General features: G+C 37.0%; 5 protein-coding genes across 7 annotated transcripts; 4 read left to right on the top strand and 1 right to left on the bottom strand.

Moving 5' to 3' along the window:
• Positions 1 to 2,067: 2,067 nt before the first annotated feature.
• On the bottom strand, positions 2,068 to 14,329 carry vim (vimentin). Its single transcript, XM_081352617.1, has 9 exons — positions 13,723 to 14,329; positions 12,451 to 12,511; positions 11,217 to 11,312; positions 7,834 to 7,995; positions 6,849 to 6,974; positions 5,680 to 5,900; positions 4,754 to 4,797; positions 2,944 to 3,026; positions 2,068 to 2,865 (listed from the first exon to the last, which is right to left on the bottom strand). The coding sequence occupies exons 1-9, from the start codon at positions 14,250 to 14,252 to the stop codon at positions 2,827 to 2,829; spliced, it is 1,362 nt and encodes a 453-aa protein (XP_081208743.1). The 5' UTR covers positions 14,253 to 14,329; the 3' UTR covers positions 2,068 to 2,826.
• Positions 14,330 to 15,380: 1,051 nt separating this feature from the next.
• On the top strand, positions 15,381 to 22,536 carry trdmt1 (tRNA aspartic acid methyltransferase 1). The gene is made up of 10 exons (XM_081353287.1): positions 15,381 to 15,541; positions 15,800 to 15,909; positions 16,627 to 16,703; positions 17,982 to 18,053; positions 19,793 to 19,858; positions 20,116 to 20,185; positions 20,281 to 20,364; positions 20,448 to 20,755; positions 21,677 to 21,864; positions 22,344 to 22,536. The coding sequence occupies exons 1-10, from the start codon at positions 15,469 to 15,471 to the stop codon at positions 22,442 to 22,444; spliced, it is 1,149 nt and encodes a 382-aa protein (XP_081209413.1). The 5' UTR covers positions 15,381 to 15,468; the 3' UTR covers positions 22,445 to 22,536.
• A 403-nt stretch (positions 22,537 to 22,939) lies between these two features.
• On the top strand, positions 22,940 to 61,048 carry cubn (cubilin (intrinsic factor-cobalamin receptor); the record flags this gene model as incomplete). Its single annotated transcript, XM_081352533.1, is given in 66 exon segments — positions 22,940 to 23,058; positions 23,223 to 23,352; positions 25,029 to 25,157; positions 25,270 to 25,371; positions 25,453 to 25,556; positions 25,646 to 25,772; positions 26,832 to 27,000; positions 27,199 to 27,330; positions 28,415 to 28,510; positions 29,585 to 29,709; positions 29,791 to 29,977; positions 30,061 to 30,179; positions 30,264 to 30,498; positions 31,891 to 32,072; positions 32,171 to 32,333; positions 33,094 to 33,284; positions 33,372 to 33,528; positions 34,893 to 35,071; positions 35,162 to 35,327; positions 36,302 to 36,527; positions 36,618 to 36,748; positions 37,349 to 37,535; positions 37,613 to 37,773; positions 38,488 to 38,669; positions 38,767 to 38,923; positions 39,780 to 39,967; positions 41,515 to 41,674; positions 43,437 to 43,618; positions 44,755 to 44,929; positions 45,043 to 45,224; positions 45,334 to 45,490; positions 45,581 to 45,697; positions 45,791 to 45,904; positions 46,124 to 46,252; positions 46,344 to 46,476; positions 46,559 to 46,764; positions 47,006 to 47,187; positions 47,304 to 47,496; positions 47,605 to 47,802; positions 47,895 to 48,041; positions 48,139 to 48,329; positions 48,654 to 48,822; positions 48,930 to 49,104; positions 49,190 to 49,368; positions 49,457 to 49,666; positions 49,759 to 49,904; positions 50,187 to 50,366; positions 50,537 to 50,708; positions 50,785 to 50,982; positions 51,121 to 51,270; positions 51,357 to 51,478; positions 51,584 to 51,809; positions 51,893 to 52,080; positions 52,190 to 52,346; positions 52,441 to 52,590; positions 52,712 to 52,900; positions 53,547 to 53,676; positions 54,421 to 54,638; positions 56,571 to 56,776; positions 56,858 to 57,020; positions 57,112 to 57,320; positions 57,638 to 57,782; positions 57,870 to 58,051; positions 59,382 to 59,547; positions 59,650 to 59,885; positions 60,752 to 61,048. Coding segments are annotated over 66 exon segments (10,884 nt in total). The 3' UTR covers positions 60,860 to 61,048.
• A 1,799-nt stretch (positions 61,049 to 62,847) lies between these two features.
• Positions 62,848 to 93,265, top strand: rsu1 (Ras suppressor protein 1). 3 transcript variants are annotated; one of them, XM_081353183.1, is made up of 10 exons: positions 62,867 to 63,083; positions 63,934 to 64,163; positions 64,290 to 64,401; positions 64,630 to 64,680; positions 68,778 to 68,898; positions 71,697 to 71,815; positions 73,377 to 73,459; positions 74,042 to 74,156; positions 76,554 to 76,686; positions 92,171 to 93,265. In XM_081353183.1, exons 3-10 carry the CDS (start codon positions 64,293 to 64,295, stop codon positions 92,271 to 92,273), a joined length of 834 nt encoding a protein of 277 aa, XP_081209309.1. In that variant the 5' UTR covers positions 62,867 to 63,083; positions 63,934 to 64,163; positions 64,290 to 64,292; the 3' UTR covers positions 92,274 to 93,265. The 3 variants fall into 3 exon arrangements, with proteins under 3 accessions (XP_081209308.1, XP_081209309.1, XP_081209310.1); XM_081353184.1 differs by having other exon boundaries at positions 62,868 to 63,083; positions 63,934 to 64,174; XM_081353182.1 differs by lacking the exon at positions 63,934 to 64,163 and having other exon boundaries at positions 62,848 to 63,083.
• Positions 93,266 to 98,529: 5,264 nt separating this feature from the next.
• Positions 98,530 to 102,100, top strand: c1ql3a (complement component 1, q subcomponent-like 3a). Its single transcript, XM_081352577.1, has 2 exons — positions 98,530 to 99,213; positions 100,771 to 102,100. The coding sequence occupies exons 1-2, from the start codon at positions 98,620 to 98,622 to the stop codon at positions 100,948 to 100,950; spliced, it is 774 nt and encodes a 257-aa protein (XP_081208703.1). The 5' UTR covers positions 98,530 to 98,619; the 3' UTR covers positions 100,951 to 102,100.
• The last annotated feature ends 19,796 nt before the right edge of the window (positions 102,101 to 121,896 follow it).

The raw sequence follows: 121,896 nt of genomic DNA, 5'->3' as shown, positions 1-121,896 counted from the left end.
TTTCTTCTTTCACTGCTTCTTGTGGCCTTTCTGTCTCTGTCAATCATCACTTTTTCAATTATACTATTATAGACGCAGCAATTTCTTCTCATCAGACCCAGTGTCTTCATGATTGTAATCAAGCCCAGATCAATCCTTCCTGTCTTTCACTTAATAAAACAGTGTAAAAAGGGAGAAACAGTACAGTTTCATTAATCAAGATGTCATACATTAATCTTCATATCAGATCTTTGAGATAGAAGAGCTAAGAAGAACTACAAATGTATGTACAGTAGGTCCAAAAAGTATTCTGATGCCTAAACCACTCATACATGAATGTCGTTGTATTGCAAACAACATATCAACATTTGTTTTCACGTTTTGAATAACGTGCTTGTCCTCAATCAGTTTTTATTCCAAGTGGTGCACAATGGGAAGTGAGCTTCTGCCATTTTTCTGAAAAGAAATAATAAAAAATGTATTTGCGTTATTTATCACACAATTCGGACTTTATTTCTCACAATTTCTAGTATATTTCTTCCAATTTTGAGTTAACACCTCGCAAATTCTGACATACAAACTCGCAATTTGAGTCAAAAACTCAAAATGTAAAAAAAAAAAAAAAAAAAAAAAAATTCTAAATTAATTCAATTTTTTTTAATATTTTTTTTATTCCAAGGGTTCTGACTTTATTTCTCGCAGTTTGACTTTTTTTCCTTGCAATTCTGAGTTTACATCACACAATTTTAACTTCTTTTCTTGAAATTGTTAATTTACAATTCAGACTTTTTTCTTTTTTTTTTTAAATTGCGTGTTTTTTCCCCTCAGTTCTGAGATTACATATCACAATTCTGATTTCTTGAAATTGCGAGTTTATACAATATCTCGAAAATATTTTCTTCTGAATTCTCAGCCCATTATGAAAGTATGGTGCTCTGGGATTGATTCTGACAAAAAAAGGATTTTCAAATTTAAAAATTTAATTTGGATTATTAACCTAAAAAATATTCAAAGAATAGGCCTACTGCAAGTTGTTATTTCATTCATGAACGCAGCTGTCATGGTCATGTTCTGTTTCTTAGTCTTGTTTAGTTTAGTCATAGTTTTTCTTGTCACTGTTTTGCCTGAGTTCTTCATTAGTTGTCATGGTTTCTTAGTTACACCTGTTCCCTGTTCCGTTGATTATCATGCTCAGTGTATTTAAGCCCTTCCTCGTCTTGTGTTAAAGTAACGTTTCTGTGTGTAGTGCTTTCTGGATCCTCTTTATTGAAAGGTGTTATAATTGTTCATTCTGCCATGCATCATTCTTGGTTTTCACCATACATGCACCACCAGACAGCTAAGTTTCCCCCGGTATCACATGCAGACACTGCTTAAGCCATAGTCCCAGACTAAAATGCATGTCTGAGCTGTCTTAACTGAAAGTAACTTGCAAATGACATATCTTAAAATATGTTAGTGCCATTGTTTTGTCTCAAGATGCACACCATTAATGTTTTTCTTTTCTTTTCTATGGCATGCTATGCTATATGTCCTTAATTGAACTAAGGCCTAATCCTGACTTAATCTAAACCCTGTCTGTGAAACCCGGCCTTTTATTATAGTATATACGTTCTCCACCCACGTGCGATTGAAACCAATGTCCACTAGAGGGCAGACGAGTAAAAGACTTGGACTGTAGAAATGGAACAGGATATGGAACGGTTCCATTTACATACTAATGACTTTATTAGGCGATGTAAACAGCATCTTTTAATTACCTTAACCATGTAAAGCTTTTATAGGAATAAGCATAATTGAATTAAAACATGAAGTATTCCAATTTTTGATTTGATTATTCCATGCAGGATGTCCACCTGACAGAATGTCTGTATTTCCTCAGTCTAAAATTCAAATATAATTTTATTTAGGTGAAGAAAAAAAAAAGATATTGGTTTAATTTCAACAGAGTTGTTTTAATCCTTATCTTAATCCTGCATAGAATCAATGCCAATATGCAAAATCCTTCTTCAGATTGGCATCATTTGCCTGGTCTTTGCCCTTTCCGTTCACCCTCAAGAAGAAATATATTCGGGTTCTCAAGGTCTTAGTTATGAAGGTAAATCATTTAATGAAATTTATATGATAACATGGTGACATTTTTTTTTAAATCCACTCTAAAAAAGAATGTGGATGTCTTGCAACTGGGTATTGATATGCAGAGAACTCATTAGGTCTCATTATAATGATTGTGTCCAACAAACTACCTTTAATTAAATCATAGACATGTTGTGTTGCTCATTTCCCGGATAGATCCTGCTAATCTGTTTATTTTTATGACGGGGAAGGTTTTTACTGCGCAACAGAGAAGCATTTGAAAAATCCCCTCAAAGTTCAGTTCATTTTGCACATTGAAAATGGAAGACAAATACTGTTTATAAAAAAAGGAATCTGATTGTACCTTAAAGGTTTATTGAATTTGTGTGAATTTGTTGAAAGTTTGGTTTTATGGTGAAAGAGACACAAGTTCATCAAGTTTTTGGTCATTTGCAATAATTATACACAACAGAAAAAATTGAAGCAGTGTATAGCTGTGGTCTTCAACAGTGTAAACTACAGACTTTGTGGTAAACATAAACCTGGTTAAAGCTGGTTTACTCAGTGACCTATGTTGTCTTTTCAGCTCTAATACAGCTCTATTAACAGACCACTCTAATCTGGCAATGCAAAAAAAAAGGCACTTTAAAGCTGCTTTTCTTTTTTACTCTTAACAGAAACAATAAAAGAAACTTCATTCTCTTCCTCTTCTACTCCAGCGTGGATCTTCATCTCTCTAGTGCCCCTACTGGTCACAGGTACACATGCGGTTCATTCATCATCCTCGTTTTGGGTGGACTCGTTAATTATCTGTGATGATCGAAAGGTCAAATCATTTTCATATAAAAACTTAATATCTTTTATAAAAACTCTTTTCATGCAACTCACATGTCCATCTCTTGTCTCGATGGTCTTTATCACCACTTTCTTTGACTGGTGGTCTATCTTAGGTCTGATTTCACTCATGGACTCTGCAGGCAGAATATCAATCCAAATATAGTCATTTCATCATAAAAGTGTGATTGTGCTTCAAAGGGTTCACACAGATGGAAGCCTCCAATTATAATTCATTTTTTCAGGCCAGTGGTCCTCAGCTGGTTTAAAGGAGACATATCATGCTTTTAAATTGTTCCTTTTTACATATAAATCATACATTTGTAGTCTATATAAAGCGGAACTGCAATGCTTGGGTCTGAATTCCTCATTATTATAGCTCCACAGGCCCCTTTTCTACCCCTTTTCTGACGTGCGTCTGAGATCAACTCGTTTTGGTGCGGTCTCTTTAAATACAATTGAGACACTTCATACCCCGCCCCCTCTCCAGGATGCAGAGGTTCAACTCCACACGGTTCGGCCATTTTTGTAGTTTAATAGCAGAGATACGATTATCTAGAGGCAAAGAAACTTTTTATTCACACGTTATTAACAAAATGTCAACAACGGAAGACTTGTCCAGCCAGCCTTACATGTTCGGCCAGAGTCGGAGCCGGAGCGAGGTGAAAATGAAGACGACGAACCTGCAGAACAACGTCTTCATATGGATGTATCGCAATGGTGTGTACTGTATTTACACATGAAACTTTGGTCTACCTACCTTTTACCACCGTGTCGATTTATTTTGATTAATATATGCGAGGGAGAGAGAGCAAGACAGCGTCTAGTTTGGAGACGGTGATGTCTTGTTTACACGTTCGTCTGGCTCTGAAGAGAGAGAGAGAGTGAGCGCGCGACCGAGTCTCTCTCTCTCTGCTCGTTCTTTCAGTTAAACATGCTCCTGTCACAAGCGCGGCAGTTCATCTACATTAGACGGTGTAATGAAGCGTGTGGCTTACTACATCCAACAACCGAACATTTTAACTTACCCTCTCGTAACTTCTGCATCCTTGCTTGGACTACAAAATTGCTGCGAGAAACAGAAATGGCGGATTGCTCTTCTTCTTCTTCTTCTTTGTAACGTTTAATGGCGGGTGGCAACCAGCATTATGGTGCATTACCGCCACCTACTATGTTGGAGTGTGGGCCAGAGATTTCCTTCCCTTGATGAAAAATAAATAAATAAAAATAATAATAGTAATAATACTAATAAAGGCGGATTGCTCGAAGTGTTGGGCCGGAAGTCAATGTCCTTATTTGGCAGTTCCGCTGCAAATACTTTGACGTAATAGTTCACAAAACGTCATAGATAACAGAAAAATCGGAACAGGTTGAAAAATATGACCAAAACAGAATATAAAGATATCAACGAAGCACCTGAAGAGAATAATTTCAGATTTTCTGTACTTCTAAACACTCCAAATATACAACAAAATGCATTTAAGGGCTAAAAAAGTGCATTTGGCATGATATGTCCCCTTTAATGTTAATGTTACTGAACTTCATAAGCCCAAAAATATGCAAAGCTATTCACTTGGGCTGAATAGGAAAATTTACCATTTTGATTTCTAAATTAATGTTGAATTTCAATGGTTTTATTCTCAAACCATGTTTATTCCGACTGCATGTAAACATGTATTTGATTTTATATGATTGGATGCAATCATCTTCTTGGTTGTTTTAAAGGTTGATAAGCCTATTTATTTTACTATAATATAATAATTATGCAGGTTTTTTTAGTTAGTTGTCATACATTATTTACATTCAGCATTGTTTTTCGCTAACGTTCACAACATTCATAAGGATGATCTGAAGCATACTGTACCTCGAAGGGTTAATGATGTGATGTTGGGAAATGGTGTGGTGATCCTTGAGAGAAATAAAGAGAGAAATGATGTGTAAAAACCAATGTCAAGTCAAAAACATATTCTGATAGTCAAGTCTTACATTTCCACTCAGTATTTTTTCCCCATTAAAAAGTTTTAGCCCTAAAGAACTAAATAGTACTTTTGAAAGATATATTTATATATTTATTTACATTATAGGCCACTTTAAGGGGCTGACATGTTGAGATCAAGTGACCAGCTGAATATTATTCACTTTATCTTTTGCTCACAGAATATTCATTTTAATTATAATAAAATTGTCTAGTTAACAGGGTTAAAAATGCTTTCATTAGTTCTAGTTTTAGTTAATGATAATGTCAACTGAAACTAAAACTGATAAAAACCTTTTTTGTCAATTGAAATAAAACTGAAATAAAAAAATATATAAGTATTAATGAAAAACGTAAACTAAAGGACAATTAGAAATGTTTAGAAACTAAAACTGAACTGAAATTATAACTGGAAAAAATTAAACCTAAATAATAATATTTTAAAAACTAATAAAAATGTCAAAAACATTTATCAAAATTACTAATAATTTAATTAAAATTAAAAAGAAAACTGAAAATATAAAAATAAAGCTCATTCACAATATTAATAAAATGTATATAAATAGTAAATGTTAATTGCTGCAGTCTATTAAAATTTTTTTTTATTAATTTGAATGAATTATTTCAAAAACAATGGTTTGAATGAATGATTCAATGACTCACTGATAAAGACTACTGGATGAATCAGAGTTTTTGAATCAGCTATTGTTTTCATGATGCTGCATTTATTCCACTAAGTGTCATTATACTGTAAGTCCATGTTAAGTGCACCTTTAAAGAAAACATACTATAAACATGCACAAGCAAGAACTCACCTGCTTTCTTCCCCTTCCAGCAGCTTCCTGTAGGTGGCGATCTCAATATCCAGGGCCATTTTAACATTCAGCAGATCCTGGTATTCACGTAGATGACGCGCCATCTCATCCTTCATGTTACGGATATCCTCCTCTAGATGGCCGATGGTGTCCTGGTAACCGGATGCCTCCATGGAAAAGTTATCTTCCATCTCTCTCATCTGACGCTCCATGGACTCATTCTGAAATTATGGATCCGATAATTTGACATTAAAGCAGCCATAATATAAAGCACTTTAATAAATGCTAATCAGGGTTATTATAGTTAACTAAAACCATAAAAAAAATTGTCATTTAATAATAAATAAATTAGTGCTGTCAAATCGATTAATCGTGATTAATCGCATCTAACATAAAGGTTTGTGCTTATATAATATATGTGTACACACACACAGACATATATATATATATAAATATATACACAGACACACAAATATATATAATATATAAGTATAATAATATATATACACAAACCTTTATGTTAGATGTGATTAATCGCGATTAATCAATTTGACAGCAAATTTATTTTATTTTAGCTAGTTGCCATTGCAGCATTTCTCATTTTCATTTAGTTTAACTTGATGTATTTTATATATATATATAAAAAAAACTAAAACTGAAATAAAATAAATAATAACTATACACATGAAACAAAACTAAAACTTTAAATACGATTAAAATGAAAACAGAAAATGTAAAATCGAAATGTATAATCCCAGCTTACAAAGATATGTTCTAAGATCATTTTGCTAATATTCTCATATAATATTATAAAAAAAATTCTTGGTTATGCGACCGTTAAAGGAACATTCCGTTTGATCTTTCTTCAAACATTATGGAAGTGTTACTTTTGAATGTTCGCTGAACATTCCGAAACAAGTAGTCACATGTAAAAAAATGTTAGACAAATGTCTAACTAAAATATTTCAGTACAAAACGCTCCATGAACTATTTATAAATAACGTTTTAGTGACGTTTTGAGAACATTATTAAAGACCAGATAACTTTTAACTAACATTCTATTAATGCTACTGAAACGTTACTATGGTGTTCTGAGAACGTTCCCTGTTAGCTTGTATGTTATCTCAATGATCAACACTGATGTTAATATAATCTTCTCCAGTACTCACAGTTCCCTTAAGAGCTTCTAAGTCACAGGTGAGAGACTGAAGCTGGCGACGGTAGTCATTGGCCTCCTGCTTGGCCAGACGCATCGCGTCGTTGTTGCGGGCAGCAGCTTCTGACAGGTCAGCAAACTACAGTACAAAGAAAGAGAAAGTCCGAGATTAGGATAAAGATAAAGCTCCATCTGCCTCTCGCTTTTGTTTTCTGTTTACCACTGAATGACACTGATTGTGCTAGTTTCAAGTTTGAAGATCTAGGCTAATAGATCAATAGGTCCATTAGGAAAATCAATACTGTGACACAAGAGCAGATGGTCTCGAAATCCTCTACGTCGACCATCTGCCACGTCTGAGATGATACTTACTCATTCTTGAAACATCTCACACTGTCTTGCCAGATCAGCAGCACTTCCACTCACAATAATGCTAAATGACCCTTTGTTTTATTGTTTCATTGTTTATTTGTTGTTCTTTATTATCTCAGGAGATTGAATAGATGTTCATCAACTTTTAATTTGGAGAAATATAAATGCACATTTATTGCATAGCAGCTCAGACTCTTAAAATCTAAATGTTTTGTAAGGCCGGGTTTCACAGACAGGGCTTAGATTAAACCAGGATTAGGCCTTAGTTCAATTAAAGTAGCTTTAATAAACATGTCTAAGAAAAAAACATTACTGGCATGCATCTTGAGACTTGAAATATTTTAAGATGTGACAGGGCAAGTTGCTTTTACAGTAGTTAAACACCTCAATCATGCATTTAAGCCTTGTCTGTGAAATGTATGGTAAATGTAGTAATGTTACTGAAATACACAGGCCTAACAACATGTAGTTGGCACAAACCATATTTATTCTTGCTGATCTGATTTGAAATTGGTTGCACAACTTTAGATATAGAGAAAGATATGGAATATGGGAAAGTGTTTTCCTTATTATAAAAAATAATTTTATATTGTTATGGTGGAAAAACGATTAGCTGAGATACTGACCTTGGATTTGTACCATTCCTCAGATTCCTGGATGTTCCTGGAAGCCAGAGTCTCGTACTGCTGCCGAACGTCTTTCAGGGCAGCGGTGAGGTCAGGTTTGGACACTTCCATATCAATCTGCACATGCTGCTCCTGCATCTGGATCTGGAGTTCGGCAAGTTCCTGAGGAGATGTCGGACAAAATCACTTGAACAATCCAAATACACAGTTTGTACTGTTCAAAAGATTAGGGTCTGAAAAGAAGTCCCTTTACGCTCACCAAGGCTGCATTTGGTTGATCAAAAATACAGTAAAAACAATAATATTGTGAAATATTTTTCATATTTAATGTTTTAATGTAATTTATTGCTGTAATGGCAAAGCTGAATTTTCAGCATAATTACTCCAGTCTTCAGTGTCACATGATCCTTCAGAAATCATTCTAATATGCTGATTCGATGCTCAAGAATGATTTCTTATTGAAAACACTTTATGTGGAAACTGCGATACATTTTTTTCAGGATTCTTTGATGAATAGAAGAGTTCAAAAGAACCGCAGATAACATTAAAAATGTCTTTACTGTCACTTTTTTATCAATTTAATGCATCATTGCAGAATTAAGTATTCAAAAAATACCTTACTGACCCCAAACTTTTTAGTGTAGATGTCATCTTTAGTTTTTGATTTGAATGCAAACAGAACAAATATGACTGAAATAAAGTAGCGATAGTTTATTAGCCCTGAACTAATGTACGTCCTGATCCTGAAACAATGTCTCAGCTTTATTCTCTTGGAATTACTCCCGTTTCCACAACCCATTTAATCACTATGGCAGCCGGTCACACATGCCTGACAATCCCCTTATATTAACAAGCCCAACAAAAGAGTCAGTCGGCCAGAAAACCAGGACTGTGAGCAGAAGAGTTGAATTCCCAGAGGAAATTCAATTCATTTTATCTTTTAATAGCTCAGGGGATTCTGAGTTGTTTCTTTTAAGTGTCAGCTTTGTCTCAGATGCTTCTCCTTCTAGATCTATAAACATAATGTGGATAGTATTACTCAGATAATTTGGTCCCGAAAGAATCGGAAGATAAATGTTTGAATTCATCTCTCATTTTTGATTGCATGTCTTGGCAAATCTGAGACATGACTGATATCTATTCTGAGACGCATGGGGTCTTTTTCTCAGGAGCAAAATCTGTGAAAATTGTCATTTTCATTTAATGTTATTGTCATCAATGAGAAACAAGTGAGATATTAAAGGGGTGGTTGATCATGATTTCACTTTTCTAACTTTAGTTAGTGTGTAATGTTGCTGTTTGAGCATTAACAACATCTGCAAAGTTACAATGCTCAAAGTTCAAAGCAAAGGGAGATATTTGCTTTTAAAGAAATCATTTTTTAAGGACTACAACAAATGGCTGGTAGGGACTACATGACATTCCTCACTGGTTAGTGACATCACCAACCCTAGAATTTACATAAACCCCGCCCCCTGAACACGATTTATAGATTATCAAGACAGAATATGCTAATCAATGACTAGAAGCAGTGGTGGACGAAGTACACATACCATGTACTTGAGTAAAAGTAAAGATACTCAAGGTAAAATATTACTCAAGTAAAAGTAGAAGTGCTGCCTTTAAACATTCACTTGAGTAAAAGTACAAAAGTATTTGCCTTCAAATGTACTTAAGTATCCAAGTACTATGATTTTTTTATGGCTATAATGTCCTATTATAATTTTTGTCACAAGACTCTTGCTTAACTCAGTCTATACGTGAAGACTCCAATGTCACTCTTGGCACATCAATCTATTAATAAAATGACATTAATTAGTCTCTATATAAATTTATATTATATATATTTTTTAATTGAATACATTTTTTGTGTGTTTAATTTTGGACGGAAGGGGACTGTTCCCATAAGGTATAATACATTTACAGTATTCACTGTACATATTTTTCACGAGCATCTATGGTTATAATAGGCCTATTATAAACATCCTAATGTTATGATACATTCACATAAACCTGCACAATGCCATTAAATACACACACACACACACACACACACACACACACACACACACACACACACACACACACACATTCATACATATATATATATATATATATAATTTATTTATTTATTTTATTTTTTTCTACGTTATGTGAGCAGCCTATTTCCTTCCAAAATTAAACACCAAAACGTATTAATGCAGTGTTTCTGCTACTCCCCAGAAAAAAAATGCTATTATATGCAAGTAATTTTAGTGTCAACGTAATAAGCAATGCTCATTATGCGTCAATATTTACCGATAATTGCTGCAATAATAGTAATTATAATAAAATAATTAAAATAATTGCTCTCCCCCGCTTAAAATCATTGGCAACGCGATTTGTTTGGAACTATAGAAAGCTACACGAATCACGTGACCGCGCGGCGGCGAGATCACAGCGGCTGCACACTGCACAGGCCATTCGAATGATATTAAAATACTGCGAGATCGATTAGAGTGTACTAGTGTAGACGGCTCTGTATGCTTTTCAATCACTCTCGCGATGTCAAACTGATCGGTCTGTGCAGCTCCGGTTCAAGTCGAACAAGCCTAGTGTGTCGCAACCTTATACGGTCTATGGTCACAACTCTCATATTTAACAGCTCTGGTTCACGCAGATAGCGCCAAGGCAAGTTCAAAACAAAGCACGCACGTTGTAGGCTAGTGATTGGTGGCTCGTTTGACCAGTTAAGTTTTTATCCACTCATAAATAAAAAGGAACGACTGATTTTGAAAATGTAGTAGAGTAAAAAGTAAGATATTTGACTTTGAAATGTAGTGGAGTTAAAGTAAAAGTCTTCCAAAATTGAAATACTCAAGTAAAGTACAGATTCGCAAAAAAACTACTTAAGTACAGTAACGAATTACATTTACTTCGTTACTGTCCACCACTGACTAGAAGATAACTACACATAAGCTTCATAAATTCATCAACTAACCATTCAGAAATGTCCTGTTGCATTCTACATGTTGTCACTTCTTCTTGAGTCTCTCCATCATTGTCTTGACTCCGGTTTGAACATAAAAGGCTAAAAGTGTTTTAAATTTTCAGTGCATGTCTGTGTGAGTGCAAGCTGTTGTAGCTCCGCCCTCTGTGCAGGGAGCAGCAGCTCATTTGCATTTAAAGGGACACACACTAAAACGGTGCGTTTTTGCTCACCCTCAAAAAGCGACAATTTTAACATGCTATATAAAAATATCTGCGGGGTATTTTGAGCTAAAACTTCACATACACACTCTGGGGACATCAAAGACTTATTTTACATCTTGTGAAAAGGGCGTTATACCACCCCTTTAAAGAGATCTCATTTTTGATGTTTCTGTCTCCAGGTGGTTCAGTACCTCATCGTGAAGCTTCCTCAAGAAAGAGATCTCTTCTATCAAGGACTCCACCTTTCTCTCCAGGTCCAGTCGGGCCAGGGAGGCGTTATCAACATCCTGTGGGCGTAACACATGTAAAATATATCAATTATGTGGCAACCTAGGAGACATCTCTCCTAAAAATATTGGGTTACACTTTGTTTTAAGGTGTCCGTGCTATAGTGTAATTATACACTTAATTACTGAGTAATACTATAGGGTTAGGGTTTAAGAATAGGGTTAGTTGCATGTAATTGTGCATAATTTATAGTTATTACTACAGTAACTACATGTAACAAGGACACTGTAAATCAAATGTTGTTTTGAACTTGTGCTTCCTTGACATCATCTGAATTCCACACAGTTCCTTTTTTCATTCTTCTTTCTCTGCACTAAAAGAATCACATTATATACTATCGGTCAAAAGATTGTTTTTTTTGTTATTTGTTTTTTAAAGGTCTCACAATGTATGGCAGCCACTACTCTGGTCTTCAGTGTCACATGATCCTTCAGAAATCATTCAAATATGCTGATTTGCTGCTCAAGAAACATTTCTTACTTTTATCAATGCTGAAAACAGTTGTGCTGCTTAATATTTTCGAGGAAACCATGATACATTTTTTTTCAGGATTCTTTGATGAATAGAAGGTTCAAAAGAAAAACATTTATTTGAAATAGATACAATTTGTAATACTATAAATGTCTGTCACTTTTGATCAATTTAATGCATCCTTTCAGAATAAAGGTATTTAATTTCTTTCAAAATGAAAAATCTCACTGACCCGAAACTTCTAAACCATTCCTGAATAAATTAAATAACAATAGCTCGCCTGCTGCTAATTGTTTGTAGAGCTGCAGCTGGTGGTGGCAGACACCCTTTAAAGCGCACACACACACACACACACACACACATCCTCTTCTCTGGGACCATAAGTCACCAATGTCCCCTGGTAAATACTGGCTCCTCCCACTCGTACAACAGTTTGCATTGTCATGAACACCCAGCCTGCTCTCAGACAAAGCTCTCTTTTCAATTGTGTGTCTGAATCTGATGCCGGACAGGAGGGCAGCTTGGCCAGGCCTGCACTGACCCTTTTATTGTGAGGAGGCTGGCAAACACTGACTGGAACACTAACTGATCACATGTAACTGGTGCTGGCACTCAATTAAACATCAGGCCCAATAATATGTCTAAAAAGTGGTTGTTAGTGGATACCTGTCTGAAGCTCCGAAGGCTGTTCTCAGCATCCTCTTTCAGAACCATCTCTTCTTGAAGTCTGAAAATGATATGAATATTTGAGCAGAGCCACACCCTCATAACACAACCAAACCCACTCAAGCACCTCATGCACTGGAGCATCTCACAAACGAAATATGTTCACCAGATAAAGCCTTTGATATCAAACTTAAATCAATTTCTTTTCATTTGCTGTATCAAAAAATTAAACCGATGATGGGTAGTTCTTAATAAAGGAAAAAACATGTAAAGTATCGAAGAGCTTTGTTCTTATGCAGAATCACCTTGCACTGTAAAAATGTTGTAACATGCTTTTATTGAGGTCATAAATATGATTTAATTTGACTGAATTAAGTTTTAGTCATTTAAAAGTCAGGTCAGAGAGAAATAGATCCTCAGCAAATCATATTTTAAAAGAAATATTTCATAGGATTATAAGATCTTTCTATATTTTCTTACTAAGGCATGGTTTATACAGTTTTTTTTAATCACATTTCATATTCTGGTGATATGAAATATGAAACTTTAGACAACATTTTGGTTTTATTTGACCTGGTAAAGAAAAAAAAACACTACCTATAAGGAAGAGCTTCATCCTGAGTGAATTAAACATCATTTTACACTTCCAAAAAAAAAAAGGGGAACATATATTTATGTAGGTGGAAATATGTTATTAAACATGACTGAATCAACCTGACTGTCTTATGCACAAATCATTTTAAAGAAAACTCCGCCTATAAGGAAGAGCTGTCCTGAGCGAAATAAACAGCATAATACACTGACAATAAAAATAAATGGGGTAACATAATTCTGTTGTTAAAAAAATATGTTATTAAACATGAATGAATCAATCTGACTATCTTATGTTACACAGCAATAAATAAATAAATAATAATTTTAAGGATCACCAGGTAGAAATAGCTCCTTAAAATGTACAGCTATTTTCACTTTTTACAGTGACTCTTTTTACTACTCCAAAATGCAAAGCCTTCCATGTTTTGTTGTATAAATGCAACATTTTAAAAATGATATAGCTTAAAGCCTATATATTTTATGAATGCATTTTTGTTAGCCTATTTATTATTAATTTATGTTAAATGCGAAATGACAATAATCTGATTTAGACTAAACCCAAAAACTAGTTTGCAAAAACTGCCCGTATAAAAATATGAACATGCACCTGCCACATGCATTTTTTATTATTATTAACTTTTTTCTTTTACTTTGATCAGTTTTGTCAGTTGGACATACTTCTCTTTGAGGCGCTGGATGTCCTCTCCCATATTGTCCCGGTCCACCTCCACTCTGGCCTTGTCGTTGGTGAGCTGATCCACTTGTCTCCGCAGTTCCCTCATCTCTTCCTCGTACAGATCCCCGATCCGGGTCGCGCCTTTGCCCCTCATCTGCTCCAGCTCCGCCGTCAAGATCTTATTCTGCTGCTCCAGAAACCTCACTTTCTCTATGTAACTGGCAAACCTGTCGTTGAGATGTTGCATCTGCGCTTTCTCATTGGTTCGGTTGGCTTTGAACTCGATGTTGATGGCGTCGGCGAGCCCGAAATCCAGTTTATCGGTGGCGAGCCTGGGCAGGGGCGCGCTGGAGCGCGTCCTCACTCCCCTGCTCATGTGGATGGACGAGGAGGACGCGCCGCCGTAGGACACGCGTGGGGGTGTGCGCCCCGGGCTGCTGTACTGCCGACTCGAAAAATTGGACCGGGACATCACTTCTCGCTCCCCACCGAACATCCTTTTATAAGAAGAGGTGCTTGTTCGGTTGGCCATTGTAATCCTTTAGTTCTGGGTTGTTGTTGTTGTTGAAGTCAGCGTCTACTTTCACCCTGTCCGGACCAACCGAGACCACTGCAGAGGTTCGGCTTGCATTTATAGTCCACTCCCTATGCTAATGACATAACGGCGCAGGGAGGTTTGGTGACGCAGAGGTGTCGGGGCGGAGGAGCAGATGTGCCCCTTTATAATGAAAGAGCTTGACCATGGCAAATACTACAGGGATAGCTGTAAAAAGAGATATAGGCATAGATATAGCCTGTTTACTGTATAATACAGTTTATGTGTGTAACAAATGCAGGTTACCACGTTTTATATTGTATATATTAATATTTAAAAAGAATGTAAACAAAAATAAATATAATGTTAGTTCAAATTTTACTACGAAAATAAATACATAAATACAAACTATTTATATATTCAAATTATATCCTATATTATTAATTTATTTGGCAATAGGCTATAATATGTTATTATTAAAACATTACTGTATTATATATATATATATATATGTTAATGTATTTAGTAGAATATATTAGCCTATACACTATTGTATTTAGTAGAAAATGATATTAATATTAAATGTAAACATAAATAAAAAATTATATAATTTCAAATAATTACTACGAAAACAAATAGGCTACATCAATACAACATATTTATATATTCAAATTAAATAGACCTACTTATTATTAATCTATTATATCATATAATATATTATTATTAAAACACAATTACTATTATATATATATATATCAGTAAATTATCTTAATATTAAAAAGGAATGTAAACATAAAAACAATATTATTTTAAATAATTACTGCTACGAAAATAAGTAGGCTACATAAATGCACCATATTTATATATTCAAATTATATAGTTTATTATTTATTTATTATATCATGTATTATTATCAAAAAAGTTTATAATTTTTGAAGATAACGTAATCTACTTGTACTGTAACAGTTTAAAACGCAAATGACATTTTAATGTAAAATTATTATTATTATTATCATTATCATTATTTTTTATTAATAATAATATTAAAAAGAAGAAGAAAAATAGAAGAGGAAGAAATCATAGGAAGAAATTAAAAAAAAAGCGGAACGAGTCGCGTATGGATTTGTTTCTAGACGGTCATGTATTCGGGATTGCACATGTGGCATGTCTGAGACGCTGTCAAAATATTATTAACATCATCCAGCAGTGAAGAATGGACAACATGGACCGACTCCGTGTTTTGGAATTATACAGCGGAATAGGCGGGATGCATTATGCTTTACATGGTACGTGATTTTGTTTAAATCCGGAGCGATTATTGAAACACATGACTGACACAGGATCAGTTGCAAAGGCTCTGTCTCTGTCAAGTTATTGGTACGCTGGTTTGAGTCTCTGTTGTCTGATCCCCACAGGTGTCACTGTTCCCTTACTGTACTGTACATTGTTCTTTATAAACAAAAAATAAAACAGATTCACTGGAGTTGTGTAGACTAGCTAAAACTCTTAGTAACTTTAGTTGAATTCATTTGCGTTTCTTTCAGAGAGCTCAGTTCCAGCTGAAGTTGTGGCAGCTGTGGATGTCAACACAACAGCCAATGAAATCTACAAACACAACTTCCCCAGTACCCCACTCTTGCCCAAAACTATCGAGGTCAGTCCTGCCCACTTGATTCTTATTTGAGTATGTAAATATTAGCCACATTTTGTTTGGACGCATACACATTCATGAAGTTTTGTATGAATCAGTCTCTTCTTTATGCCAATGAATACAGGCAAACAATATACATCATTAGTACTTGATAACAAGTAAGATTATTACCACTGACTTGCATTTCTTGCATTGTTTATGTCACTGTAATCACTGTATTATGTCTGCTTGTGCAATCAAAATCTTATTTAACTGATTTATTGCACTCATAACTACACATCTCTTTTGTAACATCCTTAAAATTACGTTTTTGTACGTCCTACCAGCACATAGTCCCATGACTGGGCTTTTAAAAGCAATAGGAGGTAAAAGTGTAACTGAGTGGTTTTTGTGGTGGTTAAAGGTTCTGTGCTTTGTCAGCATGTAATAATGTACCTGCCACTGGCCTCAGTTCAGAATAATATACAACAATGGATGGAGATTTTAAAAAGTGATAAAGAATATGGATTAGCTATTTAAATGGTAGTATTTTGGAGTAAATTATTATGTTTATGTTCAGGACTTAGTAATTTAACTTAATAATCATAAATCTTTTTTTCTTTTATCATCATGTATATCTTTATATGTGGATTGTTATAGGATAAGCTTGTGTTTTTGTCATTTTATTATTTTTTTCTTAAAAAGTTGTTTAATGCTATCTCTTTTGGTTTTGTGTATAAGGGAATGACGTTACAGGATTTTGACAAGCTGAACTTTGACATGATTTTGATGAGTCCACCATGTCAACCATTTACCAGGTGATCTGCATTTTTCTCTTGTTCATTGAAGAAATAATTCACACAGAATTAAAATTCTGATTTTATTTTCTCGTGCGCATGTTGTGTCAAATTATATGCCTTTCTTTCTTTTGTGGAACACAACAGGAGAAATCTTGAGTATACAGTGATGGTCGTTTTGTTCCGTGCAATGCAGTAAATGGAGACTGGAGCTTTCAATCTTGGATAGGGAGCATAAAAGCATCATAGATGTGTCTCATACAGTTTTCTGAAGCAAAATCATAGCTTTTTGTGAGAAACAGACTGAAGTTTAAGCCTCATATGATCCTTTATAGTGCTTTTGCATGTTTTTTAAAGATCGTTTGCCTCAGTTCCCATATATAGTGATTGCATGGAAAAGAGTGACTGATACAAATCTTTAAAATTGTTCCAGTTGTGTTCCACAATAGAAAGAAAGCCATACAGGTTTGGAACAACATGAGGGTGAGTAAATAAAATTATTTAATTTCTGGCTGAACTATTCTTTCATCATGTTAACATCTCCACCTTTTTCCTAACAAGCCAACTGTGTTTTAGATTATGGGAGGCACTTCCGGTTTGTTTGGAGAAGTTCCACTCAAAAAGACCGAAACAATCATTTAGAATCATAAGGTTTCGCTACAAATAATCCTCATCTGTCGTTTTGACTGAATGAGCTGTAAAATGTCCTTCATATTATATTTTCAGACGTCATGAGAATAACGTAACGCTTGGTATTTTAATGTGACAAGAATGTATGTCAATGACGAGCTCTTTTCAGTCGCTGCATTCTTTACCTCCTGATCATTTTGTTGTTTTCCCTTTGTATTCCAGTATGAAAAAAGACAACATATATAACATGTTTTAGTAATTTAACGGAAGTCACTCCCATGATTTGTGCAAAGCGTCATTGCGTGTAGGAAAAAGGTGGATACTGTTCAAAAGTTTAGGGTCAGTAAGGCTATTTATTGTTTGTTTTTGTTTTTTGAAAGAAAGAAATTAATACTTTATTCAGTGACACTGAAGACTGGAGTAATGATGCTGAAAATTCAGCTTTGCATCACACAGAATTGGTTATTTTAAATTACAATAATATTTCACAATATTACTGTTTTTACTGCATTTTTGATCAAACAAATGCAGCCTTGGTGACTTTTACAGACAGATTTTACCAATCCTAAACTTTTGAACGGTTGTGTATTACTGCTCTATACTGTATGTCTGTAATGTGAAAAAGGCTGCTAAATTGGTTGACTAAAGCTAACGTGTGTTTCTCAATAGGATTGGTTTGCAGGGAGATGTTGCTGACCCCAGAACAAAGAGCTTCCTTTATATCCTGGACCTTCTGCCAAGGTCAGACTGATCAATCTGAGCTCTTATGAACGCCTGCTACAGACATTTCAGCAATCCTATAAGATCATTACAAATCACACTGTCCGACATGGATCTTGTAAACTTGGGGACGACACGTATGTAGGCTGTACGATGATGACGCCTATTGAATCATAGGCTACGACCCAAGCTAGTATAGAAGAATAAAAACGTTATCAGCATGTGCTAGTGGTAATTGTGCACTTAGACAATTGTGTTTTTTATGTGCGTTAAACAAAAGAGGAGGAAGCGAAAGATGAGAATATGAACGCGGTCAGTGCTAGGGAAAAGAGGTCAACTTGGCATGACGTTCGCACCAAGTACGATAACTATAAAGATAACGATAAAGATAACTATATATGCGTCCACACCAACAACCGATAACGGTCTTTTTATTCTAAGCACGCGCGCGCCCGCGCTGCGGTTTCAAAGTAGCGAAAATGGATGACCTGCTGCTGCTTTACGTTACAAAAAAATATCAAAAGAAAAACAGGCGCTTTTGGGTACACGATATCCTTAATGTATACAACGCCTTTTTCACTGCAACTTCAGCAATATTGTCAAAACTAGCGCTGGATAGCCTCACTGAGGTAATTTTGTTACACTATGCTAAACTGATCTCATCGTTAATACTTCTCACCATTTATTCCCAGGATACGACCGATTGCTTTCCATATATCCATCTTTTTTAACGTATCCTTGAAAAGGGGTTTGACTTGTCAAACAGTGGAGGATTTTTTTGTACCTCGACGATTAATTCTCTGCAATGTCATTTGCCATTTTAATGCGCGAGACCTTTAAATTAGAATGGATTCTGATTGGCTGTCAGTGTTTTATCGTTGGACAGCTGGAAAAAAATCGTTCTGAAAGTGATCCCAACGATATCGTTCCTCATATCTTTATCGTTATAGTTGTGGTGTGAACTCTGTTATTCTTTAATATGGAGAACGATTTTTAGAATTATATCTTTATCGTTATCTTTATAGTTATCGTGCTTGGTGTGAACGGGCCAAGTTTAAGTTTTAGTGCCATGTCGCATTGATCAATACGCCATTTCATGTTGCATTTTTATTGGCTAGTCAGCAGGCGTATTTCGTAGTAGGAAACACACTGTGAGATGATCATGCTAAATTTCAGTAAATTATCACATGCTATCTTTGTTCACAAGACCAAAGTCTTTGAACATTTCTCACTGTATGACGTAGGACCATAGTTAGTCGCAACAACCACAGAAACTGGCACAATTGGTCATCTTTCGTATGGGACAGCCCACAATCGCACAATGGGTACCGGGCGTAAGTCACTGAAGCGGTTCTCTGATATTGATTTCCAAATTTGAGTTAGAAATTCTCTCTCTCTCTCTCTCTCTCTCTCTCTCTCTCTCTCTCTCTCTCTCTCTCTCTCTCTCTCTCTCTCTCTCTCTCTCTCTCTCTCTCTCTCTCTCTCTCTCTCTCTCTCTCTCTATCTCTCTCTCTCTCTCTCTCTCACTCACTCACTCTCTACTTCTCTAAAGCCAAATTTCCTGGCAATGTTCTTTCTACAGTATTTTTGCACATCTCACATTATTAATTCATGCATTATAAAGGAATAAAGAATAGCTTCCTCTCTCTCCCTCTCCATTTGCCCTTTCTCAAGTCTATTGTGTTATTCCCGAACTCAGCCAAGGTGTTTTTTTCCCAGAGTGTGTTTGTGAAAGAATGTTCCTCTCTTTGTCCCTGCAGGCTCAGCGAGCGGCCGCGATTCATTCTGCTGGAGAATGTGAAGGGCTTTGAGACTTCTGCTGCAAGGTAACCAGGGCGGCACAGTGGCTTTGAGATCACCATGGTGATGTGGCTATGAGCCAATGGGGTCATGGGTTTCCCCTCTGTGTTACTGTCATGTATTGTGTTAATAAGAATCTTATACAGTAGTTGTCTGCGCATTAAACTGAGATGGATGAAAGTATTTTAATATTGAAAAAGTTCACACTTTGCCTTAAAGTGTTCTTATCAATGTTGTATAGTGTCTAAATATATATTAGATGTTCTGTTTTTTTAATTGACAGGGATGCTTTGCTTAAGACACTGAGAGAGTGTGACTACATCTTTCAGGAGTTTCTGATCTCACCAACATCTGTGAGTATGTCTCCTCCTTTGACATCCTTGAAAAAGAGCTGTTAATGTCTCTTAAAAACCTCAGAAAGTTAATGCCAGTTTTGTTGTGGTCACAGCTTGGGATACCAAACTCTAGGCTCAGATACTTCCTCATTGCAAAGAGACCACCAGGATCCTTCTCATTCCCAAGATCAGCAGAGGTACTTTTCTGGTTAGACCTATTCTAACCGAGATACCACAATACAGTGACTATTGAATACTAAAGCTTTTAATCTACTGGCAGATTATAGAGGGTTTCCGCATGTCTGAATCCCCAGACAGTCTCGCTGTTCCACACGATCATCCTACACCTTCTGAATCTGAGAGAGAAAAGACTGGGACGATTATTTTTAAGATGGAGACTGAACGAGAGTTAGAAAAGAAGAGGAATCAGGACAAACAGGAGAGTGTCCAGAGGCTGCAGGACTTTCTGCAGAAGGAGGAGGAGGACATGGACCGGTATCTGCTGCCTCCCAAAACCCTGCTCAGATACGCTCTACTGATGGATATAGTTCAGCCCAGTAGCAGGAGATCAGTTTGCTTTACTAAAGGGTGTGTGTATTTTTAATATTATTATATTTTATTATAATTAAATTATAAGTATTTTAAATATAAAATTTATAATGAATGATAAACTAATTAAAATATATATTTATATAAGAAAAAAACACACAAATATATTTTCCTCATAATTGCATTTTTTATAAATTAAAAGTATCATAATAAATTGTAATATATCTGCAAGTGTTGTGTATATATATATATATACACTGTACATAATATATACATAAATTGTGTGTGTGTGTGTGTATGTATATATATATATATATATATATATATATATATACATATATATATATATATATATATATATATATATATATATATATATATATATATATATATATATATATATATATATATGTATATATATATATATATACACATAGTTAACATGATATTTAATTATTTCTCATTAATATTTTTATATTTTAATTATATTTACATATTATATATATATATATACATACATATACATACATATATACATACACATAGTTAACATGATATTTAATTATTTCTCATTAATATTATATATTAATTACATATATTATATTTTAATTATATTTACATATATATATATATATATATATATATATATACATACATACATATACATACATGCATACATATACATACATGCATACATATACATATATACAAACATATATATATATATATACACACATATATACATAGTTAATATGATATTTAATTATTTCTCATTGATATTTTTATATTTTAATTAAATATATATATATGACAAAATATGGCAATTTAATTTGTTTTTCTTCCTCTTAACCTTTTATAATGTAAAAAAATCTTTTGAATATGTTTTCCTCATTATAATTGCATTTTAATATTAAAAGTATCATTATTAATATATATAAACTGTTGATTTTCTCTGTGTAGTTATGGTCACTATGTGGAGGGCACGGGCTCCGTCCTGCAGTCCTGTGTGGATGTGGAGCTAGAGAGTGTGTTTAAGAGCCTGGAGCTGCTTTCTGAAGAGGACAAACTGAAGCAGCTTCTCCAGTTAAAGCTGAGATACTTCACACCCAGAGAGATCGCCAACATCATGGGCTTTCCTGCAGATTTCTGTAAGACGTTCACCAGACACCAAACAGCGGCATCACACACATTCACCAACACAGCACTGAAGAAAAACACACAAGTTAACAGAAATCTTCTTAACTTAATATTATGTGCATAGACATTGTTTTATGGTATTATATTTCAGACCATAAGCTTTAAAGTCCAGTATGTCATTCCACTGGAGTGTGAAAAGGTTAATGAATAGCTTTCCATTATTTACTTTTGGCTTCCATTTAGATAATTAGCTGTTTCAGGATTCATAATTTGTTTTTTTGCAATAATGCTTTACAGACAAAGCAAAGGTGAAGACAGGGAGAAAAAGAAGATTAGAGAGATTTCGGCCCCTCTGTACAATTTTAAAACACTTTCACTCACATTTTCTGAGAACTCAGACCCATTCATACTGTTAATGAATAGTCATAAGAAACAGCATTGTGAAAATATAATAATATTGTCGTTCAATTACATGTATTTTGTGTTTCAGCATTTCCAAAGCAAATTTCCATTAAGCAGCAGTACCGTGTGCTGGGGAACAGCCTGAACGTCCATGTGGTTTCACATCTTATACGTCTCATGAACTCATAATAAAACATTGGGAAATTAGATGTTATATATATCATCATACATTTTTCTGTAAAGTTGTATATTATTGAATAAAATAATTTTTTTTATACTGTACATTTGCTTCGTTATTACTACTTTCTCTCATTTGATCACACAATACAAACCAGTTACACTATATCATTTTAATGGTTATATCAGCTGCCGGTGATTTACTGTGAAGCTATTCACATTCAGAGGGAAAATTAGCAGGTTCACTGCTTTAACTTTGGTTACTGATCTCCAAAACACATGTGACAGCCCCTGACACTCACACAATAAAGTCAAATTACCTGCATGCAGCCGAGTTAAATGCCCTCTAGACACTTATATATTCTTTATAAATGATTTTTGGAAATGCAGCGGTGTTAGGACTTCTCAGGGCCAAAGTGCATCTCTGGCTGGTTGGGCTTTAGGCAGATCTTGGTGTGAAGTTTCAGTACAGTGTCTGATGAGCATCCTGGGACGAGCTCTCTCAGCATGGCATGGACACTGAGCTTCTCCTGGCCCTTCATCTTTCTCATCTTCCTCTCTGGACTGCAGTGTGACAGTGGCGGTCAACCCCACAACAGACAAAAACGGGACATCAGCAGTGAACAGTAAGTTTTTTTTTTTTTTATTAGTTTTTGCTTGAAGATGCTGGAAAAGACTAAAATATTGCCTTTGGTTTGAGACCACCTAAAGTTTGAATTATTAATTTTAATGCGAGTTAGAAATTAAATGAGGACGTGCCTTCCAAAGTTACCTGGTAATTGATTTGCAGGCCTCGTATGATATCAGAGAACGGTCACCTCACATTCTCTGCTGGCTACAACAAAGACATTCGCTTCACAACCTCAGGGACGGGAAGTTTGAAGGTGGGAGCAGAAGACCTCGTCCATCAGATTAATCAGGTGAGTTTGACTGAAACATGAGATATTGTCTGTTAGAGGAAAACTATGGCTAATAATAGAGGAGCTAATAATTACAAGATACAAGTGAATATTTCTGTTGGTCAAGCATGTTGTGATGCTATAGTGATGTCAGTATCACTCACATAATCTGAAATTAGATTTTGATAAAAATAAAAAAACATCCCAAAATGCTTTTGAAAATTAATTGATTTTGGGTAACACAGTGTCCTTGTTACATATGTTACATGTACTTACCATAGTAATAACAGTAAATTCTGCATAATTACATGCAACTAACCCTCAACCAAATTCTAATCCTACCCTAACCCTTTAGTAAGTACATGTAGTTGCTTAATAGTACTCAGTACTTAAATATATAATTGCACTGTAACAACGACACCTTAAAATAAAGTGTCACCTGATTTTGTATTGCTAATTTTGTTTTGTTTCAGTTTTTTTGTTTTTTTTTGTTCGTGTTTAAATGTAATAGTTTTTTTTTTTTTTGCTGCCTTTTTTTTTGTTTCATTTGGTTTTAATGTTTTTTTGTTTTGTTTTTTGTTTTTGTTTTGTTTCATTGTCTTTTTGTGTTTATTTCTGTTTGCTTTGGTTTGGTTGTTTTTATATATGTTTTTTGGGGGGGGATTTTAGTTTGTTTGATTTTGTTTTGTTTTTATTTTTTGTTTATATTTAATTGTGTTTGTTGTCTTGCTTGTTTAATAATAATAATAATAAAAAAAAAATATATATATATATATATATATACAGTGCTATGCATAAGTTTAGACACCCATGCAAAAGTTGACTAAAAAGAGGAATAAAAAATCATCTTTTGGAAATTGAACTTAATGCCTTAATTTAAAAAATGAGGAAAAATCAAACCTTTAAGGACACCAATTTTCTTTGTGAATGAATAATGTATCGTAAATAAATAAATGCTCTTCCTTAAAATACAGGGTGCATAAGTTTGGACACCCCTATGTTAAATTCCCATAGAGGCAGGCAGATTTTTTTTTTTAAAGGCCAGTTACTTCATGGATCCAGGATACTATTCATCCTGATAAAGTTCCCTTGGCCTTTGGAATTAAAATAGCCCCACATCATGCATAGCCTTCACCATACTTAGAGATTTAAATTAAGGCATTAAGTTCAATTTCCAAAAGAAGATTTTTTATTCCTCTTTTTAGTCAACTTTAGCATGGGTGTCTAAACTTATGCATAGCACTGTGTATATATATATATATATATATATATATATATATATTTTTTTTTATTGTTATTATTATTTTTTTACTTGTATTGTTTTGTTTCGTTGTCTTTTTGTGTTTCATTTTTGGTTCATTTTGTTTTAATGTTTTTTGTTTTATTTTTACTAGTGTTTTGTTGTCTTGTGTGCATTTTGTTTTTGTTTGTTTTCGTTTTGTTTAATTTTTTGTTTATATTTAATTGTTTTTGTTATGTTGCTTTGTTCTGTTCCATTTTGTTTTAATGTTTTCTTTTTTTTGACTTGTATTCCTTTTCATTGTTTGTTTTATTCGTTTTGTTTAATTTCGTTTCATTCCATTTACATTCAATTTTCTTCATTCTAGCACAGATCAATCATTTTGTGGATGTTACTGAAGCACTTTGCACCCGGGAAAAGTTGTAATAAAGCTTAATCAAGTGCATCTCTGTTCCAGATCAAAATTAACAAAGATGACATCAATACCATAAAGAACAGCGGCCCGTCTCAGGAAGTGACAAACCAGCTCAATCAGCTGAACACCAGAGTGACTACACTCGAGTCAAAAGTTCAGACAATAGAACAGGTATTGCTGTAATCATCAGATTCACTCGAGGCTTATTGCTTATGTGATTACAGGCCTTCCATTTCAGCCTTTACGATTTCATTTCAGTTTTATGATATTCTGTATTTCATAGACAGTACAGCGGAAGACATGCAGCAGCAATCCATGTCAGAACACAGGAACCTGCTTGAACTTGTTGGACGCCTTTCACTGTCTCTGTCCTGATAACTGGCAGGTCAGTCACTCAGATAGACGTCTGTGCTTCTGTCCTGATCATACGTGATTCTGACTGACACTTGGATCATTGTCTCTTCAGGGTCCCACGTGTGCTGTAGATGTGAATGAGTGTCAGGTGTTAGCAGGAACTCCTCTGGGCTGTCAGAACGGGGCCACATGTGTGAATACACCCGGAACTTACACGTAATCCTCCGTTGTATGTCTTGTTTGCGTTTTTTAGTGTTTTATGAGACTTATATGTTCATATTTTTTTCTTTTCTTTTGTTTATCAGTTGTACCTGTTCTCCAGAATGGTACGGTCCACACTGTACATCTCGCTATGATGACTGTGCAGGCGGAAGTCAGGATCTGTGTGTTCACGGCTTGTGCATTGATTCAGACAGAGTCAATCCCAATGAGGTGATTCGAAATGATGTGTATTTATTCATTCTTAGCACTCTTCAGTTCACTTTTGGACAGAGAAAGATAATGGCTCACCCCAAAATGAAGGAATTCAGTCATCATGTACTCCCTCTCGTACCTATAAGAGTTTATCATAAAAAGGCTGTCATGAGGGTGCCATACCACTTGTGTGCTGTATTCCAAGTCTCCTGAAGTCATACAATAGTTTTGTGTGATGTAAATGCCAAAATTTAAGGCACTGACTGTTTAACAGGATGATCATGTTACCATTTTCCAATTCCAGTCTCCAAAAATGTCAAAGAGCACCATAACATTTGTTTATTTGACTATTATAATAGCTTAAATTGGAGGAATAGACTAAAATTTCTGTCTGGTCTTCACAAAAAAGTTATCATACGAGCTACTATTCAAAAGACAGAATTACATTCAGTATTAACGTTTTTGAAAGAAGTCTGTTATGCTCACCAAGGCTGCATTTATTTGATAAAAAATACAGTAAAAACAGTAATATTGTGAAATACTATTTCAATTTAAAATATCTTTCTTTTTTAATATAGTTTTAAATGGAATTTATTTCTGTGATGGGAAAGCTGAATTTTCATCATCATTACTTACATGATCCTTCAGAAATCATTCTCATTTCTTGATATTATCAATATTATAATATTATTATCAAAAAAAGTTGTCCTGCTTAATGTTTTTGTGGAAACTGATACATTTTTGCAGGATTCTTTGACGAATAGAACGTCTAAAAGAACTACATTTATTGGAAATGGAAATCTTTTAAATAAATGTCTTTACTATTGTGATAATAATAACATTTTACTGACTCCAAACATAGTGTCATATATGTGACTTAGGAATCCTGCACACGAGTCATATATACAGTACACAGAGTTTTGTTGTTGTTTTTGGGTTTTCTTTAGCATTTTGGTCTCCATTCACTTTCATTAGACGTATAAAGAGCAGTGTGAACATCCTGCTTAATATCTCCTTCTACATAACAAAGTCATATGGCTTTGGAACAACGTGCGTCCCTTTTTTGCCTCTTTTCAGCCCAAGTATAAGTGCATCTGTGATGCTGGATGGATGTCTCCACCCGGAGTGTCAGCGTGCACAGCTGATATTGATGAGTGCAGTCTCCAGAACAAGCCCTGCTCCACAAACCCCCCTGTGGAGTGCTTCAACACTCTGGGCTCGTTCTACTGCGGCGCCTGCCCTGCAGGTAAGACCACTCAGCTGAGCCACATCACATATGATTATTACAATAATGTCAATATCCATGATGCCAATTACTTATGCCTTTTTTTTTGATAGTTTATGTAAAAGATTATGAATGCATTTACATTTGAAGGCATTTGGCTGACTAGCAGATTTTTATCAAGAACATCTTTTCATGAAGTCAAACAAATGTGTCCCCCAGGATGGCAGGGTAATGGTTACAGCTGCCAGGATGTCGATGAATGTGCCACAAACAATGGAGGCTGTTCCACTTCCCCTTCGGTGCCTTGTCTCAACACCATGGGCTCCTTCCACTGCGGACAGTGTCCTCCAGGTTTAGCTCACATCCTTATTCTCATGCAATTTAAAATAAGACCTGTTGTCTAAACGAGAATAGTTCACCCAAAAATGAAAATTCGTGCACTACTGTTAAAAAGTTTGGGGTCGGTATGATCTCTCAGTGTTGAAAATCAAGATAAATCAACATAACTGTTTTTTATTTTAATATATTCTAAAATGTAATTTATTATTGTGATTCAAAGCTGAATTTTCAGCATCATTACTCCAGTCTTCAGTGTCACATGATCCTTCAGAAATCATTTTAATATGCTGATTTGCTGCCCAAGAAACATTTCTTATTTTTATCAGTGTTGAAAACAGGACTGCATTTTATTTCTTGTAATAGTCATTTTTGATAAATTTAATGCATACACACAAAAAAAGCTCAATTTCTGACCCCAAACTTTTGAATGGTGTTATGTTGTTTGAAACCCTTATCTGTGGAACACAAAAGGTGCTTTTTTGTTTTGTTTTTTTGAGAACTGGGCGTTACTCTTAAAAAAATTCACCATAAAACTAGTCTTGTGCACTTTATTTGCAAGTCTTCTGAGGCCATATAATGGCTTTATGTGAGAAACGTTCTTGGTGAACTATGCATTTAATATCTAAATCTTTAGAATCAAACTTTTGAGGTTGTTCTATTGGTCTTGACTTTTTTTTTTATTCACTTTTGCTTCATAATGTCCCGCTAGAGATGGCTAGGAAAATGAAACCTACATTTCATATGTTTGTTGTTCCTCTGTCCTGCTTACAGCACAGGCTGGCTTGTAAAATCCTGCTGAATCATGTTTTTTGCTCACAGTAGTACGTTTCAAATAAGAGACAGATGCTTGCATGAGCTGAAATTTCATTATATTCCCTCTGGGAGAGATGGAGATGGACAGCTAGAGGTGGAGAGATGCATTTACTGGGTTCATTGAGGACAGTGCTGTCTGCTAGTCCTGCTAATACATTCAGCTTTACAAGTCTCAATTGACTGCTAGATTGCAGAGAAAGACCAGACACACCGAAATGATCGAGCTAAAATAGCCATTAAATGTAAGATAAGACTGCTGCTGACCCCATGTGTGTGTCCTCAGGCTATGAGGGAGACGGGAAGACTTGCACTCAAGCCAACATCTGCTCCTCCAACAATGGAGGATGTTACCCTCTGGCCACCTGTGCTTCCACTCCAGGTACACATGCATACTAACACAAATCCACTACTTTACTGCAGTTATCCTTTATAGCAGCGCATGACCAGTAGCATTTATGTTATAACAGGAGTAATAAAAAAGGTGTTAAACTTTGTTGCAATGTCACCTCCTGATATAAAAGACATTATTGCTATCTCTGTCCGATTTTACTTGGTTTTTCATTTTTGTTTTATATCTTGTCATATTCATTAATTTTAGTCAATTTTACTCTGATAAAAATGACTTTTAATTTTAGTAGATAACATTATTTTTTGACAAAAAAGCGCAAAATTAGGTTACACTTTATTTTGAGTCCACTTTAGACATTAAACTAACTACTTTGCAACTACATGTCAACTAACTCTGATTACTTGCAAAGTTACTTATAAACAGTAAATGTCTAAAGAGGACTATTGAAATAAAGTGTTACCCCAAATAAAACCATTGTCACTTAACTTTATTATTTTAAAATGTTAATCAATCACAGAATCAAATCATAAAATACAAAACTAACTCATAAAAATGAACTAATTACAAACTACTTTTTTTAACATCAATATTAATCAAAAACAACAATATCACGACCCCAAAAACTTGATCATGTTCACTATTTTAATAGAATTCTTATGAATTCTTTGTTTTAGAGTTTATTCATTGTTTATTATATAGAGTTTATTCACGTTTTAGTGCATTATGTATTCATCACAACATCACATATACTGTACATTCTGTCTAGTACATGATGTTCAAGTTCACTGAGCGCCATTTTGTGCAATTTGACACATTTTAATACTACTTTTGTTGTACATCTCATATTATATTGTTTGAAATTATTATATTTTTTCTTCTTCAAAAACATATGTTGTTCATATGTGTGTGTAATATATTGTAATGTTTTCTCTTAATATTCTCGTCAGCCATATATTTATGTGGTCAGGATGCACATTTATTTTGTCTCATCTTCTCTATCATTGGCAAAATCAATCTTTCCACATGTTGATGCAAAATAAATTTGAGTAGAAGAATAATTTCTGATTTAGATCGTAAATGGGTTAATTTTTGGTCTCCTTCCAGGAAGTATTATCCCATCATGCACCTGTCCTCCTGGTTACGTGGGTAATGGTTATGGACCTACGGGTTGTACTCAGATCAGCGACGTTTGTGGCACTAGTAATCCTTGTGTAAATGGCCAGTGCGAGGTTAGTGTTCATCTCTAGCAATCTCTTATAACTTCCCAAAATGCAGTAGCCGGCATTTTTTTTTTGTCTTGATCTCCCAAGAATACAGCCAGTGGCTACATCTGTCGCTGTGACCCGGGCTGGGCGGGTCAGAATTGCGATCAGAACGTGAACGAGTGCTCTAGCAATCCCTGCCAAAACGGAGGAACCTGCACTGATGGCATCAACGGCTACACCTGTACCTGCACCTCCCAGTGGACGGGTCCGCTGTGCCAAACTCCACAGCAAGGTGTGTTTGTTACACAAGTGAGTTAGTAAGTGATGGTATATGTTTTTTCATATGGTGACATCATGACCTTTAATGTGCATTAGAGTGTGGAGGAGTTTTGGAAAGTCCAGCTGGCACTTTCAGTTACCCTACAAATCCTGGAACGGGTGATTATGACCACCAGGTCAGCTGTGCATGGGTCATCAGAACCGACCCTAGCAAGGTTAGTAAAGTTATCAGTGAACCTTTTCAAAACCCGGGCTACTTGGCTTTGTGCTTGTAGTCAGTATTCTGTTGTTCTTTCCAGATTCTGCGGATTACCTTCCCGTTCTTCGACATCGAGAACAGCGCCTCCTGCAACTTCGATTTCCTGCAGGTCCACGATGGCGAGACTGCCTCCGCTTACGTGATTGGGAAATACTGCGGCACTGGCGCCCCAGCCGAACTCTTCAGCTCTCATAATTCTCTGTACTTCTGGTTCCGCTCTGATCATTCAGTCAGTGGACGCGGCTTCACCGTCGCCTGGCAATCCCAGGCACCAGGTAAACAAAGAATGCCCTTAAAGAAGCCATATCTTTTACAAAGTTTTGATTTTAGAATAGGTTTTCATGCTTGAAAGTTCCAAAAAAACCCATTATTTTTCACATATTTGATATGTTGCAGCACTTCTCTAGCCTGGTAATACCAAACTCTGCTACTTCGCTTTGCTTCGTAGACAGAGTCTGGAATGGCATAATAGAGAAGTGTTTTCTCTCTCGCGGGGGGTCGCTTGTCTGAAGTTTAAAATCATTGGTTACCCGTAAGCCAATCACATAACGTTTGGTTATGGCGTGTGTTATGCGCAGGCTCAGCCGCATCTAACTTCCACTGTAAACACATGTATGATGCGAAAACAAAACCATCGAGCGAAATACCGAAGTGAACATGGCTGTGAACGACTTTTGCAGATTATGTGAAGTAAATCTACGCATCCACGGTACAATCAGTGTCTACGTCACGGCTCTCAGCCCGCCTTCTGTTCGTTGATTGGCCCGGCTGTTTTCAGGCCGGAGGAAAACGGAAAGCTATGACGCTGTCTCAGACTGAGTACAGAAGCGAAATGAAATTAAGCGGAAGTACGAAGTCTGACTTAGTCAGGCTAGCACTTCTCTTCCCAGTCTGCGAATAACACTGAGGTGTGCGTTTACCAAAAGCATAGTTAGCCGGTTGACCAATCACAACACACTGGTCCAGTCGACCAATCAGAGCACACTGCTCTATTCGGAAGGAGGGGTGACAGAAACTAAATAAGGATGTGTTTCCCAAAGCCAGCTATGGACGCAAGTTCTTTTGAGTTGTGTTGGTATTGATGGAACTTGCGACCATAGTTGGGTTAGGGTTAGGGAAACGCATCCCTATTTCGTTTCTGTTTTCTTTCCGGAAAATAACTCAAGTCTACAATCAAGGCATTTCAGGGAGTTCAGAAACAGTGCGCACTTATGTGAAGAGTAGTTCCTTTTGGAATGGACTTGTGCTTTGTAACTTTGCAGACTTGAGAATGTAAAAAACATAAAAGGTCCTTGAAAATTTGCGAATTTTTTGCTAGATTTTTGCGGTTCAGTCAACAGTCAGTAATGTAGCAATTGAATGAAGCACAGCTCAGACAGAAGTCACCTTCAAACCAAGCAGCTTTCTGTCGGTCAACATGGTGAATCTAGGTTTTCAAATAGATCCCATTATGAAATATGCATTGGGAAATCTTTCGTCTTTATGCAAAATCCCCAATCACATGGTTTTCTATTAAAATGACTGGAACAAATTCGCCGAACAATGGTAAATATGACCTCACCTGATTGGTGCAAATGATTTCCAACCTTGGGATAATAGCAAATATTTGCATTAGCATGAATCTGATCTCATTCCACTACTCCTTTTTTTTTTTTTTTTTTTTTCAGTGTGCGGTGGGGAGTTGACCAATACATATGGTGACATCAAGTCACCCGGTTACCCAGGTAATTATCCACCTAACCGGGACTGTTATTGGACAGTGAATGTGAACCCTGGTCTGCTCATCACATTCGCTTTTGGCACCCTCAGTCTGGAGCACCATGATAACTGTAACTTTGACTACCTGGAGGTACGCAAAGCTTGTTGCATCCTGGATCTACATGAAAATTTGAACTGTTTTCTGTGCGTATGTGTTAAAATTCTTCAGTTTCCTGCTCTATTTTACAGATCAGAGATGGACTGCTTCCAGAGGACACAGTTCTGGGAAAATACTGCAGTACAGCGTCGCCCCCACCTCTACAGACGACGGGACCATCTGCCTGGATCCGCTTTCACTCTGATTTCAGCATCAGTGATCGGGGATTTCATATTACATATACTACCTCACAATGTAAGTAAAGTCCATTCCATCAAAACACAAGACGGGGGATTGTCAGACATATGATAATATACCTGTATGCTACCATTTAAAAGTTTGGATTTGGCAAAGCTGGCAAAATATATGAATTTTCAGCTTCATTACTCCAGTCTTCAGTGTCACATGATCCTTCAGAAATCATTTTAATATGATGATTTGATGTTCAAGAAACATTTCTTATTATTATCAATGTTGAAAACAGTTGTGCCTGCTTAATATGTTTGTGAAAACGTTATGCCTTTTTTCAGGATTCTTCAAAGATTAGAAAGTTCAAAAGAACAGCATTCATTTGAAATGGAAATTTTGGTAACATTATCAATGTCTTTACTCTCGCTGCATTTAATGAGTCCTTATTGAATAAAAGTATTGATCCCAAACTTTTGAACGGGACCCACTGTTGAATTTTATGACACTTTTTTCTTTTTTGCATTTACTTCTTACAGTATGTAAATGATGTGTTGTGTTTGTAATGCATTAGCAGTAATTCCAGTAACTGAGTTATGGTTCATTTTAACAGATCCATCAGTAGAATACTGTACTTTTAAATGCTCATAAAGCAGTTTATTGGAGTTATATAGATATTAAAAGTCAGGAGTCACATTCTAAATGTTGTAAACTCAGAGTGGAACATGATCCTAGGTCCAATGAGAGGTTCATATGGGCAAAGCCAACTGTCTCACAATATTGGGACAAATTGCTTGAGTGTAATGCAATTTACTTTGTGTGCCATCAGCTGACCCAGGCTGTGGAGGCGTCTTTACAGACACAGAAGGCATCATCATCTCTCCAAACTGGCCTAATAACTATGCTCACGATAGGCAGTGCATTTATATCATCAGACAGCCACGCAGTGAATTAGTGGCGCTCAACTTCACCCACATGGACCTGGAGAATCATAGTGGCTGTCTTTTTGATTTTGTGGAGGTATGATCTGTGTAATTAATGTGGATGAGAGGAACAGTAAGTAGCATTTTGATCTTATCATGTCGCCTTATCTATCAAATCTCTCAGGTTCGAGACGGGACGGGTGAAGCCGGCCCACTCATTGGGAAGTACTGTGGAAGTACCCTGCCAGCACCAATATTGTCCATCACTAATGGACTCTGGATCCGCTTCAAGTCTGACAGCTCTGTGTCCCGTGCTGGCTTCAGGGCCATGTATGAAATTGGTGAGACAATGAAACACCCTTTTTATGTAAAGCTTATGACGCCCACTGAATGCCAAATGTCACTTTTATGAAATGTTAAGCAAAAGAGTAAAAGCAGTATGGCCAAAAACATACTCTATGCAAGCAAACACATGAATGCTTTGCTAACACATTGCAAGCATGCAGTCCCATATTAAATTTATAATGTTTGTGCCATTAAAGTCACAATGAAATGGAAGTAGTGACAGATCTTTTCTTACGTATTGTGACGCACATTTGAGTGTAACGGATTATCCAAAAATATATATTTTTTTTACGTTGTTCTATTATTCAGTTTTTGATTGGTGTTTGAAATGTGCGCATTGCACTCAAAACTGAAGGTAGATGAACGTTTAAGTGCACAACATTTTTGGAGTAATCCTGCATACGTCACCAGAGCGAAGTCTGTTGTTTTCACTGGAAGGTCCAGTTATGACATTCTGGTTAAACATTACAAAATCAAAACTTAAAAATAGTTTGCATTTAGCTAAACTGATGCTTCACCATTTTGGTATGCTAATGTCTTCAAAATATTGTTGAGACGCTCAATTTATCACTGAGAATGTAATGCATATCTGCGTTACACTAAGAATTCTGTTACGCAATGATATGTAATTAAAGAATTTTACACGGTTACACAATTTGGTTACACTTGTTACATGTGTTACATGTAGTTACTATAATAATAACTATAAATACATTTCAAATACATGTTCTGCATAATTACATGCAACTAACCCAAAACCAAACCCTAATCCAACCAAAACCTTATAGTAAGTACATTTAGTTAATTAATATTACTCAGTACTTACATGTATAATTACACTGTAACAAGGACACCTTAAAACTAAAGTACTGAGTAATAATTAACTACATACATGTACTATAGGGTTAGGATTAAGGTGTGGTTTAAGTTAGTTGCATGTAATTATGCACAATTTATAGTAATTACATAGTAACTACATGTAACATGTTTAACAAGGACACTGTGTAAAATAAAGTGTTACCGAATTAGTGCTTGTGCAGAGCATGTTTTGGACTTAAAATGCATCTTCTCATATACATAAGACTGTTGATGATAAGAATTATCTTTAATTTTTCTCAATATGTGCAATTCGGTTGACAGAGCTATGTACGGTTCAAGGAAAACACACTTCCTGGCAGTTTACCTTACTTACTGTGTCCTGTCTAGTCTAGAATTGGATTTGAAATGTTAAAATTGTTAGAAATGTTAAAGTCAATGAATATGCTTCTGCTTTTGCTTTAACTGTCATAAATTTTTGTACGATAAATAATGTACCCCGTCCAGTATAGACATGATCTCAGAGTTTAACTGTTTATGCTAGCTTGCGGAGGAACGCTCTCTGGAACCGGTCAGATCCGCACTCCCATGCACCCTGACCCATACCCCCACAACAAAGTGTGTGAGTGGGTCATTAACCAACCCGAGGGCTTTGTGGTCACTCTCAACTTCCTCACCTTTGACGTCGAGGGAAGCAGCACATGCGCCTTCGATTATGTGGAGGTACAATGTTAGCGTTGTGCTAATCCTATTCAGTCAAAATACAAATTTCACTGTGCATTTCTTCTGAAACTTCACTCTCTGCTCGCTCAGGTGAGAGATGGTCCCAGCGCTAGCTCCCCTCTGATTGGTCGATATTGTGGAATTAACATGCCTCCCATGCTGGAGTCCACCCAGAAGTCCATGTTCATCCAATTCAAAACCGATTCAAGTGTCTCCAACCATGGTTTCACTGCTGAGTTTGCGTCCGCAGAGCAAGGTAAACTATATTTTTGTTCTTTTGAATAAAGTTTGTATATTAAATATATTGTACTGTATATACTACCTAATGAGTAGCCTATCTAGACTAAGCAGGCATGTTCTCAAAATTCACCATAAACTATGTGGTGGCAATGTTTACAGTATTACGGGATGCCTGTATATTTTAATCCTTTACCGTATATTTTAAGTGACATAATATTAATATATCAGGTGGCACAATAGAAAGCCAAACAATGAATCAGAGTTAATCGTAAATGGCCTGTCCATAAAACATTGACAATATTCATATACCGCTACAGTATAGATTGTGCACAGGGTCATACACAAAAAGACTATCAGGGTAACACAGTTTACACAAAAAAAACACAAAACACCTTAATGTACATTACTAATAACAAAAATAAGAGGAAACAACACTATTTAAAAAAAAAAAAAGTATGTGATGGGTAATGCCTTTTACTGTTTTCACCATAAATTATATGGTAATTAATAACTTTGATAGTATTTTATAGTAAAATTACATATACTGCAATTTTACAATTTTTCACTGAATATGGTAATGTAACTTGCAGTTAGCGGGTTTTTATTGTGCCACTTGTTACAGTATTTTATTTTTTACAGTTTAGGCAATATTATGCTGCCTTCTGAAATGCTTTTTTGGCATGTATTTGCATAGTAGGCAATCCCAGAAGTCAAAAAGTTAATCCAAGATGGCAGATGTCTCTATTATAAATATGCTTATATTTCGTTCAATAGTGAAAAGTGGTTCAATCTAATTAAAAAAGTTGACTGTCATTGTGCTTGCTTGTATTTAGCTGTTAGATTAGCAACATGCCAATCAACTGTGAGTTGAGTTTACTGTGTTTATGCTTATGTTTGGCAGTAGAACAGGAAACCGAAAGGTTTTGGGTTTGATTCCCATAAAAAAAAATGTATGGGAACCATTTCGAAATTAATTGATCTTTTTCACAGGTTGTGGAGAGACTTTCACTGAACCAACGGGTTCATTCACCAGCCCAGGTCATCCCACGGAATACCCTCATGGAGCCAATTGTACCTGGTACATCTCCATTCCGCCCGGCAACATCATCCGTCTGTCATTCACAACCTTCAACCTGGAGTATCACACTAACTGCGCATATGACTATGTGGATGTCTATGATAATGGCACAGTGCTGACTGGCACTCTTCTAGGCAGGTCAGAATCCAAAAAGCTTGACATTTGAGGACACTTAATTAAAGATGTGTAAATGAATATGCTGGATAATGTTGCTTATTTTGTGCTCAGGTTCTGTGGGCGGTCAGTTCCTCCATCTCTAACCAGCACTGATAGTCTGATGACCGTCCTGCTGGTCTCTGACTCCAGTCTGTCTGCGGAAGGCTTTTCTGCCGACTATGTCTCCATTGATGCGAGCACAGGTATAATTTTTTTGCAGTAACTGGATATGAAAATCCAATTTGAAAATCCATGAAAGTACTGGTCTCATTGGGAAGCTTGGGTTTAGGTGGCCTTTTTAAGTCAAGTCAAGTGAGCTTTATTGTGATTCTGCTGCATGTAGAGACTAAAGCCTCATTCAGACTATCAGTCCAAATCAGATTTTTGTGCATATGCGATTGGTATCCGATCATATTTAGCAAGTGTGAATGGCAAAAAATCACATGAAATGACATTTTTACGAATCTGTTTTGAGCTACATTCATATTTGGTTTGAAATCCTATTCAAATCGCGTTTCTGGAAATCCGTTTCAGTCTGACCAATCTGATCGGATTTTGCATGGTTTTATGTCACTTTCTCGCTCCATGTACTAGGTATAGGAATATATGCTGAAAGTCATTGCAGAAACAAGTCTCTGTTGTTGCAAAATAATCCGATTTGGACTGACAGTGTGAACATAGGCTAAATGTCGTGCCTCACAGGACCTTATTACATATATTTAAGATTTTATTGTTATATTATATGCTACATATGTAAAATATTTCATTTCATTGTCATTAAATCTATGTTTTTGCCCATGCAGATTGCAGTGAGGTGTTTAGGTCACCTACCGGGGAGTTCAGCTCACCCAACTACCCTGACAATTACCCCACCAGTCGGGAGTGTGTCTATAGAATCATTGTGGAAGTCAACATGCAGATCATGCTGAACATCACAGACTTCGAGCTGGAGGGATTCAGTTCCTGCGGTTTTGACTATTTAGAGATCAGGTGAGGGACTCATCCAGTGTCTTGGGTCAATGATTTGGTCACTTTATGGTTTTAAAACACTTTTCTTTCTTTTACAGAGATGGAGGCTATGAAACATCCCCCCTGATTGGTCATTATTGTGGAACTAATGGTCCACCCATAATAGTATCCCATAGCAACAGGCTGTGGCTAAAATTCCGATCCGACCATACGCTCACCTATAGGGGGTTTAAAGCCCACTGGGATGGCACACAGACAGGTAATTATTTATTTTGAATAATTTATAATATTGAATATTTTACAATATTTATAATGCAATATTTCTTGTAATTTTAGTACTTTAACTTAGTTTCAGTTAGTGCCAAGACATTTATATTTTTTGTTTAAAGTTTTTAATCTACTATTTTAATTTTATTTCAGCTTTATTTCAATAAAGAAAACGATTTTTAATAGTTTTAGTATTTTTTTATGTGCTTTTGTTATTTTTATGTTTTTGTTTTATATGTCTATTTGGCTTTTTTCGTCATTTAGAATATTTAATAATATTTATAATATAATATTTGTAACTTTTTGTGGATCCGTGTGAACGGGGATCATTTTAAAAATGTTGTCATCTGTACACGAAAAATGTGAAGGAAAAAAAATTAAGTTTTAGTACATCGCTGTTGTGTAAACATTAAGTTAACAATAACAACACTGTTCCAAAAGTATAAGTAATGATAGTCCTGAAGTAAAAAAACTAAATCGGAATATCTTTAAAATATTTAATGGAATAAACCTTGCAAACCCAGCATATATTTCTTCCTCATATCAACCACTAATATCAACCTGCGTACCTGGTACACACAATTTTGACTGATTAAAACCCAGAAATTGCATAGCAATTTGATTGGAACATAAGGTTTGCGTTCCAGTTTTATGTGTAATTTGCACCAGATGGTCAGTGGACTATATTATGCCATCTCTGTCATAGGTTGTGGTGGGACATTGACCACAAGCGTCGGAGGTTTCACCTCCCCCAACTACCCCCTGCCCTATCACGCCAACGCTGAATGCTACTGGCACATCAAAACCAGTGCTGGAAGCAGGGTCGTGCTCAGCTTTGGAGACTTTCACCTGGAGGACTCTATCGACTGCTTCTACGACTACTTGGCGGTTAGAGAACAATGAATTAGACAATTTACTACACAGTTGTAGTTCTCTATACAAGATATTAAGTTTAAATCCATCCCTGATGTGTATGTTTTACCAGGTGTATGATGGCAACAACACCAATGCTGTTCAGCTTGCCAAGCTGTGTGGAAATCAGATTCCACCTCCCATCAATTCCTCCAGAGAGAACATGTATGTGAAACTACGTACAGACAGCATCATCCACACAGGAGGATTTCTGGCTAACTACCAAACCAGTGAGTGACACCCAAAGGCCCATAAGCCCAGAAAACCCAAGTAACGGCATGACTTTGTTGCAAAAGTCTCTTACAAAACTCTTACAAAAGAAGTATTATGGCAGTACCATGGTAGAGAGATGTTATCAGTGGATTTTTTAAATGTATTTATACTTTGGAACAAACACTAATGAGCCAAAACCTAATTATAACTAGTCACAGGTGAAGCGAATCTTGTTGATCATGTACTAACAGGGCAATATATTAAGGTCTGGGTAGATTTGATGGTAAACAAGACAAACATACTGAATGAGAATATAAATTTTACAATGGATTCCATGTTTTTTTTTAATTATACTTCGAATACCTTGGTGCATTCCCAAAAACTTAGAAATAACATGGTGCTTTTTTGTAAATGAATAATTAAAGATTACTGCAGTGCTGCGGTTTTGGTTTTAAATCCATGAATAATGCACTTCAATGCTCCTGTGTTTGTACTTGGCGGTTAAGTTCACCCAGAGGACACTGACTTTTTCGGATCTCTCTTTTTTTGTCTTTTTTTTTAATTATGTTTGTGGAGGTGAAATGTCACAGTTTAGAGCTCAGCACAGTGCTATTTATCTTGTTTTGTGCATTCTTTTAGTCGTTTGCCTTTTCTTAGGCTGTCAGTGGTCACATGCCACTGTGTTTCCCAGACACTAAAACTTTACTGCAGGGTCAAATCAAGCTCTAGCCCTTATGGCAAGATGCCACCAGTTTTAAAACCGCGCTTATTGGTGTTTAAAATACTCTCCAAGTTCTTGATATTACATAATTCTTCCCGTCTCATATTATTAATATGATATTATTAAAATGAGGACTGGCTTTTCTCCTGTAGTTTGCCATGGTGTGCTGATTGCCAATCGGAGCCGGGGAATGATTGAGAGTGTGAACTTCCCCAATAACTACCCATCTCGTGCCAACTGCAGCTGGACCATCCAGGCCTCCATGGGCAACACCATCAACTACACTTTTATAACCTTTGAGGTGGAACAAAGCTTCGGATGTTCCTATGACTATGTGAAGGTCAGTTCATGGTCACATCTTAAAATATACAGGCACTCAACATTGATACTTTAAGTCAACTTGGAAATCAAAATGGCCTTTACTGACTTTATTAGTAAACTTTGTTACTCTACATGGTGTGTTAGCATCTTATCCTAAAAAAAAAAAAAAAAAAAGTTTATCTTTGTAATCTATTATCAAAATAAATTAATAACTTGCTCTGCCTCTGAAGGACCAATACCAATAACCAAATAGTATCGTTTTCAGGCTGATTCTTGTCTAGAATTATAGATTTGAGATGCTTTCGATCGTGAATTTGACCGTTGGCCTTTGGTCCAGCTCTATTTTGATATGAAACGCTCACTACTCATGATACAAATAAATTCCTGATGGATAGAATCAATCTTGCAAAAGGCAAAAAAAAAAAAAAAGTCAATCTTGTTTTGCTTTGAAATATGTGACTTGGTGTAAATGAAATTGGTTGAGAATGCTGGTTCTTGTTGTCCTTAAAGTCAGCATGAAACCTTTCTCCACTATTGTGACGTACATCCAAACAAGAAAGAGTGTAAGACGGGACTTGATTTTGTACATCGAGAATTGGTTGAATCATCATTTGCCATCATTAGCGACGGCCATATTCCATAAAAAAATAAGAATTGTCTTAAATCTTCGAGAGACTGAGTTTGTTTTTCTGACTCAAGGATAGTATACATGTCTTTTCAAGCTTGTATTATCTTATTATTTCTCTGTGAATGGGGTCGAGTAGTATTATTCATGCTAGACAGTTTGCCATTCAATTACACTACACTGATTTACTGGCAGAGCCTTTGCAAATGTACAATGGGCCTTTGAGTTCCTCTTAGTTCACTCATCACCATGGCAATCCAAACAGTGATGACATCATGGGGCCTTTTGTTGAGATGGAGTTATTTTCTGAGCTCAGAGCCTACACTGTGTTTTCATAAAACCTCATTCCATAGATGGGCTTTTATCCTGGGGGTAAATACATAGACAGTTGTGTTGGATATTTTGAAATGTGATGATGGCTACTTTATGGAATGTGAAATTTTGTGTGCAAGCCAACAATAGCTCAGCACACTTTTGTTGCGAAGGCAGTAGAACAGATGGTCTGAATTACTGATGGTTAGTTATTGGTTGCATTTCCTGTGAAAGGTCACTACTAAATATATATGTGTGTTATTTCCAAATATAAATTCCAAAATAAGCCAGATACAAAAATAATGTGTCATTCACACACACACACAATATATACAGTATGTATATATATATATATATATATATATATATATATATATATATATATATATATATATATATATATATATATATATTGGTGTAAATGAAATACACCTATATATATATATATATATATATATATATATATATATATATATATATATATATATATATATATATATAAGATGGATAGATGGATGAATGGATGGATGGATGGAGTATGCAGTATGTATAATATGAAAATGAACAGGCTTTTACTGTAAAGACTAGATATTATTGTATAAATAATCTCTATTCCTGTTCCTGTTTAGCTATATGATGGTCCAAACGAACAGTCTCCTCTGATTGGTACATTCTGTGGGAACACACCTCCTCCAGCCAATACCACCACCGGTACCAGCCTTCACATTGTGTTCCGGTCCGACGCGTCAGTTTCATACAGAGGCTTCCAAATGGACTGGTACCAGAATGGTGAGATCCAATACAAAGCTGATTGGGCACTTTTTTTGAATAGAGTACAAAGTAGTGCTTAACCTTCATGGGATTTGTGCCATTTCTGCATTCATAAAAAGTACCACAATCATTACCTGTGCCAGCCTCAAAGCATTGTGTGAAACATCTAGACGTGTATGACAGTGGAAAGACAGATGAGGTTCTCACAAAAGGAGATGATAACATATGCAGAGTCACTGTTGGGCAGCCAGGGGTCAGCGACCTGTAGTCTCTTGAGGAATGATGACACTGAATCTGTAAGGAAAAATACCAGTCCTAATGGGCAAACCAGTGACATCACTCAGGAAGGCTTCACTCTGATTGGCCAGCAGGGAAAGAGCTGATTGCCAGCGATGAATGAATCCAGCAAAGAAAGAAAGGAAAGATTATGTGTAGCCACTGCTGATGCAGTAGAATTTCAGGATTTGGAGTGGATTTTATGCACATGTATTAGTTTACATCCTGTAAAAATCTTTTCCAGAATGACAGTGTGGAAAACATGTTTCAAGCGTCTCTAGAGAGGGCGGATGTCTTGGGAGACGACCCTGTTTAGCTCTGGCTATGTCACACTTAAAGTCAACACAAATGAATAATTTGCAATAAGACTGAGAATACATTTAATTTAATCTCAAACCTTTCATTTAATCCATATCCTAATCGTATATCACGAAAGAATGACCAAGACATACATTTCTGAGATGTATATTTGTGTGCAGCCATGTATGTTTCTCTGTCTTTGTGCTTGTGAGACTTCGAGTCACATTGCTGAAGGGTGTGGACTGTTATTTTTGCTGCCAGAGCAGGATCAGAGTGAGAAATAGAGGTACACTCTGAAATCATATGGAACTTTTTAATCATTTATGCACCCCTGTCTGTGATGATGTCATTATTTGGAAGGAAATGATCTTGGTTTCCATGGACACAATGTGTCGAGAATGAACACTGTAATGTCCACAGCACTGTTCTGCAGCTGTGAAAACCTTCCTGAGGGAGAGAAAAATGACAAACGAAGAGTAAAAATGAATACGAAAAACGTCCCTATCATATAAGAGAAAGTAATTTGATGGGTAAATCATGCCAGTGTTGTGGAAATTCCCCAGTATTTAATGGCCCACACAAGCCAATTGATCCATTCTGAAAATGTAAAAAGTAGCTCCACCCTTCCTTTGTCCTCTCACAGACATGTGGACGCTGTTGAGATTTATCTTATTGATTAAGACAGTGGGGGGTGGAGAGAATGAAACCGTTCTGACCGATCTTCGGTGAATATCACATTACACTGACCGCATTTTAGTCTTGTTGCTACTGATTTGCTTGCGGTGAGGGTCAATATGGTTTCATATTTCTTCTGATAAGCTTGGTGTGAGACATTTTTCTTGTCTGGACACTGTAATGCAACTGTCTGTCCTTTGTCTTCAGCATCTCAGACCACATTTACAGAGTGTCTTGAAACTAAAAAAGTTGCAAAGTAGTGCAGACACTGCCAGACTTCACTTAGAAAATATACTGTTGTGATGTCAGATGGAAATAACAGGGTAGTGTGATTATAACAATGATGCAAGTAAAAAAAAAAAAACATTTTAGAGCCATATTTGCTCTTTGGTTGCCTTCTATTGAGATTGCAATTCATACAAAAGATTGTGTTACATGTTCTGTTTTGCAAACATTGAACTTTAATGTGTATCCCTGATCAAAAACAGGGAAAGAAAAAGTCAAAGTACCTCACTGTCACCCCCTGCAGGTTGTGGTGGAGAACTCTTCGGGCCTGCTGGTGCCTTCAACAGCCCAGGCTATCCTGACAAATACCCAGCTAACCGTGAATGCATCTGGCATATCCATACCAGCCCTGGTAGTAGCATCTCCATCACCATCCTTGAGTTTGACGTGGAGTATCATCCTGACTGCAATTATGACAAGCTGGAGGTATGCAAAAAAAAAATCCTAGTATGCAATCACATTTACACTGAGGGCACTTATACTGCATCCCACAATGCAGTACACCTAAACTACCTTTAGTTTCCAGTTTGATGAAAAACTTAAATCAATATCAAGTATCTAAAATTCAGTGTAGTGTAAGATACTGCTGTGCTTCTAGATAGATGCTGCATAAAAAAGCAATTGACATTGCACAGTATATACTGCCCTGTAAGTAGTATGCTAAAGTATTTTAAGTATTAAAGTATTTTAAAAATGATTTGTAATTTACTTTCTGAAATATTATTATCTTTAAATATTAGGTGATGCGTATTAGGTTATTATGTCCCCTGTGTGTTTATGTGGGTGTGTGCCTGCTCATGCCCCGTTGGCATCTGCTGGGTGGTGTGGGTGTACTGTATGTTTTGTAGCGTAGACCTGTGGAATGCTGACCTCCACTGTAGCACTGAATAGAGCCAACAGGGCAGAAATTAGCTGGAAATCAGAGCTTAGAAAGAGGGCTTAGGGACAGTCTCACATGCACACACACACACACACACACACACACACACACACGCACACACACGCACAAACACACACACTTTCTGTGCCACACAGATGCCTGTTAAAAACCAGACATTGTTTTAGGCAGTGATTCTTAGTGGCCTATAGTTCATTACATCACTGGTCATCACAAACTTTTTGACGGTGTCTGCAAATGCAGTTTTCATTCATATTTTAACATTTATGCAGCAGTTAGAAATCTAAGTATGACTGTTTTAAAAGGAAAGGGTAGAAAGCAACTGTCATGCAAACATTTCACAATATAAAGCAATTGATATATGACACATTTGATCCAATTTGATATTTTGACACTTTCTGGTAGTTAGAAAGTAAGTGGAAAATGTCCATAGCCAAATAATAATTGAATTACATACAACTTTGGGACTAGTTGGTGAAAACAATCAAAGAACAGTCAAGTTTGATAAAAGGGTCTAAGGAAAGCTCTACTATCATTTGGTTTTTGAACCCACTTGGTTTGGTATTTTGCTATCTAATGCAGTGGCATTTACATTTTTTTAAATTACCTTTGTCTTGTAAATGACCAGTCTGTAAATATCCCCTTACCTTTGACCTTTCTTCAGGTGTATGGAGGGCCTGACCTCTCCGCCCCACGATTGGCCCAGCTTTGCACCACACGCCCTCCCAGTAACCCCCTACAGGTGGCCAGTACAGGTAATGCGATCACCGTCCGATTCACATCTGATGCAGTCGTGAGTGGCAGAGGCTTCAACGCAACCTGGGTAGAGGTCCCAGGAGGTTAGTTATCTGTCTGTTACAGAATTTTTGTATCTGTAGTTGAATACTATGCAATTATATTAATTGAGTTTCCTGCTAATGAACTTCTTAAAATCTTCCCTTTGAAAATGCAGGATGTGGAGGGATTGTCACAGCCCCCAGTGGAGAGATCCACTCTCCGCAGTATCCCAACCACTATCCTGACAATGTGGACTGCTCCTGGGTCATCACAGTAGATGTAGGGCATCGGGTCTTCTTCAACTTCACTGATCTGGATATAGAAAATCAGAGCGCATGTGCTTTTGACTATGTTATTGTGAGTAACTGACCTTTCTGTCGGTGTGTGATCCATTTCATTTCCAACATTCGTGATTTCTTGATGTTACAGACCAGTGTATCACAGAAAATCATGTTCATCTCTCTAGATCCATGATGGTCCGCATGAGTCATCTCCACTCCTGGGTAAAGTCTGTGGAGTTTCCAGGCCTCCTCCCATTACATCCTCAACAAACGTCATCTTTGTTCGCTTCAGGTCAGATCACAGTCAGAACCGTAAAGGCTTCAGTGCCCAATTCTCAGAAGGTGAGTCCAATCTTCATTCATGAGCCCAAGTGATTTTGTCATGGTTTTGTTTCATTGTTAAACTTAATTGATTACTCTTATGATTTCTAGCATGTGGATCCAATATAATAGCTGATGATGTGGGAGGGGAGATTGCATCTCCTCGCTATCCATACTCTTACCCACCTAATCAGAACTGTAGTTGGATCATATGGGCACAGGAGCCATGTAAGTTATCCATGCTCTCAAATTCAAAGCCCAGACCTTGTGTACCTAACTTTAATTTGTGAAACTTCATCTACCATCCTATATTTCCTTCAGTCAACCACGTGACTCTCTCCTTCACTGACTTCGAGGTAGAAATGGTGTACAGTAACTGCTCTCATGATAGTGTGGAGATCCTGGATGGAGACAATTATCAAGCCCCATCTGTCGGTAAAGACTACATCTGTTCATCAAGGAACCATCAGGGACTTACTTTTAGGGGATTATCACACAAATGAGATATTATAAATGAGACCTTTTATGAAAGAAATGGCTTTTATTGCTTGACACTTTATTGCATTATGCTTGGTTAGGGACACGCAAATGTTTAAATGCTTCAAATAGTACTGATGCAATAATAGTTAGTGGTAACTAGTAACTTTTTTCCAGGTCGTTACTGTGGGAATGAGTTGCCACACCCAGTCACTTCATTCAGCAATGCCCTTGTGGTAAACTTCGTCTCAGATGCTTCAGTAGGAAAGAAAGGTTTTAGAGCAACCTACATGGCCTCAACCTCAGGTTAGATTTCAGTATTTAGTTCAAAATACATATGAATTTTTCTCCAAACTCAGGCTCCAATTTAACACTAGTCTGTTACCTGTTTTTCCAGGCTGTGGTGGACATCTGTATATGGAGTCAGGTGCTTTTAACAGTCCAAACTATCCTGATGTATACCCACCTAATGTGGAGTGTGTGTGGACCATCACCAGTTCCCCTGGGAATCGTCTACAACTGTCCTTCATGTAAGCAGATCAGGATGTTACATGGATCTCACAAATGTAATGGATTCATCAAAACAACAACTCTGTACTTTTTGTGATGCAGAATGTTTCAGCTGCAACAAAGTTCAGATTGCAGTAATGACTACCTGGAGATTCGTGAAGGACACTCCAATGGCACTCTGGTTGATCGTTTCTGTGGTGACTCCCTTCCTTCCAACTACACCTCTATAACGGGCCACATTCTTTGGATTAAGTTTATCTCTGACTCCTCAGTCAGCGGAACTGGATTCAGAGCAGTATTCTCTCACTGTAAGTCAGGGCGATTGATGTTGACCCTACTGAAAAGACCAGCTAACACTATCCTGAATTTTCATGCTGATACAGGGGTTAAGTTGATTAATGCTGGTTTGTTGGAGCTAAATAGTCATTCTGTTGAGCAAAAACCTTTGCTCTGGTTGTACAAGGAAGTCTTGCTGGTCAAAATCTTCTGAAGTTAGAAAATCTGGCATGGTTCTCAGTGAATATCTTTACTCTTTTTCTGCTTTCTCAGTGTATGGGAATGAGATCACGGGCAGTTCAGGACAGATAGCCTCCCCTCTTTACCCACGCACCTACCCAAACAACGCAGATTACCGCTGGACCATCACAGTGAATTCCGATTCTCACGTAGAGATACACTTCCTGGACATCGACATTGAGGACTTGTTCAATTGCTATTATGACAAGCTCAAGGTCTGCACTCTTTATCTAAAATATAGTCATTAAATACTATAATGGTTTAATAGAAAATAAGTGTATGTAGGTATATGATGTAGATTAAGTGGAAGTGGATGTTTTCCTTTCCCTAGATATATGATGGTCCGAGCACCAGTGCTTTACTTCTGGGTGAGTTCTGCGGTCTGACTCTGCCCTACCCAGTAAGAAGTTCAGGCAGCACTATAACACTTGAGTTTAAATCTGATACTATGATTGGAGGGAAAGGCTTCCTCATCGAGTGGATGGCCGTTCAGGGCTCTGGTCCCTTGCCGACTATAGAACCAGGTTAGTTCCCCAAGGATTCTTCCTCTCAGATCAGATCTTGCTCAAATTTAGTAAAATCCTTACTGTATGATCTCAATTCACACTTGATCACTATTTTTGTCTTTTCAGGAGCATGTGGAGGATCATTGATGACTGGAGACACTCCCAAGTTCTTATTCTCTCCTGGATGGCCCGAGCTGTATCAACATAACCTTGAGTGTTCATGGGTAATCCGGTCTCCCAGCTCTATCGTTGAGTTTAATATGCTCTTTCTGGATGTGGAAGATGAGGTTTCATGTCTCCATGACAGTCTGGTCATCAGAGATGGTAATGCTTTTGTCAAATGAAGTCACTTCAAAATAAATCTCAACTTGAAGCTGACTTTAATTACTGAATCAAAGGTATGTTTTTCTCCTAAGGTGACACCAACTTGTCTCCACTGATTGCAAGGGTTTGTGGGCGACAACTGCCTGGCTCTTTGCATTCTACTGGTGATGCCATGTTCCTGCGATTCAGCTCTGATGGCAGCATTAATGGCAGGGGGTTCAATGCATCCTTTTCCAGAGGTGAGCAGCAAGTCCATTAACAAAATCAAAATATGTTGGATGTGCATAATACATTTTGTTGTACATTGAGCTATTTCTCTCTTGCCTTCTCTGTCAGGTTGTGGTGGTTTCCTTCATACAGACAGAGGAGTTCTAAGTTCTCCTCAGTATTCACAGAACTACAAGCCCAACCTGAATTGCAACTGGCAAATAATGGTCACCCCAGGGTTTAGAGTGTCCGTAACTTTCCAAAGTCCCTTCCAAATACAGGGTTTTGGTAATCAGTGCAGCACAGGTGACTACTTGGAGGTGAGTGACTATAGGACAGGGATCAGCAACTCCGGTCCTGGAGGGCCACTGTCCTGCAGAGTTTAGCTTCAGCCCTGATAAAAACTCACCTGCCTGTATCTATCTAGTAATCCTGAAAACACTGATTGCCTTGTTCAGGTGTGTTTAATTAGGGTTGGAGCTAAACTCTGCAGGACAGTGGCCCTCCAGGACCGGAGTTGCTGATCCCTGCATAGGAGAAGGTGTAATCTGGGCACTTTTCCAAACAGAATCAGTACATTATACAAAGAGTCCTTTTTGTGTTTAAAGGGCCAAGTTTTAAATAGTTTGATTATTTTGTATTAGTTACGGAATGGACCTGATGGCAACTCACCGACTCTATCAGGGCGTCTCTGCGGGTCCAATGCTCCATCCACATTTCAGACCACAGACAATGCCCTATATGCTCACTTTGTTTCTGATGCTTCCAATGAGGGGAATGGCTTTAAATTGATATTCGAGGCCCACAGTTCAGGTAAATACTTTAGCTAATATCTATAATATACCAATTATTTTAGATTAATTTGATGATGAATGGAAATTATGAAAATAATAAGAGTAAATCCTGATGTTTTTTTCCAGCTTGTGGTGGTCACCTTTTGCTTGCTGATGGAGATCCACCAGGATACATTACGTCTCCTAACTATCCATCAAACTACCCCACAAATATCGACTGTGTGTGGATAATCACTGTTCCCAATGGGGAGGCTGTACAACTCGACTTTGAGGATAATTTCTACATTGAGTCTCATACAGGGTATGTTCCATATGTTTTGAACAATGACATTTTTGGTACATATAACTATTTAACCATTTGAAGTGATTACAATCTTCTCTCCTAGATGTTTGTATGACTACATTGAGGTCCGTGATGGTCCCACATCAGACGCTGCTTTGATGGGCAGACTTTGTGGCAACACCCGCCCATCTACACAGCATTCATCTGGCACTACCATGTATTTACGATTCCGAACTGATGGCAGCGTCACACATATCGGTTTCAAAGCCAAGTACTCCATTGGTAATCCATTCTGAATCCCCATAACATTCCAACCATTTTTCTGATCTCAGTGTTTCAATCACTCAAAGAGTATTCTTTCTCTTCTTAGCTACATGTGGAGGTACCTACTTCGGTCAGAGCGGTGTCATCAGAAGCCCCGGTTATCCGGACTCAAATTATCCAGACAATTCTAACTGTGAATGGTACCTGGAAGGTCCCATTGGACACTACCTGAGCCTTACCTACACTGCCCTTGACCTGCAGAGCTCCTCAGATTGTAACAATGACTATGTGGAAATACGTGAATACAATGCTTCAGGTTTGGGTTCTCCTTACACAAATGAGAGTTGAGGGTTTTTTTAATGTAATTTTTTTTATGAGGGTAGTAATCTAACTTTTTCTTTTCACCAGGTCGCCTGTTGGGGAAACACTGTGGAAACAGCCTTCCATCTCCCCTGGATACTGGAGACAGTTTTGCCTATGTAAAGTTTGTCAGTGATGGCAGTGGGAATGCTGCTGGGTTTAGTTTATCGTTTGAAGCCAGTGTTGAAGGCAAGTGTGTTTAAATCCTTACAGTGTCTGCTTAGGGTCATATAGTTTAGTGGTTGAAGATCAGGACTGGTTACCGGAATGTTGTTGGTTCAATCCCTAGAAGGTGAAATCTATGAAAAAAATTTGACCTTGAGCAAGACACTTAACCCTCATGTTCCACCAGAGGAATTGTGCTTGCAAAAATGTTAAATAAGTTGTTTTGGATAAAAGATGATTACTTACAAAGTTATGCTGTTGGTTATGGAGCAGTTCCATGGGTAACTGGTGACATTGTTCCTCTTGTAGAGTGTGGAGGGGATCTGAACGCACCATTTGGGACCATATCATCTCCCAACTACCCCAATCTGTACCCCCACAGCCGAATTTGCCGCTGGAGAATCACTGTTCCTCAAGGTCGTAGGGTCACTCTTACAATCAATGACCTGAGGCTGGAGGACCATGGGACCTGTTTGTTTGACTTTGTGGAGGTGAGGCAATGTGTATGTTTTAGAGGTGCCAACGTTGGATCATGCAAAATGGCACAGTGGAGTTTATGGACATTGTTTTTTAATTAGTCATTCATACCATATATTGCTTTCTCTGAATATTGTTAATTTTTTAGTGCTGTAACACGCTGTTTTGACTCTTGGGTTGATAGGTCCTAAATGGTCTGACACCCAGTGCCCCACATTTAGGTCGTTTATGTGGTACAGTCCCAGCTGGTACCCAGCTGAAATCTTCTGGGAATACTATGACTGTAATTTTCAGCACTGATTCATCTGTGTCTAATGGTGGATTCACAGCAGATTACTCCTCAGAGGAGGCAGCAGGTGAGAGAGAAGAACTGATTTTTTGTTTTTGTTTTGGGGACCTGATTTGATTGGTGTATATTTGCCCTTTTGGTAGTGTGTGGTGGGATACTAAGTGAGCCTGGAAACTTCACCTCACCTGACTTTGGCAATGGAAACTACAGCAACAACCTGAACTGTGAATGGCTGATCCAGAACCCTCATCATTTGAATTCCTCCATTGTGGTTATTATAGACGAGCTCCATCTAGAGCATCACCAAACCTGTCAGTGGGACTACTTGGAGTTCAGATTGGGTAAGATTTTCCAAATACACAAAGATAGACACAACACTCTATACAATGTCCAATGTACCATTAACAGTAGTTTGACTCTTTAAGCTGCTGCTGATAAGCAAACATGTATGCCATGTTTTGTCTGTTCCTCTAATGCAGGAGGTGAAAATGGAGAGCTTTTGACTCGTTTATGTGGTCAGTCACCTCCTACAGTCCCCATAGTAGTGTCCACCCCTGAACTCTGGGTTAACTTCCTGTCGGATGAAGCTGTGGGTGATCTGGGCTTCAAAGCCACGTATTACTTTTCAGGTATCCATCAATCAGTGGCACTTAAACAGATGGATCTCGACTCTTTAAAATTCTGCATAAGCTCAGCTGACTTTGACTTTTCTCAGAATGTGGAGGGTTACAAAGTGGAGAGGGAGGTGTCATCTCTAGCCCTGGATATCCCAACAACTACCCCAGCCCGAGCCGCTGTACTTGGCTTCTCGAGGCTCCGGTGGGCCACACTATCATTGTGAGTAACGATTGCTTCTTGGGTCTGTTTTTTTACTGTTTTCTTTAAACCCTAACACTGGATTTCCTCATTCATATAACATAATTTCCATATATCCTTGTCTAGCTCACTTTTGCATACTTTGAAGTGGAGGAGCATAGCCAGTGCACCTGGGACTCAGTAACAATCTTCAATGGAGCCTCTTCAGGATCCCCCATTATTGGTCAATACTGTGGTCACAACTCTCCAGGAACTATCCAATCAGGTTCCAACAAATTAGCTGTAGTGTTCCTTGCTGATCATACAGTGTCCAAGGGAGGATTTACTGCCACCTGGTCAACAGACTCATCAGGTATACAGTACAAAAAGATATCCCACGTGTACAGACGTGTAGACGTGTTACATTTTATCCTGAGATTTCTTTCTCTTCTTCAGGATGTGGAGGTATCATCCATGCTGATGCAGGCACCATCAAATCTCCCAATTATCCTCAGAATTTCCCAGCCAATATTGAATGTTCCTGGACCATCATCGCCCATGATGGAAACCATCTGGAAATGGGTTTTGCCAGTGACTTCCAGATCCCAGACTCAAGTGGACAGTGTCAAAACAGTTATATCAAGGTAATAAGATGACCTTTTAATAAGAAATCTTCTCTGATGTTGCATTTCTTTAGAACCATTTGGATCTGGTGGTTTATTTCTTTGTATTCTGCCTATGTTTATCTGACAGATGTGGTCTGACAACATCCAGAATGATGAGAATCTCTTGGCCACTGGTTGTGGTACTACAGCCCCTGCTGTAGTCATTGCACCCCGAAATGTTATTACGGCTCGTTTCCAGTCCTCAGAAACACCTGGCAAAGGCTTCTCTGCATCATTCTACATTAGTGTGTATCATATGCTTGGTTTGTTCTTTACAGTTTTTCTTCCCCTGTCCAAAATTCAAGTAATGTAATGTATCTACTTCACATCATCTTTTAGGTTGTGGGGCCAATTTCACAGCCCCAACTGGTCGTGTAGTTTCTCCAAATTACCCAGACAACTACCCTTTAGGCTCCAATTGTAATTACATCATCGATGCTGGAGATCAGACCGTGATTGTGCTCACTTTTAAAACTTTCCAGTTAGAGGGTATGCACTTTTTCGAAAGACTCAAATTGTGTCATACATCTTAACATAAGGGTTCTAACAATAACTTAAAGAAAACAGTAGTTTCATAAGCTGAACAATCATGCCTTTCCATCTCCTCTAGCACACTCCACATGTACTTACGATGGTGTGAAGATCTACACAGGCAAGACCACCAGTGGCACTCCATTGGCTACTCTTTGTGGAAATACTATCCCAGGTGTCTTCACCACATTTGGACCAATGCTCATCAACTTCTACTCTGATTTTATAATCAATGACAGTGGCTTCCTGGCTGAATACAGAACCATACGTAAGCTTCAACCTTGAAATAAGTTGTGCATTTAATGCAATACTTTTTGGTTCTTTATATACTATACTATCAGTTGTAAGAATTAATTTTTGAATGGTTGTGGTGTAGGTGTGTTATTATAGTGTAGTTTGAATGTAACTCTGCTGATGTGGGTGTGGCTTAGTTGGAGGTGTGGGTGGTGTGGGTGTGGCTTGGATGTAGGTGCTAGATTAAGTTTGAATTGTTTATCACGGCAGTAATGCAGATCTGATTCACTGAGCCCAGAAATGTGGAATGAGAGGACGCTGGAATGACTGGAATGAGAGGACGCTGCACTTTTCAAACAATATGCGGGGATTTGGGAGAATATGCAAATATGCAAAAGAATTCCATTGCAGATTCCACTGTTACTTCCACAAACAAACTCATTCACTATAAATGGTGCACAATAGAAATGCACAGTCAAGTGCTCTTTGACTTGGTGCTATATAGGAAGACAGCCCATATTCCTCAAAGGAAATAGTTGTCCACCTCCAACACATGAAAAGGCATTTTACTTAATATACACTAGGGCTTTTCTTACAAATTTCAGCCCCTCATGTTGGTTTGTATGATTCCTGTGTATATGGTACATATATCAATATGTGTATTTATGTGTTTTCAACAGCATGTGGTGGTGTGTTTAATGGTACTGCAGGGACAATCAGCAGTCCATCTCATTCTATCGCCGACTACCATCACAATATCAACTGCACATACCACATTTATGTCCGTGACAACCGTATCATCGATCTCAAGTGAGTTTGAACTACTTCCTGTTAATAATGCAGACTTTGAAAACATAATAAGTTTCAGAACAAAAAAACCTTCCCCCCAGTTTACAAAAATAAGTGTTAAATGAAGAAAAGTCTGTCAAATCTTGCGTTGCTCCTGGCTATGTGTAGCACGTCCTGCTTTATTTCTTAAAGGTACAGCAGCAATAAATGCACCTCTTTCTAAGGACGAGAAAGAGGGTGGAAAATAGTAATGGAAAAATGTCCTGAATACCTGTTATAGATAAACCAAGATTTTTCATAATCAAGGCTCTGTGAGCTTATTTCATTTCTTGTGGCAAGTCACAATTAAGACCAGAAAAAAAAATGTTTTCAATATTATATCTCTCAATTATATCTCAATATTAATATACCTTTGGTCTGCTCACTTCTCTGCTCCCAAATATAAAAATGTAAAAATCCTGCTAGGCATCCATCATGCCAGCTATGTTCCACCAGAGAGACAGATGCTCAGAAAGAAAAGCATTCTGGTATTGATCTTCTGTCTTTCCCTTTGTGCAGTGAGATGCACAAAGGGCATTCTTTCCCCACTGAGATGTTGTATTGATGCCAGACAGGAAGCCCCTTTACTTATAATCTGTCCCCTAGAGGCTTTCTATCTGGGCAAACCCCCTCTCCCATTATTGGTATCACTTTCTGAGAAACTAGATTGTTCTGCAGCATTTCCATAGCGATCATCTACTGTACGTATTTGTCCCTGTCCTATAGGTTCAACTCTTTCAGTCTAGAAGCCTCCTCGAACTGTCGCTTTGACTATGTGGCGGTGTACGATGGAGGGAGCACTCTGGCCCCACTAATGGGGAAGTTTTGTGGAAGTGAGCTGCCGCCCAACCTCAGGTCCTCGTCCAATCAGCTGTTTCTCGAGTTTGTTACAGATTCATCAGTTGTGGCGGAGGGTTGGAGAGCAACCTACAGTGAGACTTTAGGTAATGTTTATCTTCTCGGTAAAGAAATCACGTCTCTATGTATGTATTTATTTGCTATTTTCCAAAACTTGGAGAGCTGCCTTGCTATCTGTTACATAGGCAACATCCTATCTGAAATAAAACCTCATAAGTGACTAAACTGAAACAATCTACATGGCAACTCCACACACCAATCTTCACATAAAGGGCACGTTTTTTTGTTTTGTTTTTTATCTCACATTGTGAGAGCATCATTAAAAAAAAAAAACTTTCCACAGAGATTGTATAAAATAAAAATCAGTATTTTGTGATATTACAATAGTATTTTTTTTTATATGCATAAAAATAGAGCATGGTGGAGTATTTACATCCCAGTCCGACAAAGTGCTTGAGATTCCTTAAAATGGAAGATTTGGATTTGGAAGAGCTACTGTCTTATTATTATCTGATTCAAAAGACAGTTTCTGACATGTTACTCGCATACTAAGATGTGTGATGCTTTGAGCTTGTTCCTTTATGGTTCTCATTTTGGAATAGAATGAATGAGGGAATGATTTCATAGTGAATCACAAAGACAAAGATCTCATTGAGGACTGAACAAAGTGTTCAGGGGTCATAAACAGTGTTCTTTGTTACAGCTTTGTGCTTTAAAGCTTCTGATGATCCAGTCACTTCAGGATGACCAGGCTCTTTTAGAACTGAGTTGTAAACAATTTTGTAGCTCGTCTAGGGGTGTGTGAGTGAACCGCCCCGTCCTACAACCACTACTGTTGTTCTTTGTGAACAAGACAACTCATTCAGACCACAAAAGTCTGTCCCCTCACCACGACAGAAAACAAGACATAAGTCTTTATCGGCCTGTGCTGTCAAAGAGCCTTAGCCAATAAAGTACTCCCAATTCTTTTGTTGTGTCCTACAATTTATTTGCTAAAGAAGGTAGCATTTCTGTGGCTGGTTTGAATTTTAGGATGAATTAACTGTTAAATACATTTCATTCATTCATTGATTTTTTTTTTTTTTTTTTTACATTTTACATTTATTTATTTTGCAGACACTTATATTAACTGTATTATCTTAATATGAACTTTACTTTAATGTATTTTTATAAATGTAAGTAAATTATTAATTATATTATATAAATAACTGCACACACAAATATGTGACCCTGTATCACAAAACCAGTCACAAGTAGCACAGGTATATTTGTGGCAAAAGCCAACAATACATTGTATGGGTCAAAATTATCGATTTTTCTTTTATGCCAAAAATCATTAGGATATTAAGTAAAGATCATGTTCCATGAAGATATTTTGTACATTTCCTACCGTAAATATATAAAACATTTATTTTCGTGAGTGAATGCAGCACAATCGCGAACATAAATGGACAACTTTAAAGGCAATTTTCTCAATGTTACGATTTTTTTGCACCCTCAGATTCCAGATTTTCAGATAGTTTTATCTCGGCCAAATATTGTCCTATCCTAACAGACCATACATCAATGGAAAGCTTATTTATTGCGCTTTCAGGTTATGTATAAATCTCAATTTCAGAAAATTGACCCATATGACTGGTTTTGTGGTCCAGGGTCACATATAGTATATATACTGATATATGTATTACGTGGAGGGACATTCTCATTCAAAGATTTTTTGATTTGAACAAACATGTGAGAACAATATTACTCTTTAAAATTATTTTAGTCTGCTTTCCTGGAAGAGACAGCCTGTACATTTTAAATACATCTGCTAGTAGTTAATTTATCCAACATTTAAGAGCACATTAGCATATAGATGAATTCAAAGCTAACAAACAAAGACAAAAACTCACATTTTGTCAGTTTTCTGGACTCTACTGCCTCTTGCAGGGGGTTTCTTGAAAGCACATCTTTAAGTTGTTTTAAATCTCTCTCTCACTGTGTCTTTCCATCTCCTCATCCCTCGTTTTCTCCAGGTCCTCAGCAGGGTTGTGGCGGCTACCTGTCTTCCCCCTCTGGAATGTTTGGTTCTCCTGATATTGACTTTAATGGGCAGTACGAGCCACGATTGGACTGTATGTGGATCATTGCTGTCGACATCAATAAAAACATTAACCTCACATTCACCACCTTTGAGCTTGAGGGCCCCACTGGAACCCTCTGCAGATATGATTATGTCACGGTAATAACTGTATAACATATAATATAGCATTTTAATTACAGCGTCATTTGCAATACACTAAATATTTATTCCTATTTATAGATTTATGATGGTGACAGTGCTAATTATCCATTGATTGGCACGTTCTGTGGAAGTGAAGTTCCTGCCCCCTTCGTCTCGTCCAGTAACTTCCTGACCGTGCACTTCATCACGGACGGCTCCGTTTCACGCCGCGGCTTTAATGCCACCTACAGCAGAGTGGACAGTAAGATTGGACTTTTTGTCCTAATGGCTTAATCGTTGGATGTCATTTCATGTTGAATCAGTCATGATAAAGTGCTTTTTCCCTGTTTTAGGTATTTGTGGAGGAGCATTCAATGCCACAGCGTCGTCTCAGACCATCACATCCCCGTTTTATCCCAGTGCCTACCCACCGTTCAGTTCCTGCCGCTGGGTGCTGGATGCTCCTTCTCAGGAGGTGGTGAAAGTGTCTGTTCAACAGTTTCACCTGGAGTCCAGTCAGAGCTGCACCAGCAACTTCCTGGAGTTTAAGGACTTCCCTGTGGTAAAACCCAATCACTCCTAAAATAGTCCAACTAAAGCAATTTAGAATCTCTTCACAAGTCACAATGCAGGGTTATTTTAGTTTTGTTGTAGAATATTTTGAATTAGCGTTTACATTTATATTTTTAGTTTCCATGTGAATTTTAGTTACATTTTTAGTCATTTTAACTTTTTAAATATAGCTTTTTTGGTTTCGTTTACTTATCATGTATCCTCAAGTGGCTAACTGCTTTATTGAAGTTTCCTGCCTTCACTTTTATGTTGTATGCTTACAGCATGTTTAAAATCATTTAAAACCATATTTGTTTCATCTCTCAGGGAGATTATGGACAGTCTCATAAGTTCTGTGGCGTAGACTCACATGTGCCAGATTTCTACAGTTACGGCCGCACCATGCACATCACCTTCAAATCAGAAGCCTTCATGACTGGCAATGGATTCAGTCTTACCTATCAGGTGGCAGGTGAGTTTTCCGCTTCCATTCGAAAAGGGTTTTTAGTCTTTTTGGTGTGATAATATTGTCATATGTCTGTATGTGATCTTTCTGCAGGTTGCAGCAGGGTTTATGAACAGGAATACGGTTATCTTAAGAGCCCAGGCTGGCCTGACATATATCCTCATAATCTTGAATGCAACATCATACTGCATGCCCCTCAGAACAGCTCCATCTCTCTGTTCTTCTCTAGTTTTGATGTGGAGACTCATCCTTCCTGCAACTTTGACTATCTTGAGGTGAGCATAAGCATGCTGAACCATCACCATATAAAAAAAAAAGTGAAGAAATAAAAGAAATGTTACTGCGTTCAAGTCATGTCGGAAATATTGTATATATGAGTTGAATGCACATGAATGCTACAACAATGTCTGGATTTTCTTTAAGCTTGTTAAAGAAAGTTGGGGGGCTTTTCTAGAAGTAGAGTTTAAAAACATTGCTGTATTTTTGTGTTAGTTAATTAAGGTACACCGCCATCTTTCTCAGACGAAATAAAGCTAAAGTCATAACGTCATAAACATGGCATCCCTTCTCAGGAGGACTTGAATGCACCACGTGATCAGATTAAAATGCTAGTGTACTTTATACTACATACTTTGCAGTATACACTAAATACAATTAAAAACGTTTTTTTGCCTACAATTTAACATTATGCCACATTGTCACATGACTTATTACATTTGTCATGTGACCCAGTGTTAAGTGTACTAAAACTAAAACTATTAAAAATAGTTTTTGTTCATTGAAAAAAAAATTTGATGAAAAACATCAACAAAAAAAGTTGAAGTAGTAAAATTAAAAATACGAAACTAAAACTGAAATAAATAGAAATTAAAGCTAAATATAAATATAAAAATGCAAAATATAAAAATAAAAGCTAATTTAAAATATTATAATATTATATAAATAATACTAAAATAACATTTCATTTTTAATTCAACAATCTGTGTCTATATATCGTCTTAAAAAAATGTTTTTGCAAATAAAAATGACCCAGTTTTGTATAAAAGCGCATAAAGTCGCCATGAATTAAAAATTAACAATTCGTATTATGTATGTAATATTGCAGTGTTTACTATAAATGATTTATCTGTGCACTTTCATGTGCCCTCACAATCTTTAATCAAAAACATTAGCCTTCCCTCCCCCTCGAAACGTCCTGTCATGTGATATGGCGCGAGGGCGGGGCTATCGTGGCTCTGTATCATTTCTGCATCCATTTTGTTGGCAACGCCCAACCTTCGTCCTGAAGGACGAAATCAAACCCCACCCTACATTTTTTCTCATTTCAGAAGCCGTTTCACTCAGATATACGTCACAATAGGGGAAAAAAAAGAACAATCGCAACTTCCGTTTAATGCTGAGTACATTGCATTCTGGGATGCAGTACCCAGTGCAGGATGATCTGATGCTGCTCATTTGGCCAAATACAGATCATCCAGAAAACTTGCATACTGTATACATACTGCAGAAATAATAATGTAGTATGCTATTATGCTATGCTAGCACCTTCTGATGATGATGATTTTACTGTAGCTGTCTAATGTATATTTCTTTCTGCTGATGTAGGTCAGAAACGGCAGTACCGCCACAGCGCCTCTGTTAGGAAAGTACTGTGGAAGCACACTGCCAAATCCTGTCTTCCCGGGAACCAACCAGCTCTTCCTACATTTCAAGAGTGACTTCACTACATCCCGCAATGGCTTTGAGATCACCTGGACTTCCTCTTCACAGGGTGAGAAACGCACCGCTAATTTATATTTGCAACAATTTCCTCAGTCCAATGCTGCTGCTGCTGAGAGTCCTAACTGTGTTCCTTGTGTGTGTGTGTGTCCAGGATGTGGAGGTGTGTTATATGGAGACCACGGCTCTTTCGCCAGTCCAAACTACCCTGGCACTTACGCCAACGGCTCTTCTTGTGAGTGGGGAATCAGGGCTCCTAGTGGCAGAGTAGTGACAGTCACATTCAACCAGATCAGCATTGATGACCCAGGAGACTGCGAGAACAACTACTTGAAGATATATGACGGACCAGATGCCAGTTCACCTGTTGTTGGGCCGTACTGTGGATCGGTATGTGTGAAATTTTTGTGTGATGATTGCTAAAACATAACACGTCTGTTAAGCGTCTGTATTACTATTTCATATATATACTACCATTGAAAAATTGGGGTCAACCAGATTCTTTTTTTCTTTTTTTTAATAAATACTTGTATTCAGGACACATTAAATTGATCAAAAGTGACAGTAAAGATATTTAATATTAAGAATTTTTTTTGAATTTATATATAAAATATTTATATTTATTTATAATACAAATTATATATATATATATATATATATATATATATATATATATATATATATATATATAAGCAACTATTTCTTAAATATATGCATGTGTGTATATTTATATATACAAAATAATTATGCACAGTACACACACATATATTATGTAAACACAAACTTTTCTTTTGGATGCGATTAATCGCGATTAATTGTTCCACAGCCCTATTAATATTCAAATAAATGCTTTTCTTTTGAACTTTCTTTTAATCACAGAATCCTGAGAAAAAAAATACACAAAAATTTTAAGCAGCACAACTTTTTTCAACATTGGTAAAAATATTAAATGTTTCTTGCAAATCATCATATTAGAATGATTTCTGAAGGATAATGTGACACTGAAGACTGGAGGCTGAAAATTCAGCTTTGCATTACATTTACACTATATTCATATAGAGTTATTTTAAATTGTAATAATATTTTAAAATATTACAGTTTTTACTGTATTTTTGATCAAATAAATGCAGACTTGGTGAGCATTAGAGATTTCTTTAAAAAGCATAAAAAAAAAAACCGTAACCCCAAACTTTTCAATGCTAGTGTACATACACAATTTTTCTATGGATATATAATTGTTCTTTGTTCTTTTGTAGGAGACAAATATCGCCCCTTTCAGAGCTTCTTCAAACCTTGTGTTTGTGAAATTCTCGGCCCAGTCAGCCGTTCTTCCGTCTGGGTTCAGACTCACATGGAGCAGCTGAGAAGAAATTAAAAATAAAAATTCACACAGAAATATGTCAACACACTTAGCAATCATAACCATTCTCATTGAGTGAAGAATTGGCAAATCAAACATAAATAATATAACATGAATCCTCATTTGTAGATAATTGAATTTATGTACTGTATGTATTTTTTATGCTTTTTTGGAAAATAAAGATGTTTAATGTAGTTCTTATGTAATTGTGTGGTGAAGTCAGCTCTTTTTGACAGTCAGTAAAGATGTTTTAAATCATTGTATCTCATTGCTGTCAACTGAGCCATTAAAAATATCTCTTCTGTGTTTTTTTAAACATGAAAAAAAAGTCAATTTGCATACGTGCACTCGTTTTAAAAGCTCAATGTTTTTTAAGTGGTAAATATCATTTTCACTGTCTGATATCCTCAGCTTCTTCATGGACTTCATCCAAACAGCCCACTTTGACATCTCAAGCCTGACGCATTATACTTTACACACACAACACAAGGGTGACAATGAAAGCTGTCTGAGGAAGAAACAGACAGTGGTGCTAACGAGTCTGTCTGCTCTGTAGAGGGAGACAGGCTTCAGCTTTCTTCATGCAATGCTTCTATACAGAGAAAGCAAACAAACATTTCATCTAATCTTTCATTTCTTCCCTCTAAACGCTGCAAAATACTCGCATCAAGGTCAAAGAAAAGTGTCTGATCAACAGAAAAACAGAGCTTTGAGACATTACCATCTGGTATTAAGGCCTTTCTCACGATTTTCACAAACATTTTATAATAGTTTTCCCTTAACCTAACAAGGTCAAAGTTCATGAGAAGCTCTGTGTTTAAAAAAATGTGTTGAACTTGGAAATAGTGCAAGAAAATGGCCTCAGGAGACCTTAACTGCAATGAGGGATTTATATTTTCTGGTTATATTTCCACAAATAAAAATTCTAAAAGATAAAGAATATAATAAAATCAAATGAAGCATATTTTAAGGACCATAACCATATATATATATATGTATATGTGTTGAATAAGTATTTGTATACATATACATTTGTATACATGTTGAATTTTTGGTAATTTTCTGAATGTTAGGATTTGTTGTTAGTGTTTTAAAATCATTAATAGGTGTTATTTTCATTATTCAATATATAATTCAAAATTCATTATACATTATAATATAGTATATATATTATATTTTTGGGGTTAAATGTTTGTACATGTTCTTGACAGGTCTTTGTGATGTTTACCCTTTTATAATTAATTTTATTTCGAATAATTACATTTTTAATATGATAAAAGGTGATTTATGATGGTAACAAAATGACTGATATTAAGGTCATATCAGAATAGTGCAGATGGATAAAATAATGTGTATTCATTTTATATTCTATACAGTATATATATATGTATATATATATATATATATATATATATATATATATATATATATATATATATATATATATATATATATATATATATATATATATATATATATATCCATTTTCAATGATCAACCAATGTTCCCTATTAAAAAAACAAAAAAAAAAACAAAAAACAAACATAATATTGACAAACCATAAAATCCACATTCATTCTGGACATACAACAGCTCATATTGACTACAGTATGCTGGTGGTCTTCTCTGCTGTAAACAGTTCCTCAGGCTCATATTTTGAGACCACCTCATAAATCAAAGAGCAGATCACTCAGACATCCACACATTCCCACCTCGCTGCCCACTTTTGTCAAGTGTCAGTGCTAGCTCCTTTATGTAGATTCTAATAAAATACACACCTCCCCGTGCCCTCATGCCATGTCTGAAAGCGTCCATTGGCTTCTGGCCGAGGGTGTTGGTTAAAGATTTTACAACATAAACAAGCTTTGCCCCTGGAATCCAGAACTCCCGCTCTGCAAAGCAAAGTTCAACCACGCTGAGGCATCTGTTGCCACTCACCAAATATAATCAAGCCTATAAATAGAGCCACTGTTTGTCAGTCCCCAATAGACATGATCAACCCTGCAAGAACCAGACACAGACCGAGAGACAGGCAAAGGAAGGACCGAGCCCAGACCAAGATCCAGTCTGTTGATGTGTCAACCTGGGACCACAGGAACCCAAAGGAAAAGAGAAGTGTATCCATACATCTGCCTCATGCTAGGGTTCTGCAGGAGGAGGAGACAGAGAAGACTCATATTGCTCTTCCACCTTGTGTAGACGTCTAAACAATGTGTCTCTCTTGGAAGGTAGGTGATAGCCGGGGATCTGGGCGATAGCCAACAGCTGCCCTCTCCAAAACACCTGCTGGATTCACTAATGTTACATTATTCAGATGGATGGATATTTTGAGGGGAAAGTGCTCTTTGTAACAGAGTTCCATATATATAATTGTAAAGTATTTCAGTATTTATAAACGTTGGATGTTGGTAGGCATTTCTTGTAAGGGATTTTCTCTGTTAATTAATTATAATCATTCATATAACATTCAGAAAATCAGAAAATGACAAAAATTCAACATGAACAAATGTACATACAACATTTTATATATATACATAAGAGAAAGAAAATATATTCCATTCTTTGTTACCAAAAACATGAAGTGCATTAAATATTACATTATGTCAGGGTTACATTACATGTGTGTGTGTTTGGATATGTTCTTAACAGGCTTTTGTGAGATTTACCCTTTTAGAACACTAATTTTAAATTAATTGCTTTTAATACAAATGTGCATAAAATAATACAAGATTAAAATAAAATAAGTCTATACCTCATTTAAAAACTATATAAATCTATATCTATAATTCTATATTAATCATTCATTGTGTCATTGCCTTCAGATATGCCTATACAAGTTCCTATAGGCTATACTATTGTAAGTAACTCTAAACAGACAGGTTAATAGCTAGCATTTATAACCAGAAACAAGTCAAACGTTATTTTTGCATCAGTATTGTGTGCGCGTCGATAAAATACTTGTCCCGTCTCTCCTTCATTTTCATTGATTGGCAGAAGGATACGCACTGTTGCAGCGGCGCGCGTTCTGATTGGACATTTGTGTTTCTTTTTTCAACGGTTCCACTGACTCTCTGGCAGCTGATTGGACAATGGAACATAATTCTGCCTGACATTCTTTTCCTCTCTCTCGACCCCGGAAATACCCTTTTAAGGAAGGAATGCGAGACTTTTACAGACATACTATCAACTTCCGGTTGGGTGTGAGCGACTGTCTTTCTTTAAAAAGATCTGGTTTTACTGCCCGTAGGGCCTGGATATTTGTTGTCTGTTTTTCCTTCATGCTTGCGTATTTTCCACACAGTTGCTAGGTAAATACTGAGTGAGTTCTTTGTCTGATTTTAATGACTAGATTTGAACCACGATTTGTGGCAAACTCTATTCGGAAGATTCTCTGCATGTATTCGGTTCTTTTATTGGTTAATCTTTTCTTGTAGAAAATGTCAAAGTCCCTAAAAAAGATAGTGGAGGAGAGTCGTGATAAGAATATCCCGGAGGTGGACATGTGTGACAGAGGAATATCAAACTTGCTGGATATTCCTGGATTGTGTGAGTCTGCTACAGTTTCTTTACAAGTTTAAAGTTTTATATTGTTAATAAACTTCATGCTAATGTTAATTAGTTTTGTTTACACTGTAAATATGCGGCTGTCATAGTATGTAGTGTCTATTTACAAAATATGATTGCTGTAGGAGATTAGTGGCGTCATCAAGTTGACGTCATCATGCAATGACATCAAGTAAACATGTCTTTTTTTAAATTATTTTTATTTTGTAGTCACCTTGTCCAACATAACCCAACTGGTCCTGAGCCACAACAAGCTGAGTGGTAAGTTCTTGTCTCGAGAGAATTCTCTTTTTGTGTTTTATTTTTGCTTTTAATTTTAACATATTACATAATTATATTACAGATAATGCATTACGTCTTTGAGAGATGGTAAAAGTTCTGTAAGTTTTATAGCATGGCTGTTTCCAAGTTGGAGTTAGTAATGGTTACTAAGACAAATCTCTGGGTCTTTTGGAAATGCAATTTATTTCCCCAAGTGGAAACAACCAGGTAGAAGGCAATAAAGTTCCAAATGATAGGGGAATCACTGTGTGATTTGTTGAATTTTTGGAATTAAATCAGATAAATTAGTATTTTCTTGATTTATTTTCAATGCTTTTGTTGCAGTGAATTAAGTTTATTAACTTTTATAGCTCAAGTGTAATATTACATTGAGACTGCAGGTTCACGAAGGCTGTCGAACTGGTTAAGTCCACTAGAGGGCTGTCTTGTCTTTGTTGATCACTGGTTGTTTGATTTTAGCTTCTGCTCAGTTTAAGTACCACAATAATATATAGTGAACAATAGTAGCATAATATGTAAAGTTAATCTTTGCAATTTGTGAACATTTTCACACTTTTTTTCTTTTAAATGTGAGTTTAATAATAATCTTTGTAAGTTGAGAGTTATTAGGAGAAATAATATGTTTGTATCTTGTTTTCCCCACCCACATAATCTTTGGGTCCATGGTAAATCGCCCCCAGCCATGTTCACTCTCATCTGATCTGAACAGGAAGAGTTTGGTTGGGGATTTGTTTGTTTATGCAGGAATCGTTTCCCCTTAATCTCCATGAAGATCCCAGTGTGATAATGCACATTTCTGTCAGGTACCGTCTGAAGTAATGATCAAAGCCTTTTAATATGATTTATAAGATTTGAAGATGACTCATTCCGTTACGGGTCACACCGCTTGTCTGAGGCTGATTAAATGAGGGAGAAAGTGAAACTTTATGGATACACAGTGGGGTCCAAAAGCCTGAAACCACAACCAAAATGCTTTATATTATACTATATTATATTTTGTTATATTATATTATATTATAGAAATGATCAAAGCCTTTTAATATGGTTATGATTTGAAGAGAAAATGACTCATTGCGTTACAGGTCACATCGCTTGTCTTTAGCCAGATTAAATGAGGGAGAAAATGAAACTTTATGGATACAAAGTGCGGTCCAATAGCTTGAGACCCCTAGAAAAATGCTTCCATTTTGCTTTTAAAAAATAAATGTGGAATGAATTAAATATATAATAAGAAAATTATTATATTATATTATCAGAATCTATAAATCTGAATAATCTATTTGGTCATAAATATGAATACGTTTTTTTTTTTATCACTATCTTACCCCCCCCCCCCCCCCCCATACTTTTCAGGTTTAAAAAACAAACAAACAGATTTTTTTGTTCCTGGTCTTCATTGTATAGAAATAGGAGACAGAGTGTATTTTTATACCCTTTTCCCCCCCTGTGTATTCCACACCACTCTGCATTTTCTCCTCTGTTCCTCTCCTCTCTCTCATCCTGCCTACTTAAAGAGCAGAGACAGGGAATCTGCCATCTTTTGAACTTTTCAGGGTAGTCAGGAATTACAGTGACATTTGGAACCCTTTCATTAGTGGCTCATGAGTAAAGCAGGGCTGCTGTTCGGCCCGGTCAGGCATCAGCTCAGGTAATGAGACCGAGAGGAGAGAGGGGGAAACCTTTCTGCTCCATATAGCCGTGTACTCTTTGTCCTATTACCATCAGCATTTTCTGCCTGTTTTAAAGGCTCCAATAGGGCACACACACACACACACACACACACACACACACACACACACACACACACACACACACACACACACACACACACACACACACACACACACACACACACACACACACACACACACACACACACACACACACACACACACACACACACACTTTAAGGGTGTTTACAGGCAGTTTTGTACTTGCAACTTGTGCATAAAATATTTTCAAGCAAGAAAAGCCAGCAGAAGAACAGTCTGTAGCGCTGTTAAGAGTCCTGTCTGTGGTTTAAGAAGATAAAGTGTGGATGTCTGGTAGAGGCATGTGTCTTAAGGGTGGAAAAGGCAGAACAGATCGATCTTGTGTGTCATTTGGAGACGAGTAGAGGGACCCTGACATGGGGCGCAGAGTTCAGTGTCCTGCAGTGCCTCTTGGTACGTTTACTGGTCCGATGAGACACTGGGAAACAAATCGTATGTTTCAAGTATCTTTTATAGGTGAAAAGGTCAGAGGATTGATGCAAAAATTGGGAATTGAAGGATCCAACTGAAACTTACTCCGCTAGCATGGACACTATTTTTTTATGTCTAAAATATTTCTGTTCACTTTTACTGTTCTAGCTTTCAAACACAAATTGTTTGTATGTATGTATGTATGTATGTATGTATGTATGTATGTATGTATGTATGTATGTATGTATGTATGTATGTAATAACTCTTCAAAGTATTTTAACATTTGTTTGACAGACCAAAATTATTATTTTTTTATTCGCTGGTATTGATGTGTGTCTATATAATAAATAGGCTAGTATTTAAATATGATATAATATCTCAAAATGACCAAAAATAAAGCAGTTAGTCTCTAATTTGAATGTACATAATAATAATAATAATAATTTGTTTTTATTAACATGCACATGTATTGAATAGGGATGTGAGAATGTACACAATGTACTGATTTCATTACATTTGGTACATATTAGGGGTGTAACTATACCCTCATGTCACTATTTGATACATATCACGATACTGAACTTACAATAAGTTATTATTGCTATACTCTAAGACAAAAGGTTAACAAAAAATGTAGTTAATTCAAATCCTAAATTTGATATTACATTGTGGGTGTAGATGAATAGGCGTGGACTTGGTGCTGGTAACCCAATGCACAGGACAATGGTGACACCAGAATAAAAATATTCATGATTCTGAAGCTGAAAATACAGAATTATTTTAGACAAACATGCTTGCAGATATATTTACAATAATGTAGGCCACTTTTTACTGGTAACATAAGACATCTGGCATTACCAGGACCCACAAATATTCCCTCTTTGCATTATTATACATTAGATTCAACATTATATATGTAGTACTGACACTAAAACTCTAAAAACTTGAATTTTTTTTTTCTCACGCAGTAATTTTTATTTTGGGTGAACTATACACAATACATATTGTCACTATCCACGATACATATTGTTGCATTTTTGTATCGTGACACGATATATTGATAAACCCCTATTACATATACTATTAAATAATTGTTGTATTAATAATTATTATTTTAATATTATTATATTGTTAAAAAGGAACATGGGTTTCACTTAACAATAAACATTCATTAATAACAAATTAATTTATTAATAATAGTCATAAATAATAGTAGTATTAAATGAATCTGCTATTAGTGAACGTTGATTATAAAGCGATCCCTATGTTTCTTAGCAAGCACATGTGCTGAAGAGGGCTGTGAGAGCGTGTGCATTCATGCTTGTGCTTCCTTGTTGGATTTCTGAATTGTTTGTGTGACGGCTGAATCATTTGTTCCCCTGTGTCTGGCGCGGGGCAGCTCTCGTTGATCTCTCTGGAGGTATTCGTGTCATGCTGTTTGTGTAAACCTCTCCCACCTCCCCTCCTCCGTAATGAGGGGCCATTGATCAGCCAGTAATCGGATAGAGCGCCTGTTCGGCCCATCGATCTCTGTCGACAGCAGGAGGGGGTGGGGGGGGGGGGGAGGGGTGCTGCTGATGATCTGTTATGCTAAGGCCTCCATCATTAAAGTGTCAAATCTATCGCTGGGGGAGGGACCCATAATTGAGCCATCAAAGACGGAACGGGACGTCTGTCTGCTGACTCTGATAATTAGCCGTTAAACCTTCGGCCTCTGTTCGTTAGACCTCGTCTCTCGTTTGGGAATGCTTTACCTTGAGGATTGTATTGGTGATTATAATACAGTCAATTGAAACGCTTTGATTGATTGAGATTGATGATACCTGCAGAATTGAAGTTGTTCTTGTTTATTAGTTTATGCTTACCATCTCTCTTTCTCTCTTTTTCTTCAGGTGTGCCTCCTAACATTGCAGACCTGAAGAACTTGGAGGTGTTGAACATGTTTAATAACCAGATTGAGGAGCTTCCAACTCAGATCAGTAGCCTTCAGAAACTGAAACATCTGAACCTTGGGTTAGTCTGATGTCATTGTTTCTTGTACCATCTCTTCTCTCTTCTCTACTTTTGTGTGTTGTCTATTATACTTTAATTTCTTCTCCTCTTGTATCCACTTGTCTCTTTTCTTGTCTTTTCTTCAAATCTTCCTGTCTCTTCTCTTGTGTTCCCTTCTGTTCTCTTCTCTTCTCTTTTTTTTTCCTCGTCTCTCTTCTCTTGTCGTCTCATCTCTTCTCATATTTTCGTCTTGGTTTTTCACACCTCCCCTTTTCTTTCCTCTTGTCTAGTGGCTCTGATCTCCTCTCCTCTCGTCTTTTCTTTTTTCATCTCTTCTCAACTTGTTTGGTCTCTTCTTGTCTCGTCTCTTTTCAACTTTTCACTCATTTGTGTTGTTTTGTGTTTTTGCCTTTTGTTTTGTTTCGTCTTGTCTCTTCTTCTCCTCTCCTTTCCCCTCCTTTTCGTTTCTTCTTTGTCTCTCATACTTTCACCTCTCCTCCTTTTGTATCCTTTTATTTCTTTTCATCTCCTCTTGTCTCTTCTCTTGTTCACGTCTGTTCACTTCTTGTCTTATCTCTCAACTTGTTTTGCCTCTTCTCGTCTTGTCTCTTCTTTATTTTTCCCTTTTTTTGCTTTTGTATCTTCTTCTATCACCTCTCTTTCCCCTTTTTTCCCTCTTGTCTCTTATAATTTCATATCTTCTCCTCTCATATCCTCTGTCTCTTTTCTTCTCTCGTTTCGACTCTTCTTGTCTCTTCTCTTGTGTTCATGTCTGTTCACTTCTTGTCTTATTTTTCTTCTTGACTTTTTTTCTGTCTCGTCTCCTCTCATATTATCCGTCTTGGTTTTTCACTCCTCTCTTTCCTTCCTTTCCGTTCCTCTTGTATCTTCTCGTCTTGTCTTGTCTCTGCTTGAATGTTGTATTTTCTCCTCCCGTCTCCTCTGGTTTTCTGAACCATAAATCTGCTAATTTCTGGGTCAGAAATCATTCCCAAAGATCATGTCTGCATTAACGGCATTAATCATTTCATAATGAGGAGGATCATTATAGTATATGTTGTTGATCAGACACCGTTATCAAAGCATATCTGGTTTAGGAATGGTTGTCAATCCTTTTTTGTGAGGTTAAGAAGCCTTGACAGTGGCAGTGCAGCTGTCTTGCTCTGTTCTTCTTCCTCTCTGACTCTCTTCATCCCTGGTCATCTGGTCATCCCCTGGTGTTTAGAGCCCACCTGAGCCCCACCCAAATCCCAAGGGTTCTCCTTCTCCTCCGAGGGCGGAGCCTCCTCAATGTCACGCAGGATTAAAGCGCGGCACAATCTGCCCCGCGTCTGACTCCACACATTTTCATCGATTTGCTGTCAGACGCACCATTTTCTACACATAATCTTGAAAACATAAGCCGGCTTGTTGTATTCCCGGCCGCTACTCTCGACTCAAACGTGAGGATGTGTGTGTGAGCGTGCGGACGCGCGTTATCCTGATCTCATTTGTCAAAACAATTCCCCTTCTTGTGTAATTGCTTCGCAAACATGTGGTGGAATCAATTTGTTTGTTTCTTTAAAATCTTTTGCTAAAGTTTCATTGTCTTCATGGCAACCAAGTGTCATTTGAAAGCGAGAATGAAAGAGACGGAGCACAGACGCTTAAATAAGCAACAGTTAATCAGCATCTGATTTGGGCGCCCCTCTCTCTCTCTTGCTCTCTCCCGTGTTTTATCCTCGTCGTCGGGCACCTTGAGCCTTTCTAATTTCAGATTCCATGTTCTCTGTCGGAAGTTTTCAGCCAAATTTTAATTCGCTACCTTTCAAGGGCAAATATGATTTTAACATTTACAGACTCAACATATTTTTAATATTGGTGAGCTAGCTGAACATTCAACTTTCATTAAGAAATACCCTGAGTTTTTATATATATAAAAAGTGGTGTCTAAATGTCTGAAACCATTGAAAATCTGGTTTTCACATATACACATGAAATAAGTGTCTCATACTCACCAAGGATGCATTTATTTGGTCAAAAATACAGTCGTCATATGAAGTATTTTTACAATAATAAAAAAAAGCTTTCTATTTGAATATATTTAAAAATATAATTTATTCCTGAGTTGGCAAAGCTGAATTTTCAGCATCATTACTCCCGTCTTCAGTCACATGATCCTTCAGAAATCATTCTAATTTGTTGATTTGATTCTTTATTTGAAATAGAAATCTTTTTCAACATTATAAATGCCTTTACTGTCACTTTTGATCAATTTAATGCATACTTGCTGAATACAATTATTAATTTCTTTTAAAATAATTCTGACCCCGAACTGGTAGTGTAATTTAAATCTGCAAATAAAAAAACTTTTTAGGAATTTTACCAATTAAAAGACATTTCAGTCATTAATGCAAAAGGGGGACAAATGAAAAACAGACATTCTTAAATCTGTATTTTTTTTTGCAGGTCCTTTTTTTACTCAAATTGTTATGCTGAGAATATAGTTGGTAATTGAGAATGTTGTATAAAATGAGTACAATTAAAAATGGAAGTGGTTTCAGTGGAAGTGGAACTCAGACTTTTGGTTATAAATGTGAGAAGATCTGTTGAGTTGTATAAATCTGAAATATCAATCAAAATCAGTGAGCTGGATCTGTGCGCACTGCATGTCTCTGTCTCATGTCTTCGAGTAGGTCGGCTAAGGATTTTCAATGGGTTCCCCTGTGTCAAGAATTGAAGGGTGTTTTATAAGTGTGTATCTGCTTGTGGACGTGCAGTCTCTGTTTTTTTTTAAGCTGATGATTTGGTTAAAATGGCATTTTATGGTCTTTGTGTAGGATGAACAGGTTGAGCACTCTTCCACGAGGGTTCGGATCTCTTCCGGCGCTGGAGGTTCTGGATCTGACGTACAACAATCTGAACGAGTCCTCACTGCCCGGAAATTTCTTTTACCTCAGTAAGTCTGCAACACACACAGTGTATTAGCAGTATAACCTGCATCAATCTTACTAATTTATAACAAAAGACTGACTGTTCATAGACCACTTGATGCATTTTCCAAATTAAGTCATTAATTTCTAATTGCTATTCACTGCCATTATATGGACAAGTGCGAGCGGGAATTTTTTTTGTGGTACATAAAAGAAAGAAGGTCATACGGGATTAGAACAACACCAGGGTGAGTAAATTATGACTTAACTTTCATTTTAGGGTGAACTATCCCTTTAAGGCCCTGATATACTCATAGTGAAGTTCTTTTTCGTTCTTCACTAAGGGCTAAAAAGAAGTTCAAAATGCATGACCAGTTACAGTACTGTTAGCGAAAGTCCGGACACCACCCTCACTGCTGTCTGACCTCGATGGATTGAACAGAAGAAATGAGCCGAAGATGACTTCCACGCCAAAGAAGGCGGAGCCTCAGAGCACACCTATGTTGTTCACAATTACGTCACATCAGTTCGTTTCTTGATTGAGCTTGAAGTTTTTTTTGTGATTTAATCAAAAGAAGCAACATTTATGATCAGATTTGACTAATGCTTAGGGATATAGCCTAAAAAACAATGTTGACAAACAGTGTTGGAGATTTCAGTCTTTCCTCATTAAATTATAAGGACAGAAAAAGGTGTCACCAAAATGGTCATCAAGTGAAATTAATGACTATTATTTTTTTACTACAATGTCAACAGGTTTTTAGTCATTTCCACTTGCATTCTCGATAATTTTTGTGAGATTATTGATTTCAGAGTCACTTAAGCGAGAAAGAATTGTGGTTGGTTGCTGAAATAACACGGGTTCCTGTCAATAGTTCTTTGCCAGAATAAGCTGCAATGAGGACCAGACAACCTACTAACAATATGCTAACAAAATAACTGTTAACTTCATCATCTAATCCTCATCAGTCCAATCAGCTGGTCCCGTCAGAGGATACTGATGAGCAGTGATGGGCTCTAATAACCTGTTATTTTAATGGCAGCCACATAATGAAAGCACCATCTTAACATTAATCAAGGTCTCTGATCTCTAACACACACACACACACACACACACACACACACACACACACACACACACACTCCCAAACCGCTATTTATAAGTGTGCTGGCTGTGGTATTGACACTGACTTCTAAAACAAGTTGAAATAGATATGATTGTGATGCTTTTGCTTTAACGTCGGATGGTCAGGAAGTGGGTGGGGCCACTAATTTAAAAAAAAATCTCAGACTTTTTAAAAATCTCAGATATAGATTATCAAAATATTTGTTAGTTGTGGCCCTATTTGTGTAGGATTTTAAAAAGATTTTTATTCAGAAAATTATTTAAAATTGTTTATTTAATTGGTTATTGCTTTTCTGAACATTTGCAGTGTATATTTGATGCTTTTTGTCGATCTGTTGATATTGTGTGTGTGCTTGGGTGTAAGATTGTAGCCATGCTGTATCAATCAGAGATGACCATTTCTATTGATCAGTGTTTGCAATACTCCTCTAACACACACACACACTACTCTCTCATTTCAGCCACCCTGCGGGCGCTTTATCTCAGTGACAACGATTTTGAGATTTTGCCCCCAGACATCGGCAAGCTGGCCAAGCTACAGATAGTGAGTAATTTATCTAAATTCCCTCTGAAATCAATTGCTTTTGTGGCGGTGCTCTGTGCCGTGTGTGTTGGATTTATTCTCCGCAGTGTGTGTTCTTTATCAGACGTGGTGAGAGGTGATTTAGAGGCTGATCTTCACCCCTGTTCTCGCTAGGATCAGACTCAATGCAGGGTCACAGTCCCATAAAACAGCTAATAATTACAACTTTAAACTTAAAAATAAAATTCAACTATTTTGGTTTGGTGTTGCGTTAAAATATGGGTGTAATTACACCCATGATTTTTATAATACAAGTGTTAGTATATTAAATGGTGCACTCATGTGACATGCTGTCAGTTACCACAGAGAATAATTTTGACTTGTCCTGCAGTTTATAGGAGTGTACAGTAATGCATTTACAATGGAAGTCTATGGGACAAGAAGACATTGCACCAGAAACATAGCCTGTTTCAAAAGTATAGCTATATATATATATATATAAATCATGCTCTGTAAGACCAGGGACATTTATTAAGAAAATTATAAACCTTTTGTCCCTTTCTTTGCTGCTGCTCTCTAATTCCTCACTCTCTCTTTTTTCAGTTGAGTTTGAGGGACAATGACCTCATCTCTCTACCCAAAGAGATCGGGGATCTGGCTCAGCTGAAGGAACTTCACATTCAAGGAAACAGACTCACTGTACTGCCTCCTGAACTTGGTAAGACATGAACATGTCCATGTGCGTAACATGTTCCTGGACCAACATCCTTTATATATTCCTATTAACCAATCAAAGCCTGGCCTTAAAACTGGAGTGTAGTGGCTGATGGATAGGAATGCAAACTAATACACCCCCTCCTCAACCAATAAAACATCCAAACTTACACTTCCAGACACAGCTGTGCATTAGGGTGACCACCATGCTGGACAGTCACGAAATTGTGAGCTTTGTCCTGCACCGTGCAAGACATAAGCAATGTCTCACATTTAAATTATGTCTTTATTGTTTTTTCTTCCCTGAAATTACAAAACCACAATAAAATAAGATAAAAAAACTCCAAAATATCACATCTACTGTCCTGCAACAGAGCAGTGACCAGGTGCTCACCCTCCTGTGCATTCTAATTGGCTACAGATTTGTCATCTCTTATGTGATTGGCTGGAAGCTTTGAGTTGGATCACACCTCAGAGTGGTACTGCTGAGGTCAACCCAGGTCGAACTGCTCTCTACCTGAGTGACTTCACTTTGGGAAAACCTCCACACACACACACACACACACACACACACACACACACACACACACACACACACACACACACACACACACACACACACACACACACACACAGCAACTGCCCTTTTGACAGTAGTTTTTCCTCCTCTCTTGTTCCATTCCAACAGTTTAATTTATGATTCTAGTGTACCGGTATTCCAGCATTATATCAGCACTCACCTTAAGTGTCATATAAATGTCGTGTGAAGGGTAAGTAGACAAGTTTGCAATTATTTTTTTAACATTTAAAGAATTGGCCATTTTTCGGCTTGAATTTTTTTGTGAGGTGTATGTGTTCGAAACAAGCTACAAATAGCAAAATTGATGCTAGCAACTGCATCCCAACACCCTCAACCACTTACTAGCACCATGACTGAGTCTGAGACAGGAAAACAGCACTGAAATTGTCTTCAAATTTTTGTTTTATGACCTTTGTTGTGTTTTAGCAATTGACAGTTGTTTATTGCCGTTCTAGGTGTGTGTGAACGCTCTGGTCAGCAGGTCTTTGTCCTGTGCACTCTGTAGGGGAGACTCTACACTCCCGTGTGTAGCTTATTAGGACCCCTCTGTCATGTCCCTGTAATCCCACTCCACAGACCAGCCTCGTTAAGATGTGTGTATGTGCGAGTGAGAGGAGAGCACAGCTAACAAGGAGCAACCAAGCGCACATGCCAAGAGCAGGAAAGGAAAAGGAGAGGAGAAAAAGTGAGGGATTTGAACGAGTGTGCAAAGAGGACAGATAGACAGTCTTTACCATTCAGAACATCTCATGTGTAAAGCTGATGCTTTAAACTGTCTAAAATGTTGAAATGAAAAGAGGAAGAGGAGGGTGGAAATTGAACCTGGACCAGCAGACGTCTGCTCGACCAATGAGATCTGAGATAGTTGTACATATAGGACTGTAGTCTAGGTTTTTTAGGTTCAGGGCTGATTTACACTAACGGTCTTGTCTGACTGCGTTTGTGAGGTGTGGCATTGTGTGTCGGGGTCCAGGTTTAATTTCACCCCCTATTTGACAGGCCGCTCAACACTTGCTTATCAGAAACTATTTAATTAGCCCCTCTGTGAGCTGAGATGAGCCACATTAGCACTTTGACCTGTACTGTTCCATCCGCACACTGTGAACCGGTTCTTTGCTGGCCTTGTGTCTTCACGTCTCATGTTTTCTCTTTTCTTCTCCTATCTTCTCTTCACTTCTGGTCCTCTTTTGTCATGTCTCTTCTTGTCTCATACCTTTTCAAAAAAAATTCTATCATCTTCTCTTTTTCATCTTGTTTCTTTTCTTGTTTTGTCTGGTGTCTTCTTTTTTCATCTCATCTCATCTCATCTCCTCTTTTCTCATCTCATCTCCTCTCCTCTCATCTAGTCTCATCTCCTCTTGTCTCATTTCCTCCCCTTTCCTTTTTGTCTCATCTCTTCTCTTCTCTTCTCTTCTCCTCTCGTCTCATCTCCTCTCATCTTGTCTCCTCTTATCTTCTTGTCCTGTCTCGTCTCATCTCATTCCACTTTTTCTTGTCTCTTTCTCATAATTTATCTCTCGAATCTCATATTTATGTCATGTCTTCTCATTTCTTGCTTTGTCTTGATTCTTTTCTCTCATCTAATTTCATCTGATCTCTTCATGTCTTATCTCATATTGTCTCTTCCTTGAGTCTTCCTCTCATCTCTTTTGTTTTCTTGTTGCTTCTTTTTTATTTTGTCTGGGCAGGTCTTTTATAATTTTTTCGTGTATCTTCTCTTTTCTTGTCTCCTCTCCTTGTTTGATTTTTACCCTCTCTCTCACTTTCCCTTTTGGTAAATGTCTAATTCCTCCTCCTCCTCTTCTCTCTCTCTGTCTTTAGGTAACCTGGACCTGACAGGCCCAAAGCAGGTGTTTAAGGCTGAGAATAACTCCTGGGTGATTCCCATAGCAGACCAGTTCCAGTTGGGCATCTCTCATGTCTTTGAGTACATCCGCTCCGAGACCTACAAGTAGTAAGTAAATCTCTCCATCCCTCTGTGCTGTCAAACATCCAGGAACATGTGCTGTGAATCTGAGTGACACAAAAGAGATAGTATCTCGATGGTTAGGGATCCTACTCGTAGCTGCTTGCACAAAGGTTGAAGGTTCGCTCCCTAAAAGTAGTGACCAAGACTGATCATCTCGCCTACCTCCAGGTTTAAAAACTCTTCAACACCTGCATCATTCACTAAAGAATCATTGGGGTGTTTGCTTGACGTATTGCTCAGCCCGCAGTCAGATGTGCCAGTGTTCATTTTTAATAGCCTAAAGGCCAGCGGGCGGCCCTGCTCAGCTCTTGATGCATCGGATGCTACAACTCCAGTCTGTAAAACACGATGCGAGTCGTGGAACTCGTATTAGATCAAACGCACATCAGCAGACCTGATTCAGACAGACTCGATGGGTCTTTAACTAAGAGAAATGTCCTGAAATGTCTTGCTAAATGCAAAGTATAAATTTAGTCCCTCTATACAGGCCAGTTTTATTGTGGCACATATTTTTCTGGAACAACCCTTAGGATGGTGATGAAAGAGAGGAAAGGTGCAGTTCTCTTATTATTTCAGGATCTGATGATTTAATGCACAATCAAACTAATTAAAATGAAAGCTCGAGGCGTTACCCTAAAAGTCTTGTCGCTCTCTCTCTCCCTTTCGTTATCTCTCGCATTCCTCTTACATACTACAAAATATTCTGCAAAAAATGATTTATTTGCCTTAGTTTGAAACAGAGTGACTTTTTGCATCGGGCAACAATAGGACAGGCCATACAGCGCAGCTTTTTGCTCTCAAAAAATCTAGTAGTGAAACCAAAAAACAAACAAAAAATGCTATTTTTATGTGGAGTAACATATCATAATATATAAATATATTAAAACTGAACATATGCTAGGATAAAAGAACATATATATATATATATGTATGTATGTATGTATATATATGTATATCTATATGTATATGTATATGTATGTGTGTGTGTATATGTTAGTAGTATATGTTTTTATAGTTATACTATAATATACACTATATATATATATGTTTCTATATTATATAAAAGTAAATGTAATTGCAGTATTTTAATCGTATGTTACTAAACAAATATGGTTCAAACCTGACACAACCTGATGTAATCCCTTTGACCTGGGGGAAGGAAGTTTCCAGACTAATTGTAGTGTATCTTTCATGGCCCTGTTCCACTTACCAATCCCCCTGAACAGGAGAGGCAAATCCCCCCTGTTTGATCATTTAGCTGTGCCGCTGTGCCGCTGTCTGGAGAGGACCGTCGTAACCCACTTACCGGAACTGATCTTCCCCTACGGGCACAGTCAGAACCACCACGCATCTCAGTGTGTGCTGACACCGTGACTGCGCGTGTGTGCATGTCTGCGTAATAATCAGATATCGCTGCTTGAAATGTTTTGAATAGTTTCGATATGTTGACTGCATATCATCCGTTTTAATGCGCTTGTGTTTTGCGAAACTCAATATTTCGGACACTTTCTGTACGCTGCTTTGCATCAAAGTCCACAAGGTTTGAAGGTCGCTGAGAGCTGACATTGCAGATTCGGTTTGATAAATGGGAATTTTTGAGTGAATCAATGCAGTCTGGAGCTGTCATCCATTTTGTGTCAAGCAGTCGTCAAAACTGCCGTATGCGTTAGATTTTTGAGTCCGATATCTGAGTCTAAGCAGTTCTGAACACCATTTATCTTTCTGTAGTTATCTTTTGTACTTTGTTGTGACATTTTGTCAGAATTACTCCTCAAGTTTTAGAGAGGAGATCTTCGAGAGGAGCGACATCCAGAAGGGTAGAGTAGCATTGTGGTGAAAGATCTGGGCTGGGAACCCAAAGGCGGCAGGTTTGAAGCCTACCAGGGTTGATCCATGAACTATCATCATGTTTACCTAACGTATGTATCATTGGGAGGTTTTACATGGTCAAATCAAGGAAAAGCATTAAAAACTAGGGGTGTAACGATACCCTCAGGTCACGATTCGATATACAGTATATCATGATACTGAACTCACGATACGATATTATTGCGATACTCCAAGACCATATGGTAAAAGGTTAACAAAAAATGTACTGCTGATTAAAATGCTAAATTTGATATTACATTGTGGGTGTAAATGAATAGACTTGGTGCTGGTAACCCAATATACAGGACAATGGTGACACCAGAATAAAAATATTCATGATTCTGAAGCTGAAAATAGCCCAAAAAAATTATTTTAGACAAACATGCTTGCACTCTGTCACTGAATAGAAATATTTCAAATAATGTAGGCCACTTTTTACTGGTAACATAAGACATTTGGCACTAACAGAACCCATAAATATTCCCTCATTGCATTATTATACATTATATTCAACATTATATATAGTAGTTTAATGTAGTACTGACACTAAAACTCTGAAAACTAGAATCTTTTCTCACTCAGTAATTTTTATTTTTTATTTTATTTATCCACAATACATATTTTTGCATTTTTGTATTGCGATATATTGAGACACTATATATTGTTACACCCATTTTAAAAACCCATTTTTACTTGGGTAATGTGACATTTTTTGAGGAAAAATATCAGGATTTTATCCATTGGGAATTATAATATAACATGTTATATGCCAAATGATAACACCAATTTTTTTTTTATTATAATCTTTTTTATGATGTCATTATTGTCATTATTTGCTTTTATTATTATTATTATTACTATTATTGTAAATTAGTACAGTAACTATTAGTAAAACATTAGCTAAATGGCTCAATTGCCAGGTAAATGTGCAAAGAAAGTAAATCTGGTGAAGTTTGTCATGATTTGTTTATTGACATCCTGAGCACAAATATTTTTTTCAAGGTTCTGGACTTTGTTAGGAGGATTTTGACACAGAATGAAAGTGCACAAACATTAAGATGCTGTGTGTTTGTTTATGTGCCTGGCTTGCGAATGTTCTCGAGAGAGAGACAAGTAGGTTGTCTCACATTAGACAAGTGTTAACGGTGTGTGATTCTCAGTAGGTGTGTGTCCACGGTTCAACAGTTTCATTCTCACCTGCCTAGATGTCCTTCAGCTTAGAAATCACAATACTCACACCTCTGTCCCTCTCTTCGCCATTCCTCACCTCATCCAGTTTTCACTCCTGATGGACATTTTCTCATTTAAGATCACTGATCCAGCATTTCGAAATACCAGTATGTTGAAACAGCAGAAGACAGACACATCCAGGCTTCTTTCATTTTTAATTGGCAGGGGCGTAACAATTTACCCTGGCATGCTCCATCTATTTTAAGTGGGTGCGCACAATATATCTATCCCATTTAGCCAATATTAATGTTTTTTGTTCAGTATGTATCAACCAATATTGTACATTAGTACTGTTTTTTAATCTAATATGTAATATCATCAGAGAACCATTGAAACCAACATTTGCATTGGCTCATTGGCGGGCTCAATGCTAAGAATTATTTTTTTTTCAAAAATATTCACTTTTTTATTGTAAATAAATAAATAAAATAATAGAATAATATATCAAATAAAGTGGAAGACAAGACATTATAATTTCTAAAAACTATACTTCAAAAAATTCTGAATGTAAATATTGGCTTATCTTAAAGATGTGCCCGAAGCCGAATACTATTTTGGAAATGACGCATTCTACGGAGACCCTAAAGGGACACGGTCGGGGATGTGAAAAAATATGATATGAGAGGAAAAAATACATTTCAATGCTTTTGAGTTCTATATAGTTGGGTAATTATATTGCATCAGGGAACTGCTATCAATATGCGGGTTATTGAAATCGCTTTTTCACTTTCCATTTCCAATTCGCGATCACGCATACTCTGTGCAAGTGTGCATAGGGAGCGGCGGTACTGACCACACATTTTACAAGATAAGATATTTGTCAATGAAGCACCAAATTCGTCCTGTCAATCATCTGTCCTCACTATCTTCATGTGATAAGTGAAATCTGATGTAATGTAACCAGCCACTGCAGCAAGCCTAACCATGTCCATTTAGGGCCTCCGTAAAATGTGTTATTCATTTTCTGCGCCTTTCCGAATTCGGAATTAGGCTTTGGACACATCCCTAGTGTATATATACAGTATAAATGTGTGTGTATATAATAATACCAAAATTTGCTGTGCTTTTTGGCAAATCAGGTATACCTACTGAACAAATCAGGTAGAACTAGTGGGCAAACGTCACCACACTTAATTTAATATTCATGAGCCAAGCTCATTTGCTAAGCCCGATTCGAAAACCAGATCCACCCCTGGTTTTAGGATATTATTTTATAGTTTTGTTGTAAGCGATGTTCCATTTGATGGCCGTTAAGATCATGAGTCATGTTGCTTCTTGAGTGCTGACGTTTTGTCGAATATTCTAGTCATTTATCTTGAATTCACGCAGATGTCTGGAATTAAAACTGTTGACAATGAGTCCTAACCCTCCTCTCGTTTCATGCTCTTCTGTCAGTAGGTTTGGTCGTAGCATAAACCGCGAATGGAGGAGGAGGAGGGGGGGTAACCTGTCATGCATATTTCATGGGGCGGCTTGTTAACCTGACAGAAGGATCTTATATCTGACTGACAGCATTGGGGAGACTCTTCGTGCTCATAATGCATTAACATATTGTAAAGCCGTCTTCCCGCCATCTTTTATTCATCGCTAACTCTAAACGCTTGTTGACCGCGGTACAACCGCCACAGCTCTCTTCACAGCTGTCCAGGGCTGACTGAAAAACCAACCACAATTAACTTCCCAGCGGCACAGACCCTGACATGCACACATATAGGAAGTCCCGCATCTATCTGCTCGTGGACCAGTGGTATGAGTCAGCGGGAAGGAAAGGTCGCAGATCAGGAATTGTTGCATGTGATAAAAAGACACAGAAACACCTTATTCTGAGACAGATTGGGTCAAAAGCCACATTTGCAGTGTTTGACTGTGATTTAAATTTTCTTTAACATGATTTGTTATAGTCATTCATTTTCTCGGATTGAAATTGCATACAATTTATATAATATAATGCAATATAATGGCATATTTTAGTCAACAATAATAACATTTTAGTTGTTGGTCATTTCCAAAATGAATTGTAACAAACAAATAAAAGATTTGTCAACATAAACAAAATGAAACAAAACCACTCGAAAACTTTGAGGATTGTGCTGAAGTATTGGCTGCTTTTTGGAAGTTTCATCATTTTTGCCACTGACTAGCACTTAAATCCATTCACTTAATTGTCTGCACAAATGTAAGCTGTAATATAATGTTTTTATTGTGTATATACCTGCCTCATATAACTTTTTAGTATTATTTATACACTATTACAGGATTTTTTTTATGTTTCAGATCAATTTTGCTATAGATTTATATTTATATAACAGTTTTAATATTTGCAGTACTTCAAATTCAACTTATTTTATGTCAGTTAGTGGCCAAGGCAAATTTTTTTTTATAATTTTCATTTAGCGTTTCTCAACTAATATTTTCCTTTCTTTTTATTTAGATTTAAAAAAAAAAGTTTAAGTTAATGATAACAACTGATCTAAATAGGCTATGTTTGTGAGCTAATGAAAGTGTTTGTTGTTGGTGGTGTCAGCGCTTTTGGCTCTATAATAACTTGCATAGCCTTGGGAGACAATCATTGGCTGTGACCGTGCATGCGCCACCTTGAGACCATCCCAACAAACTGATTATGTGAATCAATTATTTAAACATTTTTCTTCTAAAAACATTGTTAGTGCATTAATATCTTGCAGAGTTATTTTATCATCATATTTTTGTTTTAATCAATCGTTTTATTGGTGATTAAAATAAAAAAAACTTCAGTCAGCTGACTTTTCGTCAGTAATTTTATTGATGAGATTAACTCTGCTGAGAGCGCTGATAATATACTCCCAGTACAAACAGAGAACATGACAGCATAGTGTCAGTAATGTGATGTAAAAGATCAGTTTGCTAACAGGATTAAAGATGATATCAATTCTGATATACTCTCGAGATGGACTGATTATGAGGGTTACTGTCTGTACAAACCATGAAGCCATTTGATTTTCTATCGCAGTTTCACTAATACAGTGACTTTTTTTTATTTGTTTTTGTGCAAAGCTGTTGATAGTGACTGCGCTTAATATTTTATGAAGACGTAAAGAATTTGTCAATTGTGTGTGTGAATAGTGACCCATATGACACACTGCAAGTGCCTTACAATTGCTTTGTGTGAGAAACAGACCAACATTTAAGCCATTAATCACCGAAATGCTTCCTGGCCGTCTCAATCGCAGTTAGTTTGAATATGGAAGAAAGCTCGATTGGGAGTTCTGAACACTAATGCAATGAGTTTCTGTAAGTTAAATCCACTGTGCATGTTTCCACAGACAGACTCTTTCCTTTCCATATTCTCTCTAATTATATTCATGCATTGCTGCTTCGACTGAGCCCTGCTGCAAAAGAACTGACACCAGCTTTCCCATAATGCCCCTGCAGTTTAAAGAGGAAAAGAGTCAGCGTGGACTTTTTCTCTTTGTGTTGTGTTTGTGAGTCCAAAATGACAAGTGAAACTGGGCTCATATGTGGATCTCTATGAAAAAGTTTCTTTTCAGATGAAACAGACGAGGTGTGTTGCTGTTTGGTATTATCTTCTGAATCTCTGTGTTTGTTTGATTGTGTCATCAACATGAGCTCTAGCAGCACTTGTTTACCTGTAGATGGATCACGACTAGCTACTAGATATTAGATAGATATACGGCCGCTATTGGATATTGAATTGTGCATGCTCATTTCTCCTATTTTTACATTTAGATTACTATTGCCAGTGTTTTCCTCCATATCCTCTCTTTCTGTCTTGTCCTCCCTACATCCTTAAAAGTACATTTTCTCGCACACATTTCAATGACTATAATCTCTCATAACCCTGCTCTTCAGTTGCAGAAGTGTTGGAGGAGATAGTTAACTAAACGTGGAAAGAATCTGAGTAGTGTTGTTGTTGTTTTTTCTCTCGAAGGGTTTATTTATGTAATTAAACCAAGAAACGCCTGATTGGTTGTAGTGAATCGGTTTGTTCATTTAAATAATTGGAAAGTAGTTTATTTGAATGGTTTATGTAAATGGATTGGAAAGACTAGTTTGTTTTAGTGAATCTGTTTGTTAGTGCGGTTTGTTAATGAATTTAAAAAGCTGTCTTGTTTCGGTAAATTGGCTTGTTCAATTTATTTATTAATGAATCAGAAAATGTGAGTAAATATCAACATTGTAAAATTTCAACTTTCAACTTTTCCAGCTGTATTTACACTGTTTTATCATTGATTTTATTGTTAGGTTCAGTAACTTGCTGTTTTGTGACATCTGAAATGTATTTTCTACTCAAAATGACATATTCATACTCAAAAATGATCCAACAACGAATGTTATTGTTGTTGTGTATTGTATACCAAGTATTGACGTCTCTTTGTTCGGGTGGGTACCACATTACTTCTATTATGTAGATATGTTGTATACACTCAAAAAATATTTTAAAATATTTTATTTAAACGTTTCTTCAATTAGTCACAGGACTGTTGGTTTCTAGTAGGCATCCCAATGAAAGCGTATCAGGAGGATCAAATGAGCCTCACTGTGCACTGAGAAAAAAAAAGTAAAATGTACTTACTTTAATTGCATGGAAAAACTTGCAAAAGAAAAATGAAATAAATGTTACATTCCATAAAGTTTAAGTTGAGTTAAAGTAAAATTTTGTTGAGTCATTTTCTACTTAGTTGAAGTTTACTTTGCAATACTTATTTCAAGTAAATAAGTAGATGTTGTATGCACTCCAAAAAAAAAAAACATGTAAGCCTTTTTTAAAGATTTAAGCAATTTAATTAATAATAAAATTCCAACAAATTGAATTGAATAATCCTTACGTATTTTTTTAATTGAATAATTGAATAATCCTTAATAATTTACTCAATTAAAATACGAAGTATTATAACTCAACTTAACTTTAACTCAACTTAAACTTTATGGAATTAATTCCGTATGTAACATTTTACTTAATTTAACTTTTTCATTTATTTCAGTGCTCAGTGAAGCTCATTTGATCCTCCCAATACGCTTTCATCGGGATGCCTACTAGAAAGCAACAGTCCTGTGACTAACTGAAGAGATTAGTTCAGTCTGAGTGTGTGTGTGTGTGTTGCGCATAGTCTGTATTTGTGTTCTTCATCTCTTGGTTCTGGAGGTTTTAAAGGTTGAGAGCAGTTCCATCACTCCTCATTAGTTTGAACTCAGACAGGAACTCCTGCTAGAGTTTATCAATAAAAGGCCACGTTAACAGCCCAAACTCAGCACAACCTTTCTGTTTACTGTCCAGACATAGAGTGTGCTGGGTAACTCAGCCGAACAATAAATGTTTCATGAAACATTCATCTTGTAGATGATCTAATGTAGCATGACTGTACGTATACAAACCGGGTATGAAGGGGTGGTAAAGCCTGCTGTGATTGGCTGTCTCATGTCCTGTGCAGTAATGGGGTCGCTCAGTCCTGCAGATCTTGTTGATAATGGGGGCGTCAGGGGAGAGATCAGTTATGAGCCGCTCGTTCGCCATCCGTCTTCATTATTGTCATTTACTCTCATTTACCTAGTGCATGGATTTCCGTTGGTCCTGTCAGCGCAGATAGTGTTTTATACAGAGATGAGTCTAGTGATTGTGTATTTGTGCTGAAAGAGGTTTAGCTGCAAGGTTCTTTGTGTTAAACCCTAGTTATGGGTACAAGAAATAAGTGCGCCCATGATGTGCTTCCTCATCCTTCTTTTTCTCTCTCTACATCTTTTAAAAGTACTTTTTCTTGAACGCTTTTCACACTTATCTCCCACAACCCTGCTCTTTAGTTGAAGAGTATCAGTGTTGGAGAGTGAGTTAATAAATTTAGCTTAAAGGAATCTGAAAGCGAGTGGATCGAGTGAGTGGTTTGTTAATTTAATTAATCAGAAAGTCTGATTTGCTTTAGTGTATTGTTTTGTTTGAACTGATAACGTACATGAATCAGAAAAGTCTGATCAATTTTAGCAAATTGGTTCATTTGAGATTTAGTTCTGCATTGATTTTATACTTAAATGTACAACAAATGTAAAATTGTACTTAAATCATAGATCATTTAAATGTATATTTATTGTATTTTATTGTAATATATAAATTATATATGCAAGTATGCATAATGTAAGTGCATTATCTTGTGTGTGTGTGAAATGTTTGCATATAAGTTGTACAAATGATATAATATCTTAAATGCATACATGCAAACATTTCACTTACATGACAATTAATAGGTAATTTTCATTGCCATTTAAAGGTGCATTGCGCAAGTCTCTGAGTTTTTGCAGAACTATGCCCCCTTCTGGCGACACGCGAAACTGCAACCAGAGTTGTGCACGCGGTTACGTGGAGTTTGCGTTGGGGTTTGGGATGAACTAGAAGCCGGTCTCTTTGAATCCATCTTCTACTTTTGCCAAAGTCGCTTGAGTTGTCTTCGCTGATGCGGATAATGGCGGCGAATACACAAACCTGCCAGACATAGCCAGGTGAGCGTGAACGCGCATGACGTCACGCCCAGTCGATTCCGTCCCGAATCCCTCTTATTTATTTTACTGTACAGGATTATAGAGGCAATCGCAGAGATCATAGAAGGGCTCATTCAGCCCATCAGGCAATTGTTTAAGCATGTATGGGTTAGAAAAACGGGTATTTTTAACATGAAAAGTTGCTTAATGCACCTTTAAGTGAAATTACTCAACTTAAATATACGAGCTTGATAAAAATGACCATTCTAGAAGAAATTTTCAGATGGCTCTTAGAGGCTTTTGCATCTGAACTCTTCATATATATATATATATATATATATATATATATATATATATATATATATACCCACACACATACATACATACAGTCAGTCAGGGCTAATGACCATAGTTTGATTAAACCATCAAAATATGAGGAAAATGATTTTTGAATAATTTAAATATGAGTACAAATAAAACTAAAACTGGTTAAGTTTATTTGGCAAAAAAGGCAAACTACAGCTACTGGTTTTATTGTACTATGTAAAAGAAAAAAGGATAGGAAAACTAAAAGCATACATTCTCCTTTTTTTGCATGCGTTCATATCATTTTTTTGTATTACAGCCTGGCCTAAAAGTATGTCCACACAATTTGCCATGTTTCATTGTGTTATCACAAATTAAGAAAAAAGCTGCAGGCATGGCATTTTACAGCTCGGGTTCAAGCTATTTCAGTTTAGGCCCTGTTTGTCACTGCTGTTTTGTAATCTTTGAGTTTGAGGCTTGTTTACCTGATCTCATTCTCTAATCTCAGATCTCGTGTAATGCAATGGCAGCTGGAACGTCATTTACAAATTACCTCCAACCTCAGTGACCGATCAATGATCCACAAGTCAGCCACACATTTATCATTAATTCATTCCCTCTCACCTCTGACACACCTGAACATGCTTTGGAAGCCACTCTGTGAAAAACACAGTCTCTGACACACACACACACACACACACACTTATGACCGGCCACCCTGACTGTGTTAGACACGCTTGACTGTAACTGAGAATAATTATCCAATGTGGAACTGGAACACTCGCAGGAAAAAGACTGCGTCTGAGAGCAACTTCTGTAGATTTTGCTGTCCCGGTCCACTTTTAATTGGCTGTAAATGATGAGGAAAGCAGATAAATGGGGGAATAAATCTGTATGTTTACTCTGTAGCCGCTCAGCACTGCAATGCTGCTGTGGTAACATGTTTTCTTACGCCAGGGCCAGATTACTACAGTTATGCTGTTATAAAGATATAAAGAGTGAAATCACAGCTTTATATGACAGTTTCCCTTTTAAAGATGCAGTTGCAACATTAGTTTTGCATTTATCAGGCAAAATATTTGTTCTCTCTCCAGCTGATGCAACATGCTACAATACTCCTGCTATCATTCCCTCCTCTCTTTTTTTTTATCTGATACAAATATGTAATTATTGTCACAAATAAAAAGATTTGAATTGGTTTTAGATGCTGTGGAGTACTGGAGTGTTCAATTATATGTAGCGAATTGGTTTGTTTGAATGATTAATTTTGAATCCGTACTCAAAAGTGTTCAGAGATCATTGCATTTTTTCTTTTTTCTCTTAAATTTTTGGCATAAAATAATTAGTTTAATTGATTATGGCATACATAATGTACAGCTGGTTGTTTTCACGAAATGATTCGACAGACACAATGATTCAAAAAGAAAATGCATAGTGGACCGTTCATTATGAAAATTATTACATGGTAATAATTCCAGATTAAAAAAAAATCCGCATAAATACTGTTATGTAAATCCGCAGAGTGAGGTGAGACAAACCAGTAAAGGCATGTAGGAAATTGGTTTACATGTGGTTTATCACTATGTTTTTGATTTAGTCCATATGTTGTCAGCCATCTCACACGTTGACTGTAGAATAATTTTTAAATGCTTTGGTAATCGGTGTGACCAGTTCATTCAAAATAATGATTTGTGAATCAGACATCAGTCATTTAAAAAGGCTTTGAGACGAGTAGTTGACATCAGAGTTTGGTTGTTGGACAGGATTCGGATGCAGTCTTTGGTCAGTTGATGACAGCATTATGAAGCCTTCATGGGTTGATCTTTAGACATTGTGTTAGATGTGGTGGGAGTTCCTCTCAGCAGAGGGTCCGTCAAGCCTGCGGGACACTGACAGAGAGAGAACGGCTTTCAGATTCAGATCACACACCCCTGCATATCAGCCTCCTGTAAAACAGCCCAATTTAGCCCTGACACCAGCGCAAACATCTACGTGCATCTGTCAACACTGATTCCTTCAGTCAGCTCCAAAACGTCTCGCAGTCTACGCACATACACACACAACTTTCTTTCTTACATGGACGTATGAGCTCACTAACATGCTCTCGGCTTCTGCCTGTGCGATCACATCAAGGCAATCAAACATGAACCCTTTTAAAGTCACGTGATCTGACTTTAAATGACCTTGTCATTTGGTTCTGATAGTTACAAATGTTTCATTTAAAATATTTCATTAAATACTCAATTAAAATACATTTTTAATGTTTACATTGGAGACAGGACAGCATGTTTAATGCATAGTGAGATATTGAACTAAGTCGCCACAAGTCTAATCAATTAAAATGGCAAAAATAACAAAAATACATATCAAATGCATCTATTTCTGTTGTTTTTTATCTACATATTTTGAATGTAGATTTGTTTATGTTTATGGAAGCCCATAATCCTTCAGTCTGTTAGTTTTTTTACTAGGACATGTCAATGATTGATTTGTTTTTTCTTTTCTTTTTATTAGTTTTTCTTTTATATTTATTGTATTATATATTTTTTATTTGATATTTATTGTAATTTTTTTATGTTACTTTATTTGTTATTTTATATTTTTTCATTTATTTATTTTTATATATATTTTACTTAATCTTTATTTTTTTTTATTTTTTTTTCACTGAATAGATTCTATGCCATTAGCAATATAGTGACATCATTATGTGACAACAGATGAAAATTAGACATCTTATAGCACATTTGCATTGGTGGGATGTGTTAATTTATGTGTATTGTCCCTGTTAAACAATCTGGAAGGTTAATATTGTTGTCTTTTATTTTTTGGCAGTGGCCTGAAACCCTCTTGGCTTCACATTCCCTGTATCTTGATCACCAAACACTGAATTAAACATTTGAAGAGACATGCTTTACAACCCAGCACATGCACACACTTTACAGCCTGTGCTAATTTTCGTTTGTGTGTGTGTGTTCGTGTTCTTGTACATTAATATATGGTTTATGAGGACACGTGAACTTCCTGTTGCTTAAAAAACATATTAAGCAATTCAAAAAATGGCAAAGGTTTTGATTGGTAGGTTTATATATAGGGTTAGTATAAAAGGACAGAATATACAGCAGTATAAAAACCATTATGCCTATGGAGAATCCCCTTAAACCACATATACAAGTGTGTGTGTGTGTGTGTGTGTGTGTGTGTGTGTTTGTTTGTACATTATGGGGACAAAATGTCCCCACAAAGATAGCAATATCTGAAATCCTTGTCCTTGTGGGGAAACGTTTTGGTCCTCATGAGGAAAACGGTTTATAAATCATACTAAGGGGTGTTTTTTGAAAATGTAAAAATGCTGAAAGATTTCTGTTATGGGTAGGGGGATAGAATAGACAGTTTGTACTGTATAAATATCATTAAGTCTCTATTGAAAGTCCCCATAAAACATGAAAACACAGCGTGTGTGTTTTTCCATTGGATGTGTGAGATATAAAGCTGTATTGTAGGTCTCTGATATTCTGGAACTCTGAGGGTCCGTAGGGGTTTGAGTAGCGCCTCCCTGCTGGGCTCTTGCCTCTGCGCCTGGCTGGGCAGAACGGGAACCTCCGGGTCCCAAGGGAAGAACCTCAGACAGGACTACGCAGTCGGACAGGCAGCTTGGAGCTTAAGAGAGATACAAAGAGACCGAATGAACAAGAGAGACTGACTTGTTGATGAGAGGAGTGCTCACTGACAAGTCACAACTATAGAAGACATAAACAGATCATGTACATGCATAGTGGAGGATAAAAAGGTTTTCATTTTGCAAACCTGCTTCGCTGTGTTCTCGGATTGTGGTGTATTGGTTGAAGAATTGAGTTTGTAGGTTGTATGTTCAAAGTTGGTAAAGAACATTCACGGAAAAAATATTTCTCTGTGAATCTTGTCATTTGATTCTTCTTGTAGTGCAGAATGTCCTGGTTGCCTTTTTTTGTAATGCAAGTAATTGAGGAAGGAGGTCACTGAGCTCCAAAAATGACCAAAAACACCATACAAATTGTTTATACGACTTCTGCATACGTCTATACGTTCAATTCCAAGTCTTCTGACGCCATATGATAGCTTTGTGTTGCCAAAAAGAAAAACATTTTTGTTGCTGATGATGACCCTCGGTCGTAGCTCAGATGTATTGTGCCAGGTTTCACGTCAATGTCATTTGGTCATCACAACCACAGTGGCATTCTTGTCCCTTCAAATATGGTTCATCAAGACGCTCAGGTTGACATTAAAGAATAAAGATGTAAATGTTGTTGTCTTTGTCATTGATATCTGAGCTATTATTTCCAGTTCTCCTTACTTCAGGGGTCTGTCCTAAGTATATGGTTAATATAAGTATACTGTAGGTCACTTTGCATAAAAAACTGCTGAATGACTGCTTAGCGATTTCCTCTTGCAATGTGATTAAAATGGCTCAAACGCTGAGCTGGGCTGAGAACGTCTGCGCTCTCTCCGTTCGGGCCGTGTGTGGTCCTTCGTAAATATTTGATATGAACTTTAGTCATGAATCTGAGCTGCCGCTTGACATTTTACTGCACTGCAATTAGAATTCAAACTCAAATAGTATTCTTAATTACACTTGGGAATGTCATAGTCATGGTCCAGATATGCTTGGCGTAGAGCCGCCAGCCCTGCAATCACCAGCCACTATGTCAACATCCAATCAGGGAGAAGTATTAATGAGGTAACGGAAGCAGTGGAACTGCTGTACAGACTTTATTATATCACTTTCAGTGGATAGTTTAAAATCAAGCAGCTTTTCCGTACTAAACATGAAAAACAGTGTCAGTGTCTCGTTTCATCAGAAGTACAAGTAAATAATAATAATAATAATAATATATCTACATATATATATATTGTTGTTTTTCTTTAGCCTGATAAATTGTGTGTGTGTGTGTTTGTGAGATTTTAGAAAAAGAAGCAAAATTTATGATGCCATTGTTGTTTTGTTGCTCTTTCTCCGTTCAAGTTGATAGGAGCTTTACTAGTTTGCCTAAAACGTCCTGGTGGCGTCACCAAGATGACAGCTACATAAATTGACAAGAGAGACTTCGGTAAAGCGTTCAAAAAACGGTTTCTCTCAGGATGTTGCCTATGTAGGCGATGTAGAGCAAAGCAGCTCAGCAGGTTTTGGTACAGAGCCAATGAATCCTGCCTCTGTAAAAAAACAACAACAACATTGTCGCTCTCATTCACTTTTTACTCTCTCTTTCTCTTTGTCTTCTCCCTTGTATCACTGAACCCAGTGCTTCTGAAATAGAGAGGGACCACTGGACTGGAAATTGCTCACCGTACATGTCCTCCTCTCTCTCTCTGCTCTGTGTGTAGGGTGGTTGCGGATAATTGTCTCTCTGTGCCATACACAGCTGTAGCCGAGGGGTGTCGGACAGCACAGAGAGTTCAGTGTCCCAGTGGGGGACCCGTCAGTGTGTTGGACTCAATTAATCCTCTTTCCGCTGGTTAACACTAAAAATATAACTCCTCTTCCTCGCTACTCTGTATTCAAGCCTTTTGCAGAACCTACGAGCGAAACAGGTGTGATCACACAATGTCTGTTTGTGTTTTGCAGTCTTTACGGGCGACACATGCAGGCCAACCCCGAGGCGCCCAAAAAGAACGCCGACAAATCAAAGAAGATCAGCCGCAAGCCGCTGGCGGCCAAGAACAAGTGAAGAAGAGCTGATCCGAACATCCGAGATGAACCTCACTGCATGTGCCTTGTTCATTTGATATTTATTCATAAAGTATGTTTTTTATTGCTTCAGTATTACCTTAATCATGTAATCTCCAAATGGCCAATCATTTCTTCCATGTTTAAGAAGTGTCCTTCTTGTCCAATGCCACTTTTTGCCTTCAAAGTGCCACTTCTGTCAATTCAGACAATGCGCTGGGTGCTAATCCCATTTCTGAACAAGTCTCTTGAGAGGCGGCGGGAGTGTTGTCCTAGTCAACCATTCAGATGAGGGGAGCAGTGAATTTTGGGAGGTGGTGACGAGTGTTTTGTAACCGAAGAGGGATTTAGCAGGAGTTTGGGGGTCTTAGTGGAGTCTGAGCAGGATTGTGTCAGGTCTCCGGCGGGACACCGCCGACTGCTTTCTCTGCCTCTTAATGACAGATATGAATGGCTGCAAACGGGAGTTTCAGATGGTACACAGCAGATACCAGACACAAACACCCCGGTGGCCATTTGAGAGGGTCAACAAGATATCGTGACAAACCACAGATGGTGTTCTTTGAAGCGGTTGGCCATTGTTTCTTACTGTGTGTTCGAGTTAACATGACGGTGCAACTTTTTACAGAACTATATATAGTAGCGTTTGTAAAGAACCCGTTTGGGGTTAATCATTCAACAATAATTGTCATTTCTGCTGTCATCATTCACTACAGATTGCGCACACTAACATCATGTAAGCTTGGCTGAATTTAAGTTTTACTTTTTACGGATGTGTTATTGTTTATTTTAAAAAAGGTCACAAGCTGTTTCACTGCGATCACGTTTAAAGTTGTAATATTTTCATATCTTTTATCATGTGCACACTGATCAGTGTGCTATGTACTGAATTTTTGACATTGAAATAAAGTCATCATCTTGTTGGACGATTCAGTTTTTCTTTCAACAGATCATGAAACCTTATTAAAGTTTTTGACAAAAGATCTAAAAGTCTCTTTTGCTCACCAAGGTTGTATTTATTTGATCTGAATTATAGTAAAAACACTAATATTGAGAACAATTATTTAAAATGACTTATTTTTAATATATTTTATTAAAATATTTTATTGTTCCAGTCTTCAGTGTCTCATGATCATTCAGAAATCATTAATATGCTGATTTGTTTTTTATGAGCTAATTTAAGTCTTTATCTGTTATGTTGAAACTGTATCTTACTATGCTTCTCATAATTTAAAGTATTTTAAAAAATGAGCTATTTTACACGATGCTCACTAAAAGTAGCTTACTACTTAGGGGACAATATTTGTTTTTAAAAATGTAACTGATTATATAATTTACTGTTTTGTCATTTTCATTTTGCAGCATTTTGTCTCACTACACTAAAAGTAGCTCATCATTGAAAAACCTTCACTAGTTTGAAAACAGGAACCAGAAAATTGTCACTACTTTTAGTTTCTCTCCAACATTAGTTGTCACCTTATCAAGTATAATCAGTGTAAAGGTGAGGGAAAAAGCCCATTGGTCAAAAAAGGTCCATTGTCTATAGTGCAACAGTTGGGTTTTGGAAGTAAAAAAAACTCTAAAAAAAAAATATTTTTAAAGGTGCATTGCGCAAGTCTCTGAGTTTTTGCAGAACTATGCCCCCCTCTGGCAACAAATGAAACTGCAACACTGCAACTGAACGCGCATGACGTCACGCCCAGTATCAAATTCGGCCCGAATCCCTCTTATTTATTTTACTGTACAGGATTATAGAGGCAATCGCAGTGATCAGAGAAGGGCTCATTCAGCCCATCAGGCAATTATTTAAGCATGTGGGTTAGAAAAACGGGTATTTTTAACATGAGAAGTTGCATAATGCACCTTTAACAATAAATGATACACAATTAAAGTCAGCCCTACTGTGAGCTACGAGGCTGTTAAAGCTACACTATGTAATTTTTTTAAGTTGATTCTTAGCAAAAAACACTTTGTTCTTTCAAAATGATATGTGCTCATTAATGTGTAATTACTTCTACCAACTAATCAAGTATTCTCGTAAGCGTAGAATCTGGCGTTTAGAATACATATGAGCGAGTCGCTCGAATGGCGGCAGCCATGTTGCGCCTCCATCTTGAAAATACATTAGCCAAAGAGGGACATACCTGGAAATTCAAGCTTCGTCTTTCGCGTTCTGACACTCAGTGGCACCGTGACGAATGCGAGGGGGAGATTACTCGCGACTGCCGGCAGATTTGAAATAATACGGCCACCGTAGGAGTTAAAAAGCCCTCGGAATGGGAGGGGCTAGAAAGTAATATTCAGTTGGTAGTCATAAACAATTTCACCGCTAGATGGGAGAAAATCCTACACAGTGTAGCTTTAATGGATGGTATTTGCTCCTTTTGAAGCCGTCAGTAAATGATTGTTTAACAGCTGATTTTGTGGTGAAACTACATTACCCATGATGCTGTACCGAAAATTACACCAATCAGAGAGTCAAATCAAGCAAAACACGCCAAAAGATCTTGTTAGCTCCGCCCACTCTCATGAAGCACCTCGACTGACGTAATCGAGTCGGTTTCAAAATACTTAAATAAACTTAACATATACGTATATATTTATGATCAACATTTTTAAATGAATAGTTATATATTCCTCCATCTTTTTAATTCGATTGAGCTGTTCACAATGCTTCGTGGGCATTCGACTACACAATTGTAGTTCTTTCTATCACTAAAGCCGTTAAGTTCAGAGTCTTGTACCTTAATCTTTTTATCCGATTTTCAAACACTTTTTTGCTTCAAATCAAGCTTTGTAATGTTGTGATCGTAGCTGATTGGCTAAAAATGCTTTAACCATGACTTTTTTTGTTTGTTTTGTTTTTGGAAATCCCTGTGGGAGAAATGAATGGAAAAAAATACTTCCGGAACCAGCGCCGCAGAAAAAGCACTAGTGGGCAGCCACTAATGCACTCGATTGTCAATAGTGTAGCAATGAATGAAGCACAGCTCACACAGTCACTTTTTTATTTTCAAAGTCACAAACTACGCAACTTTCTATTGGTCAGTACAGCAAATTTAAGAAACCAATTTGAACCTGTTATGAAAACCAAATGCTTGTGGAAATAGATTTCAAAGATGAAAGTTTGCTGAACAAAGGTAAATGTGACCACACCTTTAGATTGTGCATAAGTTTTTGTTAGCATGACCATTTAATCTCGTACTGGTAGATGTTGTAACTTCACTATCTGAACCCTGAAAGCATCTTTCTTCTTTGACGCCCATTCCAGGAAAGTCCTGCACCAACCATTAAGATGAGACAGCTTTCTCCAGGTATTCTAGATCTCATTTTTGTTGCCTCTATAATTCAGAACCATGCATTTGCTATTTTGGTCATTTTCACAATCATAAGTGCTTGAAAAATAAGTTAAAGTTCTGAAGCAGAATGCTTTATTTGCAGGGTGTGATCTGAAACGGCTACAGAGGATCATCACATCTAAAAATGGTTTTCCCATTGGAGGCCCTGTCATGGTCCAGGCCACCTCTATGGCAGGAGATCAGGGGTAAAGGAGCTGACCTTTCCGATGATGTTGATGGGCTGTGCGCTTGTGTTTGTAGAAGGTCCATGATAGCCATGTGGGATTTCCTGTCTCTCTTTGCTAATTTTATGCTCACATTATTATTACCCCGTCCAGACGCCGCGTGTGCGTCGCCCTGTCCTCCTCGTTCACACTCTCTGTTCTCTCGAACGCTCTCAGCAGGCACATCTGTCCAGCGCACCTTCGCCCAATACACTTTCCTCTTGCCCTCAGCAGGAACATCTGTCGATGGCAAAGTCCACACCGCGTACCGAGCCTCTTCGACTGTCTCTCGCCCCTCTGAATTCTTCATCCACTTCCGAAAGTTTTCTTTGCATTTCAAACTGATGAGTCTTGGAGAGAGGTGTGGTTTTGAAAAGTTTTCCACAAACTGTTGGACATTCATTACGGCCTGAAGTCTTCAGGCGATCAATCTCTTGCTCCGCGGAGAAACGGTTCTTTAGATCCCGACCCGAGCTTGTCCCATCCTTCTGCCAGTGTCGATAGGAAGTGGGACGTTGAAGTTTAAAAATGAGTCCGAATGGCGATGAATCACCGCGCACGAGGCACGGCCGACAATTACTCACTGACCTTTCAGAGAAATCCTTGAATGTCTTTTTCCCTTGCTTGAGTTACAGACTTGTAGCGATTTTGTTTGGCTTGATTAGTTTTTTGTTTGTTTAGTTTGTTTTATCACCCTGTTTAAAATGATTTCTCGAGGCGTACTCTCTATGCAGCTCATACGCTGAAGGGCATTACGGCCCTCGCTAACCGAGGTCATTGATTTTTGCCACTTGATTTATGGGGCGAGGGAAACTCCTCTGGAGAGCAGGTCTCATGCCGGCGTCGTCGGAGACGCTGTTGAACCTAGACTTTCATCAAGCGCCCAGGGTAAGCAGTATGGATGGTGGTCCATTGTGTTGTCCGAAGATAATTGGGTGCGTTGAAGACCTCACTGAGTCAAAACTCAGAACAATACAGCAGATCCAGTGCCGATGCCACTGCTGTAGAGGCAACCAGTCCGTCTAACCAATGATCCTGCGAAACAGAGGGCACTAACCTGTTGAATTCAAGAGACGCACCTCAAGCGTTCAGTAGCACACAGTCGTGCAACTGCAAGGTGGTCGATTCCCAGATTGGAGGTAAATGAATGATTTGTTCTTGCATCCGGTAGTGGCAGTGCATCACTGGCAGGTCTATACTATTGGCATACGTGTCGTTTTGTGGTTTGCGCCGTTACCTTCAAAGCTCATTCTCAGGGATACGTGAATAAACATTTCCAATAGCTTCATTTTTCACTGTGCAGTGACCTAGAACATCAGCTTGACTAGAAAGGGGACTGTACGAATGCAGAAGTTTGGGTTGCGCATCCAAAAGTTAAAGAAACACATTTCAAGTGATGTTAACGTACAATTCCAAAGGGCATTGATGCTTGTTTTCTCCATGGTGGTTATCTGTCCAAACTTTCCATCCAAATCTTCATCTTTTGACATAAAACATATTTTGTGTGTGTGTTTGAGTGCATATATACTGTGTCTATATATATATATATATATATATATATATATACATATATACATAATTTATATATATTTACAGATAATAATTTAATTATTATATATTTGAATTATACTCTTCACTGATTACAATTTCTATTACCCAAAACAATTTTTAATATTTTATACATTTTTATTGTTTAAATACTGTTATTATGATTATAATATTGTATATATATATATATATATATATATATATATATATATATATATATATATATATATATATATATATATATATATATATATAAAACATTTCTGGCTTTATATTGCTGAAAATCCTCAGTAGTTTGTAATAGATTTTTTAAACTTTAGAAAGTATATCATATTTTAAAAAAGTTATTTATCTTAATTAATTGTTGGTTTTACTTAAAAAATTAAGTAACCTTGCATGGTTGCCTTAATTTTGAGTTCATTGAAATTAAAAATTTGAGTTAATACAAAGGAGATCGGTTTAATCAACAGAAACTCGAAATTATGTTATCTGAACCACATTAATTATCTAAGCTGATTTGACCAAAGAAAAAAAGTAGAGTGTGACAACATGCCCCGCTATATTTCAATTGTGTTTAACAGTCTAGACTTTTTTTTTTAATGTTTCTGTCTGTCTGTCTGTCTGTCTGTCTGTGTAGGTGTTTGATTTAGTAGATGTCTATGATTTTGCGTTTTGGTGTGTTATAAGCCAGCGCTGGATCTCTCCCTCCCTCTTTTCTCTCGTGTCCTGCGCTGCGCTCACACTCACACTCACGCAGAGTGTCTCAGTTCTCCACATTTTCATGACATCCACCTTTATCCAGCTCATCCCGTCTTTTGTGCACTGAGGAAAGACTTTAAAAGCGAGGAAAGGATACCGGGGTGTGTTCCAGGATCTCGGGCAGCTTTTCTCGTGCATCAGTGGAGTTTTTCTTTGCGCCTCCACATGTGGAGAGACGCTGACGGTGATGCGCTTCTGGAGAGATGCTGATGCTGAAGCAGGGCTGTGAGTGAGCCAACATCAGCAGAAAAGAAGTTAAGTGAGAGAAGAGGACAAGAAGAAGAAGAAAAAAAGAGAGAGGCTGTTGGGGCCCACGCCAAAAGTTCATTAACAAAACCAATCGGGACTTTTTTTCTCATCTAGTGGTGCCTCACCAACCTTCAAAATTTCGCCCAAAAGCAGACAGGAGGATCGGCCGGTGCTGACGAGACTCGTCAGCAGGAAGCGGCTGATCGCGGCTGGGGTGCTTGGTGTGGTCATGGTCCTGGTGCTGGTGATCCTGATCCCGGTTTTGGTGAGCTCTGCCGGGACATCCGCCGCGCACTACGAGATGCTCGGCACCTGCAGGATGGTTTGCGATCCTTACGGTACTAAATCCCCGACCAGCACGGTCTCAGCAGAAACAGTCCGGGACAGCAACCTTATGCAGTCTTTACCAACTTTTATACAAGGTCCGAAAGGTGAACCGGGACGCCCGGGGAAAGCGGGGCCGAGGGGCCCTCCCGGTGAACCCGGACCACCCGGACCCCCTGGACCTCCCGGAGACATGGGGCAACCGGGACGACCTGGATTACCCGGGCAGCCGGGACCAAATATGGCCACCGGTGCCATCAGCGCGGCCACCTACAGCACCGTGCCCAAAATCGCCTTTTACGCAGGGCTAAAAAAGCAGCACGAGGGCTACGAGCTGCTGAAGTTTGACGACGTGGTCACGAATCTCGGGAATCATTACGACCCCACCACGGGGAAATTCACCTGCTCCATACCGGGAATATACTTCTTTACCTACCATGTGCTCATGCGAGGAGGAGACGGAACCAGCATGTGGGCTGATCTGTGTAAGAACAACCAGGTGAGCGCGCGCGCACACACACAAACAAACACGCGCACAATTTAAGACTAAAATATGACATTATGACATTAAATATGACATTATATCAAAATATGACACAAGATTCAAATACATCTTTCTTTCTCTCTTTCTTTCTTTCTTTCTTTCTTTCTTGTATTGATTCATCTACTAACGTAAAAGTTTGTTTCCATCCTCAGAAAATCACACCTGAAAATTTTCTGTTCAGCTCCAAATGAACGGTTCTTTTAGCTTTACAAAAATCGAAGAACTTCTGAAAAATAATTCGGTATTCTCATGATTATGTAGATCATTTCTGACCTATATATGTATGGATAAAATCATTTTCCAAAGGGTCTGTTTAAATATACATGGGGTAAAATTATCAGACCATCAAACCATGAACAGTAATTAATTATTATTTAAAGTTATTAATGATTATTGTTTGTATATTTAATTATTATTATTAATATGTCAAGATTTAATACTAATACAAATAACAATAACAATAATACATTTTTAATAGTAGTCATATTATCATTGTTATTACCTTATTAAACAATTTCACTACAACTTAATCAACTGCTGAAGTTTTCATGTCACATTATGGTTTTCTGATTGGAGAAATGCATTTTAAAACAATGAGCAGTATCTTTCTTCCAGATATTCTGCTTGTTTTTCCCCCCACAACATTTTAGTTTTTACTAATTTAATCAAGAAGAGAAAAAAAAAATGCATTTGCTAATGAAATTAATCGACATCTATATTTCAATAAAATAGTATCAAACTTGAGTTCATGTAGGAATTAAGATTGGGTTTTCATGTTTCACGCTTAAAAAATAATATTGCGTTGAACAGTTTCACAAGGTGAAAATGAATGATTGGAATATATTCACACCTAAGTTAAAAACTTAAAATGTGTTAATAGATGCAACAGCTTGAGTGAGTCAAATTAAGTTTACATGCATCATGTCATTTTTTGCTCACATAACAACATGCAATATATCACAATATCTTTGCTGAAACCCAATAAATTGTCATTTTTTCACATACTTAAAAGAATGGCATGCTTGGTCTCAGACCAAATTATATATATATATATATATATATATATATATATATATATATATATATATATTGCACATAGTAAATATGTAATAATATGCAATACATATGCAAATATGTAATTTACATATTACAATAAAATACAAAAGTTAAATGCCAGCCACTATTTCAAGTCCTGGTGTATCTTAAAGAAACAATTAGGCACTTTTCATTAATACCAACGGTTTGTGGGTGTGGCCAATATGATAATATTTACAATGTGGACAAGGCCAATGTGTTATACATTTAATATGAACTTATTTATACAATTGTCACCATAATGTGATTTACTAAACACTCAGACCTTACCCAATCCTATTTTTGCTGGGTCTCATTAGGTCTATAAAGACCTGAGACCTAATATACAGTATACGCATGGAAAGCCTGTATATCATATGCAATTTTTTTGCATCTGACAGCTGAAACGTTGCACTAAATGTTCCTTTCCTCCCGCAGGTCCGTGCCAGTGCCATCGCCCAGGACGCAGATCAAAACTACGACTACGCCAGCAACAGCGCCGTTCTTCACCTGGAGCCCGGAGACGAAGTCTACATCAAACTAGACGGGGGAAAAGCCCATGGGGGGAACAACAACAAGTACAGCACCTTCTCTGGGTTTATTATATACGCTGATTAGGACATACGCACCTACTCTAGACGGTCTATCCTGTCCCCCTCTGCTATTCCTCCTCCTCTTCTTCTTCTTCTTCTTTTTTTTTTGAGCATATTTTTCCTTTGGGCCCGGGGCAAGCAGACAGACCTGCTCAAACACCCCTCATCATTAGTCTCTAGATGTGGGTTTGAAGGCAGAACTCGTTGCCCTGCAATCCAAAAATCAAGAACCAAAAAAAAAAAGCCCGGAGAAAGAAGCACTTCATCACAGAGGAAAGATGTACGGAGGAGAAGAAGCTTTCCGAGGAGAAGGAGGTTACTGTGTGTCTTTCTATGTCTGTGGCCATCAAAGAAGCCTGTGAGATGTTTTATAATATGTAACCTGACATAATCAGCTATATGTGCAATAACGTGAACTACGATATTTGTTATTCCAGTTCCATCTCGGTAATACCTGACTAGTCGATGCCTTGAGTTTTGAATCATGAAGCATTAACCCAAATGATATCATCATCCATTAGATATCCAGTGTAACCTGACCAAAACTGATCCTCTTGTGTTCCTCTTGCATTCCTCTTGCATAATGCATATCTGCTAAAAGACTGCAGACATTTGTTCCCTGACTGTTTGTGAGTGCTAATTATGAATAAGGGACATACAACAAAACAATATACGTTGGTGGTAATGGCTTGCAGTGAAATAATATTCCAGTTAAAGCTTTCAGCGATTTAATTTTAGTCTGCAGTGTCAGGGTGTCAAAAGCCTGTTTTTTTTTTGGTATGTAATGTTAGCCGGCATCTTTTTTTGCACACAGACGTATTAGACCGAGAAGGAATATGTTTCTTGTGATATTTAGAGCACTATGCAGAGTATGGGTGTTAATATGTAAATGTGTATCTATCTTCAGAGATTTCCAGAATGTGATTAATAATATTGCATCTTATTTTCAGTGTAAATATGGAAATGGATCTCTTTTTTTTTTTTTTTTGGTTTCAATATGAAAGAGAATCAGGTGACCGTCATGTATATGCGTCACTCTCCAGGTTGGGATGGCAGGGAATGTGTGTGATGAATTATTATCCGAGGATTATTTTTCGTTTCCTGTCCTGCTGCTGTAATTCTCATACACGTCTACAACCCTTCAAACACATTTTCCATTAAATGGAAATTTGATCAGATATGTGCATTTTCCTTATTTTATCTATCAGTGAATCAGTTTCAGTTTGGTGCGTCCGAAATGGCGCACTGTCTGAGTAGGTACTAATTTGAATTTGAATTGACTTCACGACCGTTAAAAAAGTACATTCTATGTAGTATAATGTGTGTAGTATAAATATAATCAGGACGTACTACATCCGCCATGTTGTCACTGTCATGTGACCTACCAGCGCCAGTTGCATCGCTTCACTCCCATTCATAAATCCTCTCCGATGGCCTCATGGGATAGTAAAGTGTCCATCGAACGGCATCCACGGACTTTTTGCCTATAAAAAGTGATCAGTTGACTTAACTTAAAAAAATTGAGTTAAGTCAACTTATCACTTTTGGACATACTACTCTTTTTTCGCCTACTAGTAGGAACATATTTGATTTCGGACCCAGCTTTTGTTCTCTTATGTAATCATTTAGGCCTGTTGTTATGGTTTTGGCCCTCAGCTTGTGGTGTGTTCATGGATACACAACTCATTTTACTTCTGTAATGTGACGTACAGTGTATTTCTGAATCAGGAAAAAATGTGGAAAGGGATTTCATCCAATGGGAACTGAATGGAAGAGTCGGTGGCCTAGGTTTGAAATGACATGCAATGAATCATTTGTAATTAGACAAAAAACTAAGTATTAAGAAATTAAAATAGACTCAATTTTAATTTCAAGGGCAATTTCAATGAAATAAAGGCTATTTATTGGAGTCATGGTTCCATGAATAATCTTTAACATCCATGGAACCTTTCAAGGTTCTTATATATTACCATATATGTTCTTATAGGTAAACTTTCAGCGAACGGTTCTTAAAAGGAACCATTTTTTTCTTTAAATGAAGAGCATTTTAATATTAGAAAGAACCATTTTCCACTATAAAAACCTTTTTTTCTTCTATGGCATCAGTGCGGAAACCCCCTTTTGGAATCTGTATTTTTAAGAGTGGAAAGTTTTATAGTAGGACTGATTGAATCTTCAAACGGCATTTGAGTTTGGGGTGAATGTCTTATAAACGGTTCCTGCAGGTAGTAAATGTTTTACCTTCTATCACACTCAAATGGAAGATGTTTGTTTCTCCGAGTGCAGTGAGTCCGGCAGGTTGTTTGGGCTTTATAGGGTCCTTCCTCTTTCTCAGATTAAAATGCAGACAGTGGACGGTGAAGGTCAGATGGAGGACTCGCTCACACACTCCAGATGGAGTTCTGGCCTCTACAGCTGTGATTGAACCAAAATGAATCACTTTTAGTCTTTTAATAATGTCAAACAGATCCTCAGTAATAGAGATGGATATTTGGTGCAGTGTACGTACCACTCTCTCAAAGTTGACATTAAACAATTGCATGCATTTCCCTTCATGCATTAAGTTTTATTCTATGGGAAATGTGTGTGTGACTGGGCCAATCAGCAAGAGGTCAAACAGGAGTCAACTCTCTGTGTAAAACATTCACGAACCATAAAGATCCCTGGCATAAAGACAGCCTTTTATAATGAGCTCACACTCTTTCTTCCTCTCGTTATTTCGCTTTCCTTTTTCATTTTTCTTCACTCCAAAATCTAAAAAAACAAAAAAACAACAACTATGAATGGTCTGATATATACACCTCAATTTCTTGTGCAAAGACAAAAAAAGTACATTTTTAGGACCATCATTTTTTTTTTTTTGCATGAAAAATAAGCACTTTAATTTCCCCCCAAATATTCTGTAATGTGAAAAATGTTTAAATTCTTTATTTTTTTGTATCATTTTAGTATAGCATTTTTTACTGTACTATTGTAAGAGTGTGCAGAATTCTAGCAACAAAAATCTAATCTTAATCAAAATTGATTTATAGTAATAATTAGGCTAATCAAAAAAAAAAAAAAAAATCAGGGGAAATGTGCCTAATTGTTATGAAAAAAAAATGTCACATTGCAATAATAATAACAATATTTTTTATGCTAATATAATGTCAAATAAAATAATGTTTTAGCATGTTTATTTAATTTCCATCTATGGTTTTTCTTCTTTTTATGATGTTGTTCATAAAGACAGAGCTTTACCTTATTTCACAAATCATCCAATATTTACAGGTCTGATATACAAAGGAATTTAGAGCTAACTAATCCATTTTTATAAGCTTTTCTGTCCCCTCAGCTTCAGAGGTCACAGGGCAACATGTTCTGAATCAGATTCCAGGGCTCAGAGGATTTGTCCAGGGTCAGTCACTCATTCAACTGGAGACCAAGGCCAAGAGCGACACCATTTTTCCCTCTTCATGTGACTAAACAAAATCTTTCTTGCACCCCTGAATGGATGTCATTCATCACCAGGAACCCTGTCCAAGGAGCCACCTGTTCAGACGACACTCTCAGTCCTTTCATGGGGCGTCCACGACGGACACATCACTCAACATCAGTCACCTCTCACCCAGGATACTGTCCTCGGGACCAGACAACGTGAAGAGATTTCAAAACACATCTCGGTCAGCTAATTAGACATGCATAACATGTCGGAAATGTTTAAGTGAATTTGTCTCTCTGTCGGAAAAGATATCAGCCAATAATTTTTAATAATCAGTCAGTTTCTTCACTTTTTGAACATGGTCTAATGCTCAGGGAAGCAGTGATTGGCTGTAAGGAAGTGGGGGTGTGGTCAACACTTCAGAATGACTAATCACAGAATAATATAAGGAAATTATAGCATTAAAAAAAAAAGAATATATATATATATGTGTGTGTGTGTGTGCGTGTGTGTGGGCGCACATAGAAAATTATATAATTAAAAAAATATATAATTAGATTTTCTACACACACATATTTAAATTTTATATTCACACACACACACACACACACACACACACACACACACACACACACACACACACACACACACACACACACACACACACACACACACATGTATATAATATATTACACCCCTAATCATATATTAATATATATTATATATATTTAATGTTTTAAAAATTTATATATATATTAGGTTTTTTTTTAGATTTTTTGTAATTAGATTTGATTTCTAATCGCAGTATAATAATTAAAAAAATATTTCATGTTTTAAAATGATTTTTTATTTTAAATGTAGGTGTTTTATTATATATATTGTAAATACATTAAAATAACATACATAAGATATATTTATACATCTAAAAATATTATATAAAATACAATCTTTTTATATTTAAAATAAAATTCAATTTATACCAAAGAAAATAATCCTAAACTATATAAAATATAACTCTTAACTCTTAGTCTATAACTTTAGACGATAGCCTGCCCTGGGTAGTTTCTTTTCTAGCACTAATATCCACACAAATCCTTTTACAGGTGGACCAGTGTAAATATGAGACCTTGGTATGAATTTATGGGCCGCGTCTGTACAAAACGACAGTGCACAGTTTATGAGCTAATTATGCAAACGCTAAATAAAATTGCCACGCTATGAAACAGGGGCGGAGTGGGACCAAAAAATCTACCGGGAAATTTCGTAGACCACCGGCCCTCGGTGGTAAAAAAAAAAAAAAAAACAAAAAAAAAAAAACCTTTGCTAAAAAATATAGCAGTGAATGAGAGAATATTAAATAGATTTTTTTTTGTTCCTCTATAGTTTTTTCACAACTTTCTAAAAGAGTAAAAAAATTGCGAGAGATGGATAACGGCAGTCAGAAGAACTCAGAAGAGAGAAATATAAGTCACTTTGTCATCACTCCCACAGACGCAGCATTAGAAACCCTCACAGCAGCATTAACTCGTTTTTTTTTTGTAATTTTATTAAAGGTAATATAATATAAAATAGTGTTAAATGTAAATACATATTTTTTTCAATTGAAAATATTAAAAAAAACTTTCCAGGATTTATGCGGATGATGACCGTTAAAACGTGTCATCATCACCCTGTTGAAAAGGGTCTATGGCATTTTCACGGTGACACGACACCTTGCTCGTTAGCTTCTGCTAGTGTTAACATAATCTGTATACACTTAACATAGCAGCAGCAGCCAAGGGAGGTTACTCGTTTTAAAACTAGGAAATCTGCAGTAGCCTAGATAGTCACTCAATAGTAAACTTTTTATTTGTCTCATATTTACCACTGCTACTTTCAAATTACACAAGCTTTTGGCTGGCTGGCTGCATAGCTGGTGCTAATTCCCATCTGTGCCTAGCTTTGACAACATGTGCTTCAGTTTATTTCACCTGTAGTATCTTTGCTTGTTGATGCCCGGAACATGTCTGTTATTTTGGAGCATTTCACTGCCTCCTCCTCCATAATTTTTGAGTCTGACCTTCTCAGCGCCAGATTTTTTAACGCTTGTGCTGAGGGGTGCTAGATCATTGACGGGGGAGCTGCGCAGTTATACAAATAATAATTGAGCAAAACTTGGCCACTAAATATTTAATATTCAATTATTTTAATGATCACAATTAAAGTTTTAATTTTATTAAATTGAACAAGCGCAACATTCAGCATTCAATCAAATATTCTAAAAGATGTAGGCTATTAGTAGCTTATTAATAAGGTTATTTCAACATAATATTTCGTTATTTCAACATTTATGTGCGTGCAACAAGCAAGTTGTGCATTTGTAAATCCGGTAACGCGTGCATTGATTTTTAGTAATAAATTAGTGTTTTCTGACAGTGTCGGGTGTCGGCTGCAAAGATGAAGTTGACGATCGCCATATATAGTGAACGCGCCTAGAGAAATGCATGATTACGTAATCAGAGAGTAGGCAAGCCTTTTTCTTTTCGTTTTGAATTATTTCGTTTAAAGTTATTTCAAGCTTTGTGTATTTGATGTGTTTCGCATGTCTGTGTGAGGCATACACTGAGTTTCGTTAACTTAGTTCGGATGAGATGCGCTCAGTTAACGTGCAATGCAATTGACCGCGCGGGCGCCTCCATGATTAGGCTATATTGTCTGTTTGTTATATTTGCTTATTATTTAAAAAATGATTAAAATTAAGATACAATTTATACAAAACGAAATTCACCTTAATGAAAGGTTTTCTACAAAACAAAACTGAATGAAATGGTCAAAATCATGTCTGTCTGACCCTCTGTCTCTTGATAGGCATCATATCTTATTCGTGCTGTTCACTTTTCATAAATAAACATAAATGGAAAAGAAATGACATTATATATTTTAACAAATATGAAACTAAATGCGCTTATTTAATGGCTACAATAGGCCTACAGACTCTCTATTTGTGCAAATTGCTGCACATTCATTTAATTCTGAATTTTGCACAAGTTGAAAGGCGTTTGTTCAAATCAAGTTCACGGATAATTGTGCGTGCATTTATTAATCATTATGATACTAAAATCATAAAAATGCTATGTAGCCTACTAAAAATCAGATGAGCCCAGAATATGAACGCAACGTTTAATTACACGTTAAGCAATTTCCTCCCATAGAAAACCATTAGGCCTAAGAACGCTTAATGTAGGCTAGCTTAATGCAGATTAGAATGCCCCCTTATTATGTCGAAATAACGACTTATTATGTCGAAATAACGAGATATTATGTTGAAATAACGTCTTAATATCTCGAAATAACAAGATAAGTTTTCTTTTTTGCCTTTCCATCATTTAACTCACTCTTACGGACGTTAGACTTCCAAGACGTGACGAGGAAAAAGAGGTGTTCGGCGGCTTTTTACATCAAAGGCCGACCCGATTTTGGGAGGGGCCGCTCACTGACCCCCCTATGTTTTTGAAAATCCTATAGACATGGTTGGACCTGCCGAACGGGTTGAGCACTTTTATATACTGTGTTGAGCAGAGAGGCTGCACAGTTTGACCAGCGAGAAGCGGCCGCACATCAGGCCGCCAGACGGGTGTTGCTAAAATAACTCGCAATGTATAACTATTATCAGACCGGCCCTCCGCGGCCTCAAAACACTACCGGCCCACCGGGAAAAGTCCCGACTCTCCCGATTGCCACTCCGCCCCTGCTATGAAAGGTCATACTCACACTTCTGACTCGGTCGCTCATCACGCGCTGCCCGGCATCGGTTACTGTGAGCCGTCGCCATCAGATCTTCAGCTAGGCCTATCGAGAAAAACAACACTTTTGACTGAAGGTTTGTTAGACGCACTCATGGGGCTGAAGCTAACATTGTTTGACTGGATCTTAAGGAATCTTTAAAGCGGTGAGTGTGTGTCCTGACTTTCCCTCAAATGCTTTGTGAGTTTAAATCGCTGCTCTGCTTTGTCCTAGTCACTCTGGTGTGTTGGCCCAGAAAACCCTCATCCTACTTCCTTGCTCTCGTATTTTTCTCTTTCTATGTCTGTACGATGTGTATGAGAAACATAAAATCTGGTATGGGGGTAAAAATAGTCCAGTCAGAATTTTTTGGGAGTAGCGATAAAGATATCATAAAGTGATTGCATCTTTTGGGATGAGAAACGATTATTGTCAGACAGAATTTAAAATAGTTTTAAAACACAACACTATATTTGCAATGAACAAGAAGTCTCAGTTGAAATATGACAAACACACAGACACACACACAGAGTGCTGTAAGGGACCCATGGGTGTCATTACTGGGAGAGAAAGAGGGTCTCTAGGACAAAATTCAATACAAATTGATAAAAATGCTGAGGGAATACATTGTGTATCATTTATCTAGCAGTGCTAGTAAAAGGAATTGGACGACTGTAGGCCTGCGGACTGGAGAAGGAGAGGCAAAATCAATCTGTATTGTTCATTTCTTAGAGCCGTTACACCTAGAGGACATTCATAATGCTGGCATGTTGTGCTACTTATTGGGGATCACAAATAAGATTCAACCCAGTATTTCAGTTGAGGTTCACGGCGCTTCACATTCTTCTTTATGTCTTGACTTGAGAGGATCACACTCATAATGTAACATCACATTCAGCTGTAAAAAAGGGAACTTTTAAAGGGATAGCTCATCCCAAAAGAAAAAATGTAAAAAAAACCTGCCATTATTTTTGCATTCGAATATAAATATAGTGCATGAGTTACATTTATGATGCTTTTTTGCATTTCAGATCTCATTCAATCCGGCTGAAAAAGAGAAGTGTGAATGACATGAGGGTGAGTATGATGACAGAATTTTCATTTCTGAGTGAATTATCCCTTTACTAAAACCATAATCAGTATCAGTTATCAGGTCAGTGTGCATTGTAATAAGATAAATGCTCTTTTAGGGCTAGAGAGAGAGAGAGAGAGAGAGAGAGAGAGAGAGAGAGAGAGAGAGAGAGAGAGAGAGAGAGAGAGAAAGAGAAAGAGAAAGAGTGGAGGAAGCATACTGTTCTTGCTGGATAAATGCATGTGTGTGAATATCCAAAAAATCTAGAAAGCGTCTCATGCTCATCAGATACACAGACATTTGAGCATATCAAGGTCAGAGAGACGAGAAAACTATTCTGAAAGTGAGAAAATACAAGTAACGTTAAGTATGTCCCATATATGTGGGACCCACTTAACTTTACTTGTATTTTAGATATACTTTTTATACATTACTTATATATATATATATATAAATATATGTGGACTGCACATATATATGTTGAAATCTACATAAATGCAAAAAAGGAAACTAAAACACTAAAAATTTAAATCGATTGTTGTTATTAAAGGAGAACTCCGGTCAATTTTAACATTGAGCTCATTTTTTTGTACATTTGGAGTGCTGTCAATACAGAGAACAACGTCAAAAATCGGTGTTGCCTACACCGAGTTATTCTATTTTTAAAAAATTTTTAAGCCAGCGCAAATACCTGTGTTTACATCCTGTTTTCGGTTGAAGTCCAAAGTAGTCGATTGCCGAGTTCACGCGCATAGGTTTAGTTACCTATGATCATGCGCGTGAACTCGGCAATCGACTACTTTGGACTTCAACCGAAAACAGGATGTAAACACAGGTATTTGCGCTGGCTTAAATAACATCATTTTTATACATTTCTTTCACATCTACTGCAGTCAGATTCACTCGTGTTCACTCTGAAGGAATCACTCACATTGGCTGTGCACTTGTAATGACACATCAAGGATGTTAAGAGGCTAAAAGCAGGTTTAAAACTTGCCCCATTGAAGTCAACTGGGTGCAAGAATAACTCGGTGTAGGCAACACCGATTTTTGTCGTTGTTCTCTGTATTGACAGCACTCCAAATGTACAAAAAAATGAGCTCAATGTTAAAATTGACCGGAGTTCTCCTTTAAAGTGTTTTTAATGATTACATTCAGTGAGCTTTAGATGATGGCAAAGGTATATATTCTGAAAAAAAAAAATCTAATATTGGCAAATAAACAATATGGTATTGATATGTGTCGCTAATTGCTTTAATTACAGAAGATGGAACCAGTGATTGTTGCACTTCAACTCATTTAAATTCTGAGGTTGGAACTTCAAAACCCCATGAAAGGGATTGAAAACGCAATTCAGATCTTTTGTGGACATACTTCTCTATTGAAGCTGCAAGCTGGGCATATCAAAGTACATACTGGCATTTATTTAGGGGTACACTAATATACAAATTTACATTTACACTCCTGGGCAAAAAAAAAAAAAAAACATGGGCCATCTAAGCTTAAAATAAGCTTTTATTGTCTTAACCACAAATTATTGGTCAGGAAATGAGCAAAATGTAAGCAAATGCACTACTTAAGAAGCCATTGCTTCTCAGAAAAACGTCAAAGACAGAATGACGTTTTTGGCAGAATATGGGAAGTTGTGTGTGGAGTGATGAATCACACTGAAACACGAGTTGAACGGTGTTGCTCCAGAGCGGTGTCTTCAAAATTCTGGTGAGAAATATAATAGTAAATACATCTCTATTACAGCGAAGAATTGAGGAAGAGGTGTCATTGTGTGCAGAGCCTTTTTAGCTGATGGGATTGGTGAGCTATACTTCACTGTGAAAAGTCATTTAATGCTTTGGAGTACAGGAGAATTTTGCAGAATGGCTTGCTTCCCACAAATGAAAAGCTATTATATTTTAGATCATATGGTATTTTTAAACAAGACAATGCTCCTGCCCAAATTGCAAAGACAACCAAGAAGTGGCTCGAGAACAAGTCCATCAGGCTCATGTTTTGGCCTGGTCAGAGTCCAGATTTGAACCCTATAGTGAATATTTGGTCTCACATTAAACTCAAACTAACTGGGAGACATTTTTCAACTACCCATGAACAGTTTGAAACCATTAACATTAACTGTCTGCAAGTCAGGGAAGGTTATTCCATACTAAATTACATTATCTACAGTATTTGTGCAATTCTTGCTAATTTCCTGACCAGTGATTTGTGATTAAAATGGTTAAGACCACTAATTATTTTTGCCAATTTTTGGCTTGACCAATTTTTTTTGCCCAGGAGTGTATTTATTCATTAAGCAGATGCTTTTATCCAAAGCTACGAATAAATGAAGAACCTATATGGCCTAAAACTTAACCGACACAGACTAAAAGCCACATTCTGACCAATTTCGGGGTCTTCAAACTATGAAGTGAGCAGTGAGGAGAATTGCACATTAAACTCTATCCTTTATCTGCAGGGTTTGATTTCCAGACTAGAGAGTGTCTCTGGTGGTATGTATGAATACCAAACAAGCCACTGGCTGTGATGGCAGATGACCCTGTCTGAGCTAGATGGACTCTGAGATCTTAAAGCTCTGTTTGGAAAACAGTTTGGGCTGCTGACACTGTTGTCCCTGACAAAGCTCCAAGGAAGATAATTAAAACTCAACACGGAACCATCTCTGACAGCCTAAAATCCTCCCGGACTTTGACGGATCCACAGTGAAAAAAACCAATATGTCCAATTACCTTTCCCTGCCCCACCCCCCACATCCCTCAGTCAAATAGAGAGACAGAGAGAGGGAAAAATTAGAGAAATGCATCTCAATCCTTATCCTTAAAACAAGTGATTCAATTAGGAAGCTCAGAAAATGATTTTGCCAAAATATATCTAAACAACACATTACAGGTCATGTAGATATAATTCATATTCTCCGGTTTCACAGAAAAGGCTTAAGCCTAGTCTCAGACTAAAATGCATGTTTGAGCGGTTTTAACTGGAAGCAACTTGCATTGACAGATCTTAAAAGTATTCTAAGGCACATTTATAAAAGCTACTTTAATGGCCTAATTCTGGCTTAATCTAAGCCCTGTCTGTGAAACCAGGCCTTTATATTGTACATAAAAAAATAAAGTATAACCTTAAAGATCCGTTCACACCAAGGATAACTATAACGATAAAGATATCATTTTAAAAATGTAATTTGAATCATTTTCAGAACGATTTCCTCTATCTGATCAATCTAAGCTGGAGCATTTAAACCAGAATGCTTATAATAAACAGAACATTACCGTGTGTTTGTGTAGATGCTAGTTATCTTTATAGTTATCGTTGCTGGTGTGAACAAGCCTTAAGGCCAGTAACGGACATGCACAGCGGAAACTTCCCCAGAATTCCCTATTGTATCACTGACAGTGCTGTCACAAGCAATGCATGCATTTGGGGAACATGAAGGCATCTGATGCTTCGTAAACAACTGATTGTCTGTGGTGGCAGAGATCAGGATGCCACACACACATTAACACACACACACACACACACTGGCCCTCTCTTCCTTACCTTGATGTTATCAATTGTGACAGTGCTGTGGAACTATTTGGATGGGGATGTGATACACGGCTCTCCATGCTTATCAAATCTCCCAGAGAGGAGACCATTAACTCAGAGCAAATTGTGCCATGTAGCTTAAAGGGGCTTGTCTGTTCCAATATCCCTAATATCTCTATTTGTTGTCGGAGTGTAAAGAAGTCTGCTGTGCTCTGTTAGGGGGAGTGATGAAAAAAGAACATTGTCATGCCTTCTCACTCTCTCTTTTTGTGTGTGTGTGTGTGTCTTGAGAACCAGATCAAATTAAAGTTTGATCATCTGTTAGTGTTTAGAAGCATCTCTAATGAACAAATAACTTTCAGATATTGAGAAAATCTCTTTAGAGTTTTGCATTATTTCCAATAGCTGTGAGTTTCTTCTACCTTAGCATGCATTCTCAGCCTGATAATTGCCATTAGTGTGATTTGTGCACACTGTGGGGAGACACTTTGGCAAGAAAATGTCTAATAAAGACATTTAAGGATTTTAAGGACTTAACCAACATTGGTGTACACATTAATTTCCCATAAATTATTGTGCTAACAGAACAGAGTTATTATAAACTCTCTGAATCACTTGTGGTTTTGAAAAAAAAAAAGCCCTTTTCCCGATTGCTTATTGAACACTTAAGAGAACTTGAGAGTAACTTAACCAGTTACCTTCTTTCCAACCCATATGCCTGGATGGATTCTGCACACTTTTCTTTTCTTGCATGGTTTCTGAACAGATTTGATGGAATCTCTATGGAATTGACAAATGAAAAAAGGTGTAAAGCAAACTGGAGAAGCTGAAAGGTTTTTCAAATTATAACTGAATCAAAATATTGAATATACAAACATGCAGAGTATTTATAGAATTTTAATAATGACTCCGTGGAGATCTGCAGGTTCTTCGTAATTAAATAGGTCTAATTGCCTTATAGTGAGATTTGCATGATTCGATTTCATTTATGAGTAAACTCTGTTATGAGTAACATTCTTTCATTTTAGGCCAATTAGTCATTAATATCTGTGTTCTTGGGATCAACTTATTGACAGATTTATGATTTATTTTTTAAGTCAAACATGATGGGATGTGATAATGTTCAGTTTAATAATTCATTTGACCAGCTGAGTTTTGATTAGAAAGACAAGAGTTTGATTCAGGTTGATTGAACTCTTGAACAGATTTTGATTTAAGTAGTGTTGTTATTGGTAGCAAAAAAAAAAAAAAAAAAAAAAAAAAAATCAGTGCTGTAATGCATTAATGGCATCTAACATCTAACACTAACTTGTGTGTGTGTGTGTGTATATATATATATATATATATATATATATATATATATATATACGCACACACATGCACACACACACACAAACTTTAATGTTAAATGTGATTAATCGCGATTAATTGATTTGACAGCACTATTAAAAATAATTTTTATTAGTTAAAGCTGAAAATAATTAAACATTCACTATAAAAAAGCCGAAGTTGTAGTATATAATATATAAAAATATGTATACATTTTAAAATTATAAAAATGACAAAAGTACCTAAATGACCCAAACTTATAATTAAAATGAACATAAAAGCTAATTCAAAACATTAATAAATACTATACTATATAAATAATGCTAAATATCACTGAAAATTACACAAGCAAGATAATTCAGATGTTGATATTCTGACCAGCACGATTTCCATTCTGCTACTGCTTTTAAACATTTAATATCAAGTAACATACATTTTAGATACAACATTGTCAGCTGCTGTTTATTAATTTCAATAAACTGCATGAGCGTGGGTTGAAAATGAAGTCAAAATGTCAAATTTGTAATTCGTTTGTGAGATCTTGACTTCATCCTCTCTAACCAGTGACAAGCAAACCAAACTAATGGGAAATACCTCACTCAGTTTTCTCCCAATGCCAGAAAGAGTTTAGCCATCAATTTTCAAAGCACACATGTGTGTTGCAGACACACAGACAGGTGTGTGTGTGTGAGTGTGTCTAGACTAAAAACACAGATCACAGGCCCTGAGACATCGATGTCCTGGTGGCTTTCTCATTCCATGACTCGTCGTTTTAAGACAAGACATGTCAAATCACACCCTCACCATCACAAGCGCTCATAGCGTATGTCCATCACGGTGGATGTGGGGTCAAACAGGAAACGAACTGGCACATGGACTAAAAACCAGTGCACAAGGCAGTCTTGGGAATAAAGTGGACTTAAGACAGGCGAGACAAGCCAATCAGGGGCCACACAACCCTAATGGGCTCGTGTTCCTATGGTCGCCATGACAACGCAGAGTCTGACACATTTACAATGACATGACGCTTCAGTTTGGTCCACTCTGACAGAAAGGAAGTGACAGAGAGGAAGAGACTCTCATCGTTCCATCTCTTGCTTTGCCATTGTGGAGTCAGTTGTAACTGTTTGATGCTTTAACACAACCAAATCACTGAGCCAATCATCAGAGCCTAAATATTTTGGAGCCATCAGAAAATTGCATCATGCCAACATATGAACGTGCACAGATCCCTTCACAAGCAACTATCTTGAACTTTGACGTCAATGGCAGAAGAGCCTTCCAAAAACATACACACTAGTAGAATATCCACTATAATATTACTAAATATTAGTCATATATACAAAACATTTTATTTTATACCTGCACCACTTGTATTGTAAGAAGTGCACTTATTCATTCTTATAAAGCACAGGAATAACGAGTGTACAACTTATGTACACTCAACAGCATAATGCACTGTGAGGGTCATGCTGAATGACGAATCATCCATCCATTCATTTTCCAAACCGCTGGTCCAATGGTCCTTTTTAATTGATTACTAAATTGTTTAGTTAGTTAAGTTAGTTGTACTTTATTGATCAGCCTTAGCTGAAAATCATTCTTTGGTCTCGCCATACAATCACAATACAATTCAATAAGCTAAAAATATTCACATTTCCTACCCCTTAACCGAGACTTATTGCATTTGGTTCAAAAGTTTGCTTATATTGCTTTTGGTGTTCTATAACGTTTATGAGATGGTAATAATTTAAAAGCATGATTCAACGTGTGTGTTGTGTCTCTCGTTATAGACAAAGCTTTTCTCTGAACAGCAATTTCATATAATTAATTGACTGACTTTTGCTTTGGATCCTATGATTTAACCTGCCACTCTTGTAATTCTGTTTAAATTTTACTTTAGATGTAACTCGTACGAACCACACAGTTATGTTATACCCTAAAACACTCTTGATTAACCTAGTATAAACTCTTTGCTATGGAAGCTTGTTTCCGCCACAGAATAAAACATTTTAAAAGATAATTGCGACTTTTTATCTCACAATTGCGAGTTTACATCTCGCAATTCAGAATTTATTTCTCAGAATTGCGAGATATAAAATCAGAATTGCATGAAATAAAGTCGCAATTGCGAGATATAAAGTCAGAATTGCGTGATATAAAGTCGCAATTGCGTGTTATAAAGTCAGAATTGCGTGATATAAAGTCGCAATTGCGTGTTATAGTCAGAATTGCGTGATATAAAGTCGCAATTGCGTGTTATAAAGTCAGAATTGTGTGATATAAAGTTGCAATTGCATGTTATAAAGTCAGAATTGCGAGATATAAAGTCAGAATTGCGAGATACAAAGTCAGAATTCTGACTTTTTTTCTCGCAATTGCGACTTTATATCACGCAATTCTGACTTTATATCTCCCAATTGCGACTTTATTTCTCAGAATTGTGACTTTATATCACGCAATTGCGACTTTATTTCCCACAATTCTGACTTTATAACACGCAATTCTGAGAAAAAAAGTCACAATTCTGACTTGATATATCACAATTGTGAGAAAAAAAGTCAGAATTGTGAGATAAAAAGTCGCAAGTCGCAAGTCGGAAACAAGCTTCCATACTTTGACTAACTCAGAACAACCTGACTTATAGAAAATTCTCTCCATTTCCTTAGCAGGGATAACTTCTGATTTGCTTTCTTAGAGATTGCTTTCTCCACATTATCAGAGAAATTCAATTTACAGTCAATCATAGGCTACTTAAAAGACTTTACAATTTCAACAGGTTGATTACATAACATTATTTCTGTTAAGGGCTCTGGGTAATTTAAAATCAACTTTTTTGTTTTACTGATCATTTATCAATTTACATTTATCAATAAAGAACTTGCTTCACACCATTTTTCTAATTTTCTAATTTTAACACCTGCTCCTCATACTTAGAATTTACAGTCTTTCCATAAAAGTGCCACAAGTGCCATGCCATCTGCATATTTGTATAATTAATTATTCTCACTCTACATTCTTATTTCACATGTATAGACAGAGAACAACAAAGGTGACAGGACACATCCTGAGGTGCCCTTGGGAAAAGCATAAACTCGTTTTGTGCAAACCATTTTGATCCAATGAAATATTACCTTAATTAAGGTTTACACAAACTAGTTTCCACGACAGAGTTCAAGATAAATCTTTTCATTTCTACTGGAGCTGCCAGTTTGCTAAGTTTCAAATGAGGACAAACTATGCAAAAGCGGCAGACCTTCGAATTCACTCACTCGTCTCCATTCACTCCTTCAAGTGGACTTTATTAGTAGAGTAATGTAGAGAAGTTTGTGATTGTGATTTCAAAACAAAGCTATAATCTGATTCCCGAAACAAATGACTCTTCTGAGCCGCTTCTTTGAACTGAATCAACAACAGTGACCAATTCCCGAAACTAATGACTCTTGAGCTGGTTCTTTTTGGTGAATCAACAACATACATGAACCAATTATTTTTTCAGTGATTTTATAACATACAGCGAGACCAGTATTCAGACTGGCAAAATGAATGATTCTTTTGAGACAGCTCTTTTTATTAAATGAACATACAGAGTGAGTGTAATCAGATTCCTGAAACTAATGAATTAATCTGATGAATAAAAGTCATCAGTCAAAACAGTCCAAAACACACCCACCCTAAACCTTAAGCCTACCCTTAAAACCATGCAAATACAGTGCTGGTATCCTAATAGGTAGCGTACAGTATGTTATCAGAACACCGGCTCTTTGTAGTGAATCAAAACCACATGGTTGTACAACCAGTTAAACTGCTAGTACAACCAGTGAAGTCTGATTCAAGTCAAGTCAAGTCAAGTCAACTTTATTTATATAGCGCTTTTCACAATACAGATTGTATCAAAGCAGCTTCACAGTATTAAATAAAATAGTACATCAGTGTTTGTTTCTGGTGTAAAACATCCACGTTTGGTAATGCAGATCAATAGCACTGGTGAATCGATTAATCAATTTAAGCATCCCCAACTGAGCAAGCCAAAGGCAACAGTGGCAAGGAACCGAAAAACTCCATTAGGTGACCTAATGGAGAAAAAAAAAACCTTGGGAGAACCCAGGCTCAGTCGGGGGCCAGTTCTCCTCTGGCGTTTATGAAGTAGAGACCGGATTTAACTGTAAGATTTAAATATTATATGAATGCCTGGCTGAAGAGATGCGTCTTTAATCTAGTTTTAAACTGGGAGAGCGAATCTGAGCAACGAACAGTATCAGGAAGGCTATTCCAGAGTTTTGGTGCTAAATGTGAAAATGCTCTCCCTCCTTTGGTGGATCTGGATATCCTAGGTATGACCAGAAGCCTCGAATTTAGTGATCTTAAAGAGCGCGATGGATTATAGGGCGATAGAAGATCAGTTAAATAAACTGGAGCTAAGCCGTTTAGGGCTTTATAAGTCAGTAGCAATACCTTGTAATTAATACAGAACTTTATAGGTAACCAATGTAGTGATGATAAAATTGGTGTTATATGGTCAAACTTTCTTGATCTAGTAAGAACTCTAGCGGCGGCATTTTGGACTAACTGTAGCTTGTTTATTGAGGATGCAGGACAACCAGCTAATAAAGCATTACAGTAATCTAGTCTCGAGGTCATGAATGCATGAACTAGCTTTTCTGCATCAGAAACAGATAGCATGTTACGTAATTTAGCAATATTTCTAAGGTGAAAAAATGCTGTTTTTGTAACATATGAAATATGATTTTCAAAAGACAAGTTACAATCTAATATAACACCCAGGTCTTTTACTGTAGAGGATAAAGTAACAGGACACCCTACTATGTTAAAGTTGTATTGTAAGAGGTTTTGTGGGCGGTTTTTTGAACCGATAAGTATTACCTCTGTCTTATCTGGATTTAATAAAAGAAAATTGTGCGTCATCCAATCTTTTATATCTTTAACACACTCTGTCAATTTGGATAATTTAGCGTTTTCATCCGGCCGTGATGAAATATATAGTTGAGTGTCATCAGCATAACAATGGAAACTAATTCACAACCAAATGACTCTTGAACCAATTCCTTTAATGAATTATTCAACAATTCGAATGACCGGTTTTGCTCATCTTACTGAACTGAATCAATCAAACCAGTTACTGAATCAACATCAGACTCACTCACTGAACTGCAGTAAGTTATCATTATATGATGTCCATATGGAAAAAAAGCACATAGGCCTACTACTGAATCATCTGATAGAAAAGGACATGAAGAGCAAGTGTTCAGGGTCAAATAACATCACTGGTTTTCCTTCATTCTTCACTTATCCATGGAAAGATTGAAGTAAAGTCACTGGGCACAGAAGAAGATAAATCAATTGTGACATTTCTGGATGGAACGTTTTGCATTTAATTAGCGTGAGACACACAGGAGAATGCTGAATTATCTGAAGACACGTCTGCGTGGAGCAGCAGTCAGGTTGTCTGTTAAGACGCTCCACGTTGGGTTATCAGGACGCACTGTCCATTTATTCTCCGCTTTCACTTAATTTCACTCAACGGCCTCATGTAGGGCGCCGGACATCTGATAGCTAATTATTTGTCAGCTAGCTGAGGCTGCCGGATCTCAGCAAAAGCCTTAATTCTGCTAACAAAATCCACTTTCCATCCTAAACGTCTGATATAGCTGAACTGGTTTAGTGGTTCTCATTAGCATCTGGCTCGTCAATCTGATAGACGGGGCAAAGAGTTAGACACTGGGAATGAAGTAAAGTCTCCCCTTTCAAACAACATTGCGGGCAGATCGAAAATATCTCTCAAAACTGGGCTGGAACAATATTTGGCACTGAGGACGGATCATTACATGACCCCTCAGGCCTGTGAACAGGGAACAGTATTGACTTTGCGAGTCCCAATGGCCTTGTATCTTTGCTTGCTCTTCTTTGGTGTATAAGAACTATAGAGTTGGATAATAGGGAATCTGAAGCTTCCTGCAAAGGAGGTTTATTGATCGCGATAGCGGTCAGACCCTTATTTGTCCGGCTGGTATTAAAACGCTCCCACCTCTCTATATTTAAAGGTTGATAAAAAATACATGGACTGTGGCAGTAATGGTTTATATAACAGACCTCAGACGATTAGTCCATAGGTTTAATATGTGTGTATTTCCCCTCAGACGTATCCTTTGCCCCGCTCATAAAGACCGTGGTAGGACAGCAAATTTGAGGAGAAACGAATCCTCTTGTGATTTTAGAATTTTTTGCATAACAGCTACTGTTAATCTTCTGTTGAATCTTTTAAATTGAACGAATCACACTGTTTCTCTTCATTTTAATAAAGGAGAAAAATAATTCTGTCCTAAAAGAGAAAAAAAGATTAAGTGATTCACTGAAATCACAGTAAAAGACACTCACTTTTCGCCACTTACTGGTTGAACAGTGCAACCAACAGAAATCGTCCCATACCCTCTTTCACTATTAAGTGAGTCAAAGGGATAGTTCACCCAAAAATGAAAATCATGTCCTCATTTACTCAACCTCAAGTTGTTCAAAACCTGTATCAATTTCTTTTTTCTGCTGAACACAAAAGAAGATATTTTGAAGGATGTCGGTAACCAAACAGTTGATGGGCCCTATTGACTTCCATGGTATTTTCTTTCTCCATAAAAAATTAGTTTGGATACCTATATTCTTCAAAATAACTTATTTTGTGTTCAGTAGAAGAAATAAATTCATACAGGTTTGCAACAACTTCAGGATGAGTAAATGATGACAGGATTTCCATTGGTGAACTAACCCTTTAATGAGTGAATGAAACCAAGTGAGCGAATTCGGACACTGAGTGTAACCGGAAATGCTGCGGATGCCACTTATCCATGCAAAGATACATTGGTGTTTTCAATAGCGCCTAGTCGTTGAGTGTACACTGGTTGTGCAGTATGGGATTGAATGAGAACACTGGATAATGTCCAAGATTTCAGATACCACTACCAATGGCTGTCCTCTCAGATAGTTCACTATATATAAAGGTATAGGCAACTCGATCTGCACACTTCATGTTAAGCAAAGGGTCTCAACTTGGTCAATAGGAAACAAATTGAGTTTATCTTGCCCTGTAAGAGCTCTCTCTATCTCTCTCTTGTTTTATCTGAACTGTAGATTCAAACAAACTTGTTTGGGATAGCCTGTTCTTAGGTCCTTATATCCTCAGTCTCTTGTTGTGCATCTCTTGTCAATTGCTCTACAGCCAATTTGTTAGGAGTGCATGCCTGACTTTGCTACACCTCACTAATATATCACAGTCGTTTGGAGCTGTTCACACACAGCCTGAAAGTCACGTACCGTACACACTCCTGAAAGGCTTAAATTCAAACTCTACCTGTCATAAATAAAGTCCTGATATCTGCTTAATATACACATTTGAACACATATGAACAGACTGTGATGACGCGTTTGGTTTTAACGGTCATCAGCATCGTAAATCCTGCAATTTTTTTTTTACATTTTCATTTTTTTTTTTTATGTATACATTTATAACACTATACTTAGTATTGTATTATCTTTGCATCAAATTACAAGAAACTATTTAAAGGCACACGATGCAGCTTTCCGTTTTTGTCAAACAGCTGTGGAGTACTTGTATTTAACGTTACTGTCGTAAATACCACTCGCGCAGAGCCGTCTCTGCACTCACGACCTGATCCCTTCCGCCCTCTATACCGGTACCTGTTCAATAGGGCTTGGGCGTCGTGACGTCATACTTGGCGTGGCGGCCAGAGGTTGCCTCGTCAGGTCCACAACACACCCTGACAGAGCTCAGCTCCGTCTCCTTCAGCACCAAATATTGTTTTTCCACTTGAATTATTTTT

The sequence above is a fragment of the Scardinius erythrophthalmus genome (genome assembly GCF_964197995.2).
Source record: "Scardinius erythrophthalmus genome assembly, chromosome: 22".
Classification (NCBI taxonomy): Eukaryota; Metazoa; Chordata; class Actinopteri; order Cypriniformes; family Leuciscidae; genus Scardinius; species Scardinius erythrophthalmus.
The sequence above is the reverse complement of the archived record's forward strand: the minus strand, read 5'-3'. Positions and strand labels throughout refer to the sequence as shown.

What these genes read in the sequence shown, in the direction of transcription:
- vim (XM_081352617.1), bottom strand. Translation starts at nt 14,252, where the DNA reads ATGGCCAACCGAACAAGCACCTCTTCTTATAAAAGGATGTTCGGTGGG. An exon ending in AGGAATGGTACAAATCCAAG is followed by an intron (nt 6,975 to 7,833) that starts GTCAGTATCTCA and finishes TTTGTACTGTAG; the next exon opens with TTTGCTGACCTGTCAGAAGC. An exon ending in TAGAAGCTCTTAAGGGAACT is followed by an intron (nt 5,901 to 6,848) that starts GTGAGTACTGGA and finishes CCATAATTTCAG; the next exon opens with AATGAGTCCATGGAGCGTCA.
- trdmt1 (XM_081353287.1), top strand. Translation starts at nt 15,469, where the DNA reads ATGGACAACATGGACCGACTCCGTGTTTTGGAATTATACAGCGGAATA. An exon ending in ATCCTGGACCTTCTGCCAAG is followed by an intron (nt 18,054 to 19,792) that starts GTCAGACTGATC and finishes TTGTCCCTGCAG; the next exon opens with GCTCAGCGAGCGGCCGCGAT. An exon ending in TTCTGATCTCACCAACATCT is followed by an intron (nt 20,186 to 20,280) that starts GTGAGTATGTCT and finishes TTGTGGTCACAG; the next exon opens with CTTGGGATACCAAACTCTAG.
- rsu1 (XM_081353182.1), top strand. An exon ending in GCTGGATATTCCTGGATTGT is followed by an intron (nt 64,402 to 64,629) that starts GTGAGTCTGCTA and finishes TTTATTTTGTAG; the next exon opens with TCACCTTGTCCAACATAACC. An exon ending in AGCTGGCCAAGCTACAGATA is followed by an intron (nt 73,460 to 74,041) that starts GTGAGTAATTTA and finishes CTCTTTTTTCAG; the next exon opens with TTGAGTTTGAGGGACAATGA.
- c1ql3a (XM_081352577.1), top strand. Translation starts at nt 98,620, where the DNA reads ATGGTCCTGGTGCTGGTGATCCTGATCCCGGTTTTGGTGAGCTCTGCC. An exon ending in ATCTGTGTAAGAACAACCAG is followed by an intron (nt 99,214 to 100,770) that starts GTGAGCGCGCGC and finishes TTCCTCCCGCAG; the next exon opens with GTCCGTGCCAGTGCCATCGC.